At 40.8% G+C, this 144,179-nt stretch overlaps 1 long non-coding RNA gene across 1 annotated transcript; it reads left to right on the top strand.

Moving 5' to 3' along the window:
• The first annotated feature begins 82,708 nt into the window (after positions 1-82,708).
• LOC310852594 lies at positions 82,709-142,135 on the top strand. The gene is made up of 2 exons (XR_014568301.1): positions 82,709-83,061; positions 141,943-142,135. It is a non-coding gene; the product is annotated as an uncharacterized lncRNA (long non-coding RNA).
• Positions 142,136-144,179: the final 2,044 nt, after the last annotated feature.

Raw genomic sequence — 144,179 nt, 5'->3', positions numbered from 1 at the left:
TTAAAAACAGCATCCTATTGAATGCAGACAAGGGAACTACTTAAAACTGCCATCTTTGGCAGAGGCCAATTGTTTGCCATTTGGTGTAATTTCTAAGAATGGCACCAGTTGCTCCATTGGCTTACTGATTTTAATATGCGATTGCTGCACTTCTTGGTGCAAAAACACCACGAGATCTGTGGACAACTGGTGGTTCACAAAATCTATAAGTAAATAAATAAATTTGTATAGGGTGGGACAGAAGCACACTTGGTTCTTGTTCCCTGAGCTTCTTTCTAACTTTCAGCATGGAAGTTCACATCTCACCAAGCAGTTATTCTAGTGACTGATCAGATTGTAGAATTGTAGAATTGGAAGGGAACCCGTCTATCCATGGCAGATGGCCCTGCAACCTTTGCTTTAAAGCCTCCAGTGAAGGGGAGTCCACCACCTTCTGAGGTAGTCCATTCCACTGTCAAACAGCTCTTATTGTCAGAACGTTCTCTTTGGCAATCAGAATTGCAAGAACAATATCCGAGAAGAGGTACAATGTGATGCTTGAGTACCATGTGGCTTGTGGAGTCAGATGGTGATACAGTTCGCACCAGGCTCTCTAAAAACCTTATATGGACAGATTATTAAGAAGCTTCAATCTCTCTCCCTCTCCCTCCCTCCAACCCCCCTCTCCTCCCCTTCCCACCTGCACTCTTATTAAATATCTATGCAGTACAGGGAAGTCTGGTCCATTTGACCAAATGAAGGAGTACCCCACAGACCTAAGTTTAAATTTATCCAACCTCCCTCGGCACGTCCTTACTTACAGTCAGTCCAGGGGTAGCACTCTGCAATACCTTCCTTGTCCTTAGTCTTACTTTTGCCCTTGCAGAACTCAGAAGGCTGGAGAATGGGGACAAAATCACATTTACATGGATCTGCTTGATATTGGCTCTGGCCCATCTACTGCCCTATCAGTTTTGATGAGTGCTGGCCATCACTAATACAGTGCACTAGGTGAGGAAAGAAGGCATTACTTTAGATATTACTCATGAGTCATTTGCACAGGCTCTGTTAATACTTTCTATAAGATATGAAAATTCAGCCAGTAAATAGTCACCCAATCCTAGGAATGCAAGGGCCAATGGTAGCTTTGCTCCATATATACTTCCATGCAGGGCAATTATGCCCAGTGGTGCAGAGGTTCAAGTGAGTGCAGAGAAGGCAAGATGAGGCTTCATTCCTTATGCTGCCCTCATGGGATCTTGCAGGACTGGGAATATCCTCCAATATATTGTGAGAGGGTTCAGGGCTATTTCCCATTGTAAGGTTTAGCCCATCTGCCCTCAGTGTTAGACCATACTGGCCAGTGGTTGGGAGGGCCAGAAATATTATTTTCTCTCCTAAGCACAATTCATGCTTGGTTGTTGTTCTCCTCCAAGCTTCCCCTCAATGAACTTATTGTTTAGGTAAAGGTAAAGGGATCTCTGACCATTAGGTCCAGTCGTGACCGACTCTGAGGTTGCGGCGCTCATCTCGCTTTACTGGCCGAGGGAGCCGGCATACAGCTTCCGGGTCATGTGGCCAGCATGACTAAGCCACTTCTGGCAAACCAGAGCAGTGCACGGAAATGCCATTTACCTTCCCACTGGAGCGGTACCTATTTATCTACTTGCACTTTGACTTGCTTTCGAACTGCTAGGTTGGTAGGAGCAAGGACCGAGCAACGGGAGCTCACTCCATCGCGGGGATTCAAACCGCCGACCTTCTGATCGGCAAGTCCTAAGCTCTGTGGTTTAACCCACAGCACCACCCGCATCCCAAACTTTATGTTATTATTTATGTTAGGCAATTGAAAACAATTATCACAACTTTGAGGTGGAAATGAGGGACCTAGAGGACGAATTGACTCAAAGCCTGCCCTAGGCTTAGGTAGGGCCCCTGACTGGCTGGTTTATCTCTCCCTTTCCATTACTCAGTTGCATCCTGGATGCTTGGCTTGCACCATGCCAGATTCAACACTGGCCATCTCCGGGTTGTGGGTAGGGGGAATGTGCTTTCCAACCCCAAGAGAAATGCTATTCCATTAGCAAGAGGATAGCTGGAATAAGAAACTGATCCTTATTCTACTGTCATGCCAACCCTGCTTGCCTACTGCTTAACCAATACAAGTTGTGGCCTGAATTTATGCAACACTGGTTTCCATTATCAGTTGTTTCCATCACATTCGTGAGCCACGATCAGCCTGCCTGGGCAATTGTGGGAGTTATCCTGAAATAAGTAGGTGTGATTCTTTTCTCGACCTTTAAGACAACCTCGCAGAATGGAGAAAGCATGGTCTCTTGAGGCTACAAAGCTTATGAAAATTTAATCTACCTATGAGCCAGAGAGTGTCAAATAGCATTTTGTGCTTACATCCAAAAGAAAAAAGTTCAATAAGGTGAAAATTCATAGATCTTCACTTGAGCTTGTGAAGTGAGTTAATTTTGAACCAAACTGAATCCTCATGGCAAAGTTCATATCCATCAAATCTGTCTCTTATCTTATACTTTTGTTGTATCTGTCAAATTCAATAGAAATATGCCAATTACTAGGCACTTCCCATGTATCTAAGGGCTAATTAAGATAAATGCTGACTGCTTGTCAGTGTTGACTTGACAGAAGTAACTTGGATTTGGTCCCTTTTTATCAAGTAAGTTGAGCAAGACAACAATATCTGACAAATAAGCATGCATCACACAATTTTGCACTGGAAATAGGAAAAAATAGGATTTAATGTATCAAAAAACAATGATACAAAACAAAGCTTTCAAATAAAGAACTGATAAAAATATATTTTCTGCTATAATTTTCAGGATGTTGACATGTTTCTTCAATTGATGCATTCATATCTACAGTAAGACTCCCAGACTACATCTGCTTTAGGGGATTCACTATGGCTGGTTTTGAATCATGGCACAAGTCTGTTACATGCCATATTGCTCATCTTTAACCATCTTCTTGCAACTGTCTGAAGTTAGTAAAACAAATTGAATTCTAATTCCTTAGTCGGGTGTTCTAAAGATATATGTACTTTTTTGCAGAAAGTGGCAGGTGTGGAATGTGAAGAGCTAACAGAAAGACATATGAAACCCCACAAACAATTAGGAATGAATGTTCAATACAGTATAGACCAGACATAATCTAATGTAAACTTTGTGCAAGCAAATCAAGGTGTGTTCTCAATAAATAAATAAATAGGTCACCTAGAGGATGCTAGAAATGTTTTGTTTTGTTTGCTTTTTATATATATCTAAATGTAAATATTATTTAACTTATATGCAGAATTCATCATGCAAAAGCCTGGACTGGATAAATCCCAAGCAGGAATTAAGATTGCCGGAAGAAATATCAACAACCTCAGATATGCAGATGACACAACTTTGATGGCAGAAAGTGAGGGAGAATTAAAGAACCTCTTAATGAGGGTAAAAGAGGAGCGTGCAAAATATGGTCTGAAGCTCAACATAAAAAAAGAAGATCATGGCCACTGGTCCCATCACCTCCTGGCAAATAGAAGGGGAAGAAATGGAGGCAGTGAGAGGTATCTACTTTCTTGGGCTCCATGATCACTGCAGATGGTGACAGCAGCCACAAAATTAAAAGACGCCTGCTTCTTGGGAGAAAAGTGATGACAAACCGAGACAGCATCTTAATAAGCAGAGACATCACCTTGCCAACAAAGGTCCATATAGTAAAAGCTATGGTTTTCCCAATGTGTGGAAGTGAGAGCTGGACCATAAAGAAGGCTGATCACCGAAGAATTGATGCTTTTGAATTATGGTGCTGGAGGAGACTCTTGAGAGTCCCATGGACTGCAAGAAGATCAAACCTCTCCATTCTTAAGGAAATCAGCCCTGAGTGCTCACTGGAAGGACAGATCTTGAAGCTGAGACTCCAATACTTTGGCCACCTCATGAGAAGAGAAGATTCCCTGGAAAAGACCCTGATGTTGGGAAAGATGGGGGGCACAAGGAGAAGGGGACGACAGAGGATGAGGTGGTTGGACAGTGTTCTCAAAGCTACCAGCATGGGTTTGACAAAACTGCTGGAGGCAGTGGAAGACAGGAGTGCCTGGCGTTCTCTGGTCCATGGGGTCATGAAGAGTTGGACACGACTAAACAACAACAAAAATGTATGTTGCTGCTTTTTGTATACCTAAAGATATTTCACCCCTAATGTTATTATTGATTTCTTAAGAGTAAGCCATTTCATAATTATAATGCAGGTGTGATAGTTAAAGCCATCCACAATAACCCAAAGAACTTGAATTGATGGCATAAAGCAAGTACATTAGCACAAATGAGATGTGGATTGAGCTTCTAAAGAGTTTTAGAAATTATCATGGAGATTTTATAAAAACAAACCAAAAAACAAACCTAAGCTATCTCCATGGTTTTAGAAACGCATTTCATCATTGATCCACTTTTTGCAGAAGGAAGATAAAGCCACAGTCATAAAGTTTCATGTTAATTTGCTTAATAATTCTTATGCCATTAGTATCAATTTGTAGGACAGGCCCATCTCAGTTCTGCACAAAGCTATCATTCATACCTAAAAGCCATTTGAAATGATTTATAGTTGGTGAAAGGAATAGGAAAAATACATTACATCTTTTAACATTAATTTTACATGTTTTGACTTTTTATGACTAATTCATCATGCATGTTTTATAACAAAACTTCTTTTAAAAAATAATATCTTACCAAATGTATTTCACTGAAGCACAGATTGTCACTTTTTTTTTATTACAGACTACAATTTTATTAACTTTATACAAACTGAAGTGGAGTTTTAGACAGAGGACTGCACAATAATTGATTAATCAGTGCAACGTACTGATCACTGAAATATCTGCAGCTTAATAAATGGAGCTTTTATTAGTCAGAGCCATTTACTGGTTTTGTGTGTGTGTGTGTGTGTGTGTGTGTGTGTGCCTTGCCTAAACTAAAGTACCAATCTAGCCCTCAATAACATCACTTACGATACAAGCCTTTACCTGTCCACTCAGAAATAATCTCCATGGAAGTCAGTGGGATTTACTGGTGGATATAGGGTTGCAACCTTAATATTTAGAGGTGCATCAATTTCAGTCCCAAAACTGGCTTCAGAAAGGCATTTCTCTGATGACATGTCCTGGGGGTGAAATTGGCTTGAAAGCTGACATTGCCTGGACATTGACCAGACCTTCAGACTCAGGTCTTGCTTGTGTAGGTGGGTCAGCTATTGATTTCTTGGAAATAGAATCCTGGACTTGGTAAAACTTTGGCTTGATCCAGCAGTGCTGTTCTTGTGGCATTAGAAACAATTAAGAGTCCTGTGATACTTTAAAAAGTAACAGCTTTATGGGACAATAAGACTATATGGACCAGAGCCCACTTCATAAGATGTTATGTGTGTTTTTTAAAAATAATAATAATCAAAAAAGGGATCTGCATTATGTCAATTCACTGTATTACATTATCCATATTATGTCAATTTTCTATATAGTGCCTCTACAAGCAGCCAGTCCTTCTGGCTGCGTCTAAGAGAGAGGGGGTGAATCAAAGCTCCATCCATCCATTTGTCTGATTGTTGTTGTTGTTTAGTCATTTAGTCGTGTCCGACTCTTCGTGACCCCATGGACCAGAGCATGCCAGAGCACGCCATTTGTCTGACACCAGCTGCCATTTGCTTCTCTCAGAATTTTCTCCTTCGGCACCCATTCCACCTGCTTTTAGCTAAGAGAGAGGTGAGAATGAGAGTCTGCCCCCCTCCATTGGGTTCGCTGGACCAACTGCCATTTGGCTGTCACCCTTGCAACTTTGTCTCCTCTAGTGACCATTCCACAGGGTCATTACATAACTTCTTTATGTAACAGTATGATACTTGATACATTTGATACTTATTTGTCCTCTCCCCCCCCCCTTTTTCTTTTTGTATTACAAGCCTTACATTGCAAGCTATCATCGTTAAATGTAAGCTGTTCTGAATGACTTGGGGTAAAGAAGCTATACAAATACAAGTTAAAGTAGCTGTGCAACCCAAACCACCCACTTCAGCCCAATTCACTGGACCATAAGGGGGTTTGAATACAATAAAACAACCCCCTCCCAGAATAGGGCAGCTCATTCACGCAGCCTAGGGGGGATTTTCTGTCTATTGGCAATCTGTTTGGTGGAGCACCCAAGTTGGAGCAGGGAACGAGCATAGTGAGAGAGAACCCCTTCCACCAGATGATCATGCCCTCTCACCTGGGCAGATTCCCCATCCTTTGGATTGCTTTGCCAGTCAATAAGTAAAACTTGAGTTATATGCACTGTTATATTGGATGGGTATTTCAAATTGCCTTTCATTGCTCAAATTTGCAGTATTTACATTACTCTTTCTCTGTTTCATTTTGATAATTATCTTCCTTAATTCATCCTTCTCTTCAGTTAATTTTATTTTAGGTGATTTTCAGCATGGTATAATAATTCAATTCACTCAACATTAGCACAGTCCCAAACTTCAGTAATATACATATTCATAGCAATATAATCTATATTCCCTTTATGGTTGGCTGTCAGGCTGTATGTATTTCCTGCCTGTGCAGGGAAGAAAAGAATGTCATTCTGTCAAGATCCATTATGCACCCTTTAATGATTGTGGCATATTCTGGTAATACATTTTTCCAATGGTATATACAGGTCCTATGATGTTGAACTCATTTATTTCAATTTGCAGGAGTGCATATGAGGATTTCCCACTGCTTCAAATGTTGCTTTTGCAATGTGTCTCTCCCCTTCCTCCTCCCCAGTCAGTGCCAAGGTCACTCTGGTAATGCCAGAAGTTTCTCTGTGTTGTTATAGAATTAGAATCCATAGAAGAATTGCCACTTGTTTTTCTATAAGTCCCCAGACTAGCATGTCACAACAGTCTTATGGATATCATAGGTTATTCTGTGTCATCTAATGTTAACATCCAGCTCTGCTCATATAAGGACTGTCACATGTTTCTCTTCTTCTACTCTGTACCTTACAAGAGGCCTGTGAATTCCAATTATACCAGAGATGGATTCAAATAACTGTTGGCATCTGTATTGTCAAAGGGACACTGCCCATTCTTCATCCTAGAATGCAAACTGATCTTTTCTACACCAGGAATTTTGTAATCTTATTAACCATAGGGCTTATTTCTGAGTAGAGAGGAACACAAATTGGGATGGAGATTCTGTTGATGAGATTCTGGTAATAATAATAATAATAATAATAATAATAATAATAATAATAATAATATATTTATACCCCGCCCATCTGGCTGGGTTTCCCCAGCCACTCTGGACGGCTTTCAACAAAGATTTAAAATACATTAAAATGTCACACATTAAAAACTTCCCTAAACAGGGCTGCCTTCAGATGTCGTCTAAACGTCCGATAGTTGTTTATCTCTTTGACATCTGATGGGAGGGTGTTCCACAGAACCACTGCCAAAAAGGCCCTCTGCCTGGTTCCCTGTAACTTTGCTTCTCGCAGTGAGGTAACCGCCAAAAGGCTCTCGGCGCTGGATCTCAGTGTTCAGGCAGAGTGATGGGGGTGGAGACATTCTTTCAGTTATACTGGGCCGAGGCCGTTTAGGGCTTTAAAGGTCAACACCAACACTTTGAATTGTGCTCGGAAACATACTGGACCCAATGTAGGTCTTTCAAGACCGGTGCTTTTTGGGGTCTCGGTGGCCACTCCCTGTCACCAATCTAGCTGCTGCATTCAGGATTAGTTGTAGTTTCCAGGTTACCTTCAAAAGTAAGTTGTTTTAAACTGTGTTGTAACCCACCCTGTGACCTTCAAATACCGTACATTTCTGTAAAGTACATTTTCATGATAGAATGTAATTTAATATGCAATTTTTGCTAATATATGGATTTTATGCTCACTTACCCCAGTTTACACATTTCTTGGCTTTACAAAATTTGGGGAAGTGAGAATTTCAAAGGACTGCTGTGTTTTGGTTCTCACATTGTTTCATAAAGTCAAAAATAGATCAGTTCACCTTGAAATGCCAAACTTAATCAAGTTTCTCCCCGAAACTTAACTTTGAGTCTCTGAAATGCCTTTTCCAATGTATTATAAATCTGTTACTGAGGCTGCCATCATGCATAGCAATATCTGTTTCCTGAACCACCTTTCATTGGCCCTAATAAAAGCATTTTTTACTATCTCTTGGGAATGGGAGATGTGACTCTTGTGTGGTGGCTGACTGGCTTGGCTCACTTGTCAGTTAAAAGCAGCACAATGCCTCTGCAAGGGCTCTTGGAAGGCAATAATAATAAATTAGAACAGTGGTGCCATTTGTCATTTTTCATGTGTTTATTTAATCTCTGGAAATGGTTTTGAAATGAGATGTGGGCAGACTTAGGGCACCAGATGATTGTCTTTTACACAGGGGCCAATAAATGTCACTTTCACCTAATAAAGAGATGCACTAAGTGAAATTCATATTTTATTTATGACAGAAATTTTGTTCCTTTCGTCATTCAGTGCTATTGACAGCTTTTAGTATTGTAATGTATTTCTTTTTTATTAATTGATTTATTGGATTGTTTTGATATTGTAGCTATTTTAAAGTTTTGGAGAAATGGCCAATAAATTTTCAAAATGCAGCCAAACTGGGAAAAAGACTAATGGACAGACTTCTATCCTTGCTTTCACAGAAAGCCCATATGCTTCCTTTATTCCTTAAGCACCATTTTAGACACTTTGGTGACTCATGACATATGATCATATCAATTAACTGCCTTATACTGAGTCAGATTATTGGTGTCACTAGCTGTGACTAGCAGCACCCCTGCAGTTTCAGGTAGACCCCACCCCCCAGTCCTTCCTGGACAAACCAGAGCTTGAGACCTTCTATGTGCAAAAGAGATGTCCTACCACTGAGCTATAGTCCTCTCCCCAAATATTCCGTCCTTAGATATGAGGATAGGATATCCACATAACTAAGAGACAGAGAGCTGTTTCACTTTCTTAAACCCATTAATGTGCCTTTGAGGAGCACATATTGCCTATAGATCAAATAACATGAAAAGCACTGGACAACATAACATACTATTTCCCATCGATATGGCTAAAAACTGTCTCTTGGGTGTCAAAAATCAGTTTGAAACATATGGAAACGTATAAAACCTAATTGCGTAATAGCCAATTCTAACACTACATCTTTTCTGATGTTACAGGCTATCCATTTGCTGACTCAATTTTTTTAAAAAGTGTGATCTAGAAGCATTACAACACTAAAACAGGGCTTAGAAATGGAGACATCACAGAGGACAGACTCGTATGCATGAAATATATCTATACGCCCCCCACCTACTTAACAGCATTAGAGAGTATGTTTTGTCCTATGTAAATCATGAACTAACAACATACCTTCATTCTGTACTTTCTAGTCACAGAGGACGAGACTCAATTTATGGGAGACACTTAAATTGTGATTACAAATGTGCTGACATTCTAAGAACCTTGCTTCATGTTCTGTTTTATGCTAGACTCTCATGAGACTTCTCCAAATTGCAACAGGACACCATGTCGGATAAGCTCTGTATCTGAGGATGTATTTTTTTTATGATCCCAGATCTCATTTTGATGTGGATGTCCTTCTAACCCATAAAACATACTGGAAGGTAAAGGACCCAAATATTTATTTTGGTTTTTTTAATAGCATATGTCACCTCTGATGCATGCTCTATTTTACAAAATGCCTAGATAACTTACGAATTTCCTTAAGTAAGAGCTCTGTCAGAGAATCAGGATATGCATAGAGCCTCTGAAATATAGCTGCCTATAAGCATGTGAGCCAGTGGTGGCTCAGTGCCTTTGTTCCCAGTGGCAATGCTGTGCTCATCAGGAAAAGGTGGTGGAAGCAATAGCAGCAAGGTTGAGGGACACAAGGACACTGGCACTTGCAGGGTCACTGCTGCCTAGCGTTCTCCCAACTTCACTCCTGCTTCTCCTGCCCCATCTCCATCTTGATGAGTGCTGTGCCATCACTGAGAAGATGCTATAGCCTCTACCAGCACCTACTCTGAGTCACAGTTGGCAATAAGGGATAAAATGGAGCTGGCCTTGAGTCCTTTTGGCTTTCTTTCTTCTCTCAGCTGAGTGGCCCAGGAGAGACAACCAGGGAAGGGCTGTGCTTGGTGCCTTGGACTGTTCTTTGCTGCCCTAGACCCGTTGCAGCTGTGGCTCCATCTCTGCTGAGCTGCCGCCAAGCCAACCAAAGGGTTACAGCCACCACTCCCACCAGGATCTCACTGAGCTGAGAGAGTGAACTGGCTGGTGACCTTTGTGAGCAGCAGCTGCCACAGAGGTGCAGCAAGCAAATACCACCTGTTGCCTCCCATGTGATGCCCACAATGAGGTTGGGGACCCCCATCCTTGCCTTGTCCCAGGTGCTGGCAACACATGCTATGCCACTGGTGCCCCTCAATATCCAATAGACTCAGACAGCATGGCCAATGATGGGAGTTGCTGTGGTCCAACAAAATCTGGAGGGCATCATTTTTGCAACTTCATGGCTCTCCAGCAGTTGGCATTTATGAGCATGACAGACTGCACCAGAAAACAAACTGGTGCCCAGTTTAGCTTCTTTGGTCTTGGAATAATACCAATTGAGTGGCAGCTTTCTGAACCAGTTGCAATGTTAAAACAATTTTCATGGATTGCCCCACATGAAATGCATTACATTTTTTTGTTTTTGAGGTAAACACATACTATTCTTGTGTGATGACTGCACCAAATGGTAATATAAAAAACACTTAAGAATTGGTCTTTATATCTCATTGAGAGCTGCTTCAAGCAAGTTTTATTTTCAGAGACCATATATTTCTTTCAGGATAAAATTGGTCTTTTTCTCAAGTTACTGTTAATGGAAGATACCAGATTAGTTGCCCTCATTCTACTATTATTACCAAAATGTTATAGCCTGTGTAGCCACCCTGCCTGTCTTTATTATATTCCTTTTACTTTCTTCTGAAAGTAGTCTCTGGTAGCTAAAGTGGCATTCAATTTGCTGTTCCTGTAGTGTAAAATTTGCTCCTCTGAGGAAGTATCTCAATACTTCGCTGCATAGGTCCTCATTTTGAATTTAGGAATAAGTTTTCTTTAGTATAGCCTTTTGCTGACTCTGCACAGTATGTGAATTTCATCGAGAGTCATTATTTTAAATTTTATATGATTCCCTGTTGGATTGAAGCAACTATTTTATTGCTCACTGCAAGGTGATTTCCCACTCCTCACCCCAGTCAACTTGCCATAAGATCTACATGAAGTGAGTTGCCAGAAGTCTAAACATGTGGGGAAAAAAAGTAGGAGATGGGGGATAACACTGGACAACATGTTGAACTAAGAATGGGGGACACTTTTTAGGGGAGCATAAACTTGTTATTTATTTACTTACTTACATGTTTGACTCTTTATATCACCCTTCATTACAAGTTATCTCAAGCTTTGTAACCATAAGTTAAAATGCAATTAACCAACAACAATAAGCATTGAAAGCTTGTGAAAGTAGATAACTGCCAACCCTCCAGGAGGTGGTGGTGGATGGGTCCAAAACTGGGATGCAGTTGCTGAGCCACACACATAGGGAGGAGATTACCATGGTTCTACTATGTCTTCATATTCAAGCAAGAAAGGCTCTCTGGTGTTGGAACTTCTGAGAAGGTGTCACAATTTGGTTCAAGAGGCACATTCTCATTCTAGCCAGATGTAACCTCTGAATCCATAGCCTCTTACCTTGAGAATAGGGAGGCAGAGCCCTGCATCATGATGATCTCTGAATGCAGACCAACTTAATTAGTCCTCCATGACTGCAGAATGAACCACCACCATTATTTCAAAACTTACCAGGAAATTGGTCAGTAAATGAATGAAAAACAGTCAGTGGCTGTATGAAGAGACATTATGCATATACCAACACAGATTGTTCAAGAATTCCTCCTTCATTTTTGAGATACTGTAGACCAGGGGTGGCCAATGTGGTGTTATCCAGATGTTGTTGTACTACAACTCCCATTGCCCTAGTCAGTATCAGAAATGTTCAGGGATGGGAGTTTTAGTCCAACATCTGGAGATCACTGCAATGGCTAACTCTACCTTATACTCCCCTCCACCCCCGATATGCAGATAGATTCACACCTTACATGCCCAACTTACATTCACTAATGACCCATGAGAGCATTTGCAAGAGCAGTGTTATCTGGCTTGTTCCTTGTCCTCATAAATACTTTCAACAAATGAAGGGGATTACTGTTGACCTTCCAAGTGTCTACCATACCTGATGAATTGTATGATAGAAATAAATAGTGAGACTTCTTTGATAGGAGAATTGCTTATAGTGCTCATTTGGATAAAGGGTGAATTATAAATAAAGGAGGTGTGAAGCTGTGGGTGTGTGCGCATAGGAACGAGTTCCCCCTGTCATTAAAGATTATATAGATTGAGATGATTATAGTTCAACATCACTCAACACATCATCAGACATCTTATGTCTGAACAATTCACTCTGTGCTTTGCTATATTACTTATATAATGTCTGAAAAGACTAGCACGGAAGTGTGAGTTTATTAATAGCAGTTAAAACGTACATTGCATATAATTGGGGAAAGTATTTTTCATCACTTATTTCGGAACAGTTATGCAAATTTAGGGATTCCGCCATTGCCCCCATTGCTCAGAATGAGGAAAGAATACAGATGAAAGGTCACAACATCACTGATTAATCTATAAATAACCTGCAGCATCTAAACCTAAGCTAAAGTACTGTAGTTAGCTGAGGGCTGCTCTAGATTGAGGAGACTGAGGTACAGTCCCTGTATCTTCTCATAAGGGTAACATCACCCTGGCTCAATCCTCCATACCATTATAGCCAGAAGGCGAAGTTTCATTGCCAACTCACTGTGCAGGTGAGCAGAAAGGGCTCTTGTTATCCACCCTACACATGCTGGTTAGCATTCAGCACAGTAAAGATTACAGTGCCCAAGAGCATCTGTCAATATGAGCTGAGTGGTACAGTGAAGTTGATTGCTCAAATGCTGTTCACTTGAAAGGTGCCTTCAGGCATTTACCATGGCAATGATACAACTAACTTTCCTACGCACACTACGCGGTCTAAGTTAGGACAGTAAGCCAAACAGCTGCATCAAATCCATCCAAGACGAATCAATATTTGCATGGAGTAGATGAAAAAGGAGCACCCCCAAAATTCCTACTCAGTCAACACTGACAACCCTTTAATTCCATGCCACTAAATGAGGCCCATGTGTGGGCTGCTGTGTCTGAAGGAAAGAGGCCAATGTGATGGTATGACATGTCCCAAATATGGTCACACATGACTCCTTTTCATTGGCAGCCAAATACAACCCCCATAGGAGCTGGAAAGTCTCATGGACTTCATTCCAGCAGTGAAATTTGGACAAAATGTTCCCATCTGAGTGACAGAGGTATGGATTTGTGAAAATTAATATTTTAAATGCAAGTTCAGGAAGGAGTTATTCAAGCTATTAGAAGCAATGAGAAATGTTCACAATGTTCTGGAACAAATATAGAATATTTCAAGAATATAGCAGGCCATGTGTCACTTTTTCCTAATGTGAACATTTAGTTTCAATATGTTTATTTTTGTAGCTTAAAAAAATAAATTTAATAAAATATTTATCTTACATTTCACTTGAAAAAAATGATGAGGAAAGATTTTGCCTTGCGATAACTACCATTTTGTTCGACTCAAGGGGATATGGCTGAATTGGGTCTGGTAGAGCTATGTATTCCAAACTTCTCATACCTAATTCAGACTTATTAAAATTGCTGGCACATGCCATTTCTGCACACCTTTCAACCAAACAGTTCTGCTCTTCAAGAAGGAATAACAATTGCCAAGGGAAGCCAACATTGTTTGTGTTTTGCATTTGTTCATGTTCCCACTCTGTCTGCTGGTTGGCGGGGCACAAATAGAGATTTCTTTTTGTTCCACTTGAAACAAAGGTCCAGTGTATATGTTCCTACCATGCATTAGCCAGCATGTCAAGGGTCGAACAGAGTGGTGTCTCCTTGAGCCAGCCTCAGCATTGTGCAGCATGCTGGTCCCACCCTAACATCTGCAGGGAGAGCTCAGGTATTTGGAGTCCCTTCTGACTGCCTTTTTAATTTGTCCCAGTATTGATGCCCCCCCCCCCCGTACCCGATTTCCTTTCAGGTACAATAGATAAAAATGTAGCAATAGTGATGTAGAAATCTGAAGATCTCCAACTTATAAAAAATAGTTATCCCCTTGTTAAATAAGAAGTAGTCTCAGAAGAACTGGGATATTATTGTTTAGATAGGCTGCACATCCAGCCCCCAGCCCCACTATTGAAAGACTCTGTGAGTGCTAAGGCTGCACATACAATTCAAATTTATGTGCATTTGTCTATTTTAACATATTTATGTGCTACATTACATCTTTGCCTGGCTATAGAACTGTTTGTCTTCTAAAAAGTAGAAATACTCACTCATAGAGATGGGAAATTCTGTTATAAATTTTGCATAGCTTTTAAAATCATATAATTAAAAAAAATGGAAGAAACCCTCAACTTAATTAGGGAGAAGGATCACATTTCAGGTTCCCTAGTTTCACCGTGAAGTAGACTTCTTGCTACCACGGTAGCATGACATTCATTATTCATACAAATTAATATCCTGACTGTGCTATGCTAGAGTCCCATTATGCACAGCAAGTCTGCTTACACTGCTCCTAGTAAATAATACCTTATTGTGGAGCTCCACCAAGATGCTTGTAAATATTTACTGCCCCTTTGTACTTGACCTGCTCAATAGCAAATGCAGCAAGAGATTGGCTGGGTTTTCCCCCCACTTCCCCTCCAGGTTTTTCTTCAAGTTGCTGCACATATACTGATTATCAAGCAGTGTGAGACAATTTAAGCCTCTTTCCCTATAGAATTCCTAAAGTTGCCTTCAATATAAACATAATTAAGGTAATGTGTAATATGCCCTCAGTGAAGGTTCTGCTCTTTGAAGCACTAGCAGAAGCATTCTGAAAAAAGCAAAAGCAATATATTAACTTTGAGGACCACACATGCTATTATTCTAGTGTGTTGTGAGGGCATCCTCTGTTCTGAGCAATCACAAAACTCTGGTAGCACAATGCATTTTTGAGGTCTACTCAGGTGAACATAATCCAGTGGAGATGAATCCAGCAAAGGTGAATTGTAATAATTAAGATTTTCACTCTAGATGTATTGGAAGTAGAATGTCTATGAAGCTGCCCACATAATGACCACTCCACACATTAAAAGGGGGGCGCCCTTTGCGTGGTCATGTGCAGCCCCCTGGACCCTAGGTGGGGTACCTGCAGTTCTCCGCCTACCTCAGCCAGTTGTCCAATCCCGCCTGGGGAGGCGTTGCCAGGTGATCAGGACAGGTAGGGGGAGGGACCACCCTGCCCACCATAGGGGGAGGATCTTACCTGGGAATCGTCAGTTGGCTCCAGAGTTGTTTGTGGTAGTGACTCCTCTTTCTCAGTGTGTGATCAGTATCACAGTTTCTGGCCCTGTCCTTCTGTGTACACTGAGTCTTTTGAACAGAGCATACATGCACACAAACTCCACTTGTGCAATTATATTGTTGTTTAGTTGTTTAGTCGTGTCCGACTCTTCATAACCCCATGGACCAGAACACGCTAGGCACTCCTGTCTTCCACTGCCTCCCGCAGTTTGGTCAAACTCATGCTGGTAACCTCAATAACATTATCCAACCATCTTGTCCTGTGTCGTCCCCTTCTCCTTGTGCCCTCCATCTTTCCCAACATCAGGGTCTTTTCCAGGGAGTCTTCTCTTCTCATGAGGTGGCCAAAGTATTGGAGTCTCAGCTTCAGGATCTGTCCTTCCAGTGAGCACTCAGGGCTGATTTCCTTAAGAATGGATATTGTGCAATTATATATCCAGCAAAAATGTTGTGTGTACATGGTTCTGGTCACATGAACATGAGAACATAGGAAAACTGCCTTATACTGAGTCAGATTGTTGCTCCATCTAGCTCATTGTTTTGGTAGAATGCCCACAGAGTTGACTACTATTTCATCATCATCTGTTTATTGTATGCCACTTTCCCACAACACTGTGCCCAAAGTGGCTCACAACATATCAAATGGAAGCATAACAATTCAAAAACATTAGAAACCATTATTATAAATCACAATATCAGTAGGCACAGCAAAAATCAATCTGTGCATTGTAAAAACAAAACAAATACAATACAAATAACAGCACAACACTAATTTAACATCTTAAACCAAACAACATTGTATAAAGTACTATGATTAGGCTAGCCTAAATACATACATGAAGCTAATCAGTAGCAAAAAACAACACCAGAATAGTAGCATACAAAACATTGTCATCATCACCACTGTTTGTGCTTGTGATAGGTATTCTGTTTGACGGGGAAAGGAAAGGAATATCAAGGAAGCCCATAACATTCCAACACCATTCACATGTGTCCATGAGGAATCCCAAATCTGTCACAAATAATTTGAAAACCATTCAATGGTGATTGAAAAGCCCAGGTTGCAAAAAGATCAGTACCAAATCTTTTTCAAAACTGCAATGCATACTTCCAATGAAAGCTATGCTTTGGAGGGATCTTTGTATGGCGATGTTCAGTAGAGGAAAGCTGGAGCTGGAGCATCTGCCAACAGATGGCTGTCCAGCCTCTGCTTTAAACACCCTGGAACTGGATGTATTTAGCCCCATCTGCTAAAGCACACCAAAAAAAGAAGTCTTAAATTGGGATTTGAATATGGGAAACAAAATGTAAGGTACCTAGAAGATTAGGAAGCTCTGTTTCACACATGCTTTCCCCTGGCATTGGTTTCTCTGAGGTTGGCAAGCACTTACTGCCATTTAATGAGATTGTAAAGTATCCCTCAGCATTTTAGTGATACAATTTCTTGCTTGCTTTCCTCCTTGGACTTGGAATTGTTTTTTCTCATGCTCACCTTCTCCCTGTTGTGAAATAGTAAAATAGGCCAATTGCATCCATTTTATAAAACAACAACAATGCACACAAAATAAAGCTACAATTTGGAATAAAGTGACCTCATTGCATTACTTGTATGTGAAGTAAGCCTGGGGAATCTGGAAAAAAAAAATGAGACTAAGGAGAGTGGGAAAGGGGAAACCATTAAAGCCTGGAAACACTTGCAGTGTGCCACTTATCGCACACTGTGACAGTGATAAATTCCCTCAGTGAATCTCAGGTGCCCTGTTGTTATCTTTAACTGTCTTCTGGCTTGTCAATCTTCTGCTTCCAGATGGTATCAGTCATTCGCACAGGCGAAGCCTTGCTTAGAGGGACTTACACTCTGTGCTGGTAATAGGTGCTTTATCTTCCACAGGATTATTTGCACACTGTCCGTGTAGATTTTGACTAGAGAAGCATCTTTGATTATCTGGCCATTTATCTTTCAAACACATCATGTTGGAGACTGAATTACCAGACGACGGTGGTTCTTTCAGAGCTCCTTCTGTTCCTCTGGCTTTTGTAGGAGGGTAATAAGCTTGTGTTTTGGATCTGAGAAGGTGAAGGGTGGACATAGGGAAAAGGTTCGTAGCTCAAATCCTTGAAATTCCAGCAGTTCTACACAATAAATTATGCCCTCTTTTTGCAGTTTTGCAAGTTGACCAAAAAAAAAAAAAAGTTCATTGTCAGATGGTATGTTGCCACTTAATCATCATAAATTGCTAGAGGAAGTTCCTTCTCTCAGTCTCTTTCAAGCTGAGTTTAAAGGGACCCTAAGGGTCACCCCCTCCCCCAAGTTCAGGAATATGCAGCTCTTCCTTATGGGAATTGAACCTGTAATGTAATGTAATAGTTGCTGAATTTTGGAATGTAGTTACTCTATTTTGTGATGTCCTGATAGCAGGGGGAAAAAATCTAATGATTGGGATAACAATAGTAAGACAGCATGGGACATCAGGTATTAATATGAGTTACTGAAGGAACTGTGAATAGATCACTATCTATTCTATCTATCTGTGAATAGATCACTAGATCACTAGTGAAGATGTCTCATTTTGGATCCATTCTAAAGTGTAGCCTTCATCGATGATGGCTAGAAACATTATTTTAATATAAGGATGGAAAGAGAGAAATTCTGATTCTGAAGCAGCCGTTCTACAATTTTTATAAAGTAAATAATTTGTGGCAGTGGCAGACATGAAGATGAAAGACACCCTGAGGATGTTATTGGTGACCACCCATATGAATTTAATAATACTTTGCACGGAGATCAGGAAAGTGAATCAGTTGTACTTTCTGTCCCCATCCCTCGTGTTAAATCCAAGGCAAACTAGGTGACTGCAGAACAGGCAAAATTGGGAGCTCGTCTCAGGCTATTTTATGCATATCTATTTTCAAGTGTGAACTTGTCCCCTCTTCCCCCTTTGCTCTAAGGGAAAATGCAGGTGTCCAAGTAACCCATGGGCAATTGCCTGAAACCTTACTCCAGGATAAACCCCAGAACTTTACCAGACATTAGAAAATGTGGCAGAGAAACACACACGTATGCCTACATTTTCAATAATACAGATGACCAAGCAAGTCCATGTTAAAAAATTTGGTTTGATGTGGGGGATACATTTGCCACACCCTGTTCCCTTTTAGAAGAGAAGAAGTCATCTCTCTCATGAGGAGGCACATACGTTTGGGATCTTCAAGAAAATGTTACAGTATATAATGTTTGTGTTCAGGGTTGATGCTAAACAGCTACACATAACTCTCTCTGAGGGGACTTCATTTTGTTCTCTCCCCTTCCCCAGCACCTTGACACTCAGCATTCTGTGGCTTTACCATTAATTTCCCCCCTAAGGATGTAGTTCTGCAAACCTATAAACATTTTTATACTTTCTTCTTGCTTTTCAGTAATCCTGTTTTGGCTGGCACACACTAGCTGAGCTTGCTATGAGTATATATGATCCTATTAAAACAGCCATACTCACATTGAGGTCTGTGTGTTCTGGGTAGGCATACATAGGATTATATTGTTAACCCCTAACATTTTATGTGCTATAAAGTACAGCACTAAGGTAAGGCATGCAGATCTTTACAGTGCATAAGTTATGTGTTCAAATCCCCTACTTTCAGATTCTTAAACACTTTAATATTTTATGCTATCTGCCTCTTTAAAAATAAAAATAAAAATCAAAGCCAGCTGAACTGAATTTTGAGTTCCTCAACCTTTGGCTTTCAACAGAACAGGCAAGAACAGCATCCAAAATTGTCATTCCTGGAATTTGTTTTACAGTGATTGCAATTCTATTTTTCGCTTAAATGCATTGACAGAAGTGAGAGGGGAAAACCACAGGAGAACATATAGCAGATTTCTTATAATGACTTGAGGGGGGAGAGAAATAACTGAAAATTGTTTTTCATGTCCTCACTAAAGAAAGAAGATTCAAAGAATCACACAAGTAAACAGCAAAAATAGTCACGGTTAAGTTTTGCTTTGCTTAAATTGATCTTAAATTTAAATTTAAATTGATCTTAAATTTTCTGCTTACATGCAACAATGCAACAAAATGTTTAATTTTTTGGTCATTGCGATCATGATCTGTATTGTGTCATTTCTTGGTTGCTGATCCTTCATTAAAAATCTTCAAGGCAGCTACCAAATTAATTGCAAGCACCCAACAGCTGGCTTCTGATTTTGTCGGACTTTCTGTTACATTTCAGTGTGCTTTCTGGATTATGTCGTCTTGCACTGAATGTGTGTAATCCATGTCTGCATTAAAGGGATACTTGACCGCATTTGGTGTAAATAACAGCAGTTTAGTCTCATGAAGGCAACTGGCAAATCAGCTTACAATTAGTTTGCTTCATTTTACCAGACTATCGGTAATCCACATCATGCTAAGGATCACAGCCTTTTATTAAAAGCAACATTGCTATTAGGCCAGTCTTCAATTCTGGGCTCTTGATATTTACACAGTGTAAAATGTGCAGAAATTGCAGCAGTCTTCACATGATCAACTTACCAATGAATGAATGGTTGGAAAAGCCAATTCCTGAGAAAACTAAGCACAAACTCATAGATTTGCATCATTGTGGCTTATCAGCAGTCTTAATCTGATAGAAAAAAAGTTCCAGATGGGCACAAACACATTAACCACTACCAGAGAAAATTATAATCAAAACAAAATAAATCCCTCTTAAGATTTTGTCACCAGTATTGTTCTTGTCAACAGCACTGTTCTATCACAAGAAGCATGAGAGTGATGATATGTTCCTTAGTGTTTTCTAGAGCTGGGGGGAGAAATTCAGTTCAGTTTACATTTAAAGGTGAATTCATCAACTTTTCACTTTCTGAAACAGTATGAGAACCAAAACATAGCCAGTTTTCAAAATTCACACTTATCTGAATGTTGCAATGCAATATTTGAATCAATTATTTTAAAAATGTGCATATTATTAATAAAAAGTGAAGATACTAGTGAAGATAACATATACAAATACATCTGGCAAGCAGAAATGCTTGAACTGATGGAAAGAACAAAAGAATGTGATGTTGAATTCCTCTCAGTGGGTCTACTTTCAGTAGGACTTGGTTGATTTCAACCCTTGAACTGCTGCAATATTAGGGGGACAACACCCATCATATTGAACTCAGAGGCCTCTTCCTCATTTTACAAGTTATCATCTTGACTCTAAAGGAAACTCAAGGATTTACTTCATGAGGAAGGTTAACCATAGCAAGCTCTCTTCTTCTAAGACCAATGACTCATATATCCCAGAACATATGTCTGCTCCAGCTATCTGTGGCTCTCCAAAGTCTCTGTGAAGGCCTTTCCTAGTCCTGTTTTCTGTGATTTTTCAACTAGAGATGCTGAAGACTGAACCCAGCCTTTATGCACAAAGCTGTATCTGATGGGTCCTCCCTTAAAGTTGTGTCTCCCTTTCTTACACATAACAAGTTTTTTGAGGGCCCTCAAGTGTAAAAGTGCCCTGTCAAAGGAGATAAAAGGTGGCTAAGAGCAGGTGCGAGAGTCATTAATGTGTTAGCTTTTTTCCTCATAAGTGTATTATGCAAACTCGACCTTACTTTGAAATGCTTTATAGTATAATCCAATCCTATTTGTTCAGAAATATTTGTTCCATTGAATTCAGTGGAACTTGCTTCTAGGCTGGGACTGCAGCCTAAAGCCATTCCATTTCACGATTTGTATGTACAAACATTAAAGCCTGACAGTGTCCTAGAAATTATTCCTTGACCATTTTGCTACAACTTCCCAAACTCTGTCCTCTCTCCATTTGTTTTTAAACTTTCTTTCTTAATATATGTCTGCACGGGAAGCTTCATTTCATCACTTTCATGTTAAGTTTTTAAGCGCAGAGGGATTTGTCTTCAGGGTATACTTTTTGTCCCTTATACTACATAAAGGAGTCATAACATTAAGCAGATGCTGACCTTATGTGTTTGTTTCACTGGAAAATGCACAAGAAATAATCTGAAGTAGATAAGCTGTTCTTGAACTTTCCCACAAAAAAGAAAGATACATTCTTATGAACATCCTGAACCCAGGTGCAAAATTAGTCTGCTTGCAGTACTGTATAAATCAAACACATTTGAGTGCTGGTATAAAATATCAAGTAAATAAGAGATATATTATTTGCTAGTAGAATATTCTAACTTTGGCTGGCACTGAAAGAACACAGTAACTTTCTTGACCTGCAAATAAGACTTGTATGTATATGTGAGGGGGAAGTGGAATCATACAGGGTGAGTCCTTTAAAAGAAGCCCCGTGGAACATGTGTACTCTGTACCCACGGGGCCTCTTTTAAAAGACTTGCCCTGTACTTAAAAATGTCAACCCCTGCACATGGACATGCACACAGTAGTCACAACTCCACAGCAGCTGTGTGTTTCAGTGTGAAGTACAGATTTACAGGTGTCCACAAGTAACAACAACAACAATTTATTTGGATTCCGCTCATCTGACTGGGTTTCCCCAGCCACTCTGGTGATTCCCAGCCTTAAAAAGGAGCCTTACAAAGACACACACAATGCTCTTTCACACTAACGGCAGAAATGTGGTTTCTATGAGTGTGGTCAGTGCATCTGCATGTAAACTCCCTCCTATGTCAGTAGAATACATGAAAAGCATTACTATATTACCTGCTGGATCCCCATAATTCTATCACTTGCCTCTTGAGTGCCCTACCCAGGCTTTGTCTCTGTTCATCCGAGAAAGCAAGTTGATCAGATAACAAATAATCTCTCCCACTAGGGTTATAGTCCAAAAATACAGGTGGGAACATGGTCTTCTAACTTATTTTTTGCCTTGGATTGGGAATTTAGTATACTGTTCTATGGAAACAAAGCTATCGGTTTGGAGTTTGGACAAATTCACCGTACAATCAGTGACAATTGGAGGTAGCGTGCTTGCAAAGCAGAGTCAGGTGATCTGAATGTGACAAACAGCATGCTAATCCTTAACACATGGTGGCTCATCTTGTTGGCATTCTTCCTAATACTCTTGTAGCCTTAAAGATATAATATAAATTCGTCTGCATTGCTGGTAGGTTTTAATACCTTGAAAGGCGCCATTGAATAGTTAATGGAGTTCCATGGATTTAAGACAGAGTTATTCATTATACCCAGACAATTTAGGTTGGTCTTAATGACACTGCCTGGAAAGTCACCTAATTCTTGACCTACTGCTAAAGTTACATTACTCTTGTCTGGGGTGGGGGGATATTTATTGTGTTTGAGTGTGGGCTAGAGTGCAAAGAGGGAATCAAAGAACTGCTGGCTTATGAAAAGGAAATACTGGATGTTAATTGGAAACACTGGATGGAGATTCACACTCAAAAAGGTTCTTCCTTTTCAAATGTAATTCTGCTTTATAAACCACCACTGTGAAGTTGCGTAGTGTGGTTCTATTTCTGGTGGTAAGCTTTTCACTCCCTTTATTGATATAGGTATGCCTTTGAATTGTTCTCAGGGGAATTGCTGTGGTCTACATTATATAAAACATTGATGAGTAAACATTTACTATTCATCATCAGATGTCTATATAACCAAACATTCAGCCAATTCAGATGTGGATAGCATGGACAGGTTTCTAATTTAATTCCTGCTCTAAGGGTGTCAGACAGGGCTATATTTGAGTCTCCTTTCTTTTTTAATTTATTTATACATTATTTGGCCCCTTGTCTCCATAATGTTGATGCTCATGCCCCTCCATTGTCTGTCAGAATTCCTCTGCTCTGCTCCCGTATGCTGATGACTCTGTGGTGCTATCACTGTCCAGAATAAGCTTACATTATTTATTATGTACATTTGTGACATACTACTCTGAAAATAGTCTACCAGGGCTTTTTCAATCGGAACTCAGTTCCGGCCCCTCTCAGGTGGGTGCCATTGCCATTCTAAGAGAATGAGGGAGGTGTGCATGGTGAATTCCAGCACCTCTTTGTCTAGAAAAATAGCACTGGGGTTTACTAAAGCACTGAAGCAATACAAATGGACTAAATGGTGAAATATAGAGCAAACTTCCCATATACATATTTTGGCATACAAATGCAGCACTCCTGCTTTGGGTCTGGATGACATACAGACAGTTGATTCCTCAAATTCCAGCCAGCAGCTTCTTTCAAGATTCTTCTTTATGCAAGGTAGCCATTTTATTGCTTCTCCCATTTGAATCTTAATAATTTGTTTGGTTTTTTTGTAGGAAGATACTGGGTTATCTGATGGTTACTGTATCCATAATGTGAATTGGGTTTTTGTATACTTGTTTGTTACTATTAGAATTCTTCATATATCGTAGAATTTGTGTGTGCTTGGTATGAAACCTAAGGAGACAATTCCTTTTTGCTTTGAGAAGTGTCAAAGGAATAGGCAGATAATAACATTGCTGTCATTATTTTGAAATATTTTGCAAGCAATCACCATAAAAGTGCTTAAAATGCATTTTTCAAAAGTTTATTGAGATTTGGAATGAAATGACATTGGTATGCTGATGACACTCAGATCTAGTTCTCCTGTTCATCCAGGTCAAAATGGGTGGTGACATCTTGAGAGGATTTGATGTACTTCTAGTTTACAGAGATCGCAAACCTATCTAGCACAGAAACTCCTACTGAGTTGAGGAAGCTCCTAATTAACATCACTTGCATCTTCTCTAGATTATGTATCAGTTTCTTACCCATTACTCACTCAACTAACTATTACAAAGATCTAGATCTTTCTAAAATAATCTGTGTCACATGGTATTGTCATGTCTGGTATCTGGTAGGTAGTGGCCTCATTGGCTATTTTATTTATTTTAATATGTTTTATATTCCATTTAATCATTAAAACCTCTAAATGGTTTACATAAAATATACATTGAAATTAGTGATAAAAATCAGGTGTTAAAAACAAGTTAACCTAAAAGAATCAAAATATAAATCAGCGTATTTTAAAATTAGCTAAAGACTAGAGAGAAATATTGACAATATATCTATTCACAAGCCATGCATTAATATTCAGGCATTTGCCTGCATGCGGGCAAACTGAACATAGTAGGGGTAAGGAAGTACACTCATCCCTCTCCCCCAGTGTCCTTGCATGTGCTGACTTCACTGCCAGCTCATTAAGCATCTGTTCATTAAGAGAGAAAGTCTGAAAAATGCGTTCAACTAAACATGCATATAATCCTCCATGCAATCATAAACACTGTGTTATCAGGGTTCTCAGTCATGAAGAAGTTTCTAAGCACAGTCATGTCAATATGCTTTGAATCCACCGTCTGAACTTTCTTCAGTGTGGAAGGGTGGACTTTGTAGGAAGGCCAATGTGTGAATGTGGATTCAGCACACATGAGGATATTAGGGGAAGGCTTGTGTGCATGTCCCCATCCGTTGCCTTCCCTAAACCCACAAGCCTTTGCCCAAAACATCTGAAGAAGGTTTATGTTTACATGAATTCTAATTACAGTGAAAGACAGAGCCCTTTCCACCGTGATTTACTTTTCTTATTGAAATAAGGAGGTGGAAAAACATCTTCTGCACCTCATTTAGCAGCAGAATCTCACTTCTTAGTGATTTCCCTCAATGTAATGTACGGAAACCTCTCATTTAAATGAATGAATGGCTTTGTTTCCGGGAATGAATGATAAATGAGCCTACCTGATACGCCATACTAACTAATGAAATTTCAAACCTTGTTTTGAGAGCTACAGATTGTTTATTTCCCTGGCTCTGATTACTAGAAGAAGAAGAAAACGGGGAAACCTATTTGAAATTGGTGCGACAAAATGAAAAACCTCATTGATATTTAATACACAATGTCTTAAAATAACATTTTTGGAGTATAACTTTTAAAATCTACAGCTGCTAGGTTAAAAACAGATGCACAGAACTGTAGTTTATACTTGAATTATACATCCAGATTCAAAGATGTGTATCTCCAGTGGCAGATGGTATTCTGGGCTGTCAAAAAAATTGAAAACTTGTAGTGTTGGTGATGGAAGCCAGTTCTTATTCTTAATACTATGAATCAACATTTTGATTACTTATGAATATAAACATGTAGTGGCATATTACAGCCAGTTCAGATTGTTAAAGTGCTCCAAGCATTCATGCATAAGGATTGCCAATGTTCTCAGTATGACCACATACATATGTCAAAGTTCCTGAGACCCTGTCAGGATTAGGTATGGTTTGGCAGGTTCAAACAGAGCAGAGGAAGCAACAAAGGGGCCAAATTGTTGGAACTAGAGATGGAGGTTCTTGCCCTTTTATCCCTCCTAAGCTGTGGAGAGCCTTGCTAGGGGGAGGAGGTAAGAAGGTGGCTGTGCTGGGGATGGCCAAGCCAGAAGCAGGACAGGCTGAACAGTAATAAGCAACTTATTGGGAAATCTATGTTGCAGACAAATTGTGTATGTTTGAGCCCATCCCCTTAGATCCCTAACAATAATATGCCATTCATTTGTCATTTATAAATTAGTTTTAGTTATCAGCTTTACCATCTCAAATTCTATGATTCTATTATTCTGTGTTTTATGTCCTGACAATCTTCTTAGGCTACCTGCTATCATTATTCCATCTGTACATAACGTAAAACAAAATTCATATTGTACTGGTTCATATTGGAGATCATGAATCTGGAGAGAAGCCTCCATGTGACTATAGCAGTTCTAAGGGACTCCCATCCATTTACCCTTCCAGTCCCTTGTATTTATTTGTTCACCATGCCTCCACCCCAATCTGCAGCATATTTTCTTGGAAGATGGATTTCAAAGTTTCCTTTGTAGAAACAGCAGTAGGTTTCTGCACTCTGGTGACTAAAGATGGTGTGTGTAACAAATACACCATACCAGACTGTAATGCTAAACCAATATGGTGCTCTCCAGATGTTATAGACCACAGTTACCACCTCCCCTGACAAGCAAAGGTTGATGGAAGCTGGAGTCCACAACATCTAGACTGCACCTCATTGGCTACCTCTGAGCTGATTTCGTTTCCCATTTTACGTCCAACCTTTTAACCCCATCAGACTTTTGTTTATTGTGACCATCACAATAGTTATGGAGATGAGATCTTGCTTGGGAGTGTGTGTTTATACTTGTGTGTGGTTCCATTCTGTTTTGTGATGTTAATCTTTTAACCAATTGAGTCAAACGGAAATGAATGATTAACGATAGGTGGAATGACAACCAACAATGATTTCTATGCCACTTTGTCAACCAGATGGGTTGCATTTTCTTAAAGAAGGAATTAGGGAGCAGAAGGGAGAACACACTATATAAATATGCAGAAGAAACTGCCGTCCAGAAAGCAGCTGCTTTGCATTTGTTTTAGAAGGGGATAATGATCCAGTATGGATTTTATCCACTCGAAAAGTACAGAAGGCATTATGAAAGTTAGTAGAGTCTAGACAGTGAATTAAGATAGTTGCCCTCAAAAGCCCTTGACCCCAACCTTAAGATGTTAATATCTCCTTTGAAATACATAATTAAGCTGTTGTTACTTTATATGTGCTACCTTTAATATATTATTAGTTGAAGGAAGTGGCACAGACCTTATTCTATATAATTAGGTCCATATGCAGACATTGAATCACAATGTTTCTTTGCTTGTATAGTAATCGCTCTTGAACAGCCATGAGTAACATAAACTCTTCACAAAAGTCAAGGCTTTAAAAATGGAGGGGAAACTCCATTGGTTGTAGGTTTTATTTTGTTATCTTTAGGGACTTCTGCCTTGTTCTTATTTTCTTTGATACAAACTTAGCTCTCTCTCTCTCTCCCCCCCCCCCAAGCTTCATCACACTGTTTATTCATGTTAAGCTTGTGGTTCATTAAGACCCTAAATAGTTTTCACATGTACTACTAGTAAGGCAGGTGTCCCCCATCTTATTTTTGTGTGCAGCTGGTTCTTCCTGCCTAAGTGCAGAATCATACATTTGCCCCTATTTAAATTTATTTTGATAATTTGGGCATAGGTCTCCAATCTGTAAGGTCATTTGAATCCCAATTTTGTCTTCTGCAGCATTAGCTACCCCTCCCAGTTTGGTGTCATCTGCAAATCTGCTAAGTATCCCCTCAATTTCTTCATCCAAGTCATTTATAAAGATGTTGAACAACAATGGGTCCAGGACAGAACCCTGCAGCCCCCCGCTTGTCACTTTCTCCCAGGAAGACAAGGAGCCATTAATGAGTACTCTTCGGGTTTGGTCAATCAGCTACAAATCCAATCAGCTACAAATCCAAATTCAACTCACATTTTACCAGTTTTCTCGCAAGAATATCATGGGGGACTTTGTCAAAAGCCTTACTGAAATCATTGGAAAATTTCACTGGAAAACGGCATTGGAAAATTCAGAGAAAGTTGACTTTCAAAGGATGTCTGTGTTTCCCAGTTTCTATACCATTAAAGCTTTTAATATTATGCATTTTTCTTTGCCATTTAAATGCAGAGGATTACTTTCAAACTTTGAGAGATGCAGAGAAGTTTGTGCTCTGTAATGTTGTTTGCAACCACTTCTTTGCTAAAGAGGAAATCCATTTGTATAATTAATCAGTCAAAATAACCCCAAGGATTATTTCTTTTCCCCACCCCAGAAGATACCTTTTGTTGTTCACAAAGTAATGAAAACATTTCATCAAGGTTTTCTGTTGTGATTGATGGCCTTTGTTGAATTTGGTTGAAGGTATTATTGTCTAAGCGGTGCCTTGAGCACTTTATTCACTTTCATGGGGATATGAAACATCACTTTAATTCTTTACTAGTAACAGGTGTTTCCTCTATAGGAATCCATTAGCTCCATGTTTTTAAACAATACAAATCTGATTTTTATTTTAGGCAGGAATTAAAACAAAAAAAAAATTGAAACATTTAATAATTTACAAGCAAACCTCAGAAGCTATGAAAGACAAGTATTCAAAGACTAAAGGGTAAGTTCATAAACTGATTTTTCCCTGGCACTATCAGGTTTTTAATGATTGTGTGAAGCACAACAATGAGCTTGATGCACATAAACCGCACATTTTAATGATCTATTGAATAGTTCTTTCTAGCAAAGGCAGGTGGTGAAAAATTAGTGATTGTTCCTACAGCAGGTTTAGATGTGTAAAGGCACTAAGATAAAAGCTTCCTTGTGCATGAGAATCATCAGTCTAATCCAGTGCTTTTTTATTTTAAAGAAAAAGAAGGTGACAGTATTCACCATGAATTTGTCGCAGTAAGTGCCACACTATTAACACTTGGTGGTTTGTTTTTTACAAAGTACCCTTGAGTAGCCCCAGAAAAAAAGCACCAGAAATCTAAAGCAATTAAAAAGGTGGAATGAAACATGGGTTCTTTATGAATGGTTTGAACATTTTTTCAGGAGAAGGTATGAATGAACAAACGAATGAATAAATAAATAAATAAATAAATAAAGCCAGTCAGACCTGCATTGGGTAACAATATATACAGAGCTCAGAAGTAAAATTAGCAGTTGTTGTGGGGAGCAGTTAGAAGAACAGGAAGCAGGAAAGAGGGAAATGGAGATGGATAGAGAGGCAAGTTGAGAACAGTAGGTCCTGTAACTGCCTGTCTGAAACATTGCTAATAACAAGTTATGAGTTGCTCCTTTTATTATACAGACAGGGTCATATGAAACAGATTGAACCAGGAGATCAGAAAGTATGTAGTGTAGCTGATCCAAGTAGTTTCAGCACAATGCTCAGCACTGATTCCAAGCCCTGCTTTCCACAGGGATCAGCTTTGCATGGGAGCTCTGACTGAGAGCTTCCAAAGTGAAATAAAGCCCAGCAGAGCTTTTGGAATTTGGCACAAAATCTAAAAGGAGCTCGATTAAAGGCCCACTTGCCAAGAAACAATCGAGAGTATATTTTAAGGCTCCTGTTTACTCCTCTATAGTCACATAAGTACCTACCCCACATAAGGCATCATACATAATGTTAGATGTGTGGCGAGTGGGTATAAATAAGGAAAATAGCTTTATGGTCCAATTTGGGGCCCTTGCCAAGCTTAATTAGCCATCTGCTGAAAAGGCTATGTGGACGTATCAAACATTTCACCTTTCTCCATCACAAAGGGGGCTTGCTTCAACCTAAAACTCAGTTTATACTTCTGTAAAACCCTGGTGCTAAAAGGTCCACTTAATTATTATCAGTTAACAATTACAATTCCATATATACTTATATATGTTAAGGAGTATATGTTAAGGAGGTGCTGAAATATAGTCAAATATGGTGTCTGCCTAAGTTCCAAAGGAAGATGACTCCACATAAAGGGTAATAATAATAATAATAATAATAATAATAATAATAAAATAAATAATTTTATTTATACCCTGCCCTCCCCAGCCAAGACTAACACCAAATATAAAAACAATTGATTGAAATACAACTTAAAAACAAGATTAAAATACAACATTAAAATGCAGCCTCATTTCAGTAGGAACTCAAATCAAAAACTTTTCTGGGGATGAAAGCGTCAAATCTTCACCAAGGTCAACTATCCAGGGTTGGATAGTTGTCTCCAAATAGAAGTTCCACCAGGGTACATCCTAGTAGACATTGATTACACCTCTATTGATTATGGCAACATAGGAGACTATCAGGGCAAACAAGGTAAATTCTGTACTGAAACTTGGAGGTTGGAGGGAGAGAACACAGACTGAGTGGAGGAAAAAAAGAATAAAAAAAGAAGCTAGACTAAAATTGGTCTAGGTAATCAATTTCTTCGTACTATGCCTAAAGTTGGTACACCACCAGCTTGTCGATCGCCTTGCTAAAAAAAAAGTAGGTATTTGTGTCTGGACAGTAGTTATAAGGACTTCAGGGTTCAGAGTGGGTTTCTTTTCCTTTCACTTGTCTCTTTCAAAGAGGTGTGTACTGCTACCCCCTCATTATGAGGCATTCACTGCACCCAGGAATCATTTGCTGTCAGCGACCTTGTATCAGCCACAATGGTCAAGGTTCAATAATACCACAAAATCTGACGAGGTGGTACACTGGTGCCTCTTCCAGACCTGTCAAAACAACTGTGTCTGGAACACTATGAGGTTAAATGACATTATCCTCAAAGTGCAAAGCAAATTTGCCACAGCTACTGCTCCACCTAAATAGGGATAGTTGGAAGTTATGTAGTAGAAAGCACTGGGAAACAATTCTCAGTCCTAACCTAGTTCACTTAGAAGTAGGTTCAACTGATGTCAATGGGATTTATTTCCAGGTGAGCATGCTTATGATTGCAGCCTAAATGTGTTAGGATTAGGACACCAAACTGTAGTCCGCAAAGAATTACGTGTAGCTGCTTGAATTTAAGCTGCTTTTAACTTCAGTCATAAATATATTTCCTTGGAGTGTATCCCATTGATTTCAACTTAATTCAGACTGATGTGACTGTGGTTTGGCCTCCAAAGTTTCGAGAAGGTAAATAACAAAATTGTGAACTACAAACTGATAAAGAAAAGGGGTAAACAAATGAAGATGCTTCCTGATAGGAGCAATTTGGGATTATGCATTTGATTAATGACATGAGCACCCTTGACTTCTCTGCTAAAGTAAAGAATAATATGCAATTTGTGAGCCAGGTTTGTTCCCCAATAGAATCTACTTTCTTTCTTTTGTCCAGAACAGCTAGTAAGTTAAATAAATTCCTTGACAGCTCCAGAAACTTAATGTTCAATTAAGAGTTCAATATGAGTTACAGCAATGAATCACAATGCATTAAATTTTTTATGGCTATGAATACCATCAGCCTTTTAACATCAGAGTTACCTGTAGGCAAAGCTCATAAAGACATATGCTTGCCTTGTACTCTCATTTTCCCATTGATGTTAACGTTGCTGCAAAGCATGACCTTTCAAAAACAGTTAAATGGAGACTTTGTGCATTTAGTCCTTTCATCTATTTCCAGTTCTTTCTGAACCAAGTGCATTAGCAGTTATTTAGGCACGCTGGGAGGAAATTTAGACCAAAATTAAATTCTTTGTTTATATGCCATTATAATACTTTAAAGATGCAGCTGTTGAGGTTGTTTCCTCTTCAGACTTTTATAAAAAGGATTGAGTGTATCCTCAATACCGGGTTTTTCTTTGCTTTTCAGAATTTCAGTGATAAGCATATGTATGTGTCAGGGAACTGCCATCGGAGGGACAGGTGGTGGACAGGCTCCAGGAGAATAGGAGAGAATCTGCAGCAGAGGAAGGAACCAGCAGGGGGAGTGCAGGAGTCACAGCGGAGGGGAGGCTCTGGGATACTTCTAGTGAGAATAGCGAAGAGGTAACAAGACCCCCGTTAGGAACTCCCACCCTTCGCCGGAAACTGTCACGCAGAGAGTCACGAAGGCGCATGTCCGTCAAACAGCTTTTATGTTGGCGTAAATTCCGTAGACGCCCACTGTCAGATTCTACCAGCGACTGACGGAGTCATGCTTTGGGGGCTCCGTTAGTGTCTCGGTTTGGATGACCAGCCAAACCCCAGAGGGATCAAGCTTTTACGCACAAGCAGCTCACTATCCCATCACAGCAATCTGACAGTCTTTGAAAGCAGCTTGTGCAAGCAGAGGGCATCATGAGCGAACCAGCCGGAACCGGAGGAGCAGGAGCTGGAGCTGGAGCAGGTCCAAGCCTGGAAGAAAGGTACAGGGCGTTGGAGGTCCAGCTGGCGCTGCAAACGGCGAGGCTTGAGGAGAGGAGGGCTCAAGATGCGGATAAAGGGAAAACCACCCCACTTGCCAGACGGGTGCCTGGATTGGTGCAGAAATTTGGGGGGGATCCCAGGAACTATCAAGCCTTTAGGACAGAGATGCAATATGCTCTCAATCTACTGTTTGATGACTTCCCCGATGAGAACTCTAGAGTGGCGTACGTGATTGGCCATCTAGAGGGAGGGGCGAAGGACTGGGTTCGGCCCCTGATGGCAGCCAATAATGAAATCTTAAAGGACACTATGAAGTTTTTTCGCGCCATGGACTTGATTTTTTCCAGCGAGATCGAGCAGGGGGTGGTGCGCAGACAGTTAATGGCGTGTAAACAGGGGAGCCGATCTGTACGTGAGTACTGGACTGAGTTCACCATGCTGATTCATAGACTAGGGTGGGACCTTGCTAGTGAACCTATTCAAATGCTGTTTGAAGAAGGTCTCTCTCCGGCAGTGAAAGATGAACTTTCCCGGGCGCCTAGGGCGGAGTCTATGGATCAGCTGACTAAATCAGTGCTGTCCATAGGAGCACGCCAGGAGGCTAGAGCTATGGAAAAGCGGGAAGGAAAGGGGGAACGTTGGAAGGACTTCCGCATTCCAGAGATTCCGGAGCAGCCTTTCCCGCCAGCAGAGCCGATGGAACTTGGAACAGCGCGCGCGCGCGCAGTTTCAAACACCAGTGAAGGGCGGAAGAAGGAGGGAAAGAGCGGCAAGAGATGCTATCTCTGCCAACAGCCAGGTCACTTTGCCAGAGTCTGTCCGCAAAGGAAGGAATGGCAAGGGATGGCGGGAACTGTTGGGGGGAAGGAGGAAGAAGAAATCACGGAGCAAGTAAAAGCCAACGCCTGGTTGCCAACATCAGGGCACAGCAGCCAGGCCAGGGAGTAGTGAATGTGCCCACGCCGGAACCTCCAAGACCAGCGCTTGTGATAGAGGTGTTGCTGGAACTGGCAAACGGACACCCACTGAAGATAAAAGCGCTATTGGATTCAGGTAGCTCATGTAATTTCATGAGTAAGGAGTTTGCAGCTGAACACCAGATACAGACTATCCCATTAAGTAAGCCTTTGCAGGTTACCACGATTGATGGGAGGGAGCTGTTGGGAGGAGAAGTGAACCAACAAACTGTACCAATGATAATGAGGGTGGCAAGACACACAGAACTGATAGCGTTTAACGTAGCCACCTTGGGAGGAGCTCCTATTATCTTGGGAATGAGCTGGCTGGCACTACACGATCCGCTAGTAGGCTGGCATCAGAGAGTGGTTTCCTTTGGATCAGCACATTGCCTAGAACACTGCAAGGAGGGAGAGGCTCAGGCAGGGGCCAGGGCCACTCTAGCAGGGAATGGAAGCGATCCACCGTTAGCTTCAACTTAACTTAGAGAAAGCCAAGGAAGAATATAAGAAGCAAGCAGACAGAAATAGGAGGGAAGGTGAAACTATAAGGGTGGGAGACCGGGTGTGGTTATCCACCCAAGGACTACCGTTCAAGGGCGGGAGTAAGAAATTGAGACCCAAAAGATTGGGACCCTTTGAGGTCATACAGCAGGTCAACCCAGTAGCATTCAAACTCAGGCTGCCCAGTCACATGAAATTACACCCAGTATTTCACAGGTCATTACTGTCGCCGTACCGAGAGGGACGTGAGTGGGGGGAGCGTGAGAGAGAGGCCACCCAAACGCCCGTGATAGAAGAGAGAGAGCGCGACATGAACGTGGCAGGAATCATTGATTCCAGGTGGAAGGGGAATCAGGTGGAATATCTGGTAGAATGGGAGGGGGAAGTAGAGTCGGAAAACACTTGGGTACCAGCAGAGGTAGTCAATGACGAGGTCTTAATAGAAACATTTCATCAGCGTTTCCCAAGAAAACCGCAACCCGTGGCACGATTTAGAAGGGAACACTTTGGGACCACCGATGAGGAAGGAGAGTTTGAAGGGTTCCCAGAGTCAGGGGTGGGTGAGGAAGCCGACTCCGACGAAGAAGAGGAAGACGGGGAGAGAGACGGTACGCCGTGGCTAGAAGTGTTTGAATCCTCGGACGATGAGGAGAGTTCCTTCAGGGGCTTTCCGCCCTCACCGCCAGTGGGAGAGGAGGCGGGAGGGGGTGAAGGGGGCCCTGGGGGGGGAGGTGGATGTCAGGGAACTGCCATCGGAGGGACAGGTGGTGGACAGGCTCCAGGAGAATAGGAGAGAATCTGCAGCAGAGGAAGGAACCAGCAGGGGGAGTGCAGGAGTCACAGCGGAGGGGAGGCTCTGGGATACTTCTAGTGAGAATAGCGAAGAGGTAACAAGACCCCCGTTAGGAACTCCCACCCTTCGCCGGAAACTGTCACGCAGAGAGTCACAAAGGCGCATGTCCGTCAAACAGCTTTTATGTTGGCGTAAATTCCGTAGACGCCCACTGTCAGATTCTACCAGCGACTGACGGAGTCATGCTTTTGGGGCTCCGTTAGTGTCTCGGTTTGGATGACCAGCCAAACCCCAGAGGGATCAAGCTTTTACGCACAAGCAGCTCACTATCCCATCACAGTATGATTAATTTTAGTATCTTTGCCATGCTATAAGATGTACCCAATTGGCTTTTAAAAAGACATGGAGCATTGCTTTTTATTAACTAAATGGACATATTTTACAAGATGTCATTACATGAATCAAATGAACAAATTCCTAGGAAAATTGCCACAGTTTATTAATGGTAGAAAGAATAAGTCTGAATAAAAGTACAATGGTACGTGTTCATTTTAGTGATGTAAATGCAGTTCTCTCTCATGAATTTCCAACCCTCTGTTCACATATGTACATAGAACATATGCACACTTTTTTTCAGCTACTGTACTCATGGGTGGATGGCGACAAAAAAAATATTACCAGATTTTTGGGGAGGGGATGATAACCAAATATTTCATGAGGAAATTGCTGCTTACCACATCATATCACACTGCATTGCTCCCAAGGAAATCTGGAGAAAGTTGCTAGAAGAAAGTAGTGCATGGGGCAGAAGAAAATACTAGTAATATGTGAGTAACACTTAAATTTGGTCCCCAGACATTGGCAGAGATGAAAAGTGAAAGGATGGTTAGGAACTGAGGAGCATAATGTGCCTTGGAAGTGATTGATCATGGAACTTATTACTTAAGAAAGATTTAGAAAGAGCTGGTGTTCAAATAAATATATGATTAATCCTGTTTATTTTTAAATATGTGGGAAGTTATGAGTCCTATGGAGATTTGGTACATGGCCTTATAACTTATTACAAAATATATGCTGGCATGTAACAATATGATGAACCCTTCCTTAGTAAGTCTTGCTGCAACCTCTAGTGCCTGATTACAACTTGCTTCAAAAGCCAAGCTTACCATGCAAAATGATACAGTTGGGTAGCACTTAGAGCAAACTTCATATGAATCTCTACCACAATACATTTTATATGTAGTTTTGACTGTATTGTACACATTTTTGCAAGCAATTCTACTTAATATAACACATTGTTGTTTGTTATTTTCATTAATATCTTCATTTTTATTCACACTTTCCTCTAAGATATGCATCTTTGCAAATATTGTTTGTTTGGAGAATGGCATGACAAATTTGAAGGATTTGAAGGATAGCTATATTTCCGCTCACATATTGTTTCGAGAAATGCATATTTGATAGAGTTGGCTTTAAATGTCTACTGAATTAAATTCCTACTCCATCCCTATGGTTTATGATTCTGGGTCCACCTACCTCCAGAAAATTGTAGTTAAAAATTACCAGAGTTCCCAATTCAGACACAATAAAAAACTCCAGTTAGTTTAAACCAGGAGAATGGGGGAGCACTTCAGCTCAAGGCTCCATACTGTATCTTCATGTAACACCATGTAAAGCATGTAGATAACGGTTTAGCATCATGCCTGAAATTGGCCACAGCATAATAATGACTGTTGGAATCCTACCTGAGTTAAAGCTAATGACTCAGGTTTTAGAAAACTAATTTTAGAGCCTAGCTGTCACATTATTTTGTAAGGACACAACTGAAAATGGGAGTAAAGAAGACAATGATTTTTCGAGAAATTAATACATTATGTATTACAATGTGAGAGCTGGTGTTAATGAGATACAACTGTTGTGATACTGAGAATGAACATTTAGGCTTCCTAAATGTGACTTACTTCTCAAGCTTGCTGAAGTGTATAATTATCAACTGGATGATCACACATTTGACCGAGAGGTCACCGCTACTACAGTGCAAATGGCAAATCCAGTATTGCACTGTAGTAATAAGCAAATAGTAACATGACAGCACAAGAGCAGAGGTTATAATGAACTAAGCAGCAGTTGTACTCTAGTGATGTTAATAATGCTCCTGGTTTTGTGTATGTTTTGAAGACAAGAGACAGGAGATGTAACAGATGGTGTTATCATGTAAGTAGTTCCTTCCGAATCATTATAGTCTTCCTGTTCCATGCCGTATGACCCTTTTTGTCCATCTGCTCTGCTTACTTCAGTACTATACTATTCTGAAATGTGCAAGTAAGAATTCAGAAGGGGGAAAGTTAGCAATTTGCCACACTCTTTTCCATACAAACCCAACTGGTTCTTGTTAGTTTTGGTGCATTCTGGATTGATACCCTTTGCTACATCAGGATTCACTTGGCACATTTTTTAGAACTGAAAATTTGGGTAGTTGTCAATTACTGTTCCTGTTACTCAGTAAACAAAAGACCCTTTCCTTCTTTTCTTTTCTTTTCTTTTCTTTTCTTTTCTTTTTTTCTTTTCTTGGTTCCACCAAGCAGTTGGTTGGCTATCAGAGGCTCAATGCAATAAGCTGCTCCAGGACTGCAAAATTTGAGTACGCCTGCATCTAGCACTGGGGTCAGCAAGGTTTACCTTGCCTGGGCCGGTTCACTCCAGCGGAGATCCTTCTGTGGGCCAGATCATATGTGTGTGCATGAGCGTGTGTGCCCACAATTTCTGGCATCTGCATCAACGCAGATGCGATTTCCAGCATCTGCTCATGCACAGATGTGATTTCTGGTGCCATGGAAGCGAGTCCCCATGCCGCGCCGGTTTAGCGCAGCATGTGAGGACCTGCCGAGTGGGTAGCTAGGTTTGGGGGTGGCTCGTGGGCCAGTTAAATGACCCCTGTAGGCCGCTTGTGGCCCATGGGCTTTAGGTTTCCGACCCCTGATCTAGCAGGATGAAACAAATGGCTGCTGCGCTTCCTTCAAAATTGCGGTTTAAGTTGTACAGAGCTATATCTTAGGGCAAAATACGACCTATCTTCATCATCAACATAATGGCTTTTTTCAGCTGGAACTCACCAGAACGTACTTCCGGCATCTCTCAGTTGGGTGCTCTTGCCATTATAAGAGAACAGGGTAGGTGTTCATGCTAAGTTCTGGCACCTCTTTTTTCTAGTAAAATAGCACTGGTCATTTCTTAGTCACTTTTTTGCCACAGGCAACTCAAAGCAACTTACAAAAAAAAAGCAGGAACAATGCCCTGGTGAGTATCCAGCATGTTGAAGGGATTTTTCCACAACATATCTTATTGTTGATAGGCTTGAGAGAAAATGTCAGGATGGACACACCTTGGGCACTGGGGATAGGGTACCTTCCTTTCTTTCTTTCTTTCTTTCTTTCTTTCTTTCTTTCTTTCTTTCTTTCTTTCTTTCTTTCTTTCTTTCTTTTTGCCTCGGTGAACCATCTGATTCACCAGCCAGGATTGGGTTGTTCAAGTTGTTCCAGTCTGGAGCCAGGATTGTGTTGTTCAAGTGTAGTATTGCGCTGAAAATTCCCTCTGCATTTTTTAAAATTATTGATTGATTTTATAACAAATACACATTGTCTGGACAGCATTCATGAGGTATGAGATGGACGAGATTGCATTGTGCCTTTCAAATTAGCAAGTAACAGATTAACAACTATTATGGGTAAGTCATCTTCCCCATCAGTTAATAAGAAAAGAAATTTATTGAAAATGTCAGTGGAGAGAAAAAATTGCAGTAACATCCTCATAGGTGAGGTGTAGAGGATTTGATGAGCATCACCTTATTTTGTGCTGTCTGAGGCTTTTGTCCTCAAACAGTGGCTATAAATCTATATTGCTTGACAGATAAAGAAAGTATTCTGGACATAGCCAGTGGATAGTTGATCTCACCTTTGCAGGTGCTTGGTTGGCCTTCATGGCTCTGTGGGATCTCCTTCCTTAATACATTTGTGATTTCCTGTGCTATGCTTTCATCTTTCTATGCTTGAACAGGTGACAGGGAAACCAGGTGAAAGTAACAAAGAATTGCTACTAACTACTATGCTAGAGCCCTCTGCGCTCTGTTTCAGATGCCATATTTAGTTATATATGAGTGCATGGAGTGTGCACCTGTATCATATTGGCAGCACATTAGGCTACAACAATGAAGCTTTTCAATTTCAATGTCAATCTATTTCTGAGTCTTTCTCCTACTTAGCAAGAAGCTCAAATGTTTTCATCAGAAGCTTATTTTGCTTCATAATTGTATCTGCGGGATCATTTTTTAAACACTTTTACATTGATTCAACAATTTTTCTGACTACATAGTCTGATTTGCTGTTGGTTTCCTCCATCAGCTTAGGGCAGAAATAAGGTATCTAACTTTTTATATATATAAAATGTATTTGCTTATAAAGATCTGGGCACTTGTTTCCTCTTTAAGTAGAATACAGTAACCTACAGATAAATGCATTCATGCTTTTGCGATATCTGGGCTAGTTTACTGCATTAAGGATGTCATCAAAGAGATGCAAACAACAACTGGTTCTCAATATCTTAAGTATTTATTTAGTTCTTGCATTTGTATCTAAATTATGGAACTATCTCCCTAGGCATGTTCACCTGGCACCTTTGTTACTACCTTTTAGGCAACAAGCAAAGTCCATCTTGCTCTCCCAGGCTTTTAAGAAATTTTGGTGGCCTTTTGGGAAATTTGTTTTAATGACTTTCAATCAACTTGCTCATTGTTCTTCTTGTTTCTATTTTTTACTGCATTATTTCATCACATTCTGATTTTGTAAGCTGCCTTGAAACATACGCAGGGTACAGAACCCTGAAATAAGTACATTTAGCTTTAGAACTATTCATAAACAAAGCAACACAGCAATTGTGCATGATAAGCTACTTCCCACTGTGCTAATAGCTGACCACAGCAACATGACTTGATATGAGTTACAGATCCATTTCGAGTCTTGGCAGTGTTCTCTTTCACCATTGTAAAATGCCTATTTTAATGAACTTTGATTCACAGTGGAAATTGGGAAAGCGAAGTGCTCATCAGTGTAGCTGAACTACACTATGAGCTCAGGATATATTTGAAAAGAATTTTGTTCATAGAGTTAGATACACTCTTGATATCTTGTTGTGTGCATGCCTGCACACAATTCCTGCCACTTGACTACCATTTGTTTCAAAGAGAAAAAAATTATAGCTTGGGATATATTTGCAGAAAATTTTGTTCAAAGAGCTATGCATTCTTGATGTTATGTTATGTGCATGAATACTTGACAATCATGTGCTTCTAAGGGAACAAATTACAACCTTATCAATAATATGATGATCTACCAACAACTAGAGACATGGTTAGGACTAAACCAAGATAAGTGACTTCCTACAAGCACCTTTGGAATCCACAATAGCAGCTGTTAAGACAGCTCACCAGTGGAAACAGTTATCACTGTGTATATGCTAAGGGGAAGAAAATTCCAGAGGGTGATGGTGGAGGAAGGGTGTCTCCCTCACAACACTATGGAGGTATTTGCTTTCTACTTGCACAAGCACCTCTGCCACTGCCCCAGGTCCAGACTGCTGGCTTCAGGCAAATGTACCTGTTGATATCTGATTTTTGAGGCATCAGAGATCTTCAGATTTGGAGAGAAAATGTGAGACAGCAGTAGGTGGAGGAGTATGCTGCATGGCTAAAGGGTGATTACAGGAGGCAGGAGGGGTTCACAACCCACATTAAGCTAAGGTATGGACAGGCCTCCATCTTGAGGCAGACACAATGGTCCATCTAGTTGAGCATCTCTCCAGGATTTCAGGCAGAGATTTCTCCAAGTCAGGGATTGGAGCTGGGACATTCTGCATGCAAGGCAGATGCTCTTCCACTATGCTATGACCCTTCCAATTGATTTTGCTTGTTAATTCCTGTTAAGTCGCTTTCACACTTTTTCTTTTTTTGGGGGGTACAAAGTGGCAAACAAATGCAATAAATAGCAATGGTAATAAAAACAGTAAACAAACTTTGGAAATTCTTAACTATGAACCTTATCATTTCAGGAAGACATATTTGGTGAAATGTCTTTCAAATCCTATTGTTTGTTAAATATGTGGGAAAGTTATTAGCACAGCTATGGCCAACACCACTTTTCCCAGGTATAAAGGCAAGCAATACATCCATCCCTTCTCATAAGTGCAGCGGTAGATGTTGTATATGCACCCCATGGTTCCCACAAAGTGATTCTTGTTTGAATTCATATTAAATGCAAAACTAATTAGTCAGCTCACTGAATTCTCTCTGCAGCATTAAATGTATTTTCATGCAAGTGTTTACAAAATGTTTATCTAGCTCCCATGGAGGCTTGTGACCTGCATGAGAAAATGTGGGTCTTATACTTCTATTTAAAAAACCATCACCAAATGTAATTTAAAAATATCTTGAGTGATCTGTTTTACTCGAAAGATAAATAGTGAAATATTCAGAACCTTCTTTTGCTCCTTCACTTCTACATCTTACAGTACATTGAACATTGAAATTAATCTATTTCGATCATCCGTTTGAGAAAAAGCATCCTTTTCCATCTGTTTTCTGTGAACCGTGCAGGCAGTCTTTTCTCCCTCCCTCTGAGCATCACATCCTGCCTTTGCTTTCTTCACTTTTTGAAGGTTAGTGGCCCTGATTAGGAAAGTATTATCAGATGAATAGTTAGGGTTGTAGCAGGTATCAGGGGCAGGGTGGAGAAATGAATGGGGGGCTGAATTTAACTGGGGTCTCAATAACAGGAAATAAAATAGTTTGATTTCAATTAGTGAAAAACGTGGTGAGGGTATTAAATTCTGTACAGTGGGTTTAATAGTGTTGGATGCTAAGGCTAATAGTGGGATATGAATAGGCTATGGGCCTATGGGGCCATCCCTACCATTATGTCAGAGTGAGGCAACTGCCTCAAGCAACCATTGCTGAGGGGTGAGAGGAATAGCAGCTCCAAGTTCTCCCTGAGGCTGCTGGGGAAGGAACCAGGGGAGGAGCCTTAGACAGAGGTGGGAAGGCAAATACCTTTTGTCCTTGCAATTGTCACAAGGAGGCAAAAGAGTTGCTGTGATACTAGGTCTGCACTATTTTGGTTTCTTTGAACAAAGAGTTAACTTCTCTGACACCAGATCTGCATCTACACAGCTATAAAAAACGTTCTTAAAATGCTCTGGGGGGGAAACGTTTTAAAGCTCACAGTGGAAAATTCCACAGAGTTCTGTTTTCAGCTCTACAGCATCATCTGGTGTCAGAGTGTTATAGAGCATTTATAACGTTTTATTTTTACTAAAGTAGCTGAGTCCCAGATGTTTTATTGCTGACCTGCCCCTGGCTCCATCTCCTGACATTAGGTACACTGATTGTACATTCATTGAAATAACGAGCACACTCCTATGAAATCCAGCCTCCATCATCTCACAGACTTGAGCCAGTCACTGTCTCTTAGTCTAACCTTCCTCACAGGATTCTAGTGTGAATGAAATGAGGACCCTTAAAAGCAAGTATGCCACCTTGAGCTCCTTGGAAGAAAGGGGGGGGGGGGTCAATAAAATAAACAAATATGGGGTGGATGGAGAGAAATCATATTTTTAAAAAGTGTAAAGAAGACCTATCTCAAATAGAAAAGTTGCTTGTCAACCAAAACAAATTGTGACTTGGATAATCTGGTTTCCAGTAGCCTATGAAAGTTACGTTGAGAATAAAGTGATAATGTTCAATGATTTCCTGTGCAGGGCTAATGGCTTTGGGTTTCTTGTCTACCAAACAACATATCTGTAGAACCTCACTTTACGGTACACCCCATGCCAGAGAAAAACTGGCACAATTTATTATACATCAAAGTCCTATGAGCCAGTCAGATTCATATATTCTGAATTTCAAGCCCTTCTTTAGCTACCTATTTTAAAGAGCTGTGGTACAAACATCCCATCACAATATTGTCTCTTGAGTTGCATGTATTCAAGGTCCTGGTAATATGCTGGTGTCAGTGTTGAGAAAAGCATTTCTCTAATCTCAGTGGTGCAAAATATGACATATTTTGTTCTGCTTTAGCCTGGGTTCTAGAAGTATCTGAGCTTTAGTGATTGCCACAATGTGCTGTGGAGTGAAGACCAAGTGCATATTTTCCAGCATCCTTTCTGAAAGTGTGAATTTGAAAAGTTGAGCAAGTGAAAAGTGTAAGGTGATGAACAAAAACTTTTCCTTACTGACTGTTTTTGATGTGTGATGCCAATGCCACTTCTGATCTCCCAGACATACATCATTTCCCCCTTGCACTTAGTAGCTTGAACCTGTGAAGTTAAGAGAGCAGAAGTGGATGCCTGAGTCACGGAGCACAATTTACCACTGGCAAATAATAAGAAGTCTTTCTTTTTCCCAGATTTAACCTTAAAAGATAAAACTATATCATTACATAAAATAAAGAATGGATCACATCTCAAAACCTGGCAAGTAAATGTTTGATCTTCTGAATAGGAATTGTGCAGTTGCTGCCATTACTCATTCTTACAGTATTCTCAGTTATACAACTGTGGGTTCACCCAGAAGTCTGCATTCAGAATAGAGATTTACAGATCTGTCACTTTAGGTTTCTCTATTTCTTTTCCAGACCTAAGTCCAGTTTGCTGCATCAGTTTGTGATTTTTAAAAAATATTTACATGAAATCTCAATGCATTTTATGTGCATTTTTCCAAAATACACACTTATGAATGTCATTTTCCCAAATGCACAGATGTTTCCAAGCATTTCTGTACATTATTTTTACTAATACCCCCCTTTTGCTGTTCTCTTCTCCTAACATATACTGTATACATTTTGGAGTCAAAAACTGCACTACAAAGTTTAGAGAAGTGTGAATTGCAAAGTATAGCTGCATTTTAGTTCTTGTATTGGCTTGGAAAGTATGAATCTGATAGGTTTGCATTAGTATATATGATTGACTTTGACCATCACATTCTACACCTGCTGGAGATTCTCTACCAGATCCAAGGGCAGTCCCACATAGCACATTACAGTAATCTAGACTTAAGGCTAACACAGTGGCCAAGCTCTTCCTCTTCAGGAACAGTTGTAGCTGACAAACCAGACAAAGCTGGTAAAAGGCACTTCTAGCTATAGAGGACTGTTGCTGTTTTAGGCGCTGGAAGCAGCATGAATGTGAAGACTGAACATAGGGATGGCAAGTAAGTATTTAATGTTCATAATATGGCACTGGAAAGATTAATTAGTTAATAAAAATGTAAATTGCTAGATAAATGTTATTAATATTAGCCCTTGGTAGCAATAAAGAACACCAGAGAAAAAGAACAGAGCAATAATATCCTGCTATTCTAGCACTGCTGATCTTAACTGATGGCAAAAGTTTTCACCCTGGTGAGTTTGGGACCATGATTTAATGGAAGATTTTGGAGTTCATTTGGCACCTATATTGACTTGAGATATTGATCTAGGAACATGAATCTGGTGGAGAGAAAAAAATCAAATCCTTATCTGTCATTCCCATCTACTTATCTGAGAGATTATTCACAATATACAAAGTCTGGGGATCAAATCTTCAGTGGAGCATAGAAACACGTACCACTTTGGTCAATCATAGGGATAAACTGAAAGGATTGGCAAAAGTGAGCCAGTTAGGATGGTTTATCTCTTCTGAGAACTGGCAACACATGGGAATGCAAATACAGATGAGTTGTGCTGCATGGAGAAATTGACACTGCATGCTGAAGCACTAGCCTCTTAACAAACAGATAGAGAAACTGAGATTTGGAGAATGTGAAGGCCTGGCCCAAGAATACTGTCAGAGAGCAAGGCAAGACAATGTAGATGGTCGCAGAAAACAAAGTGTGACTGTTTTTTTATATGTCAACAGGGTAGCACTGAACAGCCTGATCCTATGACTTTGTGCTTGAAGCTGAACCTGTATCCAGCACTGGTAGAGCATTGAGGAGCATTATATGGGGTAACTGTGCCCCTGAAGGATCAGGTATGCAGCCTGGGAGTCATTTTAGACTCACAGCTGTCCATGGAGGCACAGGTCAATTCTGTTTCTAGGGCTATCAGTTCCATCTAGTACGCAGGCTGAGACCCTACCTGCCCGCAGACTGTCTCACTAGAGTGGTGCATGCTCTGGTTATCTCCTGCTTGGACTACTGCAATGCGCTCTGTGTGGGGCTACCTTTGAAGGTGACCCAGAAACTACAAGCAATCCTGAATGCGACAGCTAGACTGGTGACTGGGACCGGCTGACAAGACCACATAACACTGGTCTTGAAACACCTACATTGGCTCCCAGTACGTTTCTGAGCACAATTCAATGTGTTGGTGATGGCCTTTAAAGCCCTAAATGACCTCGACCCAGTATACCTGAAAGAGTGTCTTCACCCCCATCATTCAGCCTGGACACTGAAGTACAGCTCTGAGGGCCTTCTGGCAGTTCCCTCACTGCAAGAAGTTACAGAGAACCAGGCAGAGGGCCTTCTTTGTAGCGGCACCCTTCCATCAGATGTCAAGGAAATAAACAACTATCTGACTTTCAGAAGACATCTGAAGGCAACCCTGTTTAGGGAAGTTTTTAATGTCTGATGTTTTATTGTATTTTTAATATTTTGTTGGAAGCCACCCAGAGTGGCTGGGGAAACCCAGCCAGATGGGTGGGGTATAAACAACAACAACAACAACAACAACAACCCAAGAGGCCTTTCCAGTGTAGAGAATATTGTGGTACTGTCTGGTAGCTTGCACAAGCATGCTAAACATTATTAGAGACAACCCCACTTGGTTAGTACTGGAGGAATTCTATACCAGCAAAATGAAAGTGTGACAGTTTGTTTTCCCCTGGAGTTTTAAAGGCAAGGGGAGCACAAGTGCACGACATATTCTAGCAGGCCCTTGAATATCTGCATGATTTATCAGATAAACCAACAGAAGGATTACACTTGCATGGAAAAATGAGGGCACTGTAAGCTGACCAGGATGCATTCTCAATTACAATCCCCACGACCCTCTAAGTAACTGGGGAGGAGCTGCTAGTAGGTCAGATTGCATATTGTTGCCCACAGTGTACATGGGGGTTTAGGAAACCTCTATTTCACCCTTCACTGAAGAAAAAGCTGAATGTGCACTTTGATGAACAAGCCATGATGAGATAATGGCCATAGAAGAATGGTCATATGTGGTTTACAATAATACATACTAGATGCTATCTACAGTATCTTTACTTAAGCAAAAGATTTGTGTTTTATGACTGTAAAAGACCTGAGCAATGTCTGCACCTCAATCTTCACAAACTCATAGTTCACTGGATGGTTACCTGCTTAAATTAATAGCCAGATTCCTTATATATTTGTGTGACTATATAAATATCTCATTAGCATTTTTTTCTGTCTCCAACCAATATCTGAACAAAGGAGAATGTACATTAATATAGATCCTCTCTTGACAGATTAAGTCACATACATAAACCTGTTTATAACCCTGTTTTCCAGGTGTAAAATAAAGTTATTGATGTGCCTTTTTCCTCGATCAGGTGTAATGGCTGATAATTCTTTACAGTTATTTGCTAACTGTTAAAACAGACTTCTAATGAACCACTAAGAGTATTCCCAGGTATTTAGCCAAGTGTTTAACCTCTTTTAAGTGAGCCTGTACAAATAGATACATGGTAAATATTTAAAATCTCATGAATAAGCTTTGCTCTAATCCCTATCAACAGACCTTGGATGTGAAGATGGGAGTATTATGCACTATGTTTTCCTAAGTGTTGCCCTTCTAATCCTAGCAATGATGATGTGGAAAAAAAGGTGGTAAGGTCTTTGCTAAATCAGTAGTGGTTTACTGTATCCAAAGTTGATGTGAATTTCTGACCCCCCCCCCCAAAAAAAGTGATTACTTAATTCTGAATAGGGTTTATTATGCATATTCTCCTGCATACAAAATCTGTTCTTGACTATAAGGGGAAATGTTCTGTAAAAATATAGTCACTACTATATTTTATAATAGTTAATGCTATGTTTTAACTATCCAATATGTGTGCTCTTTTTTTCTTTATTGAATTTATTGTAAGTCAGCTTCACTAGGTGACCTTGAAAGTTTTCTAGTTATTTGGGAAGAGGGAGAAATTTTCTCCTTCCTCCATTCTGTTCATATTATTCATAATATTAGAAACCTCTATCATGCCCTTACTAGAATCCATTTCATTATAAGTGTTACCCTGACCTGACTGAAGAACTTTGACAAGGGTGGAAAAATGCATGCCATGATCATGTCAGAACACAGCATAAGTGACTAAATATATTTCTGGAGAAAGGAAAGAACTCAGCATACATTTTCATGGCAGCCATATGTTTGGCATATTTTGTATAGTTTCATCAAGAGATACACAGTATAGACAGTTTGGGACCTGTAAAATATTACCTCTTTGAATGATAGCTTTTGATGTGGATTTTTAAAAATGTAGTTTCTAATATTGATGTGCAGTAGTTGCGTTCGCCTTCCTGAAAATGTTGGGTAAGGCAAATATAATGTGTGTGTAACAACCAAGACTTAGGAACTGAAAAAGTAGCTCAGGAAGTATTGCTGAAGTGGTTAAAACATGCACAGATAGATATCCCATCAAGGTAGACTTAAGACTTGTTCAAAGTCCCCCAGTATTGAACTATTCTCATCAGAATGCAAATGGATTCCAATGAAGAGCAATAGATCTGAGGTGTTGCCCCATCTGCAGTGTTTGTGATGGCTCATTCATGTAGGTCATATATTACAGTTATCAAGAGCAAAGTGTGAACATCTGATCTAGCCATTTGATTCTGCTTCATTCCAGGCTCTATGAGCAAACTTCAGAATGAAAAGCAAGACACAAGTTCTGGACTGAAACGGGCTATAACTATAACTGTCAGGATCTTCAATATAATGCTTAAATACTGTATTCATACATCCAGTGTGGGTGTATCGTGAGGGATATATATTGGTGGTGATCAGTCACTTGCTGCTTTGTCTCACTATATGGGTGACTCCACCTTAGTTATGAACATTCCATCCAAAGTTGCAGGGAGAGAGGAAAGTTTGAATTACCATTACCACCATGAGTCAATAAGCCTTGGGTAGATGAGGCAGGCAGGCAGGCCTAGCTTCAAAGGATTCACATTCCTATAGTCTCTCTGAGAAACTGGTCCTTCACTGTCCAAAGATTTTCTCAGTTTGCTAGTAGAATATTATATAACCCATATCCAGCACTGTCTCTGATAATTAAGAGCTATTTCTGATTTCTATGCATATCTTGGACACATCAGGTGACCTGATCTCACAGTGCATGGCCAGTGTGGATCAAAATGTTTCTACTCATCCTCTGCAAAGGCAACTGGCCATACCTGCATGATGATGGGAGGAAGACAGTGGTTCAGTGTTAGGTACCAAGTGTGCTGGGGATGCTGGTATTTTAAATAGTGTTTGCCTGCATTCTTTTGGATGACTTGCATGAGGCAAAAGCCAACAGATCCTTTGTGCTTTTTCTTCTTAAACATATTTTCAGGTATCCTGCAAAGCTACTGTCACCCTGGCTAAGTAATGCTTTTGTAATCAAAGTTGTTTATAACTTGTTAATTCTTGAGAAGCTAGTGTCATTTTTGGACTGAGCAGTACAGCAATGGAATACCTTGGTAACTGACATTAGCACTAGATATCACCTTGGGAAGGTGTGGAGCCATAGGGTGTTCCTGAAGAGAAAATGTTAACTTTAAGCACTAGAGTCATATAGGTGTTGATTTATTTGTGATGGTGTTGCTGTCTGGTGACAATTTCACCTTCAAGCAGTACTTATTTGTGGGTGTGGGAGCAAGCATACACCTGTTTTGTTTTTAAGGACTTTGTTAAGGTGGAGTCTTCATTCTTCTTTCTCCCACAATTCAGCCCTTGAAATAACTGATTCAAAATCAACAAAGTTTGTCAATGTAAAGAACTGCAAACTACTTTGATCTGATTGAACAAATTGATCTCTGTGGGTGCTCATTGGAGTTGGCAATAAATCTTTGCCATTGCAACTCTCCTGTTCACCTCTTGTTACTATATAACAACCGAAGTGAAAATGTGTAGCTCTTACCTTTCCCCTCATTTGAAACAAAAGAGGTTCTAAACGATGGGGGAGGTCAAGAGTTCATAAGCAGCAAGCGGGATCGTGAAATGAGATAATGGGTGTGGGCGAAAGTCAGTTGAATTTATAGGTACTTAACGTGTGTCAGTGTTCAGATTTCACATCTGAACTAATTTTACCTGAAGGGGGAACAAACCGAAGGCAAATGGCTGCAGAAAAAGGTGTTATTCCAAAGCTGTCTTCCTTTTGTGATACATATGTCATCCTTTCTGGGTCAGTGGAGAGGACCTCTCCTTTGACCCAAAAGTGACTGGCTTTTCTTTGTCTAACACAGTTTCCAACTGGCAACCAGCCTGTTAAATAGGTTCCCTTATGGGGTTTTATTTCAGTGCCTTGCCTGTCAATGTTCTTTCTTCCTCACTGGTGATGTGTCCCAGCCATGTCAAACTTCGTTTCCTTTCCATGTGTTAGACCACACACGCCCTCCACGGTTCTTCACCCAGCAATAACTGAAGTTATTCTTTATCTATCCTATCTGTCAAACCATTTCATTGTTTCATCTTTCAATGGTTACAAGAATTTTCCCTTGGTTTAAGAATTGCTCTTGCTGTTACACATCTTAACTTTGATTACAAGTCTTAATTTAAGTATACTGTATAGTGCTTTCTTACAGATGACATAAAGTTAATGGCTCTGAAATATTGTTCATTTCAGTGCTGATATTAATATTCATGTGTACAGCCCATTTGTACACTGCTTTTTCTTATTTCAATTTTTGTCACAGAAAGTGCCTAAGGCAGAGTTGCTTGCAATAGTTTGGCTTGATTTTCCCCCATATACTAATGGTGCAATCTTATGTACATGTACTCAGAAGAAGACATGGTAAGTGGGTACAGGATTGTAGCCTTGATTTGTTATCTATATGAAGCCTTTCCAACTTTAATTATATCCAGACACAAACAAAGATGGTAGCTTTCAAGCTATTTCTCATAAATGGTTCATTCTGTACACAGCAAATAATCACAGTACAGTATTAGCATGCTATTGTATTTTCCACTATACTTAGAAGTCTATGCAAACCCATTTAGGGATTTGTAGTTGTTAAAATATCAATAATAATAATCTGCTATACAAGTGCTTTTCCTTCTTTTGGTACTCAAAATACAACTGAGTCATTTACTATTGCATAATAACAATGAGTTTTTTCCAACTAAGTCATACTCTGAGTAGTGCTATTCAAATAAATGGACAAGTAATTTTAGATTTATTTCAGTGCATCTGCCCTGAGTACAACTAACACAATATCACCTGATATATTTCTATTATGTATCAAACTAAAGTATGAAGATAAGGAAGTTTATCATTCCAATGGAAACTCAGTGTACACTCAAACAACTAGTATTCTGATGCTACAGGCTGTACATACATGTCTAATTTTTAGATCAGAAAGGTTATGGCCAAGGCTATGAATCTGATGAGCTCTGTTATGAACACATAATTTCAGTTCAGTCCTATCACAGTAAGTAGTTTTCTCAGTCCAGATGCTTTTCCAGTTTTCCAGGAACTATAACAGGTTTCCTCAAACTCGGCCCTCCAGATGCTTTGAAACTACAATTCTCGTCATCCCTAACTACTGGTCTTGCTAGCTAGGGATCATGGGAGTTGTAGGCCAAAACATCTGGAGGGCCGAATATGAGGAAACCTGAACTATAGCATCAGCAGGGATAGGCATCAACCAAGCAGTATTTAATCAGAGTCGTGTGACTGTGTCTCAACATACAGTATCTTAAGCAGTATAATTACAGGATTTGTGGATAAACTGTTTCTCTATAACTTTTTAATTTTTTTCTAGAATTGCAACCAGCCCATGTTCATCACTAGTTGTTATAAACAGTCTGACTATACAGCCCGATGCATTCTCAGCCTAGATTTCCTTCAGCACTAGTAGTTCAGATTTAAAGGAGTGTCCATTCTACCAAGACCAGTGCTTGATTCAATAGTAAACTTAATCAGTATCAACTGAGCTGATTTTATTTCCGTCTTAATGAAAACCTAAGTGTAGTTCTGTCTCCTGTTCTGTTTAACAATCGTTGACAGCTACTGAACCTGAAGATGGATCAAAGCTGACATTTTAGTAGAGCACTGAACCAAACCAATAAATGGCTGCAGCTGGGACACATCTTGTGGTTGTGATGCAGGAAACATCTGTGTGGTTTCTGTGGCAAATAACTTTAGATAGCTAGTTTTTGCTTTAAATTGTGTGCAGGTGACATGGCATAAACCATTTGAAAGAGCTGCCTACTGTTGTCAAAAGGAGATTTTGAGTAATTGTTTCGAGATACGGTTGTTAGATCCAGGGCAGCTGGGAGATTAAGTTCACCAAGCAATCTCCCCAAGGCCCTGACAGGTAGTATTCTTTACATGCCACTTACCTGCTATGTGTATCAACTCTCCAGATGAGCATCTGAAGCTCTGTGCTAAATGATATGAAGAAAATGCTACCCATGGTGACTGCTTTGCCTTGGGTTTAGCAAAGGATATGATATTGTTAGGGTTGAATGACTTGTTCAATTTGAAGTGGAAAAAGGGCTGCAGTTAATTAAAAAAAAATTGTATTGGCAAGATCCCATCTAGAAATGTTGCCAAGTAAATGGCAAATCATATAATAAATTTTCCCTTTGAACAATAAACCAGGATACTTCCCTTTAGGGGTACGAAAATGTGTTTTATGCATATACCCTCATAGGCACCCTAGAGAGCTAAAATGTTATAAGAAGTGAAATGAGTCAAAAGAAGTTCTAATAGGGAGATGAGCCAAGAGCCAGGGTGAATGTATGAATCTATGAGGATAATTTACTATGTTATGCCTACCTGAGCATTGTACTTAGAATCATAAAGATGACGCCAACCCTTCTAATTTAAGCTTATTTATTCTCTTAGACTAGAAAGAATGATCTCCAGAGAAAATAAATGTTCAGCATGAGAATGTGCATTTTGCAAATTAAATAGAAAAGCACTGCATATTGTGAAATATTTTGGTCCAAACACACTTTTAAATGTAGCATCATATTGTTTTCCATATGAGACATTTTTCAAATATGATCTCCTGCTGAGAGAGATCATTGTATCTGAAAAAGCAGTGGAAACCTGTCAATAATACCCATATGTCCTATAAAATGTTTTTATTTCTTTCATGGTATGTAATGCTTCATCAGTTCTCTTAATCCTAGCTTCAATTCACGTTGCCATTCTGAAACAGCTCACTGAGCAGTAATTTATCTCTTGGCTGGGCATAGCAACCGCAACTACAGGTTATTTTGGGAGCAGGGATTTGCATTGCATAAACTGTATTTTGAAAATCATTTCCAAATGAGATTAATTTGTGATAGGGAAGGTAGTTCTCTATTTTTAGAAAGCAGCCTCTAAGCCACTTGAGGCCGACACTTGAATGCTTTCTCAGGTATCGGGCGGAATCTTCATTTGAGGATTAGAGGAGGGATGCCACAGGAGAAAGGAAAAGACGTCTCTCCCTATTTGTTTTAATACGTATTTAAAATTGGCAATGGAAAGATAATGACAGATTGCGTCCTAGCCAAATATTTCAGTTGTGCTCCAGATGACTTGTATTTCTTTTCAATTAGGCTGACTGCTTTAGCATAGGAAGAGATTACTGTTCCTGCATGCTGAAAAGATATTAACAATTAAAATAGCAGGAGAATGGGGGGCTGGGTCGTGTACTAGAGGATTATTGTTGTTTTCTGTGCAAAATGACTGGGGATTCTCTTTCTATCATTTTAATGTTTGTCATTAAGCAAAGATGGTTACATGTCAAACAGCTACAGTTACTATGCATTCTTTATAGAAAAAGGGGGGGGGGAGCAGAAATATTTGCATATTTGCTATGGAAGCAGAACAAAATTAGGATGCCTTTACCAGTCAAATAAAGTGCATTCATTAGTGGCTACACTGATGGCTACAGCTTTGGCAAAGCAGACTAGCCCAACCCTTTCACCAAGCTCTTGAGTGCTATTTCCTGCAGCATTGTCTGAGCATCAGTGAAATGGCCCACACAAAGAGGTAGCATGGATTCCAACTCTATGGGGGGCTGGCTATATCTGCCAAGTGGCACTGGAGAAGCACAATAGGAATTCAACCCAGAGCAGCAGACTGGGTTCTGACTCCAACTCAGAGGTACAAGTCCAGTCCATTAGCACAGCAGCACCAGAAGACAACCCAAGCCCCACCACCATGGCTAGGCCTGACACAGCAAGCCTAAAAGATAGCGGGCTCTTGTGTTCAAGACTGCCAAGGCAGGACCTCCAAAATCCATATTCACAGGGCCTGCACAACCTAAGAAACTGCCTCCCTTGATACCAGGAACCTGCCTCCCCATGTCAACTTGTCAACACAGACTGTGCACCCAGAGAGAATGGTCAGAATGTAGATGTGCTATGCTCCAAGGCAAGACCTTCTCCTTTAGGCTTTTCATTCTTTGAGAGATGGGGTGGACCTTTGTTGGGTGGATGAGAGGCAGAAGTTCACAACCTCATTTCTCTTTCAGCCTTTGTCAGAGACAGTTGCTGATGTGGAACTCTTTGCTGTGTTATACACCATATATCAAAAACAAGACAGGTGGTGCTTTGACTGACAACATTTAAATTCTCTCACCTTGGAGGTTCAAGCTATACCTTTCAGACAACAAACAGTCTAGGGTAATTGGTGTATTGACCTGCTTCCCTCACAGTTAGAGCCTCATAATTGCTCTTCGTTTGAGGGGTCTTTAGAGAGCCCCCTTTAGACCAGGGTTGTCAGTGTGGTGACCACCTGACAGGGGTGCCAACCTAGCCCCGTGACCATGGGTGCCATGCAGCGTGCATAGTCCTGGCACCAAAATTTGTGGGTTCCTGGCCCCTTCATGAGGAATTTTGTGGGTGTTTGGGCACCCAGGGCCCCAGAGATTTGGCACCTATGCCTCCTGATGTGGTTGAAATGTCCCACATCATCTCTCACCATTGACCATGTTGGTTAGGACTAATGAAAGTTGGTCCCACAACTTCTTGAGGGCAAAACATTGACTTTTCCTGCCTTAAATATAGTGAGGTAGATAAAGGAGCCATTGAAATTCATTTAGCCTCTTTACAAATGTCTAGCTCATTGAAATAGGAGTCACTCTTAAGGAGACTTCAAGCTGAGAGAATTCAAAGTGTTAAATGTTGTGCTCCTAATTCTGAGTCAAGGTCAAGCTCTATTTGGGCTTGATTACAACTGCTTCACCCATCATTCCCAGCCTGTGTCATCTTTTCCCCTAAGCCAAAAAGAATAAATAAATAAAACTTTGGAAGACCTTGTGGGAGGAAGAGGTGATAGGCAATGAAGAAGGCTCACTTCCACAGCTGAGAGGCCATGAAAGGTCACAAATTGTCTACATTTCCTGTCATGGATTGTGGGGACTTACTGACAGAAAACTAGCATTCAGCAAAAGACTTCTGACAGAAAATTGCACACGATCTGTAGGCATCACCAATAATATGTGGGATATGTATCACAACAGGGGGAATGCCCATAAAAAGAGAGAGGTTAGTATGGAAGTGGATAGAGAAGGGGGGGGGGACTGGAGAAATCTCTTATACATGATTAATGCATTCTAGTGTTCAAAAACATTTGGTGCTACAGTTATATCTTATTCTGAAACGGAATTAACTTCAGCATCTCAGTGTATCAGCTATTATGATATGTCCTCAGGCAATGTCCTGAGACTACTTACTCAGGGAAGATATAGCTATCTTCCAGCAAATCGTCTGTGTTGCCTACTTCCTCACATCATGTTCTATGACAAGTATCTTGTTAGGAAATCTCTTCATGGTTAGCATGTATTGAATAATGCAATCAAAGAAATGAAGCTGAGCCTCAAAGCATTGGCTCCTCAGTTTACATTCATTAGTGTGGCTGCAAGGTAGGAGTTTTCAGTGGACTTGCAGTATTTCATGCCTGCTGAGATTCAAACACCCGGAGATTATTAAGAGCCTCAACTCACAGCAAGTGTGCGGCTTCAGAAATTCAAGATATATACTGTTTAATATCTGGTTTTCCACCAAAAATGGAACCCAAGCACTGGGATACACAGACCATGGGCTGAAACAAAGGATATGAAGCAAACATTGAATAAGCAACATCATTCAATCTCTTAGAAGAAACTTTGGGACAAGCATCCTAGCTTGTGAATTATATATTAACATAATATATTTTGACATTGCATAATTGAATTCCAAAAACTTCAGGAGATAGACCACTTTTGTGCAGTTCTGAAGCCCAAAGCCCCTGTTCTGTCATGGGCTTTGGAAAAGAAGATTAAAGAAATGAAACACAATGAAATGTATTTGACAGAAATAAAACCTACAGAATAATGTTTGATAGCAAGTCATTTATATTTTGAATATGAAACTATTTTTGCATTCCTAGTGGAAAATGCAAAGCTTTGTAGTGATGTCACAACTTCTTGCTGTTGGCATCCATCTGCTTCAGGAGACAGTGGAGGAGTGTGCCTTTGGGGGTGAAGTCAAACTATTGGAGAGTTACTGAGATTGCTGTGGCTGTAGAGACTGATATGGGACAGACATGTTTTGTTGCAGTTGGGGCAGATGAAGGCAGCCAGTTGTGATGTTGCAGATGCACCATGGTGTTTCTTCTCTCTATGCTCCTCCCAGTGGTCATTCCTCCTCTGGTCACTACTGTGGATACACAACATGACTGACTGTCTCCAGGCAGTGTGGTCATCTGCAAGGGATTCCCACATAGTGAGGCTGACATTGCCAACCTACATGTCTCATTTGCAGATATATTTGTAACAACATATGAGGAGAAGGCGTTGAGGAAAAAATGAAATACTTATAGTTTTATACAGCATAGATTTTTATGCAGTTTATAAATCTAAGAGTATTTGTATTTCATTTGTACTTTGTATATGCATGTGTATTTTCCTCTAATAGCAAACTGAGCTGTTGTATGCTGTGACAGGAGTGTAGCCCAAAAAGCAGAGGCACTGAGAAGTGAGAGAGAAGAATACAGATACTTGAGAAACTTCAACACTGGAAGAAAGACAAAAATATTTAAGTGAGAACCCTGCAACAGTCCACTGAAGAATGAGTGTGGCCAGTTGCCACAGAACACCAACTGCCTGTTGGGGATGGTGAACAGAAAACTGAGAATAGGAATGAGGTGTCTTAGACGAGAGCACAGCTGGTTGGCTGGCTAGCAAAATGAAGAACAGCACTGCAATCTATTGTAGCTGATGTGACAATGCCACATGTATTTAAAACAATTCTTTTTGGTCCACAATGTCTATGGGTCTATCTATAACTTTTATATCTTTATTGACTGTGACAAAATCTCTGAAATAAAGTCATGCAGAGACACACATTTTGTGGATACTCCTCAGCTACAGGACTTGCTTCCAGAGAGATCTAAGCTTAATGAGGTTTTGGAAGTTCATTGTGAACTGAATGGTATTGTGGTAGTGAAGAACTCCCTTTGTGAAATGGCCATTCATGGCTACCACCCGCAGCAGCTGGGAAATTGTTTTCACACTGCAATTTAGTGTACCACTGCAATAGAAATGGTTACCTGCTACTACTACTACTACTACTACTAATAATAATAATAATAATAATTTATTATTTATACCCCACCCATCTGGCTGGGCTTCCCCAGCCACTCCGGGCGGCTTCCAAAAGAATATTAAAATACTATAATACATCAAACATTAAAAGCTTCCCGAAACAGGGCTGCCTTCAGATGTCTTCTAAAAGCCTGGTAGTTGTTGTTCTCTTTGACATCTGGTGGGAGGGTGTTCCACAGGGAAGGCGCCACTACTGAGAAGGCCCTCTGCCTGGTTCCCTGTAACTTGGCTTCTCGCAGTGAGGGAACCGCCAGAAGGCCCTCGGTGCTGGACCTCAGTGTCTGGGTAGAACAATGGGGGTGGAGAGGCTGCTTCAGATATACTGGACCAAGGCCGTTTAGGGCTTTAAAGGTCAGCACCAACACTTTGAATTGTGCTCGGAAACGTACTGGGAGCCAATGTAGGTCTTTCAAGACCGGTGTTATGTGGTCTCGGTGGCCACTCCCAGTCACCAGTCTAGCTGCCGCGTTCTGGATTAGTTGTAGTTTCCGCGTCACCTTCAAAGGTAGCCCCACGTAGAGCGCATTGCAGTAATCCAAGCGGGAGATAACCAGAGCATGCACCACTCTGGCGAGGCAGTCCGCAGGCAGATGGGGTCTCAGCCTGCGTACCAGATGGAGCTGGTAAACAGCTGCCCTGGACACAGATTTGACCTGTGCCTCCATGGACAGCTGTGAGTCCAAAATGACTCCCAGGCTGCGCACCTGGTCCTTCAGGGGCACAGTTACCCCATTCAGGACCAGGGAATCCTCCACACCTGCCCGCCTCCTGTCCCCCAAAAACAGTTCTTCTGTGTTGTCAGGATTCAACCTCAATCTGTTAGCCACCATCCAACCTCCAACCGCCTCCAGGCACTCACACAGGACCTTCACTGCCCTCTACATACTGTATTCTACATACTGTAGTCATGTACAGTTTGGTTCATTGTTCTATTGGCACAATGTAGCAATGCCTATAGATATTATAACCTCCAGACTAGTTCCTAGAGGTTACATAGTGGACTGGTTACCTGAGTGAAAGTTCCATTGAACTCAAGATGATGTGATTATATTGTAAGTGAGCAGAAATGTCTCATGATATAAGTTTATGGCCTTTTTAACCCTCCCTAACCCAACTCTTCTAAAATTGTTGCAATTTTTCAAGTCTTCCCAGGAGAATATTTGACAAAATGTTCTCAATTTCACTTCCAAATAGTGGATTTGGAAGTCATGTTTTGCTCAGCTGCAGTCTATTTTGAACAGTCATTTAAGCTATGGTAAGTGAATAGAGCCAGTGGCGTAGCATGGGTTGTCAGCACCCGGGGCAAGGCAAGTAATTTGTGCCCCCTAACCCGTGGATTTTAAAACTCAGAGAGCTGCGAGTGCGAGCGCCCCCCCCCAGATGTTGTGGCCGGTGCAGTCAGCCCCCCCTGCACCCCCACGCTACACCACTGAGTAGAGCTAGGACAATCTCTTTCCTTCCACCTGCTAATCCAGGTTTCTTATCACAGCAGTGTTGATGTCACCTTTTGCTCCTGACACACTACTAGCTTCTAAGCCAGGGATGGAGAACCTCAAGCCCGGTGCCAAATGCAGTCCTCCAGGACTCCTGAGTACCAGATATGCACACACACACCCCAGCCACATACTTTCACAAGCCCTGCTTGGCACCCTCCTTGGGTGTTTCTGCATGGCTAGAATGTACCTTGAAATCTAATAATGCTTATTGCTTGCCTGGATAGAGATGGACATGCGAGTGCATGGAAACTAGCTTAGTGTGCAAATGTAAAATTGGGAACGGGCTGTAGCTCAGTAGTGTGCATCTGTCCCAGGTTCAATCTCCAGCATCTTGAAGTAGGCTAGGAAATAACCCTATCTGGAAGCCTCGAGCTGCTGCTACCAATCAGTGTAGACAATACTGAGTTAGATGGACCATTTGAAGTTTTCGATGTTCTGAAGCATTTACTGCCAAACTTATTTTGCAAAACTAATGGCTACTGAAAAGGATTCTGTGGGTAATATAATATTTAGGAAATAGCCCTGTGTGTTTTCTTGTTGGTTTGTTCTATCTGAATAGATTTTGTTTTTCGTCCAGCTTTGCTTTAAAAATCACATTGTATGCTGATAGCTAAAGAGACAAAATGTGAAAAGTACACATTCAGAATGGCTTTCTCAGGCAAAGCTATTAAATGCTAATTTGAAACAAAAATGAACTGAAGGAAATGTTCTCTGAAAAGGCTTGAGAACTACTTGTGGAAATAGGTTAAGAAATAAACTATCTCACCTTCCTATCATCACAGAAACAAGTGCCAAAACATATGTTTAGTATGTAAAAAGCAAAAGTAACTGTCAGTAAACTGAAATGGAGGAACGTGGAAATTGTTGCCTGAATTAGAATGTTGTCGATACCAGCTTAATATCCATTTTCATGTGTTTTTGAGATAAAGGGGGGAAATAACAGTGGTCCATCACCCACTAGAACAATTCCACTTACAAGATTTTAGAGTGGGTGTCGGGAACCTAAGACTGGTTGTGGGGGAATCAGGGTCCTCAGGACATCTCTATCTGGTCCTCAGCAGTCACCTCAAACCACATCCCTTCCCCAGCCACACCCACTTTCCCCAGGCCACTCCCCTCACTTGCCCCACTTTGCCATCTTCCTGTGTGTTTTTGCTTTTCTGGAATGTGTAAAAAATAATCACCTACATTACTTACTTGAGATTCCTTCAGGTTACTTCAGGTACATTCTCTCTTCATGTGGACTGTTTAAAAACACACATTTTTACATTTTACAGGGCAATTCTGTACATGTTTACTTTGAAGCACGTTCCACTGAATTCAATGGGGCTTGCTCCTACATAAGTAGGCATGGGATTGCAGCTGTGATCTATATAAACTCTTTCTATTCCTAGCTCCATGGAGTGAGTTAAGAGGAACAGCTCATAAAGCAAGATGACTAATAAATGTCACTTGAGAGCCATTTCCACACAAATCATCCCTACAGGAGGAAATTGTATACAATGATACTTGGAAGATTTGCTTGTCTTTTTTATTCAGAATAGGGGAATAAAAATATGTGAGGTTCTTTTTTGAAGAAAATGCAGATTTGAGGAGCCTTACCTTGAAGTTGCAGAAAGGCAGTCAAGGTAATCATGGGAAGAATTCAAGGTCATGCTGTATCAATCATTCTGTCAGGGTAAGCTTTTCAGCTTGCCAGATGAAGCGAATGCCCCTTCCTTCCACTTCATGCTCCTCTGGGGGTTCTCCTGACCCTCCTGAGTGATTTTTTTTCCAGGGGTGCAAAAAGAGGAGGGGGGAGGCCCCATTGCTCAAGCAGAAGTCCTTGTATAGGGCTTCCACTGACAAGACTGGTTAAACGAATCACGCACCAAATTTTTAAAGCCTTGACAGAATTTATATTCCGTGGTCAGAACCCAACTAGATGTAAACGCAGGAGTTAAAGCAACCAGGGTGGGATGTTTAATGAGATTACTGCCATAGCACTAGACTGTCAAGGGCCAGGAGTCAGCTTTGCCTACTGAACAGCAGCCAGAAGGGGGGAGAAGGTGGAGTGACTCCACCTGCAGCCTTCAAGGAGTCAGAGAAGAAGGTGCTGATGAGAACCAGCTGGCTTCAGCCTTTTTAAGCAGAGCTTCCAGCAGCAGTTAGATGCTGGTAACATTGTTTGTAGTTCCTGGTCCTACCTTGCTGCTTCCTGCTCGTCTTGACCCTTGACTTCTGTGACCATCAGATTCCCTGACCCCTGGACCATCTGACCATGAGGATTGGTGCTTACCTGACTGGACTGGACATGTCTTTGGATGCTGATTCTGCCTTCAGGCAAGTACACCTCAGAGACCCTTCTTGTTGTATGGTCTCCCACTCCACTGAGCTCAGCAATGACATTACGATATAGGGTAAGTACATGGGCACATTGCAGAGAATACCTCTATCTGAAGGCTGGTCAGAAAGCAGTTCTATTTGAAGTGCTGTGCAAACCGTATCTAGTTTATAGATAAAGAACCATGAGAAGGAAGAGCAGGGGAGTCTTAAAGTTGCCCATAAATAGTTAGCATTTGAAATAAGAACACAAGTCACCAGGTCATAGCTGTCTCCACTGTGGTGAGATGTATTCCATTACTAATTACCTAGTTTCTAAATATTCATCTAGCCATATGCAAATTGTATACAAAATCATGTCTTTCTTGGTACCCTTTCTGGCAATGTGTAAGTGACCAGCCTACATGGGGCAGGGAAGATCAGACATTTTCTGTCTGTTTTTCTAAATTTTCCACGCACCATTTTCCTGATATTAATGTTAGCAAATCACCTCAAACTGCCCTGTAGGGAAAACATGTGAGTTTACTTTCCACTGTAAAATAGATACAGTAACTGTCTCAGCGGACAGGATAAAGTAATGGATAGGCAATACTGACCCAGGGGGTTACTGGCCTAGGGAGGGAAAGGTTAACCCATCCTCATGCTACTTCGTTAGTTTGAAACTGCTTTTTCTTCTGCATGGGTATCTTTTTCTATAAAAGGAGGTGTGTACAGTAGTACCTTGGGTTAAGTACTTAATTCGTTCTGGAGGTCCATTCTTAACATGAAACTGTTCTTAACCTGAAACACCACTTTAGCTAATGGGGCCGCCTCCTGCCGCCGTGCCGCCGGAGCACAATTTCTGTTCTCATCCTGAAGCAAAGTTCTTAACCTGAAACACTATTTCTGGGTTAGCAGAGTCTGTAACCTGAAGCATATGTAACCCGAGGTACCACTGTATGTGTGTGTGAGAGAAACTAGTGATTAAAGCCCCACAGAACAGGAGTTAATGAAGAAGTAATTGATCTGTAAGGACACAGCTTTTAATTAAAGGCACAGGTTTTTTTAAACTTTAATTATATTGTGCCCAAATAGTCTCAACCTTGGTGCTGACTTGACCCCCCTTTTTTCCCAGTAAGTGGCAGCGTCAACTGCTGCTGGGAAGCTAGCCCAAGTGGGAAAGCCCCTTCTGTCCTGTGGGATGTACTACTAGTCAAGTACAACATTTTCCTGTTGCCTAGAATGGACACACAGGGGAATGTGGCTCCAGACAAGGAGGACTTCCTGTCATACCTGCTCTGGAGCTTCCTTCCCATGTGTGTGACCAAGGAGATGGGCATGAGCCTAGCTGACCAGATAAAAGGGCTGGCCATGCAACCATCTCTCTTGGACTCTTACTCTTGGATTCTTGCTCTCCTGGCTCTTAGTCAGTGCATGGCTCAACCTTCACATAGGATGGAGCCCACAAGCAGAAAGTCTGAGATGTAGCTCAGACTTCTTTTCACTGTAAGCATAATATAAAGCCTGCCTTTAGATTACTGCTTTCAACGGAATGTGAGTAAAACTTTATTCTTACTTTTAAAGAAGACTGTGTTGTGTTATTATTTTAAGAGGGAAATAAATGGGAAACTTACCTAAAACAATCCAGACAGGACAAGCCAGACTGAATTGCTTAATTAAAGGATTGTAATGAATCATCAACTTGCTTCCAATAAGCTCAAAGGGAATGTGCTCTGCTGTTTACTCACTAGCATGAGTGAGGAGGCGTAATATCAAAACAATATATCTTTTCCTACCTTCCTTCTACCCGCTGTCAGCAATTAGGTCTCAAGAAGCACAAGAAAATGGAATAGAAAGCATCAGTATTTCCTAGATTCTCCATAAAAATATGAGTGAATAAAGTACGGGTGGTTAGCTCCATAGAAAATGGCTACTATGGAAGCAACCAGGAAACTATACCAGCATATGGGATGCCAGAAGTTGGTTGTAATGGTTTGGAATTATTTTATGGGGTGATTGTGTAGTTTTCCAGTTCCCTAACTGATTATACAACTCTGGATACATGATTTCAGTCTTGTCAAAAATAGATATAATAGTCCAGATCTATAGAAGTAGCTTATGTGAAAAGGACAATTATGAAACATCAACCACATACAGAATTTTACCAAGCAAGAAATCATTTTAGTAGACATTTTTGGATCTAACACCCATCGTTGACCTTTTCCATTGTGCTAATCCCTAAAGTCTTAGAATTACCCTAGCAGGTAATTGCACATGCAAGTAACTCCACTTACCTTCAGGTACAGTGTTTATAATGGAGCTTTGCTGTCAATACTACAGTGTGGTGTTAAGCAAACACAGAAATCCCCATGAGGCAGAAACTGCCAGTGGAGAGCCTTTTATAAGCAAACAGTTGGAGAAAAACAGAAATGTTACAGCCGCTGTCTCAAGAGCTTCACCTAGGGCTGTTCTTGTAAGTCTTTATTTTTGACATCTCCAGATCATTGGTTCCAAAGTAACTAACACAACCAACTTAAAGAGCTGCTTCACGGTAGAAGGTTGTGCAATGGATTGTATCATCTTGCTGCTTCAGCACAATGGTATTTGTAGCAATGTGGCTAATGGAAGCATCCATGCAAATATTTGGCACTGAGATGTAAAACACAGTGGAAAGCATTGACATCTGTCAGCTCTTGAATTAATGCATCACCTATTGCAGGGGGGCTGTTTGGCAAAACTTGATTAGGTTAGGCTTTGGGAGCCCATTGTTATAATTCACATTTATATTGGCAAAAACCTTTGCCTGGCAAAAGACTATAAAGACTACAAACCCCAGTCAACTTAATGAGTTCATAGACAAAAAGAGAGAGAAATCACAGTAACACTTTTCAGGGGAGGCTCAGCAGGACACAGAAATCCTGTATATTCAACAATTTTAGTAATATTGGAAGTAATAAAAGGTTTTACAATAAATCAGTGTGCAGAAGCATGTGGTTTCAGCTCTACGTTTTGTTAGATATGGCTCTGGCTCATACAATCACTCCTACCTACTCTTCCCATATAAATGCAAAGAAGCTAAATTCACTCTCCTTTTATCCCCAAACCATGACAAACAGCAATGCTGACCCCACTCTATTCCATTAACTTTGCCACCAGTCAAACACTCTCCCACACCCAACTCCAACTATCTCCCACCAGTATTGTTGCCAACTGCTCATGAGAAGTAGAGATGTCTGCTGAGCCAAAGATTATTTGGCTTCTTTTCTTCCTTCTCCAGTCAATTAATAGGAAAGTTGTAAAACATCTGCTTGAATCTAGACCATCAAATACTACTCTCTGATGTATCTTTACTCCTGCCCTGCGCCCATGCTTGGTATGGGCAATACGGGTTGTGCTGTGCCCTAATGGAAGGACCCATACACCTGATTCAGTGCAGCAATACGTACGACTGGGTTATAAGGTTCTGGTCTTGGCCATCAACACTTTCTTAATAGAGGCAATCAGGGAGGCATTGAGCATAATTATTTCAATTAGCAGCACCAATGACATGTTTTAGAGCAGCAAGAGCTCTGAAGACTGTAAAGAGAGCTAAGATACATTTAAGCTTCAGCTATTTACTTTGATTCCTAAGGAAGATAGAGGGGAAAGTACTTTCATGATTTGCTAAATGTATGGTTGCCCTTTACATATGGAGTGCAACATTTTGAGTTAACTCTGGAAACCTAAGGCTTTGAGAACTTGGGGAAGACCTTTCAGTTGACTTTGCTGTACAGTAACGATCTATACAGACCCTGGTTGGAAGGGTAGCAGCAGTAAAAATAGGACCCAAGGGGAAAATGAAATCCAAAGACAGCAATATACATCATGCAGTGAGCTGTTTTATCCGTTGAGAGAAAATAAATCCAACCCACTGTTAGCCTCACAGTTATCTGGCATTGGTTTTTATTATCTATTTGATCTGAGAATGAATGAATGAATGATTAATTAATTAATAGAAAGAGGCACTGCTTTTGTGCAGGGAGCAAAATACTGGTCTTTTTGACATCTGATGTGCAAATCAAATGCTTCTCATAAACTAGCAATATAAAAATATATAGTGTTTATTAGCATAAGAATGCAGAGTGTGAATCTAAGACAATTATATATCATGGTTTAATCAAAAAGGTTTTAAATTCCTTTTCATAGTACCTTTATAAAATACCGGCACATTTCTGAACAGATTTATACAATCTTAAATCCCATTGTAATCAACAAGATATGCATCTGTAGAACTATGTTTGCACACTTTATTTTTTACATTAGCATCAGGAAATTGTGCATAAACAACCACATATTGTTGGGGAAATGTTTGAAATGTGATTTCGCTATGCAGCTGGAATATGAAAGATTGGTTTGGGTCACAAAGCAAGATATTCAAAATACTGTGAAGTGCAGTGTGGAATTTTATTCAGAGATTTGTTTGCATAGGTTTTAGCACAAATACCAACAAGGTTATTAGCATCTATTGACCATAACATTGTTTAGTGTGTAAGCAGGAAGTTTTCTTGCTTCTAACATTTTCCAGCCTTAGAAAATAAACGGAGAAAAAAGAAAACAAATGAAGGAGACAATATGGCCAAAACAAACAGAAAGGTATGAATTAGGCTGGAAATCTAGGTCTGGTTATCAGAAGCAGCAGATTAGATGTCTAAAATGTACTTCAAATTGCTGGCAGGAAATCACATGACTTGAATGCGCCTCCATGTAAAAATTGCACATAGAAAATTAGATGACAGAAAAAAAGGGTTCTCGCAGCTTAGTTAACTATAAAGTCATGTGGAGCAATTTTGCTGGTTGTATTTGAAACACATGGCAGCTTGCTTACAACTTTCCATATATTTCAAGAGAGTTGTAAAAGGCAGAAGCTATAATATTGTTACATCTGCTGGCAAATCATGCTTTGTTGGGTGAATTTCTAGTTAATAGTGCAGAATTGTTGACTTTTGAAAACTAATGGTGAGAAAAAGTTAGATAGCAAGGGATGGGCGTGAATGACGACCAGCATATCTCCTTATATGTGCCCATCAGTGCAGGCACATACAAAACCCCAAATGAACACAAACTAGACATAAAGAGTGTGATCAACCCTAGCCTGGGGGGTAGGGAAGTCTTTACCTCTGTGCTAACTTTGTGGTCCTGGTCTGGATCGCCCTCATCACCAGCAACTGTTTACATAGCCCAGGGGGTGGCAGCTCCCATTGATGAATGTTTCTCTTTCTATGTAAATTGCTGGGGGCATGGAGAATCTGGGGGCAGGCAAAGGGACTGTGGTTCTTCTCCTTCACATTAGGGTTCCAATCTAGATTGAGGAAGAGCATTCTGGCCATTTATCTTTTATAAAATGTATACTTAAGGACACAGGGAGCTAACATATAATCCAATTTAGGGGTACCAACATGAATAAAATATTGGGTGGGCAGGTAAGCCCCACCCCTCATAATCAATCACATGATGCAATGCCTATCAACTTTGGGGAACATCCCCTTCAAAAAAAGTTATTGGGGAGGGTGAAAGGATCTCAGCCCTAAGAGTTGGTTCCTATGATCCAGTTTGTTTCTGATTGCCGGCTGGGTTTTATTGGTAAGGCAACGGTTTGTTAGTATATTTCATTTTCCATTGCTGGATCATATGATCCTATGTTTACTTTTCTATACTGTTGTATGGGAATGGAAGTCAGTCTGAGATACTTCCACTCTTTGTTTTCTATCTCTCTTCTGAGGGAAGTGTCTGTGTGAGAAGCTGTGTGATGCAGCTCACTGGTCGTCATGAAGCTTTTGTTTTCTTTGCTGTAACTGAAGACTCTGATGGTACATATCCGACACAATCTTGCTTTTGCTGAACTCTGCTAATGCGTGCTCACATCTACGGATGTGGGTTGAAGTATTTTGTGGGATTGGCCCAGAGGAATGTCCCAATACGGTTGTTTTAGTTGTGTGTGTTGTCTAGAAAAATGTTTTTATTAGGCAACTAAGAAATCAAATAAAAAAGTGAAATGAAGTAAATTACAGCCATAATACACAAATGCAGTGACAACTATGACTAACAATTGCTATTTCCCCCCAAAATATGATGCACAGAATATGCATTTTGAAGGGAAAGATGACGGTTACAAATTCAACAATGTTGCAAAGGAACACAAGTATCTTTCCTCACTCCAAAAATCTGTAGGTTTCCTTACACCAAGATGCAAATGGGAGAAGAGTGTTACATGCTCCTCCTGCCCCAAGTCTCATCTCCTCACTGACCTGAATTTCTAAAGATTTGGTAGTAACAGCCTAGCTGTGATACATATTACTCTTCCAGTGATTCACTTTCATTACTCTCTAGGCATAGTATGGGCTCTTGAGAATCTTTCAAATCAAATATAACATACAGTCCTTTTTCATCCAATGTTTTCAGGATTATGCAGAAAACACATATCAGAATTGCAAGTGGTTGAAGAGGGCTTCATTATTTTATTTTATTTACTTTTCAGGATGATTGCTCAACCCCTCTCAGTTATTTAATCTCCTTTTGAAAGGCTGGTTGTGTGTGATTACTATGCATACATGACATTCTTTCTGGCTCAATATTGGCCTGATCTTAATAATGAATTCTAAGGCCACACATCATTCATAGGTACCTAGCTCTGCAGCATCACAATACATGCTAAGCAATGAATTTAAAAGGAAAGTCTGGATGTCTTTTTGTGACAGAGGAACATTGAAAGAGTAAATGATGTAACAAATGGTACTAGGCAAATCATAACCCTCTCCATTAGAGTAGCATGTGGCAGCTCTTCACTGAACCATTAAGCTCCCAGAAATAACAGTATTCTAGCAGTTGTGTTTGAATCCCCATAAAGATAACATATATCTAGGCAGGCCAAGTCTGATTCACCTCTCTCAAGAGCTCAGGGGAAGCAAATGTAATGGTAAGAAAAATGGTAACCTGCTGGTGATGATTTGACTCTGAATTCATTATTAAAACTGGCTGCAGGTTGGAGGGATTTTGTTATGTTGTAAATGTTTGATGGGTTCTTACGGCAAAAAGAAAAAAAAGTAGCAGCTGAAATATCAGCTAGTTAAAGCATTAATTTGTTAAGTCTTTGTCTTTCTAAATACATGCAGAATTAAATATTGAATGGTAACCTTTAGAAATATGCCTATGGATACAAGCAGACAAATAAGAATGAAGCTGTTGAATCATATGTATATACAAACACACACACACACACACACACACACACACACACACAGAGAGAGAGAGAGAGAGAGAGAGAGAGAGCAAATATAATGCCATACTCTATAATGCACCGTATTGTGGTGAATGCAAGATATAGTTACAAGAAATTCAGACACTGATTATTTTTGGTTGCTTTTGTTTATTTCCTCTGTGTGAGTGTGACAACATTTCTGAGGTGGCACAAAGACTTGGTTAAGTCTTTTTGCTGCCTGAAGCAAAGGAATAGATGACACCCCTGTACCATACACACAACCCAACTGGCATTTTTCTACAACAGTGGCAATGGGACAAGGTCTTCCACCACATTTGGGAGCAGCAGGCTAGCTTAAAGGTTGCAAAGCAGTCCATGTGGCACATACAGCCTTGCCGTAACAATAACACGTGTCATTTATGAATCAGAATCCCACAAGGAATGCAGAAGTGATGATATATATGTGTGTGTGCATTGCCAGCTCAGTTTTGTATATTTTTGTTTATAGCATTAGTTGCAACAGGTATCATGTCACCTTGATAGAACTTCATATCATTGTTCTTTTATAGCCTGGTATAATTATAATTTGTGAGCTCTTTTCCACAGTATTCCCCAGGTTTCCATAGGAATATTACCATCAATTTTCTGTGCCCATGTTATCATTGAATCTTTAACTTGTTTTCTCTGTCTTTTTTATTAAGTAGTAACTAGTTCCATGTCAAACAATGGTGTGAAATAATTATGGATTGTCTCTAATTAAATTCTACTCAGAGTAAAGCCACTGAAAGTTATCTGCGTTTACAGCGAGTGTGACTAGCATTGGATGACTAGAATTAGATACAACCCAGTAATGATAATGGCATGCATCTTCATCCTAAACTTAGATGTAGCACAGTATGTAGAAACCAAGAGTAGAAGACCTAAAAGCACTGACGCCTCACTCCCACCCTTTCACATCTCAGTTTATTTACTGGAACTTTGATATGAGGTGAATTTTGTAGATATTGATTTGTTTTTAATTTTGTGGGACTAAATATTGATGTTAATGTAAGTTTCAGGCAAAATGCAATCAAGTCATAATGAAATAAATCATAAAATCAATAACTTCTGAAATAAAATCATCATATCATAAATCATGATTCTATGAAATGATACTACATGTAATGAAGCACTGAATGTGCTTATTTGATGATGTGAAACTTATGATTGCTTGTTTATCATAGCACATGCTACAGGGCATATTGCTTAATTGGGTGAGTGATCATTTTTAAAACTCCTGGGCTTTTATGAGTTGATTTTTCAATATCATGTTTGAAAGTCCAAATGGAATAAGGTAATAAAACACACTAAAGTAAATGAAGCATAGTAATGAAATAGAGTTAGCATTCAAATGAACAAATCAATTAATGCAAGAAATCAAGATTTATGCTAACCACTTTTGGAATTGATGGCCATGATCCAAAGAACAGGGCAACTAGTTCCATATACCCAAGTTGTCTTGGACCATTTCCAAGCATCAGTCCTATGGAGAACTATTTTTCAGACTGAGGACACTCCAAATGCAGTTGTGTTAGCCAGAAATAGTTTCCAAATGGACTGAAGAGGAATAGCTATTAAAAGCCTCAAATGGACACAGTTATGGGTATACAGTGATTACAATATTCTTCTTTTATCTGTAGTGGTTTGGAAGATGACTAATCTGTTTCAGATCCACTCTGTACCATTTGTGTCTGATTTCATATCCTCTTATCTAATCTGTCATATTAAATCTGAAGCTCTGTTTTCCACCCACTGACTATAATGGGGAATCTACAAAACTGCTACCTATTTTTCTTTTCTTTTCACATAAGTGGATGGAATTTGCAGACAAAAGATTCCCCACTTGCTGCCACAATTACATTAAGCCCGTTAAATTTCAGGCAGATTCATCTGTGGGTAGGAGTGAAGGGGGTGGACTTTTAAAATTTGATGTCTTTAAGCAGAGGCTTGACAACCATATGTCAGGAGTGCTCTGATGGTGTTTCCTTCTTGGCAGGGGGTTGGACTCAATGGCCCTTGTGGTCTCTTCCAACTCTATGATTCTATGATTCTAGGATGTTAATAGCAGACATAATCACATATTTTTAGGTTGGGGGTGCAAAATTTCAGGAAGATAGGTGCAGTTCTCCTTTAAGGGCAGAGATTACCATTTTGAGTGGGAAAATTCAAATCGTATTCCCTCTCACAGGGCTTTTTGTTAATGGGGGTGGGGGTTAAAACTGGGGAAATATGGGGGACTACTTCTGGGAAACAAAGCTGCAAAACTGCAGACACTTCCCACCACCTCCTACCTTACCTCTTCTTAGGAGTAACCTCCATGGAGAAAGAGGAGAAAGAGGAGTTCCAGTGTTAGTGGTTTTTAGGGGGGGTAAGGGGGGGTAAGGAAGTAGCAGGTGAACCCAATAGCCAATTTCTGCTGCTTGCATGCTGTTGTCGCAGTCAAACCTGAGGAGCAGGATGACCCCCATGAAGAACAGTATTGCTTATTTACTTGAAAATCCCTCTCCCAAGCTATTGTGATTGGAGTGAACTGGGGAAATAGTGCACTGAATTTTAAGTCAAACAAAACAAAACAAAACAATTACAAACAAAAACAAAACGCCATTTCTACCCACCTAAGCTCTGGACATATCCCTGGTCACTGGTTTCATTTGCTAGAAAATAAAAGGTATTTAAATGTTTCCACATTTAACTTGGAGAGGGGAGTGAAGCAGTAGAACTACACAGAAGGTTGGGAACTCCCCATTTCACATCAACCCTCCTTAGTAATGATGTGATTAAACTCAGGAATGTGGGAGTTTGCCTCAAATCACCTCAGTTTCTCTCATAATTCAGATCTGCACACAGCTGAAACACATCACTAATACATACTGCTAGACTAGTAAAGCTTATGTATTGAAAACTGTTCCCTGGAAATATCTGCATTGTCTCCAAGGTGTCTTCTCAGCTCAAACAGTAGGGGAGCTGACCTGAAGATATCCCTGACTCCCAAATCAGCTTTACAGTATCTAATGAATAAACATGATAACTTGCACCTTCACTAACATCTATATTAGAGACTTGGGTAAGATGTAGACTCTGTAAGCTCAGAGCTCACATGCTGTTTCAGCACTAGTCATCTTCAGGCACCAGCATGCTTTAACTGTCGTCAGCTGTGAGGGAATGAGGAAGATTGTGGTTCCACTGTGGATTCCAAGTTGGATTAGTCTGAGTCAGAGGAGCGCATTATGGCCACAGACTGGCACAATGGGTTTCCTTTGATCTCCTGTTTCCAGGTGAGTTGGGATACCTAGAGCTGTCCCTGAGGGCAATTTCCTCTCCCATTCTGTATGTCTAGCCTTCTAATCTTCCAAGGACAGAGAGTAGAACCCAAGGCCATGATAGCAACCCAGTCTGTACCTCCCAGATTAATGTGTGGATCTGAATTCCGTTATCTACCAGATTTTCTGTTTCCTGAATGTTCCAGGGCAATTCTTGACTGGAAAAGGGACAAAACAAATGTATGTGGTAAAAAACAACAACAACCCACCAAGTTTTTCAAGACAAGCTTTATTAATATTTAAAGGCAATTTGTGCAGTTTTTAAAATATAAAAGATAGCAGATCAATTGCAGAACCATGATAGAATAGACTTAAGGGTGAACACAATGCATAAGTGACATGCACTGGCAATGGACTGTTTTGCATAAGAGAAGAGTCGGGTTCTCTTCATAATTGCAACAACAATAAAGTAAACAATCAAACCAAAATAAGCTACTTTAATACACCTGCTTCTCCCTGCCTCATGATATTCCAGCCCTGCCACATGTTTTAGGATTTAAGCTTTCATTTCAAATTTCAGTAGTTAATACATGTAGGTTGTTTGTTCTTCTTTTAATAGTTGTGCTTCAATTTACTGCTTACATCTTACACTGTTATCCCAATTGGGAGATAACACACGAGATGCTTAGAATCAATTTACACTTTGTAACATAAGCAATTTATTTTATTTTGATTCTCCCTTTTATGAGTTCTATCCATTCACTGAAATGAGCAAAAGCGGCAATTGACTTTAATGCTTGTTTTTAGGTGCTTAGCTAGCTGATCAATGAATTCCTTAGCACAGTGTTCAAGGTCCCTTGTCAACACAACTCCTATTATTTTACTTCAATGGGGGTTAAGCAAGTAAGGGATTAGTAAGTGGAGTGCTGGATTCCCCGTTGGTTTTTCTGTCACATTGAGGTTCCCCACTCCGTAATGTAGATGTATATCCCTTTGCAGGTATCTTTTCTCACTGCTCTGTATCTATATTGCTCTGATTTCATATCTATAACATTGTAGGGGACACAGTAAAGCAGGGGTCGGCAACCTAAGGCCCATGGGCCTCAAGTGGCCCATGGGGGTCGTTTAACTGGCCCATGGACCCCTGCCACTTGCTTGGGACCCCCCCCCCCACTTCAGGGCTGGAGAGTGCTTTTTATTGGGACCACAGAAGCCAAGGGATGGGGCTAAACTCCCTATTTTCCACAGTTATACTATTCCTTCCTTGTGGTGACTGTTGTTAATTTTTATCCCACTCTTCCTGCCATCTAAAACTTTCTTTGAAATAATTCCAATACAGAGGCAGACTGGGAAGGATTTTGACTTAAAAGGCTTCTTGAAAGAGGAAGGTCTTTGATAGCTATCAAAAAGACAAGAGATAGCACATGTCTAATACTTAATGAGTTCCCTGGATGCATGCGACAACAATAAAGACGCAATTCCTGTAATGTATGGAAGAGGCCCCTGATAAGATGTTATCTGCATGTGGCCCTAATCTGCAAAGCACAGTGATTAATAGGGTGATACAAGAGTTTACAGGGGGGAGGGGTTGTTTTGATTTGATTTTTTTCTCCTGTTTTTTAATGCTGCTGTGAATGCCATTCATCCAACTAATTTCACATCTAGTTTGGACTGAAGGGGCAATGATCATTTCAAAAGTATATCAATCTGTTCTTTTTCTGAGTTTGAAAGGGTTGTGAATTACCTTGTACGTCATGTTCAGTACTGAGAGTCATTGTAGTACATTGCCGCATCATGGTACTTGGACTGAGGAGACTTTGGTCCACATCAAAATTCAATCCTGAATTCACTGTTCAGGTCTCTGGATCTGAGCAATGAATTGCCGATCAATAAAATGGAAATATTAAGAAACTACCTCAGAACATTGTGGGAAGGAAAGATTTGGCTAGAATCCAGAACAGATGATCGGTGCATGAATCAGGTTTCCTCACCCTGAAATTCCACCTGCCTTTCAGTTCTGACAGTGCTGATAACCAGTGGAGTGTAAAACCTTTGAGCCCAACAACCTTTCATCATCTGCATACTGATGACAGTGCTGATCATCTGTTTGGCAAGGAATGATCAGATGCCCCTTTGTGCAGCCAAGTAGCTTCAGTGGCCACAGATTTTTATATAATGGTTTAAGGATGCAATTGAGATAAATTTGTGTTTGCGCCCATGCCCCATTGACATATTTATTAATCACATTTATTTCAATGGGATTTTGACATGTTATTTTCTCTGGATTGTGCCATATGCACACTAAGTAAGTGCTATAAGAAGTATTCATTATCATAATTTGACACATATTAAAAAGCTTGAAAGCATTTGTAAACAACCTCTGCATTTAACCTTTGTAGCTTAGAAGCAGAAACGATAAAGCAGATGTTTGAAATACTGATTAACTGTTGATGATAAGTACCAATAAAAATTTCCTACTGGATTATTATTTAGGGTACAGGGACTAGAATGTTTAAAATATTATCATTTACTCTGTTCAGGCTTGAATTGCCATCCCAACATTAAAATTTTTGGATGAGGGTTGGTAGGCCCAATATCCTTCTTCAATGATAAATTTTGACTATCTGCAGTACATGGGGTTTTGGGATGGCAGAAATGGCAGGAGGAAATTCCGCAGCTTATAAATTCAGTTTTCCCTTGTCATGTGATTTCATTATATTTACTATTAGAAAATTTAATTTGAGCTATAACAATCCAGAGCAAATGTAACTTTTGCTCTTAACTATATAAGCAGGATGTTCTGACAGCTATAAGGGATATATATACAATATATATCTTAAATTATGTACCTTGCAGGAAGCTGCCTTATACTAAATTTAATCACTGGTCAATCTAGCTTAACATTCTCTATACTAAAATCTCAGCAGCTCGTTGGTATTTTAGGTGGAATTCTATTGTCTCGTATGGCCTGGAGATTTCAGGCATTGAATCTGGAGTGGTGGTGGTGTGGAGCTACTGTGTACAAGAATGGTGGGGGGCCTGGTCATGGCAGCAGTGAGCTGGGCAGTTTGGCTCTGCTAGTGCATACAAGATGCCTTGCCCTTGCCACTGCCCTGCCCTGCCCTACTCCCACAATATCTTGATATTCAATAGCAAAACCACTGCCAGGAGGCCAGATCTGTAGTGAAGAAGAAGAAGAAGAAGAAGAAGAGGAGGAGGAGGAGGAGGAGGAGGAGGAGGAGTAGTTTTGATTTGATATCCCGCCTTTCACTCCCCTTCAGGAGTCTCAAAGCGGCTAACATTCTCCTTTCCCTACCTTCCCACAACAAACACTCTGTGAGGTGTGTGAGGCTGAGAGACTTCAAAGAAGTGTGACTGGCCCAAGGTCACCCAGCAGCTGCATGTGGAAGAGCGGAGACGTGAACCCAGTTCCCCAGATTACGAGACTACCGCTCTTAACCACTACACCACACTACTGCCTTCCTTTAACCACCTGCTGCTCCTTCCTGGCACCTACCATTTAATATATATATTTTTAAAAAGCTGGAGGTTCAATGCAACAAAAATAAAGCACACATTTTTGAGCTTACCCTTTCCCCCCAACACCACCACTATAACTACCAGAAGATAGATACTAACAGGGGGTTGGGGATTGTGATAAAATAAACACTAGATACTTTAGGCTTCTCCAATAAAGTCATCTATAAGCCTGAAGTCCCCTCAGCTGAGATATGTATACAGGGCCAAGTGTAAATCTGGGGATAAAATACCAATACTTTTTACTTGTCCCCACAAGCAGACTTCGAATGATGTACCTCTACCACAATGCTAGATGTAATATCACATAGTGAAAGAATCATACTTATTCAATAAAGCAATAACAATATAATCATTCTCATTGTGAAAGCACCAACTGCCAAGCCAATTCCCATATTACTGACAGTATACAGTTGGAAAGACTTCACCATACACCATATAATTTATTACTGCTCAAAAGAATTGCTTCTAAGTTTGGTCTTGTAAATTTCCTGGCTGAGGATCAATATCACTTGTGTAAAGCTACAGTTATTCTGTATAACTACAGTGTAAGTCCTGTCAGAAAATGTTGCGTGTATACAGCCCTAGGGATATCTTTGAGTAGCGCTTTTCATTTGGAAAGCCATTTTTGTTGCGTGTATGACTTTTGGAGTGGCTATCCAAATCATTTCTGTGATGCTGGGTATACTGTGAAAACATGCAGTGAAAGCCATTTTAAAACACAATGAATATCTTCCATCCCTTCGTTCAGTTGTGTTGTTATGAATAATAGAATCATAGAATTGGAATTCCAGTCCAACCCCCAGCAATACAGGCACCACAACTAAAGAATCCCTGACAAATGACAATCCCACCACTGCTTAAAAATGTCCAGTGAAAGAGAGACCACCACTTTCTGAGGTAGATTGCCTTTAGAACAGGACATTGTGTAGAAGATCTTCTCTTTACCTTTCTGTATTACATGCATGAAACTGAAATTCAAATAAATCCATTGTCCAGCTAAGAGATAGAGAACTCGTGGTCCTCCAGGATGTTGTTGAAGTCATCCACTTTACTTTTCAGAAAAGAAATCATTGTTTACTCCCCAATATGCATACCTTTTGTCACTTCATGTCTAACATACCACACATATGAGGAATATTCAGAAGAATGGTCCGACACATGTGGATATCCCATAGAACAAAAGAACAATTATTACCACTTTCCTCAATGTCAGTGCAGTGTGATTTTTTTTTTTACCAAAGCTCCTCACATCAAATGCTCTGTTGCAAATGAATGCCTTGTTCTGTGGTTGAGATGGAGAATGATATTCATAGTGGACAAGCATAGCCATGAAATCAATTGTTGGAGGATAAGCTCACTTATCGGTGACCCTATTTCATTCTGCCTATCAAACTGCTTGCATTATCCTCTGTCTGAGTTTTTCATGCATTTTGGTATAGCTATTATAGAGGAATGAACTAGTTATGGCTTATGGTAATATGGCTGTCTTAGTTCAAGCAAGTGAAAAAGATACTTTATCTTTCTAAAATGGAAGGCAGAAGGAAATCTTTATTCCCCTTCACCGTGAACAGATGTGGCAGGCGCTGGTCTGGAATAAATTTCCTTTCTCTTTTGTATTGTCTTATCAACCTTGAATTGGTTTCTAGCAGATGATCTGGCTGTCACTCTGGAGCACATCTTTTTATTGATGAAAAGGAGAGAAAGTCATTAGTAGTAATGCTGGTGAAGGAGCATGTAATAGAAGAAGCACAGAATGAAAAACACAAATAGAATATTAAATCCAACAACTTGTAAAAATTCATGTGTCACTGAAAATGAGGTTGCCACACAGAGAAGTCAAGATACTGGCTTAAAAATCTGGCTTCAGAAAGTGTTATGGTAGATCCAATCAAGTTCAGGAACATTTCCAGACTTTTCACTAGTATTGTATTCTCCTGTGTCATTATGTAGTCTTCTGCAGAAAGCCTATCCTACTGAACCACATTTCATTCACTGTTTATTTCCATTGTTCTGTGCAAGTAGGGGGAACCTGTAGCCTTCCAGGTTGGACTCCAACTCCGATCAGCCCCAGCCAGCATGGTCAATGATTATAGGTGATGGGAGTTGTAATCCAGCAAGATCTTCTCATCCTTGCTCCATAGTGAACAGTGGGAGGAAAGAGGAACTTGGCGAGTTTCATAGCATCTGCAAAAATTAGAAATGGGCATGGCTTCTGAGAAGGTGGTACATTAGCCCATTGATTTGTGTTGACTAGTAAGATGCTCATGAATTACATGTTCCAGAGGGGTGGCACTGAGAATTTTTAGGGTATGAATGTACAAGCTTAAGGCCAAGTGGGTGTCTTTTCCTTAGAATTGATTTTTTGGAGGTAAAGTCCCATCATCTGTAGAAGCTGCTAGCTATTTTGCTGCATGCATTTGTGAGTATATTCCTTGACATGTCATGTTATCCTTCTATTTCCGTACTAGGGATTATTATTTATTATAATCAATTCTTTTTATGACCTGTTTCTAGTGTCTGGTGGTCATTGATCTAAATGGCAATTCAACAACTCTATGAGCCCAGCTTCGTAGAACAGTTGAAAGAGCTTTCTGCAGGCCTTTGTTATAAAGCAGATTTAAGGTTAATCCTTAAATTAAATCCTTACAGATATAATGTTGAAATTTAGATTTTAGATTACCTGTTTTCTCCCTTTAAAAGAGCCATGGAGGTGTCAGGTTTTTTTAATCAAGTAGTGTTACTGCTTGCGCAGGGGGGTGATACTTCTCTCTGTTATATTTTGCTGGTCTATATAGTCCCTTGAAGCTGCTATTCTCTTTTGGAAATAGTAAAGACTTTATTATAATGATGATGTCTCAGTGCTTTTGGTGGGTGGTTGAGATGGGGTGGGGGGGATGGATAAAGGGTAAAACCCCATCACCATCATTCTGATAAAAAAAAGAGCTCCCAATGGCTGCTTAGGGGAGAAATGGAGATCCAGTCCCTGATTTCTCAGATCACTGATCTGCCATGGTCCTCAGAAGTTTATAGAAGTGAGTCAAAGAAAGCTATGGAAGTAGACAAGGCTCCTATAGTCCTTGAAACACATATAAAGGCAGAATAGCCTCCTTGGTTGAAATCAGATAAGCCTTTAAAAAAAAACACCTCTTCAAAATGTGGATTTTGGAGAGCATAGTCTAACAGAGAAAGTGCAAATCCTAAAAAGTTACTCCTTAGATTTAATTTGCTGGTTACTTTTAAAGAGCTGTAGGAGGGAAGGAGCTATAGTTTTGCTTGTGACCACCAAAGGGTCTCCTTGAATTTGGTACCTGTGATATTCACCATCCTGTGCATTGCTGGTGGGGAAATTTAATAAAGATTAACGACAGGTTGGGAAGGGGAGGGGAGGTGGTGATGAGTCACCTGTCTCCAACAGATGAAGAAGCAAGTAGCCTGATCCTTACCTGGTTTGTTCAGAAGTAAATACTGCAAAGCTCCTGGCAACTAAGACTTTGACAAATGTGTTGAGGACTGAAGCACCTGTTACTTTTGGACTATGTGTTCAAATCAGTCCTCTCACACATTTAATAAATAATCACGAGATGAGAGCTGGATCATGTCCTCAACCCATGCCCCTACAATGCTTATGCATTCACTGGCAACCATGCCTATGAGGCTAAATGCAAACAGATATGAGAAAGTTAGGCACTCCCATTTAAGAGGCAACTGGTCAATAAGAGTTCCTGCTCCCTTAAAAGAGAAGTATCTGTGTACATCTGTATGAGAGTATGCCCTCTTTCTTACTAAAAACAAATGTCTGCCGCCTGGGAAGGGGCATAACTAGTGGACTCTTCAGCATTAGAGATGTGACTTGCAAATGCAATTCCTCTCCCTTTCCACATGAGAGCAATTCATCTGAATTGTGGGCAATTCTGTGTAAGGGCAATTCATCTGACTTTTATAATCTGTAAACAATACATGGCTGAGAGGTCTTCGGCTTATTGAAACCAGTGAGGCTTCCCAGGAGTCCAATGATGCTAAGATACCAATGGAATCTGAAGACAGATAAATGGATATGAACTGCTGCATAATCCATGAATCAAGTTTTGTGCTTAATCACAGAAATCACTTAATATTATTTATCCCATTCTCTCTCTCTTCCCTCTATATTTCTAAGCAATAAATCAAATAACAAGTAAAACCCAGTGTAGCTGAGCACATTGAACAGCAATCAAAATCCTTATATAAATAAATGTGCCATAAAAGGAACCTAAGAGAATATGGCTAATTGAAAGCAAATCATTTTTTTTTTTAAGATTAGAAATCAGAGATTGTATGTAACACTGTGATGTGACATTTAGTTTAGGATTATAAATGATATTGAATTCTATCATGGGGTCATAGGCATCACATTATTTTTTTTCAATTTCTAATCTACGAGCTACCTATTTTCTCTGAGATTGGACAGGTCCAATCCTATTAAGATTTTTGACACAGAAGGTCAGGAACTTCATCCATATTTTTTTGTTATTTTTATTGTGCTTTTGTCAAAAGTTTCTCAGTCATACAGGAAAACTCAAATATCCAATAATAACAACTTTAATGGTTTTCTGCTCATGAGGCATGATACACTTCTCTTCATTTTTGACTCGCTCTGTGAATAAACAATGGTCTTTTAACCTCTTCTCCTCTAGCGTAACTAGACTGGGTATTGAAGGGGAAACTTTGTACATGAGAATATTTCACACACTTGTACCATGTGTGCTTATTGAGTGCTTATTAGGAACAACAGTTTATGCAGGACATACATTGACCTAATTCAGCAGGGAAAATAACCTCCCATGATTGTTCAAATCCAACAGGCTGGATACAATACATACAGTAACACGTCCACATACACACATAGAAATAAATATTGTTCCCATTTTGCCCCATCACTCAGAAATGGCAATGTGTAAATAGGCAAAGAACTTTTAGATGTGTGTGGCAGTGAAAACTTAACCATGGCTTCAAGATAATATTCACAAGAGGAAGAATGTGTGAATGAAGTCAAGGACAAGAATTTAATCTTGGCTGCCTTTGATAGTTTCCATCAGTAGGGTTTCCATTCGCCATAAAATATAGTTTGCCCTACTCCTGTTCCATTAACAGAGTTTTGAAACATGTCATGGCATAGCTAGAAATACAGGAGGCTGACATATACTGAGTCAGACCATAGGTCTATTTAGCGCTGTATTGTCTACAGCAGGCATGGCCAAACTTGGCCCTCCAGCTGTTTTGGGACTACAATTCCCATCATTCCTGACCTGTTAGCTAAGGATGGTTGGAGTTGTAGCCCCAAAACAGCTGGAGAGCCAGGTTTGGACATGCATGGTCTACAGTAACTGGGGGCACCTCTCCACAGTTCCAGGCGTAAGCCTTTCCAGGAAATACCTTGAGATATGGAGCTTTAACATGGACATTTTTGCATGCAGAGCATATACTCTACCACTCAGCAATAGCCCTTCCCTTTAATATAGCTAAATATTAGCAACTGATTACAGCAGCAGTCAAAACTTCCAAACACTGCTAAGGGAGGGCTGCTTAGAAGTTGGAAACTCACAGCAGAGGGTATGGGCAGGACAGGACAGGACCTGTACACCAGTTCCAGATTGGACCAGATGCTATTTTGTGACAGCAGTGGGACAAGATTGAGATCCAACAGACCATGGGCTGCCTCAACTCCACCCTGGCCTCATCCCTTTGCCAGGCTTTCTTCAACCCTTGCTGGCAAAGATGCTGCCCACCTATTCAACGGCTGGTGGGAGGCTGACTCATCCAGTGGACCTCCATGCAATCCAACCTCCCACAGCATAAGGGCGAGTCTAACTTCAGTGCAATACAGAATCCTTGCCCTTGTGTACTATGGAATCTCCACGGTTGCACATCCAGGTCTACTGTTTTCCATTCTTATCAAATTTCCTATCCTGTTGAGTGATTTGTGGCTGCTTCGAGTCCTGAAAATATAGCCTCTCTCGTTAGTGTTCAAGTGACTGGAGAAGCTGCAGTTGAAGAATTCTTAAAGGAGGGGGAGGAATGCGTCTGGAAACCTTACCTGATTCTTCTTGAGTGCCATCCTGCTTTCAAAATCTTTCTAACAGGCAGGAAAATATCAGTTTGGTTCTTTACGCCGAGAGACAAAGGAAAAGATACACTATGACTTCTCTCTCTGCTTATAGTGTTGCGTGATTGCCACACAATCAGAACAACCCACACAGCTGGAATACTGATTAATAAATGAGAGGCACTGGGAGGAATATATTCCAATCACTCCGCAGAGTTAGCAAAACGAGAGGAAATTGATGGAATAACTTTAAACAACAGGGAAATTTGAGGAAATTACAATTTGCTTATGGATATCCTACCAGCACACACAAAAAGGGCAAAACTTGTCCAATAAATAATTCATGGCGGAATATTTGCTCAACCCTAACTGATTTCCCCCCCTTTTATTTCCGTCATGAAAATAGAAGCACTTCTTATTAGCATTGAATTGAAAATGTGCTTTAAATTAAATTACCTCACATTATGCATTCTGCAGTTGACCGTCTCCCTAGGATGGGCACAACACCATTTTCCTTGTTCTGCAGCTGTCCTTCCTGCACCACATTGTTACTATTGAAATATACTTTTGTTTTGCATCTGCATATGAGGAGTCAATCAAAAACTATTCTTTGACCTGCATGCCCTGTCAGTTGGAGGTGGGGGTGGAATATCATTTCTTCTGCAAGCACTGTGCAAGCCTTTCTCTGGTTTTGCTTGCTAAATCTTATTGCATAGTACTAGTCACAGAATAAGTAAGTAAAAACTAAAGGGCCCTTGGATGGTCAAGTCCAGTGAAAGGCGACTATGGGATACGGCACTCATCTCGCTTTAGGCCGAGGGAGCAGGTGTTTGTCCCCACACAGCTTTCTGGGTCATGTGGCCAGCATGACTAAACTGCTTTTTGTGCAACGGAACACCATGACAGAAGCAAGAGTGCATGGAAACACCATTTACCTTCCCACTGCAGTGGTACCTATTTATCTACTTGCACCGGTGTGCTTTTGAACTGCTAGGTTGGCAGAAGCTGGGACAGAGCAACGGGAGTTGACCCTGTTGCACAGATTTGAAACTCTGTCCTTCCAATCAGCAAGCCCAAGAGGCCCAGTAGTTTAGACCACAGCACCACCCACTCCACTAGTTACAGAATAGGCTGGTGCTGATTCCCCTTTCCTTTGATTGCAGAGTATGCATCTGTACTTAAGTGAATACTTTATTATGCGAATGTAGATGAACATAGCATCACAGGCTGCTCACCTCTGATTTAGAAAGACCCCAAAGCCAAACAGGTAACTTTTATATCCCTTTGTGCTAAGGAGAGCCAGTGACCATTCTGGTTGAAGTTTTAATGTCGAGGGAAATGATCTAACCTTAATTCTATTGGTTACCACATAGGACAGTTGTGCTCAGAATTTTGGAGAGCTGATTCTTGATCCAGGAGGTCCTCACAATGTTTAAAGACAGAATAAATTTGTGTTTTTGTGTGTTCATACAATGTTCTTGGAAGGTATTGATCCAAAATGACCAAAATAACCAAATAAATGAATTATTGGTGTACTCCTGTTAAAAGTTTTGAGCACGGTAACTTTCTGCAACAAAGCATTTCAACATAAAGTCCATTTCCTTTCTGTTCTTCAGTTGTCCTTGTAGTTTTGTTCTTAACACAAAGCTAGCTGGTTCTCCCTATAATTATACTTGTTAAGAAAAGAAACCTATTTTTATCCAAACACAGGCTAAGCTTGGAGCTGTGCAATTTCACGTTTCAGAGCAGAACTTTAGGTTAGTTTGGCATAGTTGTTGGTATACATAATTAGCACCTGAGCACAAAGATTGGAGCTAATTGAAAATGCCACATTGAAGCTTATTATGCTTTTCATGGTTGAGATTACCATATGCTCTAGAACTGATCTGTTGATGGAAATAAAGATAGCTAAAAGTGGAGATTTCTGATAAATTATAAATCTTTCCCTTGATGCATATTCTCCTATGAATGTGATAAATCTAATCTGGTGGGACTCGTATGAGATATTAGGAATAGTACTGCATTGGCTGACAAAACACATTGCTGGGAATTGCACCACAATACTAAACAAGCAATTACTCATAGATGCTCTGAGAAGCTAGTTGTCTGCCAGAAATGGTGCAGGTAGAGAGATGTGTGCTATTTTTGTAATCTATGGCCTACTACGTTACCCACAACAGAGACTAATGGCCTGAAAAAAGATGATGAGCTCACTAGACAGCAATGCACTATAGTATGCAACTTTTTGTCAATATGGCCACCCACTTAAAGCAGCAAATAGTAACACAGGGGATAATCAATGACCCATCTACTGCAATGTGATCTTCCAAACATTAGGACGATTACCAAAGAGATTCAGGAAGGAGGGACAGTGGTAATATTGCTACAGTTAGCTGTAATATATATTGTAATAAAGTTTTTGGGGGTGATTGGCTGAGCTTCCCGTGGAAAATAGGAAGCTGCCTACCATGCCAGACTATTTAAAATTTATCCCAGTATTGTCTACTCTGGCAGCACTGGATCAGAGTCTGGCATTGGGGAACTGTGGCAGCGCATCTGCCTTACATGCAGGTTCCATCCCCAGGTTGGTGTCAGCTACATTCCTTCACTGATGAGGAATGAGAACACTGGCATAGAGAAAGAGCAGATAAGAATGGAATGCAGAGGGGAGGGAGAAGGGGCAAGGAGCAGCCATAACTTGATCTCTGGGCTTAGGGATAAGGGAAGGGAGAGCCAGAGTGAAAGTATGCAGCTTGTCAGCCCAGACAGTGACCCAGACCCAGGAATCCCGGCAGTGGCCTCTCCAAAATCTCGTAAGATCATGAGACTTTACGAGAAGTATGAAAAGAAAAGGAAGAGGACGTGGGGGTTTTCCTGTTGGGGAAAAAGGGGGCAGGGCTTAGTTCAAGCAACTGTGCTATCTGAGGATGATGGCAATTAGCTGAGTTCCGACCTGGTTTGTTTGTTTGAACAGTAAATCTGAAATAATTGACTGCCAGAGTGGTCTCACGTTTGTGGGAGAGACCCAGGCCATTACAGCTGGGCAGTGAATGACCCCTGTCTGAAACCATAGAAAACTACTATTAATGCAAAGAATGATTGCGTGGCGATTCCCCCCCCCCCTCAAGTTGGATAGAAATAAAGACACAGGACACCAGAATTTAAGGTTAATGGGCAAAAAATGGCCACAACTTTATTGATTACAGATAGGAGCAGTATTGGCTTTAGGCATTGGTCCTATCAGACTATCCGGTAAAGACCGGGAGGGGTTAACTCCTACAGGGGGAGCCCCTGAGATGCACATCCCTAGGTGCTCCCCGAGGGGTCACCGCTTGGGGGTGCACTTTAGGCTCTAGCCTCCGTAGGTTTCGGACGAGGCAACGCCCCCCCGGAATCCTTTATCGAACTACCCCTCAACATTTGGGGGAGGTGATGGCGCTCCCCCCAACTCATCAGCATAATAATACCCCTACCAATGCCTAACCGCCCAAAACAAAGGTGTTGTGACGTTTTGCTACGAGGTAGGCGAAAAAACCAAATGGCTTTAAAAACAATGCCAATTAGCCAAGTGGAAAAACTCCTACCAGGCCTCTTGCGGCGACCAACCGAGGTCCATAGCAAAGTCAGAGGGGAAAACCTAGAGGGCGGGTGGGTGGGAAACTGCAGCTGAATCGAAGAAGAAAAGGGGCGTTCTCGGGTCGCGCTGTCCTTAAATGCCCCAAGCCCTGGGAGTTTCACATAACCTGCTACCTGATCCCAGAACTTGTTGCATGCTCAGCAGCCCTGATATCATAGAGGTGTAGTGCAGAGAAAGCACAAGAGTAAAGAAAGAACCAATAGAAGATGCAGGGGACTGAAACATTTGGCATTGCAAATGTGGATTTGGTCTTCAGAACATGCCCAGATGGCTGGAATATGCCTGATAAATAGCAACAACAACAAAAACATGGTAGTATGCTGTTTAAGGGGTGGGGAAGCATATCTAAAGTTGGGCATATCTAAAGTTGCACATTGGATCTCAGCCATTTTCTTTATTAAATTTGTCATTATGGAATATTAAAGTTCACTGAGAAATTTCTGCACTCAGCTTATACCTGACCTTTCCCTTTGTCCTAAGCTATGTGTTAATTATTGGATTGTCCTTTACTTAATAAAAGACTTCATCCTATCTACTCAAAACATATCCAGAATCCTCTTTTAGGGTCTAGGAACCTAGATAAGAAGACTGCTAACTGCAAGGCAATATAGGAAATTAAATTTCATTGGTGCATTCATCCCTCTGTCCTTAATATATTTTTTTGCTTTAGGATATTAGATATTGTTGGTCATTGAGATATAGCTGTACATTTTATTATTGACTCTTTCCAGTTTTATTTAAATCCTAATCTCTTAAATCCCAGCCTCATGGTTGCATGAAGCTCCACCTCAGCCTTCGACAACCTAGTGTCTTCAAGATGGGACTGATGTGACTTGCAGTCCAGAACATCTGCGTGGCACTGAGCTGGCTAATGAAGGCTGTTCTGCTTTGTGCACCTGACTCACCAAGGTCAGTAGGACATTATGTGGCACTTTTGAATTTACGTGGGGATACACACATGAAATACAAAGGTCCATAAACGAAAACAAATTTGGGGGGAAATCCTATGTGAATTAAATAATCTGATGATTAGAGTTTACTCACTGATATTTTGCAGGTTTGTTATTGTTGCTGTTTTAACTATGCCACAAGTAGACAATGAAATTATGAAGTGTCATAGACTCTACAACCTTTTTCTGGAAAAGGACACCCTGTGTCTAAATTCAAGCAGCTTTCTCTTACTGTCAGCTTTCTGATCAGCTTCTTGAGAGCCTCTGTATTCTGCAAGAATCAACAGTAAAATGTTAAGTGTTCAGTCATTAAAAAATCATTTGATATTCATTGAAACACTATTAATCATCACACATTCATTTGGCATTCATGGGGCTGTCACACGGACTTCTCTAGGAGTTCAGTTATAATATGCATTAGCTAATGAGCATATAAAGCATTCCTGAATCAACATAGCAGCACAACATTTTTCTTATTTGCATTATTCATGTTCGGTAGATTTTAGGGTTGCAATAGCTGAGGCATACTTTTGGCTTTTCTGGGGGGGGGGGGGATTGAGGCAGCTGCTATCAATATATTTACTTATGAGAGCCCAACGATTTGTGTGTTAGCTAACAGCTGCCCTGCATGCCTGGAACTTTGCCATTTCAATGTGTTTCTGTTGTCAGAATTGAAGCAGAATGTACAATGCAGTATAGGTCTTTAGATCCATGAGTGCCTCTTTGTGGGCAGTCTGCTGTACATCATCAAGCTACTGATGCGATTTGCTTCTAAGTAAGAGGCACTTGCTTTCACAGTGCTAAAGAAATCTTTCAATATTTATGAATGTAGCAATCTGGCTTAATTGTGAAGAAGAATGCTTGTGTTTGCCCCCAGTTCTCTGATAATATAAGAAGCCTGATGTCCTTCGTTATGAAAAGCACATTCTGGATTCAGGCACATGACCCTTCCTGCTTGGATGTATCAACCGAATGTTTAGTGGTGACCTTTAGAAGCTGCCATTAATCCTTCATCTATGACTGGGGGGGGGGGGGGATAACGGCTATTGTGCTTTTGCTAACATTTTCTGTAACATTTTCTTTTCTCCTCTTTGTCTCATAGTGTGGCAGTGTTCCAGGAAAGTGTGCAAGTATGGGTCTTTCCAGACTGTCAATATTTTGGGGTGGAATTCAGACATATGCCAGCAAAGTCAGGTTCCATAATTAAAAGTTGATTTAGAGCAGAACAACTTCCCTGCACCCCCTCCCCGCAACCCTGTCCAGGCAAAAATAATTCCACACTTCTTGCAGTAAGGAAAGTGATAAGTAAACACCCTGGAGAGTATAGGATAATATTTTCTTAACACAACATCTCTGAACCTGCCTGCCAAAAAAAATATTAATATCTATATCAGAATGAACACCCAATAAATAGCACATTTTGTCTAAATCCCAACTTTTTGCAACCAAATCAGGAAGAATGTTCAGTTAAATAACCCATCCGGAACCAGCCTAATTCTACCTAGCTAGTAGGGCTCAGTATTTGGTTCTCATAATGCCTAATGAACAGAAAGCATTGCCATTTTCTCCAGGTTGTAAAACCTTTGCAGCCCATGCATCAATCAATAGAAGCCAGGACAATCTGGTTCAAAATAATTTTAATCACTACTTACAGAATGAGCTGGTGCCCCTTACCTTTCAGCTCTGCCTATCTTAGAACCTGCAAAATAAAAAAAAATTCCTTCCAGTAACACTTTAGAGACCAACTAAGTTTGTTATTGGTATGAGCTTTCGTGTGCATGCACACTTCTTCAGATATGCACACGAAAGCTCATACCAATAATAAACGTAGTTGGTCTCTAAGGTGCTACTGGAAGGAATTTTTTTATTTTGTTTCGACTATGGCAGACCAAGATGGCTACCTACCTGTAACTAGAACTATGGAAGGCACCACATTGAGCCGCATGAAAGTCCATCGACCATATCTGAAGAAGTGTGCGTGCACATGAAAGCTCATACCAATAACTAACTTAGTTGGTCTCTAAGGTGCTACTGGTAGGATTCTTTTATTTTGTTAGAACCTGCAGACACGATGAATCTTATTTTAGCAGAGACAGCATTATGTTTGACTGTCAGGAACCTTGCTTGAATTGTTAATGGGAAACCTACTTTAACCTATACAAAATATTCTTCTGCCTACTCAAAATAGTCATGATGTATTTGACATCAAGAAAAGCATACTCACCAACTTGGAACACCCCACAAAAACTCTCTGCCCACTCTAAGATTGTTGCTAGTGCCCGGACTACATTAAATCAATCAATCTTTCTTTTTTTAAAGCTTTTGAAATAACAATCTGACAGAATATTGTATGGAGGTTATTAAAGATAAAACCTAAGAAAAATGACTTTGGAAATATTTTTTATTATTTTGAAAATACACATTCATAGAGGCAAAGAGTAAAAATATAATTAAAGTGTGGAGGCTTATCTGTGTGACCTGAGCATGCTTATTTTCTTGTCTCGTTTTAAGCATCACAAAGATGCCAGGAACTGATCCTCTGCTCTTTCTTGTTCACAGGCAGCATTTTGTGTTGTTAACAACTCTATTTGGAAATGGCTCTTGATCTCAAAACAAAACGTTAGCATAGGAAAATAAGAGAAATAAATAATAATTACAACAACAACTGCCATATGGCTACATGATTACTTGCATTTTTTGGCATGCAGAATAAAAAATAAGACATTTCTAAATGTTTATTCACCTGAAGAGATTCAGACTGGCTAAACCTTCTAAACATCTGGGTATTTGTCTAAATTGGGGGTGGGGAACCTGTGGCTCTCCCAGTCTTCTTGAGCTATATGTCCCATCATCCCTCATGACTGACAATGCTGGATGGGGGTGATGGGAACTGGAGGCCAGCAACATCTCAGGAGTCACATTCCTTACTCCTGATTGAAATTATTCCAGCCCTCAGACACATTAGTGAGTACTACTTTTCACAGTTTTGGGGGACTACGTGAAGGGAGGGAACTGCGATAGTACCTGCTATCATGACTCCCGAAAGCAACATTTCAGAAGTTTTATGGAACAACTGAATAGACCCTATGTGCATGTCGCCTGCGCAGAAAACCTATACACATTCCATTTTATGCATATAGCTCTAGTCAGAACATCAGATGTGCAATCTCAATTTACACCCCACCTCCATGCATTTGTTGGAAGTGCAAAAAGTGCTGCTGCAGTTTTATTTATTATTTGGAAGATGTCTATGCCACCCTTTGGTTAAAAACTCCCAGGGAAAGCGTACAAAAAAGAGAATAAAAACAGCAACTATATAAATACTCCAAGAATAAAACAGCAGAAGCAGCAATTAAAACAGAGGCATAAAAAATTCAACAGAACAAACACAGTCATAATCTAAGCAAATTTAATTATATAATGAGATGTCCAGTGAGATTTTTAAAAAGTTGGCCTCAAAATAGCACCAGAGTTCATGCTACATGAAACTCTTTGAAGAAGGTATTCCAATAATATTCTCTTCAGGGCACAGTATCCAGAATGTCCCTCTTCCCAGTTACTTTTAACCATCATTTTGTAGTCAGACAAAACAGAGGTCAATGAAGAGTTTAGGCAAGCTCATAGGGTTAGGGGTTTCTCTTTCTTTGTGTGTGTTATAAAGCTTAGGTTTCCAATTGAACACAGTTCTAAGAAAAATCAATACAGGCACTTTGACAGACACAGGGGAACCATTGCAGCAACATATTTTCAAGGTATTGATATGAGAAGGTAGCACAGTGCAGGTAGTTTAAAGGTAAAGGGACCCCTAACCATTAGGTCCAGTCGTGACCGACTCTGGGGTTGCGGCACTCATCTCGCTTTATTGGCCAAGGGAGCCGGCGTACAGCTTCCGGGTCATGTGGCTAGCATGACTAAGCCGCTTCTGACGAACCAGAGCAGTGCACGGAAACGCTGTTTACCTTCCCGCTGGAGCGGTACCTATTTATCTACTTGCACTTTGAGGTGCTTTCAAACTGCTAGCTGGGCAGGAGCAGGGACTGAGCAATGGGAGCTCACCCTGTTGTGGGGATTCAAACCGCCGACCTTCTAATTGGCAACCCACAGCGCCACCCGCGTCCCAGGTAATTTAGGCCTGCACAAATGTGTGACCCACCAGCCATGGAGGACAGATATGTCAGATCATCACTGTATGGTTATGTAACCCAAGGTGGGAAAAGCAAATAAGAGGTGACATGATAGGGTTGTCATATGTCCGGAATTTCCTCGACATACTAGGAATATTGCACTCAAAAACAGTGTCCAGGCAGAAATTGGTAAAATAGCCAGGAAAAACTAGACGTATGTCAGCAGTGGGTTTTTTTTTACTGATTTTCTTTAAAAACAGCTAAAAAACAATTTTGCCGATTTTGCCAAAAAAAGTTCAACAATTTTGGGCAAAATTAGAAAAAGCTCAGCAATTTTTCACTTCTTTTTGAAATATGGAAACTCTCATGAAAGAATTGTATAAAACATGGCAAGGAGAAAGTAGAAATTTTGTCTTCCTCTCATAACACTGTCAGGTTTCAGTGAATTCCGATCCTCTACCCTCTCATGGCAGACAGCCAAGGAAGTAGACAAGGAAGCTCTTACCGAATCTATATTCAATCTTCACAGTGCCTCTGTATGCTGCCTCTTAGGTTAATGGTGTGGTCCAACAGAAGAAGGAGAAGAGGAGGAGGAGGAGGAGTTTGGATTTTCACTCCCCTTAAGGAGTCTCAATCTCCTTTCCCTTCGTCCCCCACAACAAACACTCTGTGAGGTGAGTGAAGCTGAGAGACTTCAGAGAAGTGTGACCAGCCCAAGATCACCCAGCAGCTACATGTGGAGGAGTGGGGAAGTGAACCCAGTTCACCCGGTCCACTGCTCTTAACCACTACACCACGCTGGCTCTTCCCCCCTTCCTTCCTAGCAACAGCACTTCCCCTTAAGGTGGCTGCCAGGGGCTAATTGTCTCTAAGTCCTTTGCTTTTCCACTTTCAATACATGCCGGGTTCTGGGAGAAGGGGGGTCAGAAATGCTCTCCAGTGATAATGTGTCAGCTGGCTCCTCTCGCTCTGTCTCCCCCTTCTCTTCTCCCAACATTCCCAACTCTTCTCTTCACCTATATCTGAGCTGTGACCTTCCTCAAACCACTGCTGTAATTCAATACTGCCTTCCTCTTTTCTGGAAGGTTCAGGAGGAGGAGGGAAGGTTTTCACCATTCCTCCTCAGTCTCATCCCCCTCAGTCCAGTCCCTGACCCACTAGAACGCTGAGCATCCAATGAAGCAGCATGTTGGAAGGTTGAGGATGTAGTTAAACTATGGAATACCTTCCCACAGATGGCCACTAACATGGAGGCGTGCATTATACAAATGCATAGAAGACTATCAATGGCCACTAGCCATGATGGCTATGCTCTCCCTCCGTAGTCAGAGGCAGTATTCTTCTGATTACTACTTGCTGGAAAACATAGGAGGGGGGAGTTCTCTTGTGCTCAGTTCTTGCTTGTGGGCTTCTCACAGGCATCTGGTTGCACTTTGAGAATAGGATGCTGGACAAGATTGGTCTGATCCAACAAGCTCTTTTCATGTGTTTATGTTTGTCTCTTTGGAGTATTCCAGGGTAGCAGCATGCTGAGGCACAAACCCTAGAGATCATGAGATGTAGTTATCCTAAGAGTTGCTGGATCCCACTTACCATAAATCTACCTTAGCATAGCTTAAAATAATGGTTACCACCAGAACATCCTGCTGCAATTCTGCTACCCCGGTCTGCTCTCGACAAATACTTTGTATGCTGCTCATGCCATGGTTTGGAAAAAAGGTATATATTTGGGGAAATCACAGCAGCATCCTGGAAATGTGGTTTTTCTTGAGCCCATGCTCAGATCTCTCTGCAGAGAGGTGACAATCTGCCTCATGCCTGCCACCCAAACTAATCCAAGCAAGAGACAGCCAATGGCAGCCCAAGCAAGGGACAACTGGGTATATGGGGCTGACAGTAGAAATGCCAATTAATACATTTCAAAATGTTCCAGTTGTTTCAGAAGGTGCTGAGCAGTTTAGGAAAGTGGACCATATGTTACGATATGGATGCAATGCAGCTGCAAACCACTAGTTTGAAAACAAAACATGATGGGAATGTTGGGACTGTCTGTGGGAAACAGTGGGACAGTCAGTTCACAGGGCAATGCACCAGAATTTGCTCAGAGTGTAATATGAGCTCTTCCTCTTGTGTATGTACAGGAAGTACAGGATGTCTTTGTCACTTGACTGCTGGAGTTTGAAGAGTACAGACACGTTTTCTGTAATGCTGCAAAGACAGAAATAAAAGCATGTAAATATGTTTCTCTCTATCTCCTTTCCCTGCCAGGGGGAGCAGGAGGGAGTGGGTGTGTTCTTCCCACGTTTGGGAAGAATCGCCTATCGAGACCTAGCCTGGATCTTGCTGGGGAATGCAGCCAGGGAGGTCAACAGGAGTCCAAGCCGGGTGCCTGGGAGAGTTGCCAGTTTCTCCCGGTAAAGGCTTGATTTCCGAAACCATAGAGGTAGAGCTCCAGGAGACTGGCATTGATGAAACCTTAGCTCCAGACAAGGTAAACTCAGACTTCAGGGGGCCTTTGGTGCAGTGCTGACAATGCCCCCCACCCCAAAACAGTCTCACCTACTGGGGCAGGCCTATGGAGGAAAGGGAGAGGCCAAGGGCTTAGAGATATCCTGTTCCCCAAAGCGACCAAACCCTGAAGCCAGACCTGTTGAATAGGAAAAGTTTTCTAAATCAGGGAAAGCCAATGTGGTGCCAACTTCCACCAGCCCCAGCCAGCATGACATTTGGCCAGGAATGATGGAACTCCAAAACATCTACCATACTTCTTACCCCTGCTTTAGATTGTGCCTTCTGCACAAGTATTGTACATGAGTGGAAGAGCTGGAAAAGCTATTGACTTGAATCCAAAACCACATCTGCTTGCTCAAGTCAATCCTGCTGAATTCTTTCAATTTCCCCATCTCACTGCAGCCATCACCCCGCCCTGCCCTGTCCCCTTGCCCCAGCCTACTTCATTCCACAGGGTCAGGAGTAGTTTCATGGGGACATAAGCACTGTAAGGGAAGGAAAAACCAGGAAAGTCTCACTGACCAAACAAAATTTCACTCTATGGATCTAACCCAAATAATGCTGATTACAACATTATAATGTGACATCTCATGTTTAGCCATAGAACTCTTAATATTACCAAATGTAACTTTAAAAAAAATCAAAATGCATTGTTTAATATCCCAAATTTTGCATAATTTATATCAAAACCAGTGTGTGATAAAATGATAGTCTATTGGAGATAGTGACTGAATCATTATCTTGGGTTTTTTTCTCCTTTAAACAAAATCAGAAGAGGGATATATTTGAAAAAGTGTTGTGTATGACTACCATCTAGCTGCTGGCATTTAAAATGTATTCTATTAATCTTATAATCATGAATCGCTCAGACACAATCAAATGAAAATTCAAACTCTCAGTCTCCTGTGCAGTTTATGTATCACTTTAGCAGATTTCCCTTGCTTTCACCCTAACCTTATGATTTCTTATTTCCCCACCGTTACAGAATCAATTAACACTTTGTGTGCCCTTTTTACTTCTCTAATGCACTGCAGGCAGTTTAGAAAGAGTTAAGTACAGAACTGACACTCTTCTATAATACGCCATTGTCTAAAGTCGATATAATTCATTTTTACTCAGAGGGAAGATTATAGAGCCACATTTTTTATATAGTGAAATTATATCTTTTAATAATACAAGCAGATGCAAAAGAAGAAGAAAAAAGAAATCCCTCACACTTCTGTTGTTGTTTTCTTAGTGTACCTCACTTTCTAATTTTTTGTTAATTAAATGTGCATTCTGTACCTTAGCTATACATGAAGTGAATACATTTAAAATGAATTTGCATCTTGGATAAAACACAAACTCTTTCCAAATGAAACATTTCAAGGTAGATTTGTGGGTGTAATTTTCTTATGTGGAAATCTTCTTGCCTAGAATTATTTTGTATATAATTTTCTTTTTGAGTCTTTTGTTTCACAATCTCTGGGGCTGCCATCTAAAGACATAAATGCTCCAGTACCCAACTTCAATTTTCCTAGAGAGATGTGTAGAAAAAATGAGAAATGCAGTATGAGTTGGAGAGTTGAGATAAATTAGACTAGAGGGAGATGTAAGGTATTAAAAAATGCTCTGACTGCAAAAAAAAAAAAAAAAGGTTCACAGCACTCCAAGTCCACCTTCAAACCTGACTCATGAGGAGGATATTCTTTTGTATAACCCTATCTCAGCACTGAAATCACCTTAGGCAAGCCACTAGTTTGCAGCTTCAGTTTAGTTTCAGCCTTTCCCCTTACATAAACTGAGTATGCAGGACTACCTGTAGCCTTATTAGGCTTTACCAACTGGTGGGGTCTGCATTGCTCCCAGGAGGGAGAAAGGAAGTCAAATGACACCGAGGTTGATTCAGAGAAAGAGTTTGTTCTGCTCTCCGGATAGCAGAAGGCACTTGCGTGGTCAGTTCACAGCAAGTCCAAAGAAATGAGAAATTTCATGCAGTATATATATCCTCCAGGAACCCTCTCGCCCCTTCCCCAGGAATTCAAGCACGTCAGCTTATACACGTAAGTTGACATCCACGACCATAAATAGTTATTCCTGTTCCGGCACTCTTGACCATAAAAGGTTGTTCCTGTTCCTATACTCTTATCTTGGGGCAGGAGGTCACCAACTCCTGGCGTCGTTCCCGGGTCTCTTATCAGACTTGACAAGGTCTGTGCGTCTTTGTGGTCTTTGTGGTCAGGATGTAAGATAAGACCCAGACATGCCATCCCTGCTCTACTGGAACTGGCAAGGCCACTCATTGCCATCACAGACTGATAAGGGAGAGGGCTTTGAGCACTTGTTTATACAGCTGGGTTTTCTGTTTATACTTTGACTCAAGCTCAAGTTTCCTGAGCTTGAAAAGCTCAGGTTAATGCATTTTAGAAATGTTCCCTTGGAGGAGGAAAAATGGGGATTTTGGGTCAGTTTCAAACTGACTGCACAGAAACCCATTCCTTAATACCTTACAAAGATGATGTAAACATTACTGATATATTGGACATGAACCATTTTAATATAGGGTATATAACTGATTGGTTTAATCCATGAGCAGCTACATAAATTCAATAACAAACATAAACTTACTGTTTAAAAGACAACACAAACAGGGAAAGGGGTGATAAGGGAAGATTCAAGCAAGCAAACTCAGGCAGCAGTTCCTAAATGGACCCAGTTGCTGAGCCAAGCTGATGGGATAGGCCTCATCCCCATCTCTTCCTCCGCTGCAACCAAACAGAATGGCTAACACTAAGTGATAGTTGAAAGATGGGAGGAACCAAATAGAGCTGGTTTCTCAGAAGAGCCAAAATACCCATAATGAACCACCACATTCATTTCTTCAACTCTCCGCTCATCTCTTCTGTGAAGCCGTTGGCTTAATCTCATCCAGAACAATCTTGAAAGTTTCTGGGGTTTATCAGGGAAGAAACACCACTGTTGCATCTGAAGCCCTGCCAGCTCCTCACAGTCCAGACAGACTCAAGTGGGCAGGTTTGCATTTTTTGCTACCATTCAGCAAATGGATTGGCAGATGATCCAGGGATCTTCCCAGAATAAGGCCCCAAAATAGGACATTTCAGGGATGGGGCATAGCAGGATTGGCATGGGATCCAGCCTTTGTCTGCTTTGGTACACCCCTCTCCTAAAATGCACTATTTCAGGAACTTCTGCTGACAGGATTCCTTCTGTTGAGTAATTAACAATCATCCCATGCCTTTGGTAGGTACAGTGTGGGCTTCTGAGGTGGAAGATCTCTCCCCTGGGTGGTGGAGCCTGGTGGTAGGGAAAAACCAGCAGTGTAGATTGGGTGTTAGGATTGTGCCTTTAGTCCAGCTCCTTAACACAAACAAATGTGACGTACATGCAGCTGCCTTCATCCGTTGTCAACGTCCACTCACACTTTCCTTCTCTTCTGCAGTTTGTTTTCTCCTTGTTCCTTCCATTTCCTCCCTTATTGTCTTTAACAACTCACTGTCTAAACTGAGATTGTAAACTCATCAGTGACCCACCTTTTGTTTATGCTGCTCCATAAAGTGCCACTTACACTGATGGTGGTATATAAAAAGTTAAGCATGCCTGTTCTTCTCTACTGCCTCTTTTTCCAATCCCACTAGAGGAATTTAGTTCATAGCTGTACGTAGTGTGTCCAGGCCTCTAGGAGCTGAAATGGGAAGTTCGCCCTAGTCAATCATCTTCCTACTCCACCACATTGGCATCAGGTTGTTGACATTTTTAAAGGGGCAGCTGGTAGCACAGCTGCATTAATACAGGCCACTGTGTCAGTCTGCCATCCTAATCAGATCGCACAATCAGTGTAACACCACAAAACATAATGTTGCAGTGGAGTTTCAGCTATTTTGTCTCTTCTCAATACATTGGTTTGAGCTGCAGGATCAAGTGTTCTGGATTTATTTGCATTTCATTTAATAATGATTTATAGCAGCATGTGGCAGCCTTAGTGATTCCTTTGTCCTTTTTTTTTTCCTTCCCTGAAAAAAATAAATGTCTATTTCTTCTGTCAATGCTTCAAATTGCTAAGTGGTCTAAAAGGCAAAGAGCATATTTGATTTTCAGTAAGGTATTTTTCTTTCCCATTCCCATAGCAAATTGCTAATGACAATTTCCAGAAAATGTATTCCTTACTCACTAACCTATTGTTAGTTGTGTCTTGATCTTGTGCCTTTGTCAGACAGAATTCATCAATAGCCAACATTCTTAAGAGGATGATTGTAATGGATGAATATTGCAACTGCCCAGTGCTGTTTTGTATTTATTCTATTTCAGAGAAACTGTCTGTACCATCTTCTAGAACTCGTATTATGCCTACAATCCAATATTCTTTATGTCCGTAAGTCCAATTGAAGATACCAATTCATATGCATATAACTTCGTTTGTTTGTGAGGGATGGGATTTCATTTTACATTACTAAAAAGCTAGGCATGATGTGGAAGATTCATGATGAGGAACTCCTGCAGTGTCTTGAAGTTTTGTTTTATTTTACTCATCAAAAGATCTACTTTGTGCCCTTCCTATCTGCATTTCCCCCCATTCTTTCTCTCCCATTAATGAGAAAATGAATTGTCTTCTTATGTGTAGGGTTATGCTTACCTTACTTTTGAGGTGGCGAAGCGGTGTCTGTGAGTGTCTTTTATTTCATTATACATATCATCTCACCTGTTGCCTGCACTCTGTAGCCTTCCTGAAGAAGAGTTTGGATTTGATATCCCGCTTTATCACTACCCAAAGGAGTCTCAAAGCGGCTAACATTCTCCTTTTCCTTCCTCCCCAACAACAAACACTCTGTGAGGTGAGTGGGGCTGAGAGACTTCAAAGAAGTGTGACTAGCCCAAGGTCACCCAGCAGCTACATGTGGAGGAGCGGAGATGCGAACCCGGTTCCCCAGATTACGAGTCTACCGCTCTTAACCACTACACCACACTGGCTCTATCCTGGGTGCCCATGCTTCAGCTAAAGCCTGGGGAAATACATCAGGAAGCAACTCCTCTTATCAACGGCAGAGGAAGCTGCTCGGGCGCCTGGGGCGGTGCACCCAGGGGCAGGGCAAGCCGTCCATAAGGATGGGGTGCATTGCGGGGCCTCCAGAGTCTGCCTGCCTCCTTCCACTCAGCCACCCTACAGCTGGGGGGGAGGTAGTGGGCAGATCGTTTGGGCAGCGCAGAGCCTGTACACGCCCAAGCCACCGTTTCTCTCCTAGGAGAGACACGTAGCTTGGGCATGCTGCAAGCCCCGCGGTGAGTGCCGCCCGGCATTATGTCACCCCATCAGTGGTGACACCTGGGGCGACCCGCCCCACCACACCCCCTTTCCTCCGCCCCTGCCTCTTATTGGGCTTTTTCTGATCAAGAAGTGTGCAGTCAAAGCAGTTCTACACAGAAATGTTTACTGCAGAGGAAAATACACCTACTTCTCTTGGCCACCTTCCAACAATAAGATATACTAAAATTCCACCAAACTGCTAAATAAATTCTGTGGCGCTTATTCCTCCTACTCTTCTTTATATATTTATCTTTTGATATCAAAAGAAGCTTAATAAAAAAACCATATGGTATTTTGAGAAGCATTAAATACAGAAGGATCTATTTAATACAATTCTTCAAAACAGCTGTATGATGCTGCTAATTATAGAAAATGAAAGCTAACCATGGCAGAGCCTGCTCACTGGTCTCCTGTGTTGAATTGATTCATGTCTTTTGTGTCCATCCCCAGAACAGTCAAGTGTTAAAAAGCAAAAGTTTTATTTTTAAGAAATCACATTTGCCAACACCTATACGGAAGTGAAAAATTAATACTCAGAAATTCAGTGTAATCTAGCCACAAACACTTCTTTATGTAGCATGGGTCATGAAGAGTCGGACACGACTAAATGACTAAACAACAACAAAATGCCTTTATGAACTGGCTCCCTGCAATTGCTACTGACACTGCAAGGGACCTTGTCAATTTTACTTTCAGTTGGCATTCAAACATAAATTGGGCGCAAAACTCATCTGTTGTCTGGGCTAACATGATCAAATTTTAGCACAGAGAAATATGCAGCAATACAGCACAAAAGACAATTAACACCTCAGTCCTAAGATTCCAAGGAAATGTGTTGATAATCTCAGTCTTGGACCATGAAAGAGCATTTAAGATCTATGTGTATATTGCAGAGCTTTTGTTTTAGCTGAAAGAATACCTTGAGCTATATCTGTCAGGCCGCTTTTGAAACTTAATAGGGTTTTTTTTTTAAAAAAAGAGTTTGCAATGTTGTAAGGTAAAGGTAAAGGTACCCCTGCCCATACGGGCCAGTCTTGACAGACTCTGGGGTTGTGCGCCCATCTCACTCAAGAGGCCAGGGGCCAGAGCTGTCCGGAGACACTTCCGGGTCACGTGGCCAGCGTGACATCGCTGCTCTGGCGAGCCAGAGCCGCACACGGAAACACCGTTTACCTTCCCGCTGGTAAGCGGTCCCTATTTATCTACTTGCACCCGGAGGTGCTTTCGAACTGCTAGGTTGGCAGGCGCTGGGACCGAGCAGCGGGAGCGCACCCCGCTGCAGGGATTCGAACCGCCGACCTTTCGATCGGCAGGTCCTAGGCGCTGAGGCTTTAACCCACAGCGCCACCTGCGTCCCCTTGCAATGTTGTACATGCATGTAAAGGCTCATCAGATTATGCCTTTTTATACATATTTTTTAATTGCAAAGAACCAATATGTGAAGGGACTCCAGTCACAAAGAGCACTTACATGCATCCAGCAGCTGACATGTGACTTTTACAGAAACTGTAGCAAATGCATGGGCATTGTGTGTTTCACCAGCATGAGTGTGGGTTGTGGTTTGGCTCCCCACTGCCTCATGTATGCATTGTACATATAGGTAACATGAGAAATGGACCACTAAAATGTCTATTTCTTTCCCTTTTATTAACAAATTGTCTTTCTGTTTCTTTCCCTTTTACGTGGTGTCCTGAATATTTTAATCCCTTGAAATCAAAATTGTTTCTCAAAAAATAACAACAAAATATTAAGCAGGGGTAGGCAACCTAAGGCTTGGGGGCCAGATGTGGCCCATTCGCCTTCTCAATCTGGCCTGCGGATGGTCCGGGAATCAGCTTGTTTTTACATGAGTAGAATATGTCCTTTTATTTAAAATGCATCTCTGGGTTATTTGTGGGGCATAGGAATTCGTTCATTCCCCCCCCCCAAAAAAATAGTCCGACCCACCACATGGTCTGAGGGATAGTGAACTGGCCCATGGTTGAAAAAGGTTTCTGACCCCTGATATTAAGCTTTAAACGCTGAATTGCAAGAGCACTAGGATGTTCTGGAGCTCTCTGCTGGCTTTGGCTAACAGGAGAACTGCTCTTTGTTGGCTGTCCAAAGAAAAAGTCATTTTCTATGCACCACCACATGGGAATAATTTGTGCTCCGAAGTCCTGAGTGTAATTGTTCTAAGATACAACATAAAAAAATTCCTACGCTAAAATTAATTAAACTAAAACCAAATACCTCATATTTCCTTTCTTATCCATATGCCTTCTAGTGATACCATTGGTTTAAAAAGGTAAAGGTACCTCTGCCCGTACGGGCCAGTCTTGACAGACTCTAGGGTTGTGTGCCCATCTCACTTAAGAGGCCGGGGGCCAGCGCTGCCCAGAGACACTTCCGGGTCACGTGGCCAGCGTGACAAAGCTGCATCTGGCGAGCCAGCACAGCACACGGAAATGCCGTTTACCTTCCCGCCAGTAAGCGGTCCCTATTTATCTACTTGCACCCAGGGGTGCTTTCGAACTGCTAGGTTGGCAGGCGCTAGGACCGAGCAACGGGAGCGCACCCCGCCGCAGGGATTCGAACCGCCAACCTTTCGATCGGCAAGCCCTAGGCACTGAGGCGTTTACCCACAGCGCCACCTGCGTCCCTACCATTGGTTTACGGGGCTGAATCCAGCACAAATTGGTATTTCAAAATGTATCATATGGAACACCAGTTTTGACCAATCTATTTAAAGTGTTATAAATCTATACCTAACATGGCAAAAGATTTTGCTGTGTAGGTTGCACTCTGTGTGGATGAACACTTCTAAGAGATGCAAATTTAATCAATGGATTTAAAACTTTGTGCCACTTGAGGCCCTTGATGAGCTTTTAATCAGCCTAGCAAAGTGAATGCATCATCTAATTGTTTTTCATCTCCCACCCTCTAAATGAAAGACAAACAGATATTGAGGGGGGAATTTAGGCGCTATTCACATTTTTAGTTATAATTTCTCCTACTCTGTGCCTTTTGCTTTTTAGTAGCATACTGTTTAAAATAGGGGGAGGGAATATCCTTCCAAAGTCTTCTTTCAAATTCAAGTAGTCAAGTGCTGTATTGACACTTCTGAGTCATGTCAAGACACACCTTTTTGTACCCCTAGGTTAACGCAGTTGTGCTGCTCATGAAAGAGGCTTCTATTTTGCTGACACATTTTCAGGGCACTTCAGAATTTATTCAGATTATTGGTGGGTGCAGAGTTTAGCTTGCTTTATTGTAAGCTGGCATTAGGTTAAACTCCATTCTAGCATGCTGCATTCTCTCTGGCTGCCTATTCCTCCTGTCCTGAAAAAGCCCCATAAGATGAGTTACCTTATAATGTATTACTATGTCTTTCCCTGAACTTTATTTGACAGTTAGGAAGCCTGCAAAACTGGTTACAGAATGTCTGGAATTAGTGTGCTCAATGATGTTATTTTTAAGGGAAGTCTTTCTCTTACCTTTTATTGTTAATAATTGCTGATTTTTTTAAAAGTACGACGACCTAAAACAATAGGTAACAATGAACAGCTGTTAGGACCACATTAGTCGGTCTTCCCATTTTCCTGTGCTTACAGGTAAATCCATTGGGGATGTTATGGAATTTTCAGGAAAAGAGAGCACCCAGGAAGGCTGCAGGGTGCAGAATGGGAAGAAATGACACTCATAAAACATTGCCCAATGACCTTAAAAGTAAGCTTCACATAACAAAGTCTTGCACCACACCCATAATTTCACTGTTTAATCTCCCCTTTTCTATTTCTTTTCTCATTAATTGATGGAGAATAGTTGGAAAAAAAACATGTGACAGAAAGTTTAGGCTCAGCAGCAGCTAGAACAGACTCTGTTGGCTATTAGGACTGGTAGGGGCAACTGCAGATTGAAGTCTGGATTTATTCTGGACTGTGGGTACTGAAATAGATGAGCAATTGTGCCTGACTGGGCCATACTAAGGCTGCAATCCTATGCACACTTACTTGAGAGGAAGCCTCACTGAACACAATGACGCTTAATTCTAAGTAAGCATACATAGGCTTGCACTGTAAGCCTTTTTGAACCATCTGAAGTGCAAAAGACTAAGACCCACTTGTCCTCCCCACAGCTCCCCCCCCCCATACCTGTTTCTTCAATATAGGGGCAACTTCCTCATCTTCAGCTAACAGTAATGGCAGCGAAGGAGAAGCTCTTTGAGGTTGGCACTGGATATCGCTATTGTGCACAGGCTTGTTATCATCTCGAAAGTGCTTCTCAACTTCTGCTGCTTCCATTACTGGCTAGCAAAGAGCTTTAACTGAATGCTTTGTCTAAAATTTAAGTTCTGGGTCTTGCAGTTTGACCCCCACCTTCCCCTTGACGAGCAAGTCTTCAGATCTCAACATTTCCATTGAAAATTTTCATACATCCTATGCATGTTACTGAGTAGCAAGTCCCACTGTATTTATTGGGGTTTACTTGCAGGTAAGTGGGTGTAGGATTCTGGCAATAGTGATACATTTTTTAAATAAAAATGGGACAGGGAGCTTTTAGTAATCCTTTTACACTAATAAGACTTTCTCTTGGGGGTGGGATATACTTAGATCTCTTATTGCTTAGACTGGAAAAAATAGCAGTGAGGTGGAAATTCTGCATAGCATTTCAAATAAGCCACTTTAGCCTTCAAATGTGCATGTTGTTAATTACATTTTGTTTTTTGTTTTGTTTTTTAAAAAAACTTATTACCTTCCTATTTGTTATAGTAATGTATTCATGATCTTTTAATGCTGACCCCATGTTGAATACCACATACTTTTGCTTGAATGTTCCATTAACATAATTCATTCTGTAGGCAGCACATTTTCCTTTGTTATATTGAAGATGCTCTGTTGAAACATGATGCTTTGCCAGTGTTCCAGTCCCCACACTATTCTTAATTATTGTACAATATTGTTTGAGTATTTGAACACTATCCAGACCCGGTGACCTGTGTAATTCATTCCATGGATATGCTGGAGACTAAAGTGTCAGCTATTTATTTCCTTTCATTGCTTGTATATGAAGTATTGGTTATCCTTTGGCCTTAGTTCCCTGAAGTACTTCCCATCTGTCAGGTGTTTCTGTAGTTACATTTGTTTCTTCTTTACATCCATTTTAAAAAGCAGGCACAAACCCAGTCTTTCTGATACATAAATAAAAAAGGAGAAGTGGCGGCAATTCAAGTTGGCAACTACACTCTAGTATTCTTTCAGTGCAATTCTATGCTTATCTGCTCCAAAATAAGTTTCATTAAGTTCAAAGGAATTACTCCCAGGTGTGTGTAGGATTGAATGTAGTGAGTAGTTTTTCCCATTTTGACTGTGTACTGCACTCAATGTTGAAAATATATATCAAACAGCAGGCAAATCGGTCATATCTAACTTCACTGTATTTTGGGCTGATTGCAAAAATTGAATTACACAGAAGCCAGATACATATCATTGATGGGTGTATCAAACATTTTCTCCATAGTTCCCCTCCCATCTTCATTCTGTCAATAGTAAATAATGAAGATAATAAATCAAGCCATTATAAGATCATTTGAGTTTCCAACATAGTTTATTATTATTTATTTAGATAGAATTTTCTGCTTCTGTTTGTGGCCAGTGCTCTTCATCCTGTGGTACGCATAACTGCCTGGCGCTCTGTGAGTTACCATTGGCTGAAAAGCACCATTTGGTACATGTGTTTGCTGCAGTTAATAAATGGTGGGCCAGTCAATCAGTGAATAACAAGCTGATATAAAGGAAACTGATGACACTAGCACCTGGCTTGCAGAACTTGAAGGTCTGACTTAGTGTGAATTGAATATTATGTGAAGACCAGTTTCACATGTGCTTTCTTAAGCACATTTAGGGGGTAAAAAGAAGAAGCAATTCATAAGAAATCAAAATAAATCATGCTGGCCTTGTTGAGAATCTTAATATATCTCTGCACTGATTATGAAGCTCTTGTCCAAAGCTATACTCCCAAACCATTAAGTACACAAGACAGCTATGAAATACCATCTCATCCTTTGTGTTTTATTGTATTGCAAATGTGAGTCATTGATTTTACAGCTACTTTGCACTGAATTGTTTATGTTCCCAGTCAAGCCTGTAAGCACTCCATTTACATGCCTGAGGAGCTGGTTAAGAACAGAAGTGTTGCCATAGAGACAACTGAGTGGTGATATTCTTTCAGGAGGGCTAAGACTCCCCTCGGGACGCAGGTGGCGCTGTGGGTTAAAGCCTCAGTGCCTAGGACTTGCTGATCGAAAGGTCGGCGGTTCAAATCCCTGCGGCGGGGTGCGCTCCCGCTGCTCGGTCCCAGCGCCTGCCAACCTAGCAGTTCGAAAGCACCTCCGGGTGCAAGTAGATAAATAGGGACCGCTTACCAGCGGGAAGGTAAACGGCGTTTCCGTGTGCGGCTCTGGCTCGCCAGATGCAGCTTTGTCACGCTGGCCACGTGACCCGGAAGTGTCTCCGGACAGCGCTGGCCCCTGGCCTCTTGAGTGAGATGGGCGCACAACCCCAGAGTCTGTCAAGACTGGCCCGTACGGGCAGGGGTACCTTTACCTTTACCTTTAAGACTCCCCTCACCTCCCCTGGCAGAATGCTGCATCATCCTGGGGATAAGAGGACAACAGGCCAAGGACTGGTCTTTGTTTTAAGTCTGGTCTGAAGCTGGGAGCTTGCTCTCTGTGAGGAATCCGAAGCTGTGACTTTGGGGACCTTACTTGAAACTTAATGGACAAGCAAGATCTGTTGGTCAGACTCACAGCATTAACGCTCCATCTTATGCTTAGGTTGTACATATGTGTAAATAAAACCATGTGTACTAAAGACACGACAATGTCTTATGACCTTTCCAAGGAAACCGAACCCTGGATAAGTGCTGGCACCCCTGGAGTCTCTCACCACTCAGATATTGAGATGCATCACAGCCTCCATTCTGATAAATGGTGATGAAGTAACTAGGGCTAGCCCACATATGAGGAAAGTTGAGACAACTGCCTTGGGTGCCAGGATCCACAGAGATAGCAGATCCAGAATCCAAGGGTTGCAGCTGGTATGAAGGTGTATGAGATTAAGGACAATTCACTCACTACCTGAAGCCAATTGTGAGCCAAAGGAGAGCCAAACCACAGATTGGTGAGCTTGATGTTGCTACCAGGAAAGGTTTTAGAACAGTTAATAAAACATCCAGTCTGTGAACACTTAGAAAAGGATGCTGTGATTACTAAGACCCAGTATGGCTTACTCAAAAACTAGTCATACTAGATGAATCTTATTTTTTTATTTTGATGCAAGCTTATTGGATCACTTGGTGGATTAGGAGAATGCTGTGGATGTGGTGTTCTTGATTGCAGCAAGGCTTTTGACAAAGTACCCCAGGAGCTTCTTGCAGAGAAGCTGGTAAAATATGGGCTAGATGATGTAACTGTTAGATGGATTTGTAGCTGGTTGATTGACTGAACTCAAAGAGTGCTCACTAATGGTTCCTTGTCATCCTGGAAAAAAGTGACAAGCAGGGTGCCTCAGGGTTCTGTCCTGGACAATTTGTTCTTCAAGGGCTTTATGAATGACTTGGTTGAAGGAATTGAGTGGATGCACATCCAAGTTGCAAAGTGGGAGGGGGGCTAATGCCACAGAAGATGGAATCAGGATTCAATATGACCTTAACAGATTGGAGAACTGGGCCCAATAAAGAAAATGAATGTCAATAGGGACAAATGCAAGGTTCTGCACTGACAGCAATAATGAGCTGTACAAATATAAGATGGGGGATATCTGGCTTGTTAGTGGAACATGTATATAGTATATAGGGGTCTTAATAGACCACAAGCTAAACATGGGGAGGATTTTGTGGTTGACCTCAGGTGCTAAAATGTCTTGGGCTGGTGCTGGACGTAGCCACTCCTAAAATTATGGCAATGTTTTCAGGTATTTCATGGAGAAATGTATTTAGCCTAGAAGTTATACAAATATCTATATCCATGCAGGAAAACTAATGATAAAAATAATTTTAAACTGCTGGAAATTGTATACATGCACACACACGCATTTTTGTAATGTAGCAACATAAAAATACTCACATTTTGCTCCTCACTGAATATTAATTTGCCACAACATGCCAGCATAGCCTAAGACCCTTTGGTCAATCAATGTAATTGCCTGAAACAATCAGGTTCCCATGTTACCTCACTCTACATGTTATAAATTAGTCTATAATGGATCAAATTACTTGATGAAACATTGACAGTATATGGTTATGTGTTCAAAGAAATGATAGACTGTCCAAAGAGAGATGTTCAAATCCAAATCTACAGCCACTGTAATCCCAAGTTATTATTCTTATAGAAAGAAAAATGTTTTTTTTATGAAAATCATTTTCTCCATCATATTAAATGAGAATATGGATTTGCAACAAAATCCTTACTGCAGAGAAGGACAGACGTGAAGGGGGGGCATCACTATTTATGCAAGAATTGTTCAAATTGTACCAAAGAGAGTCTGAATAACTATCTTTTCAGTCTCAAATTAAATATTATATTATATGCTCTGCTTCCTTGTTCATTGTCTAATTTACCGATGTGTTTTAAGTCAGGGAAGATCTCTATCTTTGCTTCAGTTGACTGGCACCCCTAGTTTTGATTATTTGTATTGCTGAGCTGTTGTGTGGGGAATGTAGTGGATTTCTGTTGAAGGTAAATGTATGAATTGTTGGCTTGTTGAGATGAAACTTATTTGTTTCTCAGTAGGTAGACTCTGTTACGGTTCATGTCATTTCACATATTGCCAACAACACTAGACAACCCTCATGTACCCTGCAATTAACAATTCAGGTGGTTTTTAATTGTTGTTCAGTTCTTTATTTAATTATTTACTTGTGCATTTTACATACCTTAGTACATCAGTTATACAACTGTCATCATTTATCTTACACTCTTTGACTTCAACACTCATCCCTCCATGGGACCTTATTTTGTCCTTGTTAAGCTGCATCTCTGTAATTACCACCCCACTTCTGCTTATTTTAACTGCTGCCCATATATCTAACCACAGTTGGAAGGTTATCTGATTGTTATATTTCTTTAAATATTCACCAAAGTATTCCCACTCTTCTCTTATATCAGACTCATCTTGATTTCTTATCTTTGCAATCAACACTGCTAGCTCTGCTTATTCTATTAGCTTATTCTGCCAGTCTATTTTTGTCCTTCCACCATTGAGTATAAATTATTCTGGCTGCTGATATTTCCCCCTCTGCTATACTCAGTAAGAACATCTCTGGTTTCTTGGGAAATGAGACCCCTAACATCTTTTTTAGTTCTGAATATATCATCTCCCAATACTCTTTGGCTTTCTTGCAACCCCACCACATGTGTATAAATGTCCCTTCAATCTCTTCACATTTCCAACATAAATTGGTTCCCTTTTTATACATTTTTACAAGTTTTCTAGGGTCAAATACCATCTATTATCATATTTGATAGATTCTCTTTTAGGCATAGCATGCCAAAAATGTATTCTTGTTTTCTACAATTTCTCCCAAGAGGCCATAGCTATGTTGGGTCCTATGTCAATTGCCCATTGAATCATAGAGGCCTTTGTTGTTTATTTTTAAAAATAACAACCTCAGCCCAATCTCAAACATATTTACTCTGAATAAAATAGTAGTCCTTACTCTGGAATGTGTTCAATATCAGTGAATGTGCCTTAAATTCATGGGCATCATAGCCACGGTTGATTGCTGGAGATGCAATTTGCCACAAGCAGCCATACCGAAATAGAAATTTATCCAAACAATATCAGAGGCATCAGAAATAAGTGTGCTTTAAGGTTGTTGTCTGTTAAAAAATAAAATAAGGGGAGGGAGGAGAGCTGGGAGTGGGGAAATAAGTAAAAATACTGTTTTATTGTAGTAATCTAAAAACTCTAATAAACTATAGATTTTTTAAAAGTATACTGTGTAGTTCAGTACTATAAAACTATATATAAAGGGGATGTAGAATAATATTGCAAAGAACCAAGAAAAAGTTTTCATCAAAGCTTAGCTGTGGATCTTTAATCAGAAAGGAGTGATAGCTACTGAGTTGCATTTTTTTGCTTACCAAGCTAAATCTAGCCTTACCAGCAGCCGTTACCCCTTAGTATTTTCATCCACCTCATTGACAAGAAACATGGTGTAACTCATTTGATCTATCAGTAATGGAGAAACAGCTTGAAAGACATTCCTTCATTCCTGTCAGAATGAATCAACCTTGTAATATCTCAGAAGATAAGACCATCGATTCATGACTACAATAAATATGCCAATTTTTATTGTTTTCTGTTAGCTATGAATGCATTGATTGTTTAAGCTCCAATGGTAATCTCAATCCCAAATAATGTCCAAGAGATATTTTCAGTGCTTTATTTATTTCTCCAACTGCTTTGCATCTCATTTTCCTACCCCCCCCCCCAATGAATCATTTTACTACTTCTAGCATAAACATGGAAAAGAGGAGAAATCTCTTGATTCCTTTCAGTAGTCTCAATTGCTGTGTGCCATTTATGGCAACATCTGCTTAGATTAGACTTCACTCCCCCTCCCCATTCATCCCTTGTCATAATAAAATATTGACAGAAACAATTTCTACAGGGAAAATGGAAAGTTAATAGATAAGATGAAGCTCTACATGGTTTTTCATTAAAGTTCTGGTGTACTCCTACAACTTCTCTTGTATTTATTTAGATGATAATTTTTCAAGTATGAAACTGAACTCTATAGTCTTCTACCCACACTACCCAATTGAAAGGATTCTAACTTCCCTAGCACTGAACCACCTCTTCACATGTTAGCACCAGTTATCCAGGAGCCTTCACTAATGTGGCTGGATGTTTTATGGTCTTCCTGTGGGGTTTTAAAGCTGAGAGTTTGCTAGCAGTGAGAGACTTTCCTACCTTAAGTATCAGCTCGGCTACATATGAACTAAATCCTACATTCTTGAACTATGGAGCAGGTCTCTTGAGGGAAAAGGATGAAGAAAACCTGAACATGTGAGGGAAATATTGTGTATATATCTGTTTATGTTTTATACTTTGAAATGGACCTCTGTGGCTTTTGGTGATGCCAGAGTGTAACTTTCAGAGTCCAAGGCCTTGTGCTGCTATTGTGCTGCAGGACTTTTTAGCATTAGCTGATTGGTCACAAGTTCTAAAGAGAGATGGGAAAGCCTCTCACGTTAGAATTTATAGGCAGGGCCTGGATCAGGAAAATGCATTCTGATTGGTCTGGTAAAAAATGGACCCTAACTGGTTGGAGATTCTAGCCAATGAAGAATGGACAGTTAATGGTCAGCCTGGACTTCATTGGCCACTGTGAGTTTCAGTTAAGACACAGTAAGGAACTTTGATGGTGAAGCCAGGTATATGCTTGAAGAGAGGGGTCTTCCAAGGCTCAGGAGGCACCTGTAGCCAACAACATAGACCATGGGGAAGGGCTTGGACAGGATTTGCTCTTAGCCTAACTATATGCCCAAGCACAGAGCTTTATCATAGGCAGAATGCTCACGCATGAGTAGACTGGCCCGAGGAGTAGCACAGAGAGCCAGGCTAGTTCCTTTGGTGGAGAATACAGACAGATTGATACTTCTGCAAAGTAATGCATGTTTGGGTGTAAAATCTTAATTTCACATATACATTCATGGCTTCTGAACTGTTGATGACAAACCAGGAATGAGACTTTGGAGTCATAGTAGATAGCTTAGTGGAGATGTCAACCCAGGGTGCAGCGGGCATGAAAACGGCAAAATCTATGTTAGGGATCATTAGGAAAGGCATTGAAAATAAAATGGTACAGTTCTGGTCACCTCACCACAACTTGGATATTTAGAGTTGGAAAAGGTTACGAAGAAAGGGCAACCAAAATGATCAAGGGGATGGAGCAACTCCCCTATGTAGAAAGGTTGCAGTGTTGTGAACTTTTTAGTTTAGAGAAAGGGTGAAATGATAGACGTTTATACAATTATGCATGGCTTGGAGAAAGTGGGTGAAGAAAAGTGGTTTTCCTTTTTCTCATAAAGCGTGTTCTCCTTCAGGGAGAGCACGTGTTGCGGTGGGGTCTACTGAACCACCCCTTTGTTGCTGGGTAAGTTCTCCAAGATGGCCAGGGGGCATTGATTGGATTGCCGAGTTGCTGGGGGAAAAGTTATGTTGCAATTTTGGTGGGAGGGGTAAAAGGTTTAAATACTCTGCACACAGCCTTGTACTTTCTCTTTTGCTGCGTGCAACGGATCACCCGCCCAGCCGCCTAGAATAAGGGGTTGTTGCGTTGACCTTGCTATGCCTGTCATGGGGTCGTCTGCCTTTGAGTAGGGGCCTGGTAGGAATTTTTCCACCTGGCAAATTGGCTGGCTGGGTGGTTTTTGCCTACTGCGTAGCAAATTGTCACAACTTGTAAGGTTGTGGTTAGGCATTGGTTATAAATCTGGTGGGAAAGATGGAGGGCACAAGGAGAAGGGGACGGCAGAGGACGAGATGGTTGGATAGTGTTTTCGAGGTTACCAGCATGAGTTTGACCAAACTGCGGGAGGCAGTGGAGGACAGAGGTGCCTGGCGTTCTCTGGTCCATGGGGTCACGAAGAGTCGGACACGACTAAACGACTAAACAACAACAACATAAATCTGGTGGAGGAGGGGTTAGGATAGGCTGGGCCTGCCCCTCCATGGTTGTTGTGGAAAGGGAATTCCGTTAAAGGAATCCTGGGGCTTGCCATCTTTTCGTCCAATCCCCGGAATGGGACTAGGGCCGGCAAGCCTTCGGGGAGCAGGCGGGTGAGAGTTGAGGGTCTGTGTCTCAGCTCCAATTCTTCCCCAACTTGCTTTCCCCCGCACTGTCTTTCGGTGGTGCCCGGAAGTCAGTTCTGTCCCCAGGCGGGGGGACAGATAGTCTTAACCAATGCCTAAACAACCACTCACAGTTTGTATTTTAATAAAGTTGTGGCCAAAACCATGCCAAAAATCTTAAACAAAAAATTACGTGTCCGTTGTGAGTTATTTTGGGGGGTGGATTGGGGACCTCGACACGCAACACTAGAACTCATGGACATCTGATGAAGCTGAAGGCTGGAAGATTCAAGAAAGAGATAAAAGAAAATACTTCTTCAGGCAGCACATAGTTAAACTATGGTAATCACTCCTGCAAGGGATGTGGGTGGCGCTGTGGGTTAAACCAGAGAGCCTAGGGCTTGCTAATCAGAAGGTCGGTGGTTCGAATCCCCGCAATGGGGTGAGCTCCCGGTGTTTGGTCCTGGCTCCTGCCAATCTAGCAGTTCGAAAGCATGCAGTGCAAGTAGATAAATAGTATCACTCCAGCGGGGAGGTAAACGGCGTTTCTGTGCACTGCTCTGGTTCGCCAGAAGTGGCTTAGTCATGCCGGCCACATGACCCAGAAGCTGTACGCTGGCTCCCTCAGCCAATAAAGTGAGATGAGTGCCGTAACCCCAGAGTCATCTGCGACTGGACCTAATGGTCAGGGGTCCTTTTACCTTTACCTTTTACTCACTCCTGCAGGAGGCAGTGGATGGCCACCAACTCTTTAGAAGTGGATTATACAAATGCACAGAGGATAAGGCTATCAATGGCTACTAGCCATGATAGCTGGGCTCTGCCTTCATGGGCAGTATTATTTTACTGCTATAAAACAAAGGAGGGGCGAGTGCTCTTGTACTCCAAACCTGCTTAATGGTTTCCCACAGGCATCTGGTCAGCCACTGTGATAACATGATGCTGAACTAGATGAGCCATTGCCCTGATCCAGCAAGCTCTTCTTATGTTCTTATGTTCTCTGCCCTCCAATATTTTTTGATTTGGGGTAAATGACTTGTTCAGTGACAGAAAAACTCCAAGGTGTCAGAGAGTCTATGTGACATCCAGGAATGGCAGCATCCACTCAAGACAGTCGTAACTAAGCAAATGAGCTGTGAGGTTTTTTCCCTGGAATTTTGAGTCTGGGTATAAAAGTGCGGGCATGGGGAGCTGTTCTTATTACAGTTAGTTGGTGGGATATTAATGAACCTATTGACAAACTTTATGCTCATCTTTCTTTTATATATTTTAAATGATTTTTTTTTTAAAAAAAAACTTGTTGACCTGTTAGTGCTGTAGTGATATTGTATTTTTTATTCCAGATTTTGTACTTACATCTGTTTTTCTTTTTTTTTGTAAATCACTGTGGGAAATGTGGTATATAAATAAACTTTGATCATAATTAAAGTAAAAAGATGTAGTCCAGAGTTACAGAATTTGGAGAGCTCCAACTGAGCAATTTACCTGGACAAGGTCTAGAGCCCAAATTAAGCTTTTTCTGTCTTTCTCAACACAAAATGTCTTTCTCAGGTTACACCTCTTTACTGGAGAGTGGTGTATTTAGAAGGGTGTGTTTCTGGCCTGGAGATTTTGTGTCGCCTCAATTATCACCATACAGTGGAACCATGGGTTACATACCATCCTCCTTACAAACGCTTCAGGTAACGAGCTCCCCAACCCAAAAGTAGATGTCCCAGTTGTGAACTTTGCCCCAGGATATGAGCGGAAGTCGCATGCTGGTGGCACGGTGGCAGCGGGAGGCCCCATTAGCAAAAGTGCACCTCAGGTTAAGAACAGTTTCGGGTTAAGAACGGACCTCCGGAACGAATTAAGTTCGTGACTGGAGGTACCACTGTATTAGTTTTATGTCTACACTGGTGATACAGCAGTGGAATTTTATTCCAGACTGAATGTCCACCTCTTTCTTGTAGCCACAAAATGTAAACCTTAGTACCAGGGCCTGATTGTGTTCTTGAGCACACAGTTAGAAAAGTGGAGTTCCAACAAGTTATTTAGTTATGCTATTAAATTAACCTAGAATTTCAATAGGAAATGACAACTTTAACAGTATGAACTGTCTGCCATCATCTCACTTCATTGCTATTTTTTGTCATAAAATAAATTAATTTTGTATTTTTTCTGTTCTCATTACCTTGGCTGTCAATGAGGAAGCTATGAAAGTTCTAATAACACCTGATGTACTTTGATAATTATTGTTCTGTGCTCCACAACTTTTGACATTTTCAATTTTGCTCTTGATCTGCTGAATGGTTTTCTCTTTTCTATATGATTTTAAAGCATGTAAATATGAAATCAGCTCCTTGGCTTATATAAAAAGGGCCATTTTCTCATTAGTCTCCTCCCAAGCAAAACTAGGGCATACGAAAAAGGCGACAGAAAAATCAACATATTGGCTATAGCAAATGTTTTCGCAAGCTTCATTGTAACTTGTTATCATAGCAACTTTAATCATAAAATTAGGCTGATATCAAACACTAGGGGTGGTATTCCACACTAGTCCTACTCAGGGTAGACCCATTAGAGTTAATGGACATGACTAACCTAGGTTCATTAGTTTCAGAGGGTCTTCTCTAAGTAAAAGTTATTTCAATGCCATCCTAAATTTGTATCATGTTCAGTAGAGAAATCAAATATTATGTTTACACACATGTACAATTCTGTACCTGCATCTTTAAAATAGCCAGTGGCAGATGTAAATGTATGATCTTGTAGAGATTCCTGCACTGCAGGGGGTTGGATTTAGATGACCATCAGGTCCCTTCCAACTCTACAATTTTATGACTCTATGCCTAGGCTTCCAATTTCAAGTATTATAAATGAACTCATAGTTAATAAAGTGCACATGTGTTCCTCCCTGAGTACAGACTTTAGAGTGTTGAGTAGAGCTGTACAAATCCTCCATAGTATGCTGAGGTTGGGTGCCTTCAAAGAATTTTTGGATTCTACAAGGTAGACATGAGTCAAGGCAGAAAGCCCTTGAAGTGCTGTGTCTTCCTTAGGAATCCAGACACTAAATAAAGCATGTTCTCCTTCATGGAGAGCACGTGTTGCGGTGGGGGCCGCCAGGACACTCCAAAGTTGGGGGCGGGCTAATTGATCATTGGCCACTGATGTGATTGGGGCTTCCCTTGTTGTTGGGAAGAAGTTAATGTTGCCATTTGTTGATTGACAGCCAGAAATGCTAAAACTCCTTGCACGAGGCTAGGACTTCCTCTTTTCGCCCGTGCATTGGATAGCCCGTCCCCCCCTCCCTAGAATTAGGGTTGTTCGCTTTGACCTTGCTATGCCTGTCATGGGGTCGTCTGCTTTGGAGCGGGGGCCCAGTAGGAATTTTGTCCATCTGGCTGATTGGCTGGGGCCATTTGGTTTTTGCCTACTGCATAGCAAATCATCACAACTTGTAAGGTTGTGGTTAGGCATTAGTTTATGATTTGGTTGGTTGAGGGGCATGGATTGGCTGTGCCTGCCCCTCTAATGCTGCTGCAGCAAGGGATTCCGTTAAAGGAATTGGGGGCTAACTATTGCTTGTCCACTCTGTCAAGGGGGCTCGGGCCATAGCAATGAGCTCCTGGTTGCATTTGGGGTGAGGGCAGGTTCCCTGCTCCGCGTAACCCCCAAGTGTATTCCCCTATTCTGACTTTCGCATCATGCGGAATGTCAGTCTGTCCCCCATGGTGGGGGAATATAGTTGCAACCAATGCCTAAGCAACCACTCACAAATTTGTATTTTAATAAAGTTGTAGCCAAAATTATGCCAAAAATCTTAAACAAAAAATTCTGTGTGATGTGTGAGTTATTGGGGTGGCTCTGGGGACCTCGACATGCAAAAAGATGAAATCAAGTGTCCTCAAAAAATTAATGTCAGGATGTGGGAAGATGGAGTAGCTTTGTAAAATCAAAATTTACATCCCATCCCTAGGAAAATGTCAGGAGTTAGGGGAAACTCCTTCATGACTGACAGGTCTACTTTGCAATCAAAGTGGATTATTTTATCAGTGCACTCCAATCCCAATGCTTTGGAGGAGGAAGCAGCATGGTGGGAGAGCTGTGCTGTGATTGACAGGCCATGACTGTGAGTGCATAGCCCAAAATGCTCTGGACCTATTATTCTGCAATTTGGCAGGCTTCTTACCCAATGACACCTTGGTCATGTCTGTAGTTTTCAGATCAATTGGTCATGCAACACCAACGAAAGATAAATAATTTTTTTTTTAACTATCCCAAAATGTTGACAGTCTTCTTGCAGGAAAACTACTGCAGCTATTCTTCTGAAATTTGCCAGGATTCTTTCCCGAAAAAAGAATAGACTTGCCTGCAAATTTCTTCCATTTTTTCTCAAACAGATTAAAAAATGTAAGTATTAATTTTATAAACTACATATCAAAATTTAGGTGTATCTAAAACAAAAAAAAAAACCCTGAGGCTGCTGCCTGCAATCCAGCAGGCTTTATCTATTCTGGGGGAGCTACAGTTCCTAAAAAAAAAAAAAAAAAAAAATCAATCTATTTCTGCCAAAAGGATGGGTTATATAATTTTTTTAATAAAAAAGAATATTAACAGTGAAATTGAAGGAGGGAAGCAACATGGACTTGGACTGATGAGTTGAACTGGGCAACCTATGAAGCATCTCAGATCAAGACAGTCTGTTTTACAATACAATGAATCCAGATCTAAACAAAATCTGCTCATGAGTGCAACTCCTAGTGTTAAGCTTCTCTTCTGTCATAATTGAAGAGTTATTATATTACACTGACTTTTTAAAATGAAAACCCTACATCACATACTTTATTTTATGCTGAACCAATATTGCATTTTTCATTTCTAAATACTTAAGGTAAATTAAAAAACCTTCATGAATCAATGAGACGAAGCAAGAGTAACTTGTGAAGGGCTAATGCCTTCGTCTAGTAGAGTATGGATGTACTGTATGGCACCAGAAAGATAAATTCCCAGATTGTCCCTTAATTCTCTCTTCTGCTCCTCTTGCCGGTACAAATCAGTAGACAGTGTGTCTGCTCCTTTGTAAACAGTATAAATTCCCTGTTCCTTAGTGAATCATTAGGTCATGGAGTACATATCCACAAGGTTGTATGAGTAACATGATTGGCTATCTGGAGCACTCAATAAGTTTTTTTTTTTAGTCTTGTTTTTATTTTTTATAAAAAAACAAATCAATTATCTTTATTTTAAAGCCCTATTGTATCTGAGACAGCCATTACTGTAACTTTTCAACTGCCAAGGCACATCAAATATATCATTTAAAATTCTAATGGCTGCCAAATACCTTGGCAGAGATCCAGAATCTCTCGACATACTTAACTATTTTACAGGAGCCAGGGGGATGGGGAATGGTTAAAATAAACCTATTAAAAACACAGATTGCTTTCAAAAAATGTTGAGCCTATTCCCCCCCCCCCCCACTTTTTGTTATCACAGCTCAGTTTTTTTTATTGGTGTGGTAGTTTTTCTTACATGGATTACAATGGTTTTTTGGCTGCCATTTCAAAATTCCAAATGCAGCCTTATACACTATGATATACAGGAGAAGTAGCTTTTTCATATTTCTGCCCTAAAATGGATGGGCAGAATTCACACTAAGAATTCCCCTCTCCTTGTGCTGCTGTCTCAATGAAAATCACTTCCCCACACCCATTATTTATTTTAAATCCCTGATATGCAACCTAGTGATGCATTTAGCACCCCATCTAGTGTGACCTTTGTTTTAAAATGTTGCAAGTATCTCTGCTTTCCCATAATTATCATATCACATGAGGATGTTGGCACAGACTTACTTCACTAACTTGATAAGCATCTAGTAGGACTCTTTGCAAACATCCTGGAATAGCATCTGTCAGTTCAGTGGCAGCTCAGATCATGTTCTGGCATGCAGCAAGCTGGGCCTTTAGTAATTTTATGTGCAGTCAAGAACAATTAGGTGCAACTGTGAGATTTGCCAGTGCCTTCAATTCAACTGGTAAATAAAAGAGCTATTTAAAAGACGGCTCTGAATATAAAATTCTTTCTTAAATTTGGTTAAGTGGCCATTATAATAGCCAAACCAAGTAAATATTTCCTTTTTGTAAGTTTTTCTAGCAAGGGTTAACAGCATCAGGGGACATGGTGAACTTTATATGCCCCGTAATAGTCTGAAAAAAAATGGATATATATGTAGAAATCAACCAAGTATGAAAAGTGTGTAAGAAAGAAAAATGAAACGTAGGAGGTTGAGCCACAGCCCTATGTTTACCACCTGGTAACATGGAGGCAGTCTTGTTCACTGGTGGCACTAGTGTTGTGAAGCGCTTTCTTTGCTTGCATCTGTTCAGATGAGCATTCTCCTCATCTCTTGTTTTTATTCTTTTAACCGCTGCTTTAATCGCTGTGCTGTTTTAATGGCCTTGTTTATTGCACATTTTAATTATGTGTGTTTATTCCAATGTTTTGATGGAACTGTTTTATAGTGTACTTGAATTATGCGCAGCCCTTATTTTAAAGTGGTTTTATACCTGCAAACCACCTACTGTATTAGCAATTTTGGCAAGTAAGCAGCATAAAAATTAATACAGTAGAACCTCTACTTACAACCACCTCCACTTGCGGACGTTCCAAGTTGTGACCACAGCAAACCCGGAAGTAACCGGTGGGTTTGCCACCGTTCACGCACGTGCAGGAGCAGCAATTGCCTGCGCACAACGGCGCCTCTCCTGGTGACCCATTTCGCCATAAGGACGGGCTTCTGGAACGGATTGTGGTCGGGAGTAGAGGTTCCACTATAAATACTTTTCCTGCAGCACTTTCCTGCAGAGTTGATTTTTCTGAGAAAAACCCAGGTTTTTTAGCTCTCACATTACCCTTTTCCAGACTTTTTGCCAAATAGACTTGACTATCTTACCTGGTACCGCCACTCCAACATACACCCGCACAGTGATCTGGAATGATGCTTGATTATAAAGGATGCAAAATGGTGGCTCTTCTGCTAACTGAGAGGTTACCATGGCATGGATCATGGTTGCCAATTCCTTCTCCAGGAAGTTCTATAGTTTGCGAAACAGCTGGTGCTAGAAATAGGCATGCCTTGCCAATGGGACCACTTGGACGTCAAGTGATGGAGACAGATCAATGAGTATCCTAAAGTATTGATATCCTCTTTACCCTCTATGATGTGGAGGCAAAGGTCTGAAGTGGGGAGCCTCCTCTACTAATGGAGTTTCCCTATGTGATTTATAACCCTGGAAATCGGGGGGTTCTAAATTATGCCAGGCAGGGAACATCTACAAATAGAGGAGGCTTCCTGCTTCAGCGTTCCTGCTCCAACTCATGGAGACAGACAAGTATAATGATACTGGGGTGTAGCCTTTACTCATGAGCAGCACACCCCCAACAAGATTTATGTTAAAATGAAGGAACTGGGTTAACATCCCAAAATTTGCTTTGTTGGTAACTCTGACATTTTTGGACAGGTTTAAAGTAATAAAAGGTGCACTTTATGCTTGTCTAAACAAATCCAATCCAAATAACTGAAGCGATAAACCTGAAACACCCATTTGGGGGTGTGGGGAAGAGCAATGTTGATCTTTTAAACTTAGGTACAGGCCTGTGTACAAATGCAATACAACCAAAACCAAAAGACTTATGTTTCTTCCTAAATGTCATTGACACCATGCTGAATTTCACAAAGCACATCACTTCTCTTATTATTAATCTTGCATAAGCTACACATTTGAAAATCTTCCTTTCTTTAATTGTTTCTTGGAGCACTAGTGCCAACTAATGCTGTATTAACTTAATGCTCTTTGCTGTTCATGGGGGCGGGGTAATCTGTAGGCCACAATCTGTTTGTTTTATTCCATAGTGTATATTTTGCTTCAGGTGAAATCAGCAGATGGTTATTTCAAACATTCCTGTTTGATTTACTGTATTTGGTAGTAATTAACTTTGCACTCTTTGTCAAATGTCACAAAGAAAAGGACATCTTAGCAATATTTTCTGTGAAGGTTTGCAAAAAAAAAAAAGGTACTTCTGTGTAGCTCCATTTTGGTTCTGAATAGTTGTAGATGAAGATTTCTCTTTCTGGGCTAATTCATTGTCACAAAGCTTGACTTGCGGGGTTTTCTTTTGTTTCTTTTGTTTCCTCACCCTGAGCACAAGTTATTGTGTGTGTATCTGTTGGTTGAAGGTGGGGAATCTGATTCCCGGGGACCAAATGTCGTTCTCCAACCCCTTTCTACCTGGCCACAACCACTTTCCCCATGCCATCCCCTCACTAGCCTTCATTCATATCCTCCTGCCATATTTTTGGTCAGGCTAGAATGTGTCATTAAACTCCAATGAAGTTGCTTTCTTCAGTGGAGGATAAAGAGGGTTGGTGTAGAAATGAGCCTACGGTATGCAAAAGTAATATTTGCATTAGTTGTTTCACCCACCCCACCCACCACTGTGGGATATTGCCCCCAGATGGTTCTCCAAATCATAATCCAGCTGTCAATCTGAAAAAGGTTCCCTTCCCCTGCTCTGGAACTTTCTTCTAGTGGTCTTTACCCAAAGACCAATAGGCATGTAGAATGATGCTCAGAACTCCAATTAGATTAGTCCCTATTAATGCTCTGTTCAGTAAATACCAGCGTCAGTCATTTTTAGTGCTGTTGACTTCCAGAGGTGCTGCCTTCTACAGTAACTGTTACCACGGTTTCTGCTAGCAGCCGAGACCCCTTATGCTGTGACCTTCACAGGGGTCTGAGGCCTAATCCATCCCAATACAGTTTTTCTTCATGTTTCATTTCATGCTGGGGTATCTAACCACAATCCAAAGCTTGTTATAATTCATAACTCTAAACACATAATAACTTTACATTAAAATAGTACTAAAATGCACTCCCCTCACCACAGGGTTATTACTTCCTAGTGGTGCAGCAATAAAACCTGCTAGCACATTTGCAAAGCTAAGCAGGGTCTGGTATGGTTTGAAATTGTATGGGGGAGGTTGAAATTGTATGTATGTTGAGATGTGTTCCTGCGTTGCAGGGGTTAGACTAGAACATGGGTAGGCAAACTAAGCCCCGGGGGCCAGATCCGACCCAATCGCCATCTAAATCTGGCCCGCGGACAGTCCGGGAATCAGCGTGTTTTTACATGAGTAGAATGTGTGCGTTTATTTAAAATTCATCTCTGGGTTATTTGTGGGGCATAGGAATTTGTTCACCCCCCCAAAAAAAAATAGTCAGGCCCCCCACAAGTTCTGAGGGACAGTGGACTGGCCCCCTGCTGAGAAAGTTGGCTGACCTATGGACTAGATGATGCCTGGGATCCCTTCCAACTCTACAATTTAATGATTATAGGATTCAAAACTGTGCTTCCCCCACCTGCAATTTGGTGTGATACATCCCAGCATACCACCTCTAAGAGTTCGTTCTGCTGCATGTATAGATCAGGTCACAGACTGTGCCATTTGTGGGCAGCAGCTCACCATGCAAACTAGAAGATATTACTACTACAAATGTGTATTTTTACAACTAGGATGACTATACCTAAGTTTGCATCAAATGCCTCATTAAAAACAGCTTTACATTCAGTTGCATTTGGTTGTGCTACAGTGAGATGGAAGAAAACACCCCTTTCTCTTGTTTGGAACTGGCACTGCTAATGTTTGCTTTTGTACCCTCTTAATACTTATTTGACATGTACAGATATTTTTTAATGAGCAGATAGTGACAAACATTACATAAATATCCAGCAATTTCCGTCATAAAGAAAACTGAATACCTGACTGCCTTGAATATTTCTAAACTCTACTTGATATTCTTGCTGAGGTTTTTTTCTGTCCTTGCTCAGATGATTCAGAGACTGTAATATGCATATCCTCTCCAGAAAGATGTGCTCACTGAATCCGAGCTGCCATTCATTTGCATCTTCTCCCTGTTTTTCCTACATTTTTCCCCATTCCAAAGCTCCAGGCATGATCATGTTTGTGGTAGAAACCTGGTCTCAGTTGGAAAACTGGAAATGGCAATTAAAGCAACAAATATCCACCATCACAATCCGTGATCAGCTGGAAACGCAACATGCAAAAGGCTCTGCCCTAGGGCAGTAGCACTGTTTTCATAATGCAAATCTGGCAGAGATGGGTAAGAAAATCTGATCCAGATTGCCAGTGATGTTTCAGAGATTTAAATAAAAGTAACACCATGCTTAGCACTGGAACATGTTTGTGTTAAGGAAAACACAAAGGAAACAATTACCTTTTAGCAATCTTTTAGCATTTTTAAGTCAGTATAAAAATTACCTATAACATTATTATTTTTTCTTCATCTGCCTTTATAATGGCCGACAATAGTGAATTTTCAATAAGGGTGTTTCAAATGATTCTTAAAAAATAATAATGTGACTGTTGCGCTGGACAAGTTCAGAAAATCTGCCAGGGGGGAAAACAAATGCAGCACATCCCATATCATAGTATTTCCACATGTTAGATCCGCAGTTTAGCAATCCAAACTATAGGAATACAGCTGGAGTAAATAATGGCAATGTAATGTACCACTATTCCAAACTCGGTTCAGGAGGGGGGTTACTACCACATAAGCAAGCCCAAGCCTAGCAGAGAAAGAAGAAGCATTTAAAATAGAGTTTGATTTGCACCAGCCTTTTTTCTAGTGTAATGTCCAGTGAGTCATGTGTGACTGAGCCGAACAAAGTTTGGAAAAGAGATAGGTTCCCCTCTCTTCCAACTCCTGAACACCCTTTCTGCAGGACATATACCAGCCTCATTGTGATGGCCTGGGAATCCTATTCAGAGGCTGAACCGGAGGAATCCCAGCCTGCACAGGAGTCCTCGCCTCCAGGGCCGGCTGAACTGGGGCAGGGCCTTGATTCTGAAGCGCCTGCACCTGTGCCGGATCCTCAGGAGCAGGCACCAGGTGAATCCACTCTGGCTCCAGAGGTGCTTGAGGACTCAGTGCCTACAAGTGAGTCTCCCCCTGGGTCCAGTAACCCTTCAGCCTCTCTTGAACTGCAGAGGCTCAGGGCAGAGAGGCGGAGGGAACTGGTTTCTCCCAGGAGGAGTGCTCGCCTTAAGGCCAGGAGAGGCGGGTCTCCTGGGGGCTGGGACTGCACCTGTCCTCAGAGAAGATAAAGGCCAGTCAGCCCGGTCCCAGGTTGCGGGAGCAACGTCGTTGAAGAGCTGTTTCAGCCAGCACCCAGTCCGGTTCCCCCAGACTTCCTGTCCTTGCCCAGCTCCTCGCTGTGGACCCCGCTTCGCCCGTGGAGGACTGTCTGCCGACCCTCGACTCAGGTCCTGGACCTCGCCCCATGGTAACCTCCCCCCTGGACCAGCACACTCATCTTGGTTGGCTCTGGCTGAGCTACAAAGGAGGACTTACATCACAGTATCTACTCCCTCCCTCCCTTCCTCTCTCCTGGAACCCACGGTCGGTCAATAAAGCTGAACGGTAGAAGATTTAGCACACATAAAATGTAGTCCTTCTTCACTTGGTGCATATTTAAACTGTGGAGTTCACTTCCTCACTATGTGGTGACAGTCCCAAAATTGAAGGGAAATTAGGCAAGTTCATGAACAAGAATGCTACCAGTGGCTACTAGTCTTAACTGCTGTATACTACCTCCTGGATCAGAGGCACACTTTTGTTTTTTTGGCATCTGTCCATCTCAAGAGACAATGGAGTGCCCCTCTAGGGATGAAGTCAAACTGCTGTGTTGGCAGCACCAAAATGACATCCCCAGGATGCAAGCCTGGACCATGTGTATGGAGGTCCTGGGCTGCCCAGATAACAAGATGTTCCTCTTGGCTTCATTGATGTAGACCAAATGAAAGCAGAGCAATACATTAAACACCAGCTGGGTTCCAGAAATTGCTGAAAGGAGACGTACAAGGCACCATCCAACCATTTTAGGGACTCTTTTCTGGATTTTTTGTAGGATTTACTCATTAGCTTCTTCTTCTCCCAAAGACATCCCACAGGGCAGTGGAAGTTTAGGGTCAAAATTTTCCTTCTCCTAGATGAGCTTGCTTCCCAGGTTGACAAGTCTTACCTGCTCCTCACTTCCCTCTAGAGCACATGCAGAAACCGCCTTCTTGACTATTGGACCCAGTATTGGTTTTGTCTGCTTAATCTGCCTGTCTTCGCATGCAGGGGGAGTCCCTAACTCACTGGTTTACCCTCACCTAATTTACTCACCTGTGACCCTCACCTAATTTAGCCAGCCAATCAAAGCCACTGTCCCATGCTTACATCTAGGAGTCACAAGTGAGAGCTGAGTGCAGGGTGGAGGACCAAAGGTGGATAGACTATCCCAGAAGTAGCATGACATGTCCCATCAGAGGTACTATCCCTCCCCTAACACACCTGACATCCCATTAGAGGTACTATTCCACTGAATACCAGTTACTGGAGAACAGCAGTAAGAGAGAGCTGCTATCCTCATCCCCTGCTTATGAACATCTCACATGTCATCTGGCTGGCTACTAGGGAAACAGGAATTTGGCCTACAAAAGTCTCTAATATGATCCAGCAGTGCTATTGTTTATGTTCTTAGGATTGGTGCTGTTAACCCTGTAAATAAATGCCTATTCAATAGGAAGAGAGGACTAAAGGCATAACAATATTATCTTACACATTAAGACTCGGTACCAATGAAACATGTATAGGGTTTTAGTGTTGAGTAATGATCTAGCCAGGTTAAGCACTTTTAAGGTCCATGCAATTCACTACAATGTGAGAAATGTATGCATATGCCTAATCTTCCCCCATTAAATTCAATGAGATGTAAAAATTCTGAATTTGAGCTCAATTGTGCCTCAAACAGTTCATTCCCTTTACAATAAATTATTCATAGGTAGAAAAATGAAACTGTGTCTTTTGTGAGGTTTATTTTTATCTTTAGCAAACAAACCTTCAATTAATTCTTCGTCTTCAAGGCTGTGAAGGCTTGACAATGGCGTTAGGGGATTATTTTTTATTAACCTCCATTAATTTGGTATTCTATAAACTTCTGAGAACATAGGAATGCTAGAAAGGAAGCACAAAATGGGAGTTCAAACTGCACTAAGGGAAAGTGAGGGCCATATGCCTCTCTCACACTTTTTGCATGCCTGGAAAAGCAGCCAGTCATTCTCAGTGGCAAAACAAGATGGAAATCCTGGAACTCACAGAGCAGTTCTCTAACCATCCCAGCAGTAGACATGAGTCAGGCACATTAGAGAATATAATGGGGTCTTCCTGTCCCAAGACCCAGTCATAGATGTCTGTAGCACAAAGGCTTCAGGAGGAGCTCTAGCCTAGTTCACATGCACAGGGTCCCAGCTTTACAGTAAATCTAGGGTATAAATGCCCTCTAGACATGGTGGTGCACTGAGCCAATCAAGAGGAGCACCACATGGACAAATAGCCTGGTTCCTTTGTGGGCTAACCAACCCATTTGGACTACCTATCTCTTGGCAACTCTTGTGATCAATCATTCCTGCTATTTGGCCTAATAAGCATGTTAAAGGTATAAAAGTATATAAAGTATATAAAGATATAATATCCATAAAATGATATGGCTTGAGTGCATTGCATTTAAAATGCTATGAAGAAAAGTTCTCATTAGGAAGGAGGTTTCAATCTGGCAAAAGCGGCAAGGAAAGGTTGGGCATTTTTCCATTTCAGTCTTTAGGCTAAACAAAAAAAATTCCTTCCAGTAGCACCTTAAAGACCAACTACGTCAGTTCTTGGTATGAGCTTTCGTGTGCATGCACACTTCTTCAGATTTGTGTGCATGCACACTTCTTAGTCTTTAGGCTAATTGATGACTCATCACCAGAAACCCGAGCTGCAGATCTCTCACAGCAGGAAGGTGAAAACTGAGAATTCAGTCTCTTTGCCATGGATGGAGCCAGCAGCAACAGTAGTAGTAGCAAGTAAGCTCAGTGATGATGATACAAGCGAGTTGCTTAGGATCTCTCTTTGGGACCAGAGAAAGGAAAGCATACTGAACTGCATTAAGGAATAAAAAAGAAGATGGGGCTACATCTTGTAATGTTTATTTGTAACAGATTTAACACTCTAAAGCTTTGTGGTGGAGAACATTCATTTCTACTCTGCACAAGGTCCTAATCACGGATTCCATTGCAACGACTCTAACATGCCTGGGAGCATCACTAAAGTACTCATTGCCACTTCCTCATCATTCCTTCCCCCCAACAGTCTTGCCCTCAGGGAAACTGAAGCCAAATTAAATTGTGGGGGGGGGGGAGAGAGCATCTCTATCTACAACTCCATGTAACCATGATCAGCATTTTGACATGGAGTGGCTCCTGAAAATGTTACACGCATGGGGTTGTAAACTGCACACCCCACCAGGGCTCCTTTGGCTTGGACAGTTGTTCTATAGGCAGCAGGGTAGCATCTGTTGCATGTCAATAATAATAATAATAATTTATTTATACCCCGCCCATCTGGTTGGGCTTCCCCAGCCACTCTGGGCAGCTTCCAAAAAAATATTAAAATACTGTAATACATCAAACATTAAAAGCTTCCCTAAAGACATCTGGTGGGAGGGTTTTCCACAGGGAGGGCACCACTACCGAGAAGGCCCTCTGCCTGGTTCCCTGTAACTTGGCTTCTCGCAGTAAGGGAACCGCCAGAAGGCCCTCAGTGCTGGACCTCAGTGTCCGGGTAGAACAATGGGGGTGTAGACGCTCCTTCAGATATACTGAATCATGCGTGGAAATGGGTCTAGGTCAATAGGGGAACCACCAGCAGTAGCCTAGTCACAGCTCCTGATCGTAGGGTGGACTGCCCATATATCTGATGGATAGTATAGCAGCCTGTGGAGTATGAGACCCACAGAGAGAGTGATGAGCCTATAGTACCTAAACTTGGTCCCATTCCCTCCAGTGAATACTCCCCTGTGATCTGTGCACTTGGTAGAAGATAGGTGACATGCTAAGTTTTTAACATAATCCATCCATACCGGCACAAACACATATTTGTTTCCATGCACAACTTTTGATTGCTATTATTTTAATATATCAGCTATCTTTTGGTTTCAAACCATGCTAGCTTTTAATTCTGAGCAACTATTTTCATCTTCAGTGTTGCCAGCAGGAGATGAATAGCATTTAGGTGTTGCAGTAAACTCTCAGTCAAATGACATAGCATAAACTGACAACCTCATTCAAATTGCCTAGCTGGCTGGAATGTTGCAACTTGCCTAAATCACTTCCTTAATTCTTCTTAATAGCCCATCTAAAAATCTATTGCAAAGCAACTGAACTATTCAGCGTCAAACTTCATTAAACAAATACGCTAAAAAATTAAGCAATGACAAAAGTTCTCAGTGACGTTCTCAAAGGGATACTAAGCTTAACACATAAATTGCTAATCTACCAAGCAGAAGAAAAACATCTGTCCGTATGGAAGTTACTCCTTGTTAGTCAGTAGGTCATATTTTCAGGTTCAGTTAAGTGGATGAAGCAGAAGACCATGCTGTCAATTTTAAACAAAACACAGCTTGTTACATTGTCAGCCATTGGCAGGGTCTCATTATAGCTTTTGTTTATTTTCCTTGTACAGTACCTAGCACAAAATTCAATTCTGTAATAATAACCAAGTCAAGGTGCAAACCTAATATAGCACAGGAAAAGATGTTCAACTTTGACAATTACAATGCTTTCATTATTTCAGGGGTGTTGCTGAGAAGGTTTGTAATGCAGCCAGGAAATTATTTAAAAATGATCAAGGGTATTATCAGATATATCTGTTGCGGATCTGTGTGTGGCAATTTGCACTATTGTTTTGCGTTCTGGTCATGCCAATCCATAATCTGTTGTTAGTGTACAAATATTTCCACACTTTACAGCATAAGGAGTTGACTGAGAAAAATATTCTTTATTCTCAGAATATTGTGCAGGGTTTCTAAAAAGCCCAAGAGACCTTGATAAATAATAACTGGGTTAGGAGAACAGACCATCTGTTATTTTGGGTTATCAAAGAATGGAATTCAGATGAGACTCTCATTTTTTGCCCAATAATAGTTTAAAGTTAGCATTGGGTTGGGGGGGAGTGGCTTGAGAGAGCAGTAAAATTCACAGACTTACCTTTTAAAGAAGTGTGAATGATGACATTTGTAACAAGGTTTTTTTAAAAAAAAAGAAAAGAAAAGAAAACATATTTATATCACATTTGAATAATGTCACTGATAAGAAAAACTTTGCATTTATGGAGAGAGTTCTGTTGCATTTTTAGCCTCTGCACCCTGAACAGTGTCATGCTTGAGCAAACATTCAGTCCAAGCACTTTCAGAGCCCTTGTCTACTAGCAAGGACTATTTCTCAACTGTTATTTCCAACAACAGATTCATCCCATGGATGCCCAAGGCTGGAATCTGGGGGTCATCACATGCAACTGGTTAGCAGCAGATTCAGCATAGACAAGAAGAGATATCCTCCTTCATACAGCACATAGTTAATTTATAGAATCTGCTGCTATGAGATGTGGTGATGGTTACTAGCTTCAATGGCTTAAAGGGGGATTAAAATTCATGCTATACACTGAGTTGATGAGCCCACCTGTGCCAGGAACTGACCAGACCCAGACCTGCTGAACTTTATCAAAGCTGCTGCATTTTACACCTTCAGACCATTCTCTGGGGCCAATGTGTTCTCTCCCACTGTTGACTGTAGCAAAAGAAAAGTGCTTGTGGAATGTACTCCATCAGCCACGGGCAGCAATGGCAACATAGCATGAGTGGGGTTCTGATAGCATCTTCACTATGTCATCTTTGTTTTGCAAACAAAACAAATAAATCACTTTCTTTCCCCATTTTGGCTTTGCTTAGTATATCGAAGTTCAATGTGTGCATTTCTTTAGACAGTCCAGTGACAAATCCCACTCAGTAAATTACATTATTCTTCCAGTGATTAGGTGGTGCCATATTTAATGTTGTTGTTAACTATTCCATTACTGGATACTTGGAAGTGATCATCATATAGACAATGCCTGTTGCAACATTTAAAAAGTCTCATTGAAGTTCTGCAAAATGGAAAGATTGTTTTGTTTCCAGTTAAACAAGATAATTCTGTTGAGAGAAATAAGTAATAACGTGTTACAAAATGAGACCTCTCATGGCCTAAATTAAAAATATAAAGGCTGAACGATGCCTGAGTATTCTTACATAACCTGATGAGGAAGCAGAATTCTATACAATTAAGTATACATGCAATTTATAAACAGCAGCATCTCTCCTCATAAATCTGCAAGTGCAAGAACATAAGGCCTGAAACTATTTCAGTACCAGTGTTAATTGGTCTAATGTTTACTGCAATATTTTAAAAAATGACCTTTTAAAAAAATGGTAGAGGTGTTCAGCGCCATACATTTTTATTACACACACTCCATTAGAACAGATGGAGTTCTTGCTATTTCAGAAGTCTTTTTGATTACGAATTTCATTTTGGTAAATTAAGTTAACAAATCATCAGGGAAGGGGATGGATAATGTTTAGAGAAAGTGACTGAATTATGGGAAAACAGGGGCATGGGTGAGGAAGAGTCATGAGCTCAGTTTATAGCACAGTAATATATGATAAGGAAGGTACAATGCTAGGGTGCAATGCTATTTAAAAATAATAATAGAGTAAAATGGATTAAACTACATTTGACAATTTGAAATGGACTTGTTCAAAAAAGAAAGAAAGCTTTGTTGCTAAGGAACTACAAATAATTAGGTAAGTTTACTAAACAAATTTGCTCAATTTTCATTCTATTGACCAAAATAGGAAGTATATAACTACTTTGTATCATCAGGTCCTCTTTTCGAATGACAGTTCTGTTGCTGAAGACAGCTACAACAACACACTGGTGGTTTTTGTTGTTGTTAGAATCCATCTATTTCTGGAGACAATGGAAGCATGTGCCTTGGGGGGTAAAGTCCCCCAAGACACATTCTTCTTCTCTCTGTTGGAGAGTTACAGCACCTGCTGTGGCTGTAGAGACTGATACAGGAGAGACATGTTTTATTGCAGATGGAGCACATGAAGTCACCTGGTTTTGCTATATTGGGTGCATGACATTTCTTCTCTCTGCGCTCTTCCCAGTGATCATTCCTCCTCTGGTCATTGCTGTGGATACAAAACCTGACTGTATTGCACTTATATCACTTCATTTTCCTCCACTTGATTTTTGTACATTTGATGACTGATAGCAGAATATGTGGCATGACTCATAGTATTATGCTAAGATGATATGAAAATTATCCAGTTTTGTATTTGTGGTGTCCCACTCCCACTCACTCCATCTAAGGGTAAAATATATTTTTTTCCATTTAAGGAAAATGTCAGCAGGGAGAGAAATTGAATCTTGCAAAATTGAATCTTGCAAAATTGAATCTTATGTATCTAACTTAAGTAAAACACAAGAATCGTGAAGTGGAGGGGGAGCTCTTTCATGACATGTAGGTCCAGCTTGTAATGAGAGGAATTTTCCTTACACCACCTTTTTGCCAGCTTAAGTTCCGTCAGGTCAGTAGGTCACATGATAGAGCTGAAAGGGTTTGGAATATGTATAAGTCTCTCTTTGCTCTGTCCCAGCACCAGCATGACCATGCCACACATTTAAAACACCCCTGGGGGGGGGGGACTGGCATTACCTTAAATTCCACTGGTTCAGCCAGGGTGAAGAATTTACAATTTGTGAGCACCGACTGAGCCGGAAAAGGCCAAGGTTCACCAAATCCAATCTCTCATTCTGGTGGATTTTGAGTTTTGAATGTTTTGTTAGTTCTTAAGGAAGCTAGAATAGATACTGCTTTTACTGTGCATCCCCATCTACACTTGCACACAAATGTACATGTGTATGCAACTGACATGTCTGAGTCTTTAGCTAAGGGTCCCTGTGCACCATGAGGCAGATTACATGAGGGGGAGTTAGAAGTCAAAGAAAATGCTGGAGCCTGGAGTAAAAACTAAATGCAGTTTATTGGGTGGAAGTTCCTAACCTTGATAGCTGCTAGTGGCTAAGTACTTATAAATATGTTTGCTGTTGGGGATATCAGTGTTTCAGATGTCCTCAATCTGGGCTTTTGAAATGTCCGAATAGTGGGCACAACTTGGACAATTTGACTGAACTAGAAACCAGGCATCTGCATATTCTGGGGTTATTGAGCTTCCTTGCATAATTGGCAAGAACCACTCCTGAAGTTAAAGGTTGGTCTTTGTCCTGGTTCTCTAAGACATCATTTAGTTTATATTCCCTAGTCACAATGGAGCTTCTTAGGGACAAGATGTTGGGGCATAGTTAAAACTGTGCTAAGTGGGAATCAGGGTGTCTTATAACCCTTTTTACAATACTGCTCCTTGTGATTGATGTTGGCTCCTCATCTGCATTGTTCCAGCCATGCTCATGTCTTGTAAATTTCTTTTCAATAAAAGGGAGAAAGAGGCTATTTCCTCTCTGGCAACACTTTACCATTACCACTACATATCCACTACCATTTGTTTCCTTTCTATTCCATCCTTATTGTCAACCCCTGACTGCTGCTGAGAGTGACCATAGCTTACCAGTATTGTGTGTGCTTTGCATACAGAAGATCCTATGTTCCCTCCTGGAGCCTAATTTAAAAGGTTCAGGGAAAAATTGCTGGCATTCCTGGGAAACTGCTGCCAATCAGAGTATATTATACTAGGCTAAACTGACAAATAATTTGATCCACTATAAGCCAGCCTCTTATGTTCCTCTTCTCCACCTAATATACATTGTAAAGGCTCTGGTTTGACATCTGTGTTCTTTAAAGTGCCTAGCATCCTGTTGAAACTCAACAAATATTAAATATTATTTGTCCTGTTAAATAATCAGCTGTAATTACTTTACAGTTGTAGTCTGCAGGATTTGCCAGAAGAAACTTGGATCAGAGTCACATTAGGCTTATTAAAATGTAAAGGTTCTACAGCAAAGATATTAACATTATGTATGGAAGGAATTAGTGGCTAGACTTCATTTGTTGTAGTTAGTTGGGTGTTGGCTGGAAGAGCTGCGGGTGTTAATTTTATCTTAATGCATGTGAAATGTTTGGATAACCACCAGCAGCTACTAATAGCTGAAACCATAATGCTGTGAACATTTCTCACAGCCGCACCCTTTTGAAAATGTTAGTAAAGAACTTGGTGAAATCCTTGAAGTATGTGGGAGTTTCCAGTTTGTTGTCATCCAAGGAATGAAACCTCCTTCATGTTAGCTGCCATGAGACTGTATTTAACAATACGGTTCTCTATCACTAATATAAAGAGAGAATTTTCAATGAAGCCAGTGCAGATTCTAACTGGAGGGGAAGTGGTATCTATGATGGTTTGTTTTATTATTCTGGTGGAATAATTCTATGATGCTAAATTCTTTGACAGTGCAATTTTATTATGGGCATCTGGTGTAAATGGCCATACCTTCATGCCCATTTACTGCAGCTGAGGACCTCATCCGGCATGTTATGCACATTAGGAGGGAAAGATTTGCAACTCCATTCCTGAATATTGCTGGTTATTTGAAAACTCTTTTTAAAAGTGTATGTTTTATAGCATATATTTTCTCCTTTGACTCAAAATTGCTGCACTGATCATTCTTCAATATTTCTGCCTATCCTGTTGACACACTATTAAGGATACACCCATCCATCACACAGCGATACACCCAAGCACTTCTCATGTGGTATGTCTGGTGCTTTGGTACTAAACCCAGAGTATGAAAATACACTCCCTAAGGAAAAATAAGGTACCCTGTTAAGTAGTTTTGTGCAACATATTCTCTGAATATATTAATTCCCGAAGGTTAAAGTGTGCTTTTGTAGCCAAAACATCAACAGAATCCTATGGCACCTTTAAGACCAACAAATTCATGCACTACTACATAAAAAGATTAGAGAGGACATTGCATCTAAAAGGATGGGAAGAAAACCAGTTTTACCCAGTAGGACTGAAAAACAAAGTGGAAGAGTCAGCAATACATGTTTCCTCACAATCCTATACAGACTCAAGATAAATGGGAGTCAGGAATAGACCTGTTCCACTCCTACAATAATCAGATAATACAGTTTACCCCCAACTAGTGACTATACTAGAGGTACAAATTGGATTTGGATGAATTCTGCATCCTGAGCCAAAGCAAGATACTTTGCAGATATTTTATCAGAAGCAAATTGGAATCTGCACAAGTTCAAGAAAGGGCCCCTGAACTGTTTCACGGCACCTTGACAGACCAGACTTTTAAAAAATAAAGTGGAAGTAAGTGTCTGTTGAAAATGAAAGTAATATCTTTAAGCTTACCATAAAGTTGGGAAGGGATGAAGCAAACACCAGAATGGGAAGGTGGCATGGAGAAAGAGCTCCATTGTAAGTCTAATTTGTAATCAGAGAGAAGGATATTGCCAGCACTCTCTAGCACTGATCGAAAATGACCAACTTCTAGAACTCTTAGAATAAGTAGAACAGATATTTGGTGAATTCTTGATATTTTAATCATAAGAAAGATATACAAATCACCTGGTAACTTTCTACTTATTAATAGCACATAATGCACTCTTTTTCCTTTGAGATGCCAGCCTGTATTCTCAATACAACCCCCCCTTAAAGTGTTTGCTCCTCCTTCACTCCATTTTTGTTTTGTAGCATTCCAATGTGAACATCATCCATCTAGAATGTCCATGTCAGATCTTGTATGGCAAGATAAGCACAATCAGATTTATTGCTTAGGCATAATGACTGTCATAAAGCAACATTTTATTTACGCAAGATAAAGTGTGGTGAAACATGCAGTTGGGTTTGATTTCAATAGAACAGTCAAGATTTTCAGGAAGCACGAGTGTGCTGTTCTGATGTCATTGATAAATACCAGTAGATAGATTAATGTCACTTTGAAGCTACATTTAGCAAGTGCTGATGTTGAGGAGAAACAGCTTCCTACATTTGGAAGTTTAATAAAGTTGTGGCCTAATTTTAATTCCATATACGTTGTCAGAGTCTTTATTCCTTCCTTATGATCCCTGGGGGCTGGGGCTGTCACCGCCTGGTCGCACAAAAGTATTTCTACAGAGAAGCAAAGAAAACACAAGCTTAGCTGCCAGATGTCCTTATAGGCAAAAACTATATTCATTAATACCTAGAAGGAACTAAGACTGCTTGAGCTGTGCTTGCATTATGAACATGTTATTTTCTACTAAGACAAAACTCCCAGTGTCCTGGAGACATCCAAGGTCAGACCACTGGCACTAGCTGGATTTGATTGTCACCAGGCAATCAGCACTTAACTGTATTTGTGTCACATGGACCTACCACAGTGCCAACTGCAACACAGATCACTCCCTGGTGGCAAGAGCCATCTCCAGTCAGAGAGGGTGCATAGCAAATAGCAGAAAGTACAGACGTGAATCAACATTGTGACAACTGTCATATTTGAACTCTGTTAATGCTCCTCTGATTCTGCCAAACTGAACTGCTCCAGATATAGCATCACCGTAAGGTTGAACCTCAAAAAGGAGGGAATCTACAACACAGCTATGTCCACCTTTGGCCAAAAAGAGCAGCAGATCCCTGACTGGTTTGAGGCTGGGAAAAAGAACATTGATGCAAAGTGCAAGGCTCTTGTGAACTACAAGCATGCATCCTGCAAAAATACATTTGCTACACTGAGAAAGGCAAGGAGTGATGCCCAGTGGGTTGCCAGATGATGTGCCAATGACTACTGGCTAAAGCTGTGTGAGAACACTCAACTCGCTGCTGATGCTGGCAATACTCACAAAATGTACAAAGGCATGAAGAAAGCCTTTGGACGAACAGTCAGAAAAACTGCACCCCTGAAAACATGAAAGCTGGCTTCAATTCCTTTCTCATGGCATGCCTCCATGGCCTACTCTTGTCATGTTGGGAAGAAGGATCTCTGCCACAAGACATGCACAACTCCAGCATTGTGACCCTCTGCAAGAACAAAGGTAACTGCCATGATTGTAACAACTACTATGGAATCTCCCTGCTGAGTGGGTAAAGCCTTTGCCCATGTATTTTTCAAGAGATTACAGTTGCTCACTGACAGGATCTATCCTGAGTCACAATGCAGCTTTAGATCTCAGAGGTCAACAGTCTACATGATTTTCTTGCTGCGTCAGCTGCAGGAGAAATGCCAACAGCAGAGCTGTGCTTTTTACATCGCCTTCATAGACCTGATGAAGTACTTTGACCTCATCAGCCATAAAGGACTCTTCACTTCTCAACAAGACAGGGTGCCCACCTAAACTTCACAATATTATTGTGCCCTACCATAAGAACATGTGTGGCACCATCCAGTAGGTCAGCTCATCCTCTAAAACCTTCACTATAAAGGTGTGGAACAGGGCTGGGTTCTTGTCCCAGCTCTCTTTGGCATATTCATTTCCCTGCTGCTCTCATGTGCCTTCAGCTCAACTGAAGATGGTGTGTCCATCCATTCAAGGAGTGACGGGGGTCTGTTCAACCTGGCATGTCTCTGTGTCAAAACAAAAGTGAGAGATGCAGATAGCACCTGCTCATTTTAGTAGATGTAAACTATTATTCTAGCAGAGAAGTGAAACTTGTGAAAGCAGATGCTGCAACAGAGGTTGCACAAGTTTGCAGCAATTTGAATTAAATCTCTGGAGGAGGGTTTCTACACTCTGGTATATCAAGGCTCTGTTCCTTTCCCCCACTCCTTTGTTGAGCATATGGTCTTTTTGCCTGGGGCTTATTGTCAGTACTGTCACCAGGGGAATGGAATTCTGCTGTATGGCTAGGTAACAAATACTGGATTATCTCCAGAGTGGAGAAGTCTTTAGGGAGGCCAGATACAATAATGGTTACAATCCTTGTGAAACATTTTCCTACCATACTTGGATGCCACAACTATTTTAACCATGGCTGGACTGAAACATCTGGAGGCCCATACAATATCTTGTAATATCACAAGACATGGTATAGTGTTTCCCTTTTCACATGACTCAGAGCAGCAATCAGTTGATGGGAACTCAAAATGTATGTATGGCTGCTATTCAGATTAGACTGTGCTCTGAGCTATGAAGAGCTTTGAGAATAGTTGTGTGGCCAAGCTCCCTCTATGCAGACATGCCCTCCAATAATTTCACTACAGCCAGGGACACTGCAAATCTGGGGACATAAATCTCTAGAACATACTTAGGCTGCCTGTCTCTTACTTAAGTAGCATTTTTCATTTTGGGGATTGTATCCAGTGTTAGCCATACACAGAGCAGACCCATTGAAATTCATGACTAACAAGTAAATTGATTTCATTGGGGCCGAGTATAACTTCAGAGGCAGTATGGTTCTGAATACCAATTATTGGGAATTACTGGTAGGGAGATTTCTGTTGCAGTCAGGTCTTGCTTTGGGGCTTTCCATAGGCACCTAGTTGGCAACTGTGAGACTGTGATGCTGGACAAAATGGGCCATTGACCTGACCCAGCAGGTCCGATTTATGTTCTTAATTTAGTTGGATACAACCCTTATATTCTTAATTTAGTTGGATACAAATTTATCTTTTCTCAATGAATATTGTTCCAGAAAAATATTGACACGCACAAAGATATCTAAGTGCCCTGTGAAACCCCATTCAGTTCCCCAGATCACCTTGATGCTTGTGCTCTGCTTGAGATATGTTTTTGTAGAGGAAGGATGAACCGAGCCTTTTTCATCCATTCACTTTTAATGGTAAAGGTAATTTTCTCAGGTGGTCACCAAGTAGCTGCAATTACAGCTTCTTGTGCTGGAGAAATTTTTCTAAGACACTAATGGTAAAAGACATGGGAAGAGCAATAGAAACTCAGCATGCTTCTCAAACTGGCTACTAGGTACACAGTAGCAGACCTAGAAATATGAAGTCTATGCCAATTCCCCCCACCCCCTTTTGCAATATAAAACTGCTGACTGGGGTTATAGGAAAAATGTGAAAGCCTTTCAACCTGTGGACACTGAGATGACAACCATTTTCATCAGAAAAAAATGAAAAGAAAAGGATGAAGAAGCACTAGTATGCCACTTATGGGTTAGAAGCCATGCTGTGAAAGAAATTCCAGTAAGAAAATCATTATACAGCAATGCACGCAACATGCCGATTTGGAAATCCACAGTGGTGGAAGATTTTGTAATTATTTGAAGCTGGATTTGTGAAGAGAACCTGATTCCCTTCCTCTGTCTATCTTGGAAAGAAAGTAGGACCTATAAAAAGTAGTGTGTACATCCAGAGGACAATCAAGTAATGAAAATTAATCACTCTCAGCCAGCAATATTAAAACTCCCCTGACCACACATTAAAAAACCTTTTCTCCCTCTCTTGTTTATTTTTTTGGTGGGGGAGGGGGCTGGAGGGGGAGTGGTTGGTTTTTTTTAAGGAAGTGGGGGAAAGAAAATACCCATCAAATTGGCTGAAGCCTCTCCCCTACCAAGTACCTAATTCCTTCCTGAGCAAAATAAAATGAAAATTAACTTTGAGTCAAGACGGGGTGATGGAGGTAAGTGATGATGGGTGGGAGATCACTAGTAACAGGAGGACCATGGGAGTTTTAAACCCCCCATTGATTTTTGATGGCTTGTGGTTCTAAAGCCTTCAAGAGTAGGATATGGATCACATACATATTTTTTATTTTATTTCATCTAACTCTAGTTTTATGTCATTTTCAGACAAATCCTATAATTATTTACCCATAAGTAAGTGAGAGTTGGACCATAAAGAAGGCTGATCACCAAAGAATTGATGCTTTTGAATTATTGTGCTGGAGGAGACTATTGAGAGTCCCATGGACTATCCATTCTTAAGGAAACCTATCCATTCTTAAGGAAATCAGCCCTGAGTGCTCACTGGAAGGACAGATCCTGAAGCTGAGGCTCATGAGAAGAGAAGACTCCCTGGAAAAGACCCTGATGTTGGGAAAGATTGAGGGCACAAGGAGAAGGGGACGACAGAGGACGAGATGGTTGGACAGTGTTCTCGAGGCTACCAGCATGAGTTTGTCCAAGCTGTGGGAGAAGGTGAAGGACAGGAGTGCCTGGCGTGCTCTGGTCCATGGCATCATGAAAAGTCAGACACAACTAAATGATTAAACGACAACAAAAGTTCTCCTGTGTTCAGTGGGGCTTAATCCCTAGAAATTGTGCTAAGGATCACAGCTATCCTATGTATGTTTACTGCGTTGTAAGGCTCATCTTATTCAACTGATCCTTATTCACAGATAAGTGTGCAGATGACTGCGTTCAGATTCTGTCAACTTTGGGTCTTTAGGAAAGGCAAGAAGACGTCAAATTTGTGTAAAACTGTTTTGGTAAAATGGATCGAGAAACAATATTTTCCATGAATAATTGTACCATATAAAAGAAAAGAAACCTCTTACACTTGTCTATATCAATATGTGTTCCACTGAAGAAATGGCACTTACTTCGGAGAAAATTTGCATAGGATTGTATATTATCATGTAAGACTTGCACATGTTTAAGAACAGAACTTTATTTCCTGATTTAGTCAACAGTGTGCATAAGACAACTAATTTACAGCAGCAAATATTGCTTTAGACAAGTGTTCATTAGCTACCACTACAATGTGGACTATCTCTTCTTTAAATGTTAATTTGTTCATTTACCCTTTTATGTCTCCTGAGTGGTGTGGCATCTTTTAATGGTGTTCACCTGACTTGTCCCATATGCTAGCACAGCCAATAAAATCCTACTGAATACCGCTGGGTTTACTGATGAGTAAAAATGTCAGACTATGAAAATAAGATTATGGAGCATGATTGATAGAAAAAAGTTAACAGGAGTTGATACAGATTCAGATGTACGTTTAAAAAGTAAATATAGCTTCCAGAATGGTGCTGATTAATAACAAATATTGACTGAATGTTTACTTATTGTAAACTGTTTCCTAGACAGTGTTTGAGATATACAGAAATTCAAACATAGATTCCATAGATTGATTTGCATTGCCCTGCCCACTTCAGAGATTTGTAGTTTAAGGATATAAATTACACAACCACATCATAGTTTTTATCCCTGAGGCAGGGATAACTGGATATCATTTTGTGTCATTCAACTATGCATTAACTGGTCTTTGAGCACATTTCTCCTTTCTGCATTAATACACCAGATCCCTCGAAAGGGACATCAGAGATTTTAGTGCATGGAAATTATAATGGCATTTAATACAAAATGAAATCATCTCTCTATCACCTGATCTTCTACAACTCACCTAATTATCCTACTTGGCACTAAACTCTCTGATAATATCAAGTGTCATTCTTAGAAACCTTTAATAGAATAAAGAATTGATATCTCTCATTCTCCCACTTCCAAAAAACGCCCCATCCACATCTGGTGCCATTGTTAAGATTAGTTTTATAAAAACTATTTTCAATCACTTCTAACTTTTCTCAACTACAGAAGCATCACAGGAGCTAAATATATACATTTGCTAACTGTGATGGCTTCAGTTTCAAAAGCAATGAACACCAAGAAACTCTGCTAATGTCAACAGGAGCTGAAGACCTTGATCGTTTGAAAAATACGACCAATATATAGCTTCTAATGCCTGCAGTTTTCAAATATGAGCAAGTGTATTATCTGTGACTGTCATTTCCCCAAAACCTCTACCATTGTCTTGTTCTGAAGAGATTATTGGCACCATGTTCTAGGTCTGGTGCAGAGATTGCAACATGTGAAAGGTACAAAAGCATAAATGTTCTGGAGTATCTATAGATTGCCATCAGTAGACACAGATTAAAACCTCAAAGTTGAACTCTACAGTAGTTACAGACACACACCTGTGAGAAATTTCTTTATATGCTTTCTTCAAAGTAAGGACATCATTCTTTACAGGCCTACTTTGAAGGCAAAACTTTGCTGATTTCATGAGGACTGAGCCTGGTGCTCCATCAGCGACTTGTAAAAGATGGATTGCACATTTTTAAAAGGACACCCCAAAATAAGACAGCATTTTTGTTCTAATGAGTACATTGGCACTTACGTTTCTCTATGGGAAATCAGAATTTGATATAAAGCAAATTAAAGGTATGGAAGAAAGTGATCTATAACTGAGACTTCTGTGCTGTGGGGTTTCTGGTCTCATTTTCTTCCTGCCATTTAGCAAAAAGAAAATCTGACAGTTTTAACACATTTTGAGATCCCAAACTAAAATCAAAAGTAGCACATGCTCCATTTAAGAATATCATTGTTTGAAAAATGATGCTGCAAGGGCATTCAATAAAGAAATCAATGGCTATATTGTAAAATTTAACCTGTAGGACTTGAAAAAATTGGTGCTTAGGATTTTGTGGACCTGTCAACTGAGAGGTTAGAATCTGTCTATATGGCTTTGAATAAGATTGCTTGAATTGGGCTTGCAGAAGGTGCTGTTTCACAACAGAACGAAGGCTGAAAGCAAACTGATGTGGTATGAAATATAATTTCCCTGTATCTTTAAACCAACCAACCAACCACTATCCTCTTCCTCAACCTACATATTTTTCTATAGAAAATCAGTTTAGGAAAAAGATCGTAGCTCAGTAATAGAACTGCTAATGTCCCAGGTTTAGTCCCCATCATCTCCAGGCAAAGTTGGGAGAAAACCCTTACTGAAATCCTGGAGAGCCATTCTTAGTCAGTGTAGACAATACTGAGCTAGACGGACCAGTAGTCTGATTTAGAGTGAGACAGTGACCTTTGTTCCTATGTTTTCGCATTGGCCAGAATGGAGTCTATTAAGGATACTAGGTCTATAGAACCTATTAAGAGGTTAATTTGCCCTGCCTTGATCAACATACATCTTGTCCTCCTGGTTTCTGAGGAGCCTGTCCTATGGCAAATGAAAACTTGAGGCAAAATCCTCTCCTGGGGAAACAGAAAAAATAGTGAGGTCTTTCTAAGTCCCATTTTATTGCTTTTTGGAACGAAAGAGCTTTGCTCATTTGCCTTCTTATGTGTCTGACATTTTGAGTTCGGTAGTTTGCCAGCCATTGGAACCAATGGAAAACACAGAAGAGTGAATATTTTCTGTGAATTAGGGATGGGAGATAAATTTATTCCATTCACACTTCTGTTGCATTGCCTAAACCACTATTATGAACCAAAACCCAGTTGTCCTTATAAATTTGCACTTTTGTAATTTTTGTGGTGAAGTTCTCCAAACAAACAACCAAGCTTATATATTCATGCACACAAAAATGTGTATATTAGTAAAAACTGTACAAAAAATGGGATTATGCTAAGGAAAATTGCTTGCAAAAATATGCATATTAGAAGAAATATGCATTAAAACAAGAACAACATTTTGTGTGGACTTTTGGGGGGGGAAGGGTGATCATGAACTAATGCAGAAATGAGGCAGATTGAACATAAGGTTGTAAAAACAGTAAACAGAGAATAGGGTTGCTGTACATCTGCCATACATTTCCTGAACATATCCAGAATACAGTGTCTTGGCAGAAATTGGTAAAAAAAAAAAGTCTGGGGAAATTAAAAAACTTTGCCCCAAAATGCTAAACAACAAACTTGCAACTACAGCAGCAAGAATGTTACTTGCCCAAAAATGGAAAGATGAAGAAGTTGCTGGAAACCAGTTGCTGGAAACCACAGGAGGGAAGAGCTCTGTTGCTTGAATCCTGCTTGAGAGTTCCCCACAGGCATTTGGTTGGCCACTGTGAGAACCTATACAGTGGTACCTCAGGTTAAGTACTTAATTCGTTCTGGAGGCCCGTTCTTAACCTGAAATTGTTCTTAACCTGAAGCACCACTTTAGCTAATGGGGCCTCCTGCTGTTGCTGCTGCCGCGCCGCCGGAGCACAATTTCTGTTCTTATCCTGAAGCAAAGTTCTTAACCTGAAGCACTATTTCTGGGTTAGTGGAGTCTGTAACCTGAAGCGTATGTAACCTGAAGCGTATGTAACCCGGGGTACCACTGTACAACATAGGTGACTGGCCTGGTCTAGCAGACTCTTGTTTACATTATTATGCTCTTAGCGGCAGTGATACTACACCAATTAGACACTGCCATTTGGGTCACAGGGGCATTGAGAGCAGGGACGGGGGGGTTAAGGGGGGGCTTTAGTTGCCCCCTGCTACTCTGGCACTATCATTGGTCCCACAATACCAAAACTAGTGTCTCACTGGCAGACCTCACTGCCATTTTTGCACTAAGGTTAGCTACAGTCATACCTCATGTAACGTCCACTTCATGTTACGTTCTTTCAAGTTATGGCCCACGGCGAGCTGGAAGTACCGGAAATTGTTACTTCCAGGTTTCGCCACTCGCGCAGGCGCAGAAGTGCAAAATGACATCACGTGCATGCACAGAAGCGGCGAATCGCAACCTGCGTGTGCACAGATGCATTGCTTCGGGTTGCACTCTTTTCATGTTGTGAACGGGCTTCCAGAACGGATCCCGTTCGCAACCAGGCATACCACTGTATTCGTAAAATGTGTATGATTAGCAGCTGGAACCTCAGAGGAGCTGGCTGGCAGAGCAATTTGCTTTGTAGTGCACACCAGCCAGAAGCTTTGTTCACATGTTCTAGCTTCCCTACCTGCCACCCAACTAGCCAGCCATCGAGGGAGAGAGGGAATAGTTTGGCCACTGTAAATTACAACAACACAAAGGTAAAAAAAAGAAGAAGTCAATGATAGTGGGAAACAAGAAAAGAGTACAATAGTCTGTCATCTCATCCCCCTCAAGCCTAGAAGCACCCCTAATAAAAATAAACTGAAATGGACCAATTCAGTCATCCCTACTGTGGATTTTCTTCTTACAGTCTCCTTACAGAGTAAGGCCTCTTTTCTTTGGCATAGCCAATTTAAGTTAGGTCTGCGCAAACACAATAGATTGTGCCCAGCATAACACTAGTCAAAACTCATTAACTTCAACTGAATTTGTAACAAAAGCTACATGGAAAATAATGTTTTTGGAGTAGCAATAATTCTTAGCAGCTACTTAGGTTAGCCACTGTATAACCACTTCTTTATGCAAGTAATTGTGATAGACATTAAGGATATCTGATTTTAGCTTTGCTGGTGGTCATTTATGGGGCATTCAAATTTTAAAAATCAAGAGCATTGTGAGAAACCATCAAAACAATATATAGTGTTTTTATATTGAAATACAAGTACCAAATTGAAAACAACAATGATTTTCAACTGCAGTTGCATTTCCAACAAAACATCTCAGGGTGTGATTTACAATTAGCAACATCTTGAAAATGAGCCTTCCTTTTACATTTAAAACTGCAACCACTCAATCCATCAAGTCTTAAAATCTTGCTCTTGATTAATTGCATTCTCTTATGCCATTTCTCTCAAGAAGGCTTCATAAAATCAAGGCCACATTATTCAAAGCATTCTTCAAATGAGATGCATCCCCAGCTAGCCAATTCAATCACTACAGAGCTCGCAAACAGTAGGTGGTTTGTGTTTTTGCAAATTTGGGATTCATTACAGAGGCATTAGGATATAATTTACTATGACTTGGGCATGCTTTTCTACCTTCGCATCAGGATTCAGCTGCCTCACTCTGTGGACTAGCTGAGGGGATCTGGGGGTGTTGTGAACTAAGCACATCACACTAGGGAGAAAGAAGCTGTTTCACAGCAAATGACTCAAATTGATTAATAAGCTGCATTGATTGGCTCCTGAGCAGAGATGTCCAGTTGCTCTCCAGTGAGAAGATTAGGGTTTATCAAAACAAAGTACAGTGTGGAGAGAAGCCTCTACAGGCCTCAGTCAGTGTTGCTGGTAGAAACTGATTTTCCTACAAAGAGAAACAGCATTTCAAATACTGAGGTACCATCTGCATGTCATCAATGCAGAAACTGGAAACAGGAGCTATGAGCTGAACCATATCTGAACAGTATATTGAACAGGTGACTTGTGTTATTCTTTAAGATATATAAATAGATGCTGGCATTAAGAATGCAACAATTTGAAAGGAAAATCCAATTTTAATAATAAAATGTTGACCTAGGTAAGCATCAGAACTGAAGCCTTTTTATGAAAATTGACAGAATTCTGCAGCATATAAGAGCATCTGTGCTTAAAAATATTACAGAATATAAATGGGTTTTTAGAATGCTACTCTCTTTGTAGAAAACAGAACAGCTTTAGAATATAGCTAGGTAGGACTTTTTCCTCCTGGAAATGTTCATAATGTTGCTTCAACTGCCCTAAGATATGCTGTGGGCACAAATATCACTTTCAAATGAAAAGCTCAAATGCTTGATATTTGGAGACAGAAAGGACACATTTAGTGCCTATTAAACCAAGATAAATGACTGGTTCAAAGAACATTCATTGTCATTCTCCATTTTCCTTGCAGGTCTTATCTGAATTCAAGGAGGACTGGAAATTCAAGGTGAAGCTTAAAAGTTCTCCTTTCTGTGTGAGGAAATGGTTTGAGGTTTGATGTCTAATGGTACTGAATATTTTAGAGAATTATTTTGGATGCAGGACTGTTCTCAGCACTCTTGATCTCTTGTATGTGATCAATCCAAATATATTCCTTGAAGTTCTCTGTGTTTCCTCATATCAGCTCGGCCTACAAGACTTTTGGTCTACAAGTTGAACATAGCCTAGTTACCATCCATAATATCATGGGACTCAATAAAGCTACTAGTTTTTACTTCCTATCTGGGACTGCAAAAAATAGGAGTGTTGCCAAATATCTAGCAGGCCATAATAGATTAAGCTTCAGGGTTATGCAATTCTGTCTTTTTCAGTTTTCAGACTATGCCACCTCAGGGCCAGAGACACTGTGTAAACATCATAGGCCCCAATTCTAGGGGGCAGAGTCCATTTGCCCTCCCAATACTTTTCCTCTGGGGGCACAGCCCCCTCAATATTTTTTATCCCCCCACCTGCCTGCCTGCTTCCCTCGCTTCCTACAAACATGCAGACAGGTGAGCCAGTGGATGTGGTGCTCTCCCGTGGCAGGGAAAAGCAACCTCCACAGGGGACTTCACCCCTGAAACTACTGCAGTGGTGGCCCAAGGGCTGAAGAGTGTGCCTGTCCAGCCGACCAAGGGAAGGAGGGAAGAAGGCAGAATGAGTGCCCCAACCATGCTGTCAATGCTCGCTGTGCCTGTCTGGGTGCACGACAGGCTAACCACCCCACCCCACCCCACCCCACCCCACGACTGGAAAGGAGAATGGCACTGGCTCCCCTCAATGTTTTGCTCAAGTTGGTGCCAATGGTAAACATACTTTTCCAGACTCTAATTATTGTTAAGTGTGTGCAGGTGGGACATCCCAGGAGCAAAAAACTGAAGTTCAAGCAAGAGGAACATAAGATATGAAACTGCCAAACCCATGGTCCAATGAGGTCAGTATTGTCTACATTGTTTGACAGTGAATCCAGGTTTCAGATAAGAGTCTTTTTCATCCCGGCCTAGATATGCCAGGGGTTGAACTTGGCACCTTCTGCATGTTCTACCACTGTTAAGCCTTTCCCAGCTTTTCTGATGTATTATCAGAGTTCAAGGACGCATTCCAGAAATAGTCAAGGAGGATGCCAAGCAGATGAGGGGTGTTGCATGGGGCGTAGCTGAGGAATGGGATGTGGTATGGGTAATAATAATGATGCTATATTTGTTGCCTGCCCTTAACTAGGTGGTTCCAGATTGGGTCATCCTCACCATACAATGAGAGATGAGGATTAAACAGAGGCTTGGAGGATTGCATTTGGTTCCTGAGATCCCCTACCCCTGCATTAGTCCACATAGCAGATATTAATAATAATAATAATAATAGTAATAATAATAATAATAATAATAATTTCATTTCTTATATCCTAACCAATCTGGGTGACTTCCAACAAGATACAGAGGGTCTGGGTGGAGAGACACATCAGACATTAAAAGTTTCCTGAAACAGGCCTGCTTTTAGATGTTGTTTAATTCTTTGACATCTGACAGAAGGGCATTCCACAGAGTGGGTGCAACTACCAAGAAGGCCCTCTGTCTGGTTCTCTGTAGCTTCACTTCTTACAATGAGGGAACCACTAGAGGGCCCTTGGAACTGGACCTCAGTAATCAGGCTGAACAGTGGGGGAAGAGACACACTTTCAGATATACAGGTCCGAAGCCATGTAGAGCTATAAAGGTCGACACCAACACTTTGAAGTGTGCTTGGAAATGTACTGGGAGCCAATGTAGTTCTTTTAGGACTCATGCTATATATTCCCAGCAGCTGCTCCCAGTCACCAGTCTGACAGCTGCATTCTGGATTAATTGTAGTTTCTGAGTCACCTTCAAAGATATCCCCATGTAGAGTGCATTTCTCTGGTCCAATCAGGAGATAGCCAGGGTGGTCTGGTAAGAAAGTGGGCAGGAAGGTAGAGTCTCAGCCAACAAACAAGAATGGTCCATTGTCTGAAACAAGCAGTTTCTCTTCTTGAGAAGCTTGTCTTCTGATTCAAGGACCTCCCTAGATTTCCCAGAAGCAGGAAGAGCAAAGGGTCAAGATGCTGTTTTTCTGATATTTATTTGCCTCAGTATCACAGCTTTGAACATTTGAGAGGAAGGAAAATGTTGTGTTCCGTATAGGCCATTCCTAATC

The sequence above is a fragment of the Podarcis gaigeae genome (assembly GCF_964106915.1).
Source record: "Podarcis gaigeae genome assembly, chromosome: 9".
NCBI lineage: Eukaryota > Metazoa > Chordata > Lepidosauria > Squamata > Lacertidae > Podarcis > Podarcis gaigeae.
This window is presented reverse-complemented; position numbering and strand designations above follow the sequence as displayed.